The sequence below is a fragment of the Hydractinia symbiolongicarpus genome, chromosome 13 (assembly GCF_029227915.1).
Source record: "Hydractinia symbiolongicarpus strain clone_291-10 chromosome 13, HSymV2.1, whole genome shotgun sequence".
In the NCBI taxonomy this organism is placed as follows: domain Eukaryota; kingdom Metazoa; phylum Cnidaria; class Hydrozoa; order Anthoathecata; family Hydractiniidae; genus Hydractinia; species Hydractinia symbiolongicarpus.
In genome coordinates this window covers 14,666,351-14,810,529 of record NC_079887.1, presented here as the reverse complement: position 1 = coordinate 14,810,529, position 144,179 = coordinate 14,666,351, and the positions used below count along the sequence as shown (strand labels likewise).

At 32.9% G+C, this 144,179-nt stretch overlaps 9 protein-coding genes across 15 annotated transcripts in view; 1 reads left to right on the top strand and 8 right to left on the bottom strand.

Annotated features, from left to right (window-relative positions):
* The window catches only part of LOC130623789 (sin3 histone deacetylase corepressor complex component SDS3-like), a 7,623-nt gene extending 3,605 nt beyond the window's left edge, over positions 1-4,018 (bottom strand). Inside the window, exons 1-2 of the mRNA XM_057439311.1 lie at positions 3,924-4,018; positions 669-935 (exon numbers count right to left, since the gene is read on the bottom strand). Coding sequence (XP_057295294.1) covers positions 669-911 — 243 coding nt within the window. The 5' untranslated portion in view covers positions 912-935; positions 3,924-4,018. The remainder of the gene's footprint in view (positions 1-668; positions 936-3,923) is intronic.
* Positions 4,019-4,417: 399 nt separating this feature from the next.
* LOC130623953 (vacuolar protein sorting-associated protein 29-like) lies at positions 4,418-9,812 on the top strand. The gene is made up of 7 exons (XM_057439504.1): positions 4,418-4,559; positions 7,386-7,460; positions 7,554-7,670; positions 8,269-8,376; positions 9,001-9,051; positions 9,132-9,208; positions 9,284-9,812. Exons 1-7 carry the CDS (start codon positions 4,554-4,556, stop codon positions 9,396-9,398), a joined length of 549 nt encoding a protein of 182 aa, XP_057295487.1. The 5' UTR covers positions 4,418-4,553; the 3' UTR covers positions 9,399-9,812.
* Positions 9,813-24,571: 14,759 nt separating this feature from the next.
* LOC130623875 (guanine nucleotide-binding protein subunit beta-like protein 1) lies at positions 24,572-31,284 on the bottom strand. 2 transcript variants are annotated; one of them, XM_057439411.1, is made up of 11 exons: positions 31,000-31,284; positions 30,746-30,923; positions 28,810-28,939; positions 28,176-28,301; positions 27,758-27,873; positions 27,470-27,513; positions 27,170-27,242; positions 26,481-26,615; positions 26,244-26,329; positions 25,957-26,066; positions 24,572-24,939 (listed from the first exon to the last, which is right to left on the bottom strand). In XM_057439411.1, exons 2-11 carry the CDS (start codon positions 30,903-30,905, stop codon positions 24,789-24,791), a joined length of 1,131 nt encoding a protein of 376 aa, XP_057295394.1. In that variant the 5' UTR covers positions 30,906-30,923; positions 31,000-31,284; the 3' UTR covers positions 24,572-24,788. The 2 variants fall into 2 exon arrangements, with proteins under 2 accessions (XP_057295394.1, XP_057295395.1); XM_057439412.1 differs by having other exon boundaries at positions 30,746-30,917.
* Positions 31,285-31,430: 146 nt separating this feature from the next.
* Positions 31,431-41,588, bottom strand: LOC130623870 (E3 ubiquitin-protein ligase BRE1A-like). Its single transcript, XM_057439404.1, has 19 exons — positions 41,431-41,588; positions 40,371-40,538; positions 39,991-40,054; positions 39,529-39,716; positions 39,385-39,425; positions 37,784-37,964; positions 37,374-37,577; positions 36,992-37,117; positions 36,811-36,903; positions 36,274-36,354; positions 35,933-36,112; positions 35,469-35,546; positions 35,224-35,381; positions 34,808-34,892; positions 34,057-34,239; positions 33,494-33,622; positions 32,742-33,023; positions 32,293-32,463; positions 31,431-31,988 (listed from the first exon to the last, which is right to left on the bottom strand). The coding sequence occupies exons 1-19, from the start codon at positions 41,542-41,544 to the stop codon at positions 31,815-31,817; spliced, it is 2,700 nt and encodes an 899-aa protein (XP_057295387.1). The 5' UTR covers positions 41,545-41,588; the 3' UTR covers positions 31,431-31,814.
* A 5,376-nt stretch (positions 41,589-46,964) lies between these two features.
* Positions 46,965-57,561, bottom strand: LOC130623872 (E3 ubiquitin-protein ligase CHFR-like). Of its 2 annotated transcripts, none has more exons than XM_057439405.1 (18): positions 57,302-57,561; positions 56,961-57,060; positions 56,199-56,244; positions 54,461-54,524; positions 54,044-54,198; positions 53,446-53,577; positions 52,622-52,644; positions 52,465-52,540; positions 52,075-52,153; positions 51,835-51,893; positions 51,448-51,554; positions 51,259-51,341; positions 50,724-50,813; positions 49,898-49,981; positions 48,499-48,569; positions 48,142-48,229; positions 47,829-48,015; positions 46,965-47,240 (listed from the first exon to the last, which is right to left on the bottom strand). In XM_057439405.1, exons 1-18 carry the CDS (start codon positions 57,420-57,422, stop codon positions 47,201-47,203), a joined length of 1,605 nt encoding a protein of 534 aa, XP_057295388.1. In that variant the 5' UTR covers positions 57,423-57,561; the 3' UTR covers positions 46,965-47,200. The 2 variants fall into 2 exon arrangements, with proteins under 2 accessions (XP_057295388.1, XP_057295389.1); XM_057439406.1 differs by having other exon boundaries at positions 51,259-51,311.
* A 584-nt stretch (positions 57,562-58,145) lies between these two features.
* On the bottom strand, positions 58,146-67,732 carry LOC130623874 (aldehyde dehydrogenase, dimeric NADP-preferring-like). Its single transcript, XM_057439410.1, has 12 exons — positions 67,643-67,732; positions 67,379-67,522; positions 67,209-67,266; positions 62,263-62,436; positions 62,076-62,161; positions 61,490-61,653; positions 61,268-61,349; positions 60,857-61,005; positions 60,520-60,717; positions 60,104-60,219; positions 59,101-59,230; positions 58,146-58,926 (listed from the first exon to the last, which is right to left on the bottom strand). Exons 1-12 carry the CDS (start codon positions 67,661-67,663, stop codon positions 58,842-58,844), a joined length of 1,407 nt encoding a protein of 468 aa, XP_057295393.1. The 5' UTR covers positions 67,664-67,732; the 3' UTR covers positions 58,146-58,841.
* A 320-nt stretch (positions 67,733-68,052) lies between these two features.
* LOC130623873 (aldehyde dehydrogenase family 3 member A2-like) lies at positions 68,053-76,253 on the bottom strand. 3 transcript variants are annotated; one of them, XM_057439407.1, is made up of 13 exons: positions 76,154-76,253; positions 74,748-74,891; positions 74,515-74,572; positions 73,057-73,230; positions 72,869-72,954; positions 71,691-71,854; positions 71,518-71,599; positions 71,220-71,368; positions 70,753-70,791; positions 70,017-70,214; positions 69,652-69,767; positions 69,277-69,406; positions 68,053-69,020 (listed from the first exon to the last, which is right to left on the bottom strand). In XM_057439407.1, the coding sequence occupies exons 1-13, from the start codon at positions 76,187-76,189 to the stop codon at positions 68,936-68,938; spliced, it is 1,461 nt and encodes a 486-aa protein (XP_057295390.1). In that variant the 5' UTR covers positions 76,190-76,253; the 3' UTR covers positions 68,053-68,935. The 3 variants fall into 3 exon arrangements, with proteins under 3 accessions (XP_057295390.1, XP_057295391.1, XP_057295392.1); XM_057439408.1 differs by lacking the exon at positions 70,753-70,791; XM_057439409.1 differs by lacking the exons at positions 74,515-74,572; positions 76,154-76,253 and having other exon boundaries at positions 74,748-74,884.
* Positions 76,254-76,526: 273 nt separating this feature from the next.
* Positions 76,527-102,746, bottom strand: LOC130623869 (neurogenic locus Notch protein-like). Of its 3 annotated transcripts, none has more exons than XM_057439401.1 (25): positions 102,667-102,746; positions 97,975-98,054; positions 95,176-95,400; positions 92,277-92,474; positions 91,921-92,160; positions 91,567-91,812; positions 91,188-91,400; positions 88,609-88,677; positions 88,093-88,251; positions 87,525-87,674; positions 86,469-86,693; positions 85,897-86,022; positions 85,511-85,663; positions 85,093-85,389; positions 84,840-85,010; positions 83,950-84,075; positions 83,742-83,864; positions 82,787-82,897; positions 82,468-82,599; positions 81,360-81,485; positions 80,967-81,122; positions 80,117-80,229; positions 79,680-79,738; positions 79,330-79,475; positions 76,527-78,376 (listed from the first exon to the last, which is right to left on the bottom strand). In XM_057439401.1, exons 2-25 carry the CDS (start codon positions 98,030-98,032, stop codon positions 78,180-78,182), a joined length of 3,819 nt encoding a protein of 1,272 aa, XP_057295384.1. In that variant the 5' UTR covers positions 98,033-98,054; positions 102,667-102,746; the 3' UTR covers positions 76,527-78,179. The 3 variants fall into 3 exon arrangements, with proteins under 3 accessions (XP_057295384.1, XP_057295385.1, XP_057295386.1); XM_057439402.1 differs by lacking the exon at positions 102,667-102,746 and adding an exon at positions 102,639-102,661; XM_057439403.1 differs by lacking the exon at positions 102,667-102,746 and adding an exon at positions 99,089-100,370.
* Positions 102,747-124,678: 21,932 nt separating this feature from the next.
* Positions 124,679-129,997, bottom strand: LOC130623109 (adhesion G-protein coupled receptor G6-like). Its single transcript, XM_057438605.1, has 11 exons — positions 129,941-129,997; positions 129,807-129,857; positions 129,316-129,539; positions 128,366-128,685; positions 127,954-128,106; positions 127,661-127,874; positions 126,961-127,220; positions 126,585-126,651; positions 126,051-126,409; positions 125,654-125,798; positions 124,679-124,733 (listed from the first exon to the last, which is right to left on the bottom strand). Exons 1-11 carry the CDS (start codon positions 129,995-129,997, stop codon positions 124,679-124,681), a joined length of 1,905 nt encoding a protein of 634 aa, XP_057294588.1.
* Positions 129,998-144,179: the final 14,182 nt, after the last annotated feature.

Sequence of the window (144,179 nt, the reverse complement as noted above, 5' to 3'; positions counted from 1 at the left end):
GTAGCATGTGATAAAAAATTCCAAAATACAGTATAGTATTTTTAGCTGCTTTTTCCAATCAACTATACAATATCAGGGGTTATTAGAGATTATAGAGGAACTGGGTAGGACAATAAAACCAGAAGCAAAGATGCATTAAAATCAAATAAATTTAACAAAATGCAAAATACACAAAAAAAAGTTGTTAATGGATTTTAACGAACAAACACACCATTCGGAACTATATATGTTTCAAACACAGACATTTCTGTTTGCACTGTTACACCAGGTACACAAATTAAGATTAAAATTATGTATCAAATGGAGGAGTACATGTACATAAAATTTTGCAACATGCAACAAGCCCTTAAAAATTAGAACAAGTATATAAATGTCACTTACCACATTTTTTTCTGTGTTTTTATATACAATAACATTGTAACACTGCATTATAGAATGATACACTTAAGTGCATTACGAAAATAATGTGTTATGACTGCATTATTCATCATTTAAGAATGATTATGAGCATTTACAACATTTATTGTGCAAGAATTTTCTAGTAAAAAATGTGTTGATTTCTTGCAGAATTATTTTCAGGCCAGGCCTAACGTAAACAAATTTTACCACTCAAGAAAGCAATCACAATATGAAAGAAAACACATTAGAGAACATTCTATTAATCCCACCTTTGCATTCTTTTTCTTCTTTATTTTTGAAGCATTTTTAGCATTGTTATCAGCAGTTAATTTCTTCTTTTTAACTTGCCTTTTATTATCATCAGCATCAAGAAACCTCTTCTTATCGGCAAACAATTTTTTGGATTCCAACATTGCCAACTTTGCTTGCGAGGGTCTACGGCCTCTTTTAGATTTATATAGGTCATCACTGGGAGAATCTGCTGGTGATTGTGCACCTAAATCCTTTGTCATGACTGTAGCTATCAAGAAGGGAAGCTATATAAAAGAGAACAACATTGCTTATAAAAAGTTTAGAGGGTAACAAACACAATGCCTACAACTGAGGATTTCAACCTTCATAGGATGAAGTTCGAAGTAGAGTCGTAAATAAACTTTAAAACATGTGGGACAAACAAGTCTAGATTAAAGTCAAACAGCTGCTAGTGTAAACCTGATCGATTAGGAAAATGAAATTAAAAAGGGACAAAATTTTCATTCAGGAAATTAACATAAAATGGAAATTACCGTGAGTGCTTATAACAACTTGTAAAAAAAAAATTATAACAGGATTCAGCTGAACTGACTTTCAAAAAGCATTAAAATAACATAAATTGAGAAATATATTTATCATCTTGAGAATGAGTTTGTTGACAAAATCAATTTCCTGTTTTCTACAAAACGTTTACAATATCAACTGCCTTAACAACTGAACTGTATAATAACTGTATATGCATAATAGTGAACTTTGCATTGCAATTCTATGTTACAACATGTGAATCTGGCTATAGTCCAAAATGGATAATATTTTAAGATAGTAGAATAGAAGCAAGACTACAAGATTATGTTCAAAACATCTGTTTAGAGACAAACAAATTTTCTTCAAAGAAAAATCTTTTTCACAATTAACTATTGAAAATATTTATTGCTTCAAGATGGAGTCGTAGAGTCCTTTCTGAGAATAAATATAAGAATAAATACCTGGTTTCTACACCAATATATTTTATCAAAACATGCAAGAAGAAGCAAACATTAGGTTTTTTTTCGTTTTCTAAGCTAATTGTGTGGCTCAAAATTTCAAGCTGAGGTAAATCTTAATTTCATTTCCATTGTGAATATCTTACTTTAGTGTAGTAATGTTTACACACATGTTAGAAGTTGCTGATAGGCAAAATTTTCTTGACATGAAAGAAAATCACAAAGCACACAATTTACATTTCGTGGTTTATCTTTCTATCTTTTAAGACATGCCAAAAATTATAAGATCCTAACAAAAACAAAAAATCTTTATCCTTTTCAATAATTAGTTCTCACGCATCCTTGCTTTCATGAGTTGTTTACTTCCCGTAGATTAAAAACCCCTTTAATAGAATTCTTCCCGCATCTCACAGTACCCTTGTATCGATTTGGTAATTATTTCCTTAAATATAAATTCTAACATTAATTGATTACTAGCCCAGGTACTTGGCTGTTTGCCCAGTACGACAAAATCCACCCCATGGATCAAAGCACACATAATGTGAATCCCAAGTTTGTTTCCAGTTTTCCTTTAAAGATGTTGTTTTTAAAACAAATCATACTCTATTACTGGAAATGATTTTATCAATTCCTTACTCTCGATACAGTGACAACTTTGTTACGTGCCATATTGTTGACATCTGGCTACTTTTGTGTCAAAGAGCTGGATGCCACTAGTGTAACTATCAATGTGTTAATACTTGATAGTACACATGAACAGTGTGTCTACGGAGTGAGAAACACTGAGGTCAAGTTTAAAACTAAATTCCATGGGAGTTAAGTAAGCTCAACGAAGCAAGATTATAGCTAAAAATATCTGGGGTGGAGGACAGTAACAAAAGATTTAGATTAGACATCTTTGATTTTGATTAGACATCTTTGAAGTGTGCCAAATGGAAACTAGGTCTACTGTATATTTCTTATAACAAATTCGACATTTTCTGCATAAATACCCTTTTTTTATCAAGGTACCAAGATATAAATACCCATATTGGTCTTTTGTACCCAGTGTTTTGTAGTAAACCAATTCAACATTTGTAGGTGGGCGGTTTTCAGGTTTTACGTTTCTTTTGTGGCAATTTGACTTTTAAGGACCGTTTAAAAAAAAATGAAAATCTTCTTATGCTTTCTACTTTTAGTTGCAAATTTAATTTTTAAATTTTTGTTGTTCTTGTCTTAACACCACTTTAGTGGTGCACATGACCAGAAACATGGTTATGAATAACAGATTCTGTTTTATGAAACAGATTCTGTTTCATGTGTTGTATCAGAGTAAATTTTACAAAAACCACATTATGATAATCTATTATTTTTATTATTTCCAGTTTTGTTTATTTTAATGAGCTGGACACATAATAAGCAAAAAAGACAAGTTAGAGGTAACACCTATCCTGAATGAGTAGAGTTTTGCAGTGAAATACACCTTTACGATAATTAGGGAAAACTAACACTCCATCGCAGCTTATTTTGCAATCGGAGGAGGTAAATATCACACTTTTATAAGAGTTATTAAGGAGAAAACACGTTCTTTCATGATAACTTTTCTTGCCACATTTTGTTTTTAATGAATAGTACACATAAGTTGTATCTTATTTACGTTTCCTAAAAATTTGAAAAAAAATGATACAAGAGAGTTAAAAAACTGGAGAAAACACACTTTTGTTTCTAACAAACTATTTTAAAAACATGTTTTTTACCTCCTTTCTTCAGATATTGTAAGACAATGGAGAGCCATAGGAACGCATGTACAATTGAATTATCGTAAAGGTGTATTGATGTTTCTTTTAGTAACTTGAGAGTATGGATTATAGTCTTTAATTGTACACAATAATGCATCAAGATTTTGGATGTATACTGACATATCTTAAATATTGTTATGACCTAGAGTGAAATTCAAAATGAGCTGGGTAGCTATAGTTTTTGTAGCTAGCTATTTTTTTGGGCCCCAAAGCATGTTAAAGTGCCCAAAAATCATTACTCCCTTTTACCTGTTGGCAGGACTCTTCTAACAGGAATAAAAAGTTTTTTTCGCATAACAGCTTTAGCTAGCTAAGCTTACTTACTCAATACACAACTGAGTACAACTTTTTATTTTACTAAGTTTATAGCTAGCTAGCCAGCTAGCTACAGTTATACACATTTTTTAGCTTTAGATTATCAAACGCCCATTTATTCCTAAAGGTCAAAAATTCTGAACAGGATTAGCTATTAAAAGTGATTTAAAATACAGAAATAATACAACAAACAAACCTGCTTAAAATAAAAACGAAAGAGCACCAAACCAAAAACCTCTAAACAAATTTTGAATTATTTGTGTTTTGATGCAAACCACGTGTGGCATTAAAACTCAAAATATAGAAGAATGACTTATAAAAGTGGATTAGGCCTGAACTCTAAGATAACGTTTGAAATAGAATTTTTTAAGTGAACTTGTTAAAAAAAATTTATTTCAAATCTTTAAATATAAAAAGTAAGATTTGGAGAAAAACGAGTGTTAACTTTGTTACACTTAAAATATAGTGACAGTGTAGCTGCCAAGTCGGTAAGCATTTCTTTCTAAACAGTTTTATAATTTTAAGGACTTAAAAAAAAAAGTTAAATTATTAGTTTTTAATTTTCAAAGCTCCTAATTTTAATTCTAATTTATTTTATTTTTTTAAAAAGCCTAAAATTTATTATAAATTTGATATTTTTTTAGATATTAGGTTAGTTAATAACGATTCTAATAGAACAATCATGGGTCCGTTATATTAAGAATAATAAAAACATTGCAGCCATGTTGTGATCATACACAGCACAGCAATCGAAAGTATAGTTAGCTCCTCACAATCAACGTTTGCGCAGGGAAGGGAATATTGCATTGAAAATACAGACTGAGTCATGGTGGTGAGGGTATTATAGGTTTTTTTTATTCTTCTGGCACAATGTTGGTGCACTGCTCGAGATTTTATATTCGCTGATCTGTGTAAATGTTCAGTATGGCACACACACACTGAGAGAGCTAGCTAGCTGGAAACTTGTAACTAACTATATTCTATACATTACAGTTTCCTTTTAAGAACACATATGAACAATAACATACTAAATGTATAAATTATTTCTGTTGATAGATGATGCAGAGATTAGGTGGGTTTAACAAATATAGTCAGGGTAAACACTTAAGTAGGCGACGGTAGTCTAATTAGGGCATACCACCTATTTAAGCGACTCATTGTAGCCTAGTTAGGCGATATGTAACCTAGTTAAGACATTAAAATATTTAATGGCTTTTCACACATTCCTAAGACAAAATCGCAAAAAATCTTTGTTCAGAAGGGATAGTCTATGCGACCATGATTCCAAATTTGTCACTCTTGCCTCGTTATGTTCGCGCAACTAAGAATTATGTTAAAATGAAATATATAACCTAATTAGGTGTAGCCTATTTAGGTGATGTTTTCGTCCGCCATATTTATTTTTTCCCTGCAGCGTGAATGACTGAAATCCATTATTTAAAACAACAAATATGGCCACACGAGGTTTGGGCCTTAAGTTACCAATGCGCGATGCAAATAAGACGATAATTGGTCAAAATTATCTGCAAAGTGGACAGATTTGATTCACATAAAAATTGTAGTGCGAAACGTAATGATTTTGACGTATTTTCAACAGAAAGTTTTCGTTCGCCCAGTTAGACTACGGGTAGCCTAATTAAACTACATCACGTCGCCTAACTAAATGACTCGCCTAATTAGGTCATGCCACCTAATAAGGTGTTTACCCTGACTGAAATATCAATCAGGGAAATCTTTTAAATATGCTGTTACAGTATATAAGGCCATCATAAAAAATATGTTGTGTCCGCGTCCTGAAGGCCCCGCAAAAATAAGTCGGTCTGGCGGTTGGGCGTATTTTCCCTCGGGATTTTCAGTTCGGAGCAAGCAAATTCGTTCCCAGGGCCTAAACAGTATAGCGCCACTTGACATCGTTTGTAGGCCATTTTTGCCGCCCTGTAAACTGTCAGTAGCCACAGGGGTGCCCTAAAGGAATTAATTTTTATGGAAATTAATTTTTGCGAGTTTTTGTCAATTTTGCATAAATTAGTTCTGGCGAAAAAAATTATCTTTTTGATAAATATCTCGCGAAATTTTTTTCCGTTTTTTTTCCAACTTACCGACTCAGGTTTTTATTACCGAAAGTGAGTTGGTCGGAGGACGCGAACACAACATGTTTTTGATGACAGCCTAATTATTATGCCGTCTTTAAATTAAACGTCCAATATATCCAATATATAGCTTAAATAAGCAAATCACAGTGTATAACTATGCTGTTTTATCTTTTAAATGCTAACATACAGCATTTACTTCCTGTTTGTAGATAGATAGATAGATGTGCCATATTTTGCATGGCTAGTCTCACAAATGTCTATTATTTCCAGGAGGGGCCATGGCTTAGATGGAGAGTCCTAGAGTATTTATTGCTCATTTTGAGCTACACAGACCCAATTAGGGCCTACGCTCTACTAGACAGCTCCCTGCAACATCCAACAGCCCACACAGTGTGTCATTTCCCTCACATAACTTTGGTTAACCTTCACTCGCCCATGTTGAATTGCCGTCAAGAGGAATCGAACCCTGGTCTCCCGCACAGAGTACGAAAGCTATAACCACTAATCTATGGCGTCACGCCACGTTGTATCATCTTTTGTCTTTTAGTAGAAAGAGAATTTAACTTTGTTGATAAACAATGTTTATTTACCAAAGGGTTTATAAAATAGCACGCTTTCAGTGAAAGTATAGCTTAATTTGCCTGCAAACTGCCATTTTAGTTGTATACAATCAAAATAAGCAGTTGAAACATTGTTTTAATGTTGTTTCTTGCAGAAACTATTTTAACTTCCTTTAAGCTTTTGTCGAAATTTTAACATGCTGGAACTATTAGTGCTTCTGCCAACTTTAGTCGTAATCCTGTGGCTTTTAACATTTCCGTAGTATAGCTTTTACTTCCTAAGTTCTTTCACCATCATAGTCAGAGTCCTTGATCCCCCATATTTTATCATTGTTGATTCTGTAGTTGAACCATTGATGCAACAACATTGCACCTATGTGAACCTTTGTTAGATATGAGGATTGTTTTCTATTTCAAGCAGATATTTTCCCAAGACAACTTTGAATGCATCTGTAGAGATTTATCATGTTTGTGAGATCTTTTGGCAGACAATTCCAAAATTGTGCAGCAGTCCAGCTGAAACTACTTCTATTCTTGCAAAAGTTTATGCCATGTTTTGTAATTAGCCCCTTATTCAGGAAAAATCAAAGAGGGCATATACTAGTCTTTGACACTTCGTTTTTAGCATTTTCCAGGTTTAGACAATCTTATACCTATGCCTTCTGTGCTCTGGAGAAAATATTTTAAATTTTTTAATAGAATATCAACATATGTACTAGTGATTCAACACCTTAGTTTTTCGCAAAAAGCTGTATTGTGTATGCCCCATGATCTCTTATCTGTTAGTAGACTCAGGCTATATTTTTAAATATCAGGCTATATTTTTAAATATTGCCACCCATGGTGTCATGGGTTTTTGTTGAAGTACAATAAAGTTTAAGTGCATTCTTTCTCTTTTCACAACGTTTGTAAATGTTTGTTGTAGACAACAATATTTAGCTTTTATTAAGTGTTACAGCGTCTAAAGCGTAGTATTGTTTTATTGTAAAAGTTTTTCTTTCTTAGCTGGTGCTTGTCCTTGGTGATTTACACATCCCTGACCGTAAAAGTGGTTTGCCTAATAAATTTAAAAAATTATTGGTAAGAACAGCTACTACTAAGTCAAGCATGTCTGTATTGTGAATAAATCATTGCAAAACACCATGAGTAATTAATTTATATGTTGTTTTACAGGTTCCCGGAAAAATTCAACACATTTTATGTACAGGAAACCTATGTACCAAGGACTCGTATGACTATCTGAAGACACTGGCTAGCGATGTCAATATTGTTCGTGGTGATTTCGATGAGGTATGCAAAGAATATATTAGTAATCTTGTAAGGTATCTTTGTGTATATGTATTGCAATATTTATATCAAAAATTTTATGTGGTAAAAAACTTGTCTTTATACTAGTGTGTTTTCTAAAGATATAATAAATTATATAATGGTAAATTTTAAGTATTTATCTTTATATAATATATTTATTTTACAATAAATTACAAACATTTGCGATGTAAATTTGTGAACTTTCTTCTGGTGGCGAAGAACGCAGTTTTATTTACAACAAGAAGAAAATTGAACTCCAATAGCAAAATCATAAAACGCATCTGCGAAAATGTGAAATGCAATTTTTTTAATACCGGCTAAATTAGTATATACCATAAAGTAAGTTGCAAGCAACTAAACAACACAAAAGACACTGAACAACAAACATGTGTTTGAGCATTTTTAATTTATTTTACAATGCATTACAAATATTTGCGATGTAAAATCTGAGTACAAGTTTTGCAAAATCGCAACAATTGATTCTGCAAAAAATTTCCCAGTTCGTTCTTTTTTTAGTAAAAAAGAGAATATAAGTAAAGAGTTTCAATGTTCTTATTTTGTTCCTATCTTTTCATCACAGAACATCACCTATCCAGAACAGAAAGTAGTAAGTGTAGGTTCGTTTAAAATTGGTTTGTGTCATGGTCACCAGATAGTTCCATGGGGAGATCCAGAATCTTTGGCTATGGTAAGTACTGTTAACGTGTACTTTAATTGAAAAAAAATCGCATGTCTAAAATTTCGAGAAAGCCTTGAATAAACTGATCGAAATTTGTGATGAGATAAATTTTCGCGTGCAGAGTCAAAAAAATATCGAGGCTTTAAACTTTTAAAGAGTCTTCAGTTGTCTAAATTAATGTGGAACGAAACAAAGACAGTCATTTTTCGATTAGCAGAATCTTTGCCATCAATATCAGACACTGCTTACACACTCGTTGTGATTGCGTTATCTTTTTCGTGCTAACAGGTTTTCTTCAGGTAGCTGGCATACATACGACGGCCAAGCTGGGGCCACCATTATAATTGATTTCAAATAATGTCCTCACAACGATTTTAATGATTGCATTTAGTTTAATTAAGTCAGTCGCAAGCATATTTTGTGTTCTTTGACTCAACATTGTCATCTGCTCTGTGAAAACATCTATCCTATATATACTTCCATGAGTTTGAGATTCGCGTACTTACAACGTATGGCGTATTTTTTTATCTTTTCTGGATGCTAGTTTGTCATGTATACCGTTCACTGTTTTCGCAAAATTTGTTCTTGAGAACACTTATTTTTATATTTCTTGCTTTTATATTTCTATTACAGGTGCAACGTCAACTTGGTGTAGACATCTTAATATCAGGACATACACACAGGGTAAGTGTATGGTGTAATGTAACTGTATGTTAGCTGCACAACTTATGTGTATCTTGTTTATCGTACATTTCCCCCCATAGTTCGAGGCATATGAACACGAAGGAAAATTTTACGTCAATCCAGGATCAGCGACCGGAGCTTACAATGCCTTAGATTCGTAAGTGATTATTTTCGTAGTTATGTGATGTAAACTTCGTGGGCGGTTTACATGTCTTTACTTGCTACCTCTTAGTAATGTCGTCCCTTCGTTCGTGTTAATGGATATTCAGTCCGGAACAGTGGTAGCTTACGTGTATCAGTTACATGGAGACGACGTCAAAGTGGATAGGATTGAATACAAGAAATAATTTTATCGTGATATATATTTTTTTTTAAATTTTTATTTGGGGTTGAATTATATTTGCACGAGCACCTCATGAAAATTTACAACGCTGCTCTCTGCTCCAGTTTCTAATATTTTTTTCTTTGCGTGTTGATTCCGCGAACCCCATATATCTTGTTTTAAGAAAATCATTGGATTGATAGAAAGAGAAAAAAATAGCGTCTTTTTTTTGTTTTTTTCTGTTTTGAAAGCAATTGAGGAGTACAGATTAAGCCAACTTGAAAGTTGGAAAGATGTTTTCGAGTTGAACGAAAAAGCAATTGAATTTTTTGTAAAAATATTTGCGGAAATTTAATTACGATTGTCTTTTTTGTATAACTTGAGATTATATTGTAGATTTTTACGTTTTCTATGTATACAAATAAAATGTTCATTCGTATTTACGCGTTTTCTTTTTTTGAAATATGTGCTAAATGGAGTTAAAAAGTAAGGAAAGGAGATACAACAATATTAAATTAATTTAATTTTTTTACGATGCGGTTGAGGCAGTGATAAATGATTCTTTTTTTAAGGTAAGATTTCTTCAGAAAAATCTTTATGAATATGAAGAAGAGTCGAGAAGGTCATCCTCGGTATTTCACTGTAAACTATCATCTTCACACAAATAAACACGGATTGTCAAAGTTCATAAGTTATGAAGGAGATTATTTGGGAACTCTTTCCTTTACCATGCTTTAAGTGAATGGTCTTACTTACTTAATAACGCAATTTTTGAATACTTTATTTAGTCACCAACGAATAGTCTTCTTCTGCAGATGATGGATATATGTTGGATCATTATGTAGGTCTTCCATTGCTTTCAGCAACATAATATTTTTTGTTTTATTGAAGAAGAAAATGATCCTGTCTAAAAGCATATCTAAACATTTCTCATTGAAAGCGTTGTTCAAAATAGTCGGTTTTGGAAAGAGTTGCTTGAGAAGAAAGACTTTAAACTGAAAAATAGAAATAAATAATAAATTCGTTAATTGTAACAAACCACCTGTGAAAGGTATAACTCGAATACTCAAGCATCTCGGTCCTTCGGAAGAATCACTCTCTATAAGTTGATTTCCTTTTCTCGTCAATCTTTTTCAGTAGAATCTAAACTTTTTAACTAAAATTCGAACATTTGAAAGTTTATAAATCTTTAAATTGTTCAATAAAAATTTCTGTTTTTGAAATTTTTATTTATTAAAAGATGTTTCTTTTCTTTCGTGCTTTAGAAATCACACTAATTTTCATATCGACAACAAAAATTAACCAATGAAGTCATTGGTTAATTTTTTTCAGACAGAATCTAAAAGTTTCCAATTTTTTTTAACTTTTCGGATCTTTTGTCGAATCAGATAAATCTGTCAGACAAAATCTGATAATGTAAACGCTGCTTTACAATTACCTTTTAAGATATCAAGACTTTATTCGCGAGATGTACACGTTAAATTGGTTTTATATAAATCTGTATATTTGATTTCAATGTAAAGTAACTTTGATATTATAGCCATATAACATATGATCTAAATTGAATTTCACCAGCATATAACACAAGTGACTTGGAACAAATTCAAGATTGTAAAAAAGTCAAAGAAAAGTAAATTTAATCTGTTCCCGTTAAAAATTTGTTTTAAGTTAAAAAACGACGATTGAGTATGGTAATTTATTTTCGTTGTCTTTTGAGTGTGAAAACGTAAATTATCTTTTTTAGCACTGTAAAGAAACAACTATTTGGCTAGCTTGATTGCAGTGCGGTGGTTAATAAATGCAGCTCATGAGTATTAAAGGTAATGAGCTTGCCAAGCATCTAAATTCCTCGAAAACATTGAATTTTTTTGGGTTGATATCACCTGTCACACAAAATCAAACAGACGCTAGATCAAGTTCATAATTTCTGTATGATCCATACAGTTCGCGTTTTGTACTTAGTGATAGCCTTACTCCGGTTCAAAAATGGAAAACAAATTACAAATGTTGTTGAGCAGCCTACCATTATGGAGAAGTGTGTTTCATATATACTTACAATGTTTTACATACAGTTTTCAACTACTGTGCTTATATTTACAATTATACGAAACCACTGCAGCAACGGTCCTTTTATTTTCTAAAAACAAAAATTGAACCATTCAGTAAAATGCAAAATAATGACAAGTTTACAATGTCGGAAATATGTCAAAGCAATATACAGGATGTGGTAATGACTTATAGTAAAAGCTATCTCGAAAATTCATACTTAAAAGTGCAGGCTATTTTTGAAATAGGCTTCAAAATAGAATCAATATTCTTTCCCAAATCTGTATATGCATCCAACATGAAAACGTTGTTTGAATTCGAAGCAATCTGATTCAATTCATCTGCATCTATCTGATGTCCAATCCCTACAGCTATGATGTTAACTTTCAAATTCTAAAGGAAAGGTATATTTTTGACAACATTTTTGGGTGATAACAATGCTTCGGTGCTAACTCTCTCATGTGAATCTCTTCAACTTCTATCTTTCACTTTTGCACTCCCTTTCTCTAACATTTTCATAGTATTATCATGTACACAATCTTGTAGCTGTCTATTTTGAAATAGTTGGTTAAGTTGGAGAATGCAAATTCATAGATTTGACTGTACATTCTTTAATATCTTAATTGTATACATCTCGAACTTTAGATTCAAACTTAGGCATAAGTTATTATATAACTTCATGCTTTGAGATGCTTGCTTGCTTTCCTTACAAGATGCTTCATTAATTCTTAATTATTTTATACATTTTGGACTATTATTATTATTATTTCGAATATTCAAACATGATATAGCCACTTCAGTGTTGGAAACACTGTTATTAACGAGGGCTCTGTGTTGTGAATATATACATTAGGTATGCATTGGCATTGCCTACACAATTTCCCTCACATTGCATGGGTTGACCCGTACCTGTGGTGAAGACACTTGCTAAATATGCCCGCGCTGTAGACCGAACCACGGACCTTGTGATTGCGAAGCAAACCCCATAACCACAAGGCCACACGCTACACGCTAGCTTACAACATTGGCGTTCATAAAAATATGTATCAAATTCACCTCCTTCAAATATTTTGTAGACTCAGTCATTGGAAGGGAGCCTTCACTGCTTTTCCCATCAGTAACAACTAGAAGTATCTTTGAAACATTTGATCTCAATCCACAGTTCGCGCAGAAAAGTTCTTCTTCTGCAAGCTTCAATGCAAGATCGATTCTGGATCCTCCTACAACCATAAAATATTTCACAGAGAAGTTGACGTTTATTGTTGAACAAGGCGATGAAATTATCGCCTGGAGGCAACAAATTTGTCTAAAAAAAGACTGTGGTCTACGCAGTTTCTCGTAAAATTAAAAATATAAAAGGTCCATGCTTACACAACAATCCTGAAGAAATGTTTATTTCATACTAGAGATTTTCCATTATTTCGATCGCTATTTATATTGTAATGTAAAATAAATCAAAAGCTTTGTAAATATAAGAACAGAATAAAAAAATTATTTCAGGCCAAACAAGCCAAAAATAAATAAATAAATAAATAAGAACAACAACATAAGTTAACTTCTATGCATAGCTCTTCCTGATTGTTGTTCGTAGCACAAAAGTTTTACCGTACTTCCTCATATTTTTGAATTTATTACTTAGTACTAAAACTAGTTTTTTTAGGACATGGGAAGAAGCTATTTTAAAACATACTATCACTCTCACTAAAAAAAAGAAGAACATTTCCACCAACCATACAAATACTGTATCCGTTTCAGTCGTGATTCTAGCCAATCATGTAGCCAATATCGTTCATCTGTTATTTTAAAATCCAATATCGGTTTCCATGCAAAATGAATGACTCCAAAATGTGTACCATCTAAGTCGACATCAAATTGTTTCGAAAAATTGTAAACAAAATGAAGAGTTTTATCCCAGTTGACTCTAGTTACACTTGAAGAGCTATCCAGAATAACACCGATTTCCAATTTTGTTTCGCAAGTTTCTAAAATATGAAAACTTAATATAGTTGAGTTTTTATCATAGCACATCCGTATTTTCATTCTCAACAGATAATGTTTCCCCCCGATCAGACCTCTGATCATAATGGGCGAGTATAATCCGTGTTCATGATAAAAATTCATCTATGTATGCAGACCATCCAGATAAACTATCTGAGTTCATCACTAACATATTGCACCACGTAGTATAGTGGGTTCGTACGGGCTCCCAGTTCTGGGGACCGCGGATCGAATCCCGCTCACTGCAATGTAGTATGTTAGTGATGAACAAAGTAGTTCTTCCTCAATATGAAAACTTAATTCATCAGAAAACATATCTAGCATTATTTAGCAATTTTGATTCAATGCCACTGAAACCTTTGGTAGTTGCTTGAATGGAATGATTAAAAATTAGCTAATGGCATCTCTCTAAAGCAGACACCATCAATGAAAAATTAGAAAGTGAGAAATAACATAACTGTTGAAAGAAGAAGTAGTTAGCCATTTTTCTAACAACCTGAGCAAAATGTCAATTTCTTTAGATTCCAAACTGTACTACCGGACGGAAAGTAACCGAAAAACGTGTAAATGATGGAGGTTATGGTCTTAAAAATCCAGCACAGTACGTATTTGTTGGTGCTGAAAAAGCAGTCAAATGGGCAGAAAAACAAAAAAATAGTATTCGATAATGTAAATAAAAAAGTAAAATGTCTCACATAGAAAAATGTAAATATATCGATGAATATTTTTTGCCGCCACTCTATTTTGATAATGTCTGCTTTTAGTTTATAGTAAGAAATTTTATTTAGGGCAAAAAAAAATGTTTTATAGAGCTGTTCGCTTTAGACGCTGTCCGCTTCAAGCAGTGTCTGCTTTAGACGGTATCTGCTTTAGCGGGATTCCACTGTAGTATGCCACGTACATTTTTAAAAGTTCTGTTTCATATTTATTGATATTTTAGTGATTTTTTCTCAAACTATACAGTTCAAATACTTTACACCAGCTTGCGAAAAAGTTACGCTTTTTTACACCCCACCATTCTCTCGATCTTTTTTCTTTCTTTTTTTGAACCTTGATTGCAATATTTTTAAGTAAATTTCAACAAAAATATGTGACAACAATAGACAAATTTAAACAAAATGTCTGACATAAGTAAAAGTATTTGCTCATAGTTATTTAAAAAGGATTAAAGTTAGTCAATCTGACAAAGTTTTATTGTATTTCTGTTAATAGCACTTGCCTTCCTCCACAGCGTATATGTAATTTGTAACTTCTCCACCTACGCACTCACTTTCGGCACTATTTAGACAGTTTTCGTAATCAACACCAATGCAATTATCTGATGTGCCATATGGTGAAAAATTATCAATCAGACCACTCCAACATTCACCATAAAACTGGAGGCCAAAATATTTGTATCCACGTGCTTTGGAGAGCTCATTACACTCACATGCCAGTCTGAAGTATATTTAATAAATTATCTATATAATAATACGAAGATTGTGTGAAATATATTTTTTACAATTTTCTTTAAAAGCGTCTATAATACATCCCCTATAAAAATGTTCTGTATTTTATCAACGTTTTGTTTAGAATGTAATAAAATAAAGTAATTTCATTAGTTGGGAATTTATTGCATTCTAATTTAAATTTACCGTGACGGGAGCCTTGTTAAAAATTATTGTACGGTAAAGTCACAAGCAATTAACGTTGTTATTGTTGTTGTCTATTTCGTTCAAAAGTGTAACTGATTGTTTGTCTCTTTCAAATGAAATCGACAACAAATCATTCCGTGATAAAATACATACAATAAATTTTATAAGTTTTTGAGTAGACACATCCACGGGATTTCGTTTAGCTAAAATGTTTTTTTCAACCTTTTTAATGAAATTATTCACAAACCTTTTGTGATAAAAAGCAGAATAAATTTAAGTGGATTCTCCACAGGTTGAGACAACGCCAGATTGAAATCGTTAAGTTTTATGTCACTGTTAAGCAGCATCTTTATCCTATATATACTGGACAGTTAGGAAATATAGGATATTGTTATTATTATTGTTAATTTGCCTGGTTGGCCCTTAACAATATACTAATACGCTATATCTGTGTGTTTGTGAGAGTCAATATTGACATGCACCTTAATCTACGTCTCACTTGCTACGCAGCTAAGTAACATTTTTAACATTACGTGATCACGTAAGAAAACGAGACTAACGTCAAAACATTAAGAAAAATATGTTAGTGCATTGCATTGCGCTTAAAGTTTAAGGAAACGGGGTGGTAACGTCAGTTAGTTTCACTGTGGATGCAACTAGGAACATCTTAGAAAAAAATTGAGTTGATCTTCTAAAATTTGACCACTTTATTGAAGTCGGAACCAATGGGTTTATAGCGTGATCAAATAAAATTTAAACCACAATAGCTGTTCAACCGTTTCTCACGAGTACATAATTCTATACATTTTCTTGATCAGACTTTCAAGCTCTTCGCAATAGATGCAACGGATTAGGATGAAATCATAGGGATATAATAAAAGAGATTGTGTCTCTATGATGAAATGTAAGAAACAGGCACTCCGAACTTTTTAGATTTCACTTGTCGATGTTTACAGCGGACGTAGGACTTAAACTCTAGGTTAGTTTGTTAGGTCACAACTCTTGAAACGCGCTAATTTGTTGCTAATACCGGCATGCCCATTTTTACTGAATTTCAAGAATTTCTTGGACCCCAACGTGGATCATTTCGTTGTGCGGGAGCATAAAACGAAGTCCAATTTTTAGATGCTGTTCACCTGGCGACGTGTGTGCAACAGTAGCGAGTTTGTAGTCTGCCAGCTGCAGCGTCTTAATCATGCCTTTGAAAAAATGCCTTTGCCTGCAGGCTATTGCAAGACAATTCACATGGATTACGTGTGCTAAGTGTGATACAAAGCTAATGTGGGTTCTGAAATAGTAAAGAAAAATTAACTAAACTTTTGCAGAAGCTATAAAAACGGCGTATCGCTGCAAGCATTGGACTGACTGATAAATTGTACACTACTTAATTAAATACACAGCTATCCTATTTTTTACAAAATGAAATCACAACCCCCACCCCTCCCACCCCTACACGCACGGTTTATCGTACTATCGTGGTTAATTAAAAAAAACGACTTACGCATGTAATGAGTTGGAATAATCGTGCCAATCTACAAAGTGTCCATCATTACTTGGATTCGTTTCATCACGATGATTTACCAGTTCGAATGGCAGTGTGCGATTGGGTTCAAGTCGATCTTGAAAACATCCAACTTTTGTCCATGTTCGTTTGCAGCTTGTGATAGACTCTCCTTCTATTTTGAATTACGAGGAAAGTGTTACACTTAATAGAGATTTACATATAACAGCAAATGTACAATCAGTAAGAAAAAATGGTTGGCGCATGACGTCAAACTTTAAAGTCCGTTGTATGGCGTGCCCTTGCAGACAATGATATTGTTGAGATATTAAAAAAATTCTTATTAAACACATTTCTTATTGCTTTTTTTAATAATTTTGTGGAAAAGCACGATGCCATCTTTTAAAAACAATACTGTACTGTGAAAATATAATACTTTGTTGTAAACGGTGGATAAAAATAACATACTTTGGGCTCTTAACGTGGCTAGTATAAGCACGTGATATGTCATGCTCGATGTCCCAACCCACAACTGATTTTGTGAATAGCGCGCGAAAGTTATAACAACGACAAAGCGTGGAGAAATGAAATTCATTTTTTAAATCCATTTTGCCAGAAATCACTTCAAAAGTGACGGTACCTAGCTATAGCTAGCTACAATTTTTTGCTAATTGTAGCAATACCTGATATGTTTGTAAGGCAGAACACTTGATTGTATTCTCACAAAAATGCATAAAATCTTACATTTTGATTTTGTGTTTGTTGACAAAAAATTTGCTAAGTCTTTTTATATACTGCATAGTTATGTACTTGAACCTTAATTCTCTGTCATTTAAAAATGATGCCAAATTTGTATTAAAACAGTCCTCCAAATTACGACAGCAAAAATTTTCTGATGATCTTTATCCACTAATGACGACAAAAAACAGACGTAAAGGATAATCTGTCCTTGTATATCTTTTATAGATATCACTACTACTATACAATAAAACAATAATACAATATTTATACAAAACATCGTGGCAGAAGATAAGGCACAACACATGCTTGAAGGTAAAGTACATTTTAAACCTAATTATAAGCCAATTTTTACAAATGTGTTTTCATTCCTCGTTCTTACTTGCATATAGCTGTCTGCAATACTTCTTTACCGCTTTGACGCTACCTAAAAATTCCCATATTTATACTTCCCCATATTTAACGTACATAATAGCTATAGATATGTTGTTCATTGAACATCAGTATAAAACTGTTGAAATCTAATGGCCAACTATAAAAGAGGAAAAGAGAATTGGTCCACTAGCTAGGATTAATTAAAAGAGGCATTATAATCTTCTACAGTCAATACATCACCATACTGGCAAAAATAATGCAAAAGTTGAATTCTCTAGTACGAGAGAACTGTTAAACTAACAGGCTAAAATTCTTTTGAAAATTTTAGGATGTGATTAGATAATTCTAAAGAGATCTTATTGCCCTATAATTCTCTCACTGCACTTTATTAGCACTAACACATATGACTAGCTATGCCTCACTGATGAAGCATTTGTGCACATAGACTGATAGACCTGATCGGCTAGCCGACCAAAGTACCTTTTTCTGTGATAGTATAATTTCAAATATAGCATTTAATTTTTCAAACATTTCCTATTGCCCAAAGTATTTTGTATTGTCGACATAGTATTTTTTTTACCTAGATGCTACTTTCTTCAACTAACAACTAACACAGTATTCTATTTTCGACTTGGAAGGGCGCTATACCGTTGTCATAAGCATTAATTTTAGACGGACACAATTTGAAATTGTCAAAGCTCACTTGTCAATATTTCCAGAGAACTTTGGACTTCTAGAAACTACGTTATTAGATTAAATCTAAATTCTTAAGCTGTGCCTATTGTTATCGAAGTCATCATTACTTTTTTTGTCGATATTTTGGCACTTTGTGGCACCTAATTAGATCACTAGTAGATTATTTCGTTAGTGCAACTATCGCATTCTAAACGCTGTTTAGCATATCCATGGATGTACAGAATTCACAAGTTGGCAACCGCTCGGCTGCGGGGTATTGGCGAGCTGATGGTTTTTGCTAACTTCACAAAATGCGTAAAAAACTGCTGTTGTGTCAAATTGTTTTTGTCGATTGTAGATGAAATTGAGAGCATCGAAGCAGTTTACCAGCTGTTACCAAATAGTGGCAAGGTCATAAAAGTGTAACTCAATTGTTTCCACTTTGCGTTTAATACTTTAAGGGCAGAAATTTTCGCGGGCAAAAATGTTGGCGAGGATAAAAAACTTTCGCCAATTTTCAAAAATCTTAATTTTTGGGCACAAAAACTTTTGCGAATGACAATGAATTTCAATTGGAAAGCCGTTTTTAGAGTTAGAGTTTTAGAGCCATTTTTTTGGGCTGATTATTTTTATCGTTGCGATTCTCTTATTTCCGCCCTCGTCCTCGGAGCCCTCGTTATTTAAGAGTTTTCGGCTTTTAAAACTTGGAAAAACTTTCGCGACTTTTAGAAAAAGTTAATTTTTTGTGAAAATAACTTTCACAAATTTCAGGTTAAATTTCTAATTAAGCAGAAATTTTCGCGAAAAGGGGCTAAAATCGCGAAAATCTTAAAAAATTCTGCCTGCGAAAATTTCTGCCCTTAAAGTATAAGAATCTCAGGAGTAGTTGTATAATTTAACGTAGTCTACTGTGTTTAGACGACTTTCTTTACTCAAGTGAGAGTATTAAATGCACAAGGTACACTGGACAAAAAATCGTAAGCGTAAATAAAAGGGCACCAAAGTTAACCATTCCTTGGAATTATAGACACTTCAGTAAAATTACAACGCTCAATCTTTTACAGGCATTTATTTACATGTTCTGTTTGTTCTTCTGATAAAATATTAAAAAGCATGGAATGCTAGAGTTTAGTTTGACACTTAGACACAAAACTGACCACCGTTTCTCTTGTCAAGCAAAATGTGTTTTGGAATCTAAATACGTTAGATTAGCTATGGACGAGTCGTTGTACCTTGTTCTAACTTTTTAACATATTGAAGTCAGAGATTTCACACAATCTCTTTCTCAAATATATATTGTTTTTGTTTTTTCTATTCTTTTTCAGTAACACAAGACGACATCGGCAGGGCTTTTTTTTACTATCTAAGTAGAGAAACTTATCTAAGTATTAAATAAGGTTCAAGGTTTTACTTGGCATTTGATGGCTTGTAGGGGATTGCCATGATGTTGCAAGTCAACCTTGTACCTATCCAATGTCCTGCGAATTTTTCTATTTAGTTGTTCAAATAGGCTTGTTGTCGCGGTTAAAACCGCCATGTTTTAAAAAGACAGTTGAAAGGAGGTAAGACTGGGTCGTCAAAATGCCGACAAATGGCTGCAATGATGACGGTTGACTGTAAAGCCATCGTCTGTTTGAAAGTCCGTCAGCAATAAACAAATAAAATAGCAAGAATTTTTTTATTTTATAGTAACTTACTTGTACTAAAAGATATCGCTGAAAGCCACAAAAGCAGCAGCACTCCACTCATATTAACCAGCTACCTTAGCAGATAATTACTGGCTAATAATCCTAGTAAGATAACGATAATTATTATATATTTTAATCAATTATTCATCATCTTATGCGGCGAGTTTTTATAAGTACAGAATACTACAAATTTATTGTTGGTTGTAACACCTTTAAAAAAAGTCAACCAATACTTAAATTTGAAAATGAAAAACCAGTTCGACGGAAACTATTGAAGTCACCAGAACTTAGCTTGCCGCCTTTTTCTTTTCTTTAAAAGGGTGATCACATTTTCTCTGGGTTAACTTTCTTCCGCCGGGCATGTGACTATTTTGAACAAAGTTGCGTTTTCGGAAAATATAAAAGTTAACAGAACAATGAAAATATTGTTATTTTCTGATAACAAGATAGTGGCTAGGAAAAAAACAACAAAAATGTTTTCATTTTGTATTGTTTTTTTTAGCTAGTTAACACCAATACTTAAAAAAAAAATGCGTGACGGACGGACAAAAATGTTTCGCTGAATTAACTACGTTATTTGACACTAATTCAACGTTTCCCAATTAAATCTTAGAAATACTGATCCATATCATCATGTATTTTTGGTTCCATTATTTACAAATGGTTCTTCTCCATAAAAAAAAAAAAAAAAAAAAGAGAAAAGGTTAAAAGTTATTTGCAAATAAGTTATGATAAATTATACATATAATACAATTAATAAAATACTATAAAATCCTACACTTAAGATAAGTCAAGACACATGGTAATTGGAACAGAACGCTGAGAAAAGGCTAAAAATAGGGAGACAAAAGAAAATTGGAACGTGGAAAAAGTAGAAGACAAAAGTGCATAAGTTCGCCAATTAAATTGTAGCTTAAATAAATTGAATAAAATAGACATAAGTAGGCACATGTTGCTAAGTAAATTGGGGTAGTAGACACCAGGACGCTAAACCACAAAAGATATATGTAAAATATGATGAAAATTATTCACTTGCTAAAAGTTAATTTGTTGAAATCGATTGAAGAGTTGAAGTACCATTCAACTGATCTCAGCAAGTCGTTAAAGATGAAAATAAAATAGTTATACGTAAGAAAAAGTATCACAATGACAGAAGCCTCGCTAGACCTTTGTCTTTGAAATACTCTTTCGCATCTGTTTTAAACCTGTAAAAATTTTCACAAACTCTTATTTTACGTGGTAGGTCATTATATATGTTAGCTTGTTCAGAAAACGTTTTTGCTTCACCATGTTGTAATGTCATTTCATTACCCAAACGTGGATTAAATGTGTTCATATGTAATGGAAGATAGTCTGGCCATGTATCAGTGTGTAAAGCTTTATGTACCAGTTTAACAGTCGCGAAATCAATGTTTTCTCTAACTGGCAACCACCCAAGATCGATAACGTCTGTTGTTTTCACATATCTTCCAAGAACATAAGATGCTGCTGTGTTCTGCACTCTCTGAAGTCTATTTAATAGGTACTTTGGTAATTGGCCAAATACTACATTACTATAATTAAGTTTGGATAGAATGAGTGTTTCAGCGAGGTTCTTTCTCACATGATACGGAGTAAATCGTTTCCATTGTTTAAGTGCTCGAATTACTGCATAGGAAGATTGTGTAACTTTGGTAATATGATTTTTCCAATTCAGATTTTCGTCAAAATGTATTCCCAGTATTTTTGAGATTGAGTTACGTTCGATTGAGCAACCATTGTGAATAATGTTACAGTCGTTGGTTGTTTCAAGATGATGATAGGAACTCATTTTGTTTGTTGAGAATAACATTTGTTTCGTTTTGCCATCATTAAATAGAAGGTTCTGATTGGTTGACCAACCAGATAAACTATTCAGATCATCCTCAAGTGTTTTTGCACATGTTTTCAAATTTTTCATTTTGCAGTGTATGATAGAGATTTTCTTTTTTAAAGAAGACTACTGCTTTTTGTTTCTCTTGGTCAAAAGATCAATCTTTTTTATTATAGACATATGATAGAGATATCTGTTTTAATAATATCTCTGTATCCATATGGATAGGATGAGATAGATTAGATGGATTTTTGACAACCATTCACGTTTCTTTAAGTTTTTTTTGGAAAAATTTTTATGCGTTACAGTCCACGTCACCAATTTCAAGTCTTAATTTATCTGTGGCGTTAACTATGCTTGTAGTTTACCCTCAGCATGTTTAGGCTATGTCAGGGAGAACTGTGCAGCTAAAATGACGAGTTCGCAGAATTTTAGTGGGCAAAGAAATGTTTTTATATAATGCTTCTATAACATTTATGGAATGGCTTTACCTTGGTCGGCTTGCTTGTATCTGCTTAATCTAGTTGTATTTGGGAAAAATATGGAACGAAGTAGACATTCCACATTCCACAACGCCGATGTTAACGACGCCATCTTTTACATCTTTACGAACAAATATAACAAGTGTTCGAAGTCATTGCGATGAGGGGTTTCTTTTACTTAAAATGTCACTTTACAATAAATGACTAATATAAACCATGACAACATATTTCAAAAATGTTATTTCACTACCTTATTACACGAAAATAAGTAGTCAACTTAATAAAGCGGAATTAATTAAGATACATGAAATTAACACGAATTTGTAAATTTCAGTATTTAAGTGTGTGGTAATTACCGCGAATTTAAAAAAGCAAATATTTAAACAGCATTATATAACGTGAATTTTAAGCCATTAAAAAATTCTTTTTTCAAAATTAGATGAAATGGAAGCAAAGAAAGAAACAACAGAAATTGGATATGCATAGGCAATCATTATTTTTCTGATATAACATATACAGTAAAGGGGTTTAAACTAATTAAATTTTGGTTTCGTTGGCAAGCCTCCTTCAAAGTGTCTGTAACACCAGCTGCCTTGATGATGCTTCTCCCCTTTTCTGATTTAAAATGTTCATAGATCTCCCTCATGACTTTTGCCTGGCGCGGTTTCAACCAGAGGTCAACTTGAATGGTAGTGACATCACGACCAGGGTCGCTTTGGAGAGCTTCCATGAAATGTACAGATGTTTTTTTTAACGGAGGAGAAATCTGTGTAGGTATGAAAATAACATGGCTTTAATAAACGTGAAATTTTCAAATTCGCGTTAATTAGTTGACTAGTTATTTTCGTGTAATAAGTTATATGCTTATTACAAGTTTTTAAAAATACATTATTGTAATTTTGTAAAGTAATGTTTTTGATTCTGTTTTAACCCCCGTCTTATATTTGCTACTTTGCGGAGCGTTCAACAAAGTTCGTATGTAAACAAACAATTTTACCGCGGGAAAATTCTAAATTCGTTCCACGCTCGAATAAACATGATAGAGAAATAAGATGGACTCGAAGAAGTTAAATTTAACGCCTGTTAAAAAGGTAAGAAGTACATTTTTAATGCATAACTCGCGGAAAAATAATGATGCGAAACAACATGTCAAACTTGCAATGTCAAACTTGCAAGTTAAGAACATATACAGTGGAGAGGATATATATGGATAAATATATGGATAATGATTTCGGACAATGAGAACAACTTCAGTGCTTTTCACTAACACAAGCAATGTTATGGTAACTATACTCATTCAAAAACTTTGCAAATAATGCGCAATAAAAAAACTGATCAAGAGAATACGTCAAGTTCAAGGTCATCGTCTGGACGAAGAAAGTTAAAGAATAAGTAAGTTTTTATTTGAAAAAACCAATCGTTCCTTACCTTCAAACTCCAGCTTTATTAAACTGAACTCGGTTAATTGCTGACCATATATATTGTATTTGCCACAGAAAAAAAAGTAACAAAAAATCGATGAATACGAGAGTCTATTAAAAATAATTACAGAAAACGCAGCTGTAACATTACAAGATGCTGCCTTAGAACGAAAAGATAATCCGAAACTGTTAGCCGACATATAAGGTATAAAATGGGATAGGATCGTTGCGATGGAACTCATGTACCATGGATTTTGTTGGAGAGATCTGTAGACGTAAGGTAGTTGATTTATTAACGTACGGGATAGCGTCATAGAAAACGGGGAGATCATTGAACTGAGTGCTGCTTCGGACATACCTTAAAATCAGCGAATCACTTTATTAACAACTAAGAAAATTAGCGCACTAGAAAACATAAAAAATATGCATTTCTGGAGCATAAAATTAACGGAGTTTTCCAAAAAATTACTTTTTCGTTGCATGAAATTAACGCAGTAATGGGGAAGTTTTAGAAAAAAAATCAAGCATTTCTTGTTTAATTTCTGCTATTTTCTCTTTAAATAACAGGATTGAAATCAATCACTTCACCACTCCTGCCTTAATGAACACAACACGGTTTAAATCGCGCAGAGGAGATAATATTAAAGACTCTTGTTTTTCAGAGTTATATCAGAGCTCTATGCAGCTGATTTAACAAATGAAACGTTTTATGTACATCATAGCAATGACGACTCTCTGAGTGGACTCGCATGATGGAAAGAAGAAAATCATATTACGGGAGATTAAAAAAAGTTTTTAATTGAAAAATATATTCTACAAAAATGACTATTTTTTACATTCACTGTTGATCAAGTTTATGTGAGTGGCTTTCGCAACAGCTTTTGTGCTTTGGGAAGTAACATTACATCTTTAATTACTTTACTAGATTCAGACTGTACTAGGTTTTATTATTGGGATCTCTGCCCAATTCAACAAATCTGACGATTTAAAGCGTTGTTAACCGATTTATTTGTACACATCCCACAATGTGATTTTTCCATCCTTGCTTCCAGCAGCTAACAAGCGATTCGCACCAAAGTGCAAACAGTTAACGCTCTCCGAGTGATATTTCAAGATGGCTAACCGTTTTAATTTTTTCCAACCAAATATGCGAATTCTAAGATCAAAATACACAAATATTATAGAAGAAAACATTCGTTTTCACTTTTCAAATAAAACAACAAAAACATATTTTTGCAAATTTGGCGATATTTGACACATCTATCATCGAAAATAGTCAAATCGAGATAACAAACGAGAACATGCCTTGTTTACTCTACTGGCATAATGACCGATTCATCGCTCCTTTCTGGAAACCAAAGTTGCAACCTAATGCATGCTTTTTTATAAGAATACAAAAATTCTCACTAGCATGGTCATTATACTTATTTCTCTATTGGTCTAAAGAACAGACCTATTGCTTTTAACACGAAATCCCAGTCTGATATTTTTATAAAGCACATTTTATAAAGAAACCGTGTAAGCCTTATAGCTGATATCTTTCTACAAGGCATACGTTCCTTAGAAACTGACAAAATGAGGCTCAAACTTACAAAACGAGGCTCAAACTTTCATCACAAAACCTCTATAGCGGTCACCTCTCGATAGCGGACGTCATTTCAAGGTCCTTATTTTGCACTACCCTCAACTGACCTCTGTATAACGGACACGCCCAGCAATGAGTCATACAAAACCATTCTTGTCAGAAGTTAATCTATACTTTACTCCAGACAATGTTTTACATCAATTGTCCCCACTAAGACAGCAAAACCTTTAAGTTTTTCTGCGAAGCCTTTTTTTTGTTTCACTTTTTAGAATCTCAAGGTTCTTTATTCTCCCAAAAACAGGCTCTCACACTTTGGGGCTGATTTAATTGTACCTCAAGACCCGAAAGCAAGTTTTTGAACCATCTAAACCAATTTGGGATAAACCTCTATGTGGTGGACGCCCTTCTATATGGGTCGGTCCTGAGCTAGCCAGGAAGCCTGTCCACTATTGTCAGGAAAAGAGAGAAGTTATCCTGTGTAATTAAGCCTATACATCAGAAATTGTTGATTCGTTAATGTCTGATTATATAATGTCTGCCACAGTGTGAAGCACGAGCTTAAAAACAACAACTACGATATGCATTTACTTTCCATCCCAGCCACCACACGCTACTATACGCCCATCGTTTCTGACGTCACACGAAGAATATCCCGACGTCTTTGTTTCGTCTGTCGCATGTTCTTCAAATTGTACATCCTTTAAAGAGAAAGGGAGAGAAGAAATGCAGTTTCTACGATTACAATTGAGATCTTCGGCACTGCTGTCAAAGCCAATATTTAAACGCGTTTGAGACTAGGATAGAGAAAAAAAAGATAACAAAACAGAACTTTAAAAACAAGATTATCGAAAGAAGAGGTTGAAAATTTCACGTACATTGTTTATTTTGGAAACAACGAGTTTATTATCAGCAGAACCAGTTAAGATTTTCTCTCCAACACAATCCACTGTTAGACACATCACTAAAAAAAAGATAACGCATTTGTCTTGAACCCATCGTTAGGAGCGTTCACTATAAAAAATCGTTATAAAAAACAGTGTACAGGTTCCCTCAGCACAAGCAAAAATTTAAAAAACCCGAAAGGTGTAAAGATTGGTGCTCAAATGCCAAACCTGGGTCAGTGTGTATTCTTTTACCATGGCAACTGGAAGTAAACACATTCCATACGTAGACACTTCCGTCTTCATAACCAGCTACAGCGAACAGAGTGTTTTGTTTGGAACACAACTTAACGTGCATCACCATTCCTAAAGATGGGATTGGTAAGCGGAAGGTTTGTTATTTAGTGAGGAAGAAGAGAAATTGTTAAAACACAAATTAAAAAAGTTGCTAATAAAAAAAGAAAATTAAAAACAAACAATGATGCTTAGTTCTCTCTTTTTTAGTTGCCAAATCCTGCATATTAATGTTTCCTTAACATTGCGTAATTCTACAAGCATAGCAGACTTTTATGACATAAAGAATTCAACATGATTCAACATCGTAAAGAATTCAACATGGCGCAGATGGTGTAGTTGTAGCGCATTCAGTTTGTAATCATAAGGTTTCAAGTTCGAGTCCCCACTCCGGCGCACTTTAAATGCAGTGTTGCAAGCCATTTGGTGCCATCTACTGACCGCTAACCGGTTTGTGTGGCAGGCAAGCAAGTTAGAGCATGGCTATTTTTCTGGCGGTAATGTAACATAGTTCCCATACTTCCTCTGCTACTAACTTACTTACATAATCCTGTATTGGAAAAAAACAACTTTACATTACTTTGGCACAATTATTTTGACATAAACTCTCAGCAAAACTAAACTACCTAAATTTTCTTCTGGCGTCAAAATATAAACGTCTTGATCAGTGCTATCCAAGTTAGCTTTTGTAACCGAAAACTACAAGACGAATAAAATAAATTAAAATTACAGCCAATTAAAGCAAAGACAACGATATATATCTCAAATCTGTAATCCATTACATCTTCACAAAGTGCTTCTACTTGGACTTTATACAAGAGAACCACACAAAGAGAAGATGATAACTTAACCAAAACACAGACGAACAAACAAAAAATGCACACATGAGCAAACAAGTAAACAAGTACACAAAAAACAAAAACAACCTCAGATTGTTCAGATGATGGATATACCATCCAGTAATCATCGCCTAAAACGCAAGATGAGACATATTATCTGTAAACGTCTTTCAATGAGCACTGTTTTAGAAAATGATAATCAATTTTATTGATGTAAACTCGAACTGTTGTACATACACTACAGGAATCGGACCAAGGCAAAAACAGATTTTCTATCAATAGATTTGCTAATGACAATATGAAAATGCTAAACGGATTTCGTTTCTTATCATTAAACAAAAGGTAGCTGGGAAAGATCATAACACAATACGTTACGTTGTTTGAATATGTGAAGGGGACAAAATCCAACATGGTGCACGTTCGTCGATTTTTTCATCACGACTTCATTGTTTGAAACTTGCCAAAAAACGACTTTCCCTTTGCGCTCATGACTGAAAGAAAACGTTAATATTGAAATCCTGTCTTCGGAACAATAAAGAACGTGTATCTCTCATGTTTGAAGTTATATATTTGTTATATCCTTTACATTAAAACCAAAACCCCCGTATTCTGTCTGTATACTAAAGAACGCACAACGATACGTATTCTGTCTCTATACTAAAGGACGCACCCCGCATATGTAGGACGGGTGAACTCGTTTTTTTACGGGTTACTAACTAAGTCAAGTTAAATATTTAACATTTTAGACAGAGCATAGTCGGGGTCTGTAAAACATACGTGTGAACACACATACCTCACAATATAATCAATTTGATTGAGAAGAATCACATCAAGATTCAGGAGGCCACTGTTGACTTGAAATTTGAATTTGACTCGTTTAGTTGTTAAATCCCATACTTGAACCAACCCGTGCTGTGTTCTACAAAAACAAGCGAATGTGACAAGCAGGTACAACAAATATTAGATTATTGCTTTTTTAAGCTAAATTGTGGTGGCGTCATACCATGTAGCAATTTGAAAACCTTTATTTTAGCTTTCATAAAAAAAAATAAAATACACCAAGAGTCAGCAAAAACAACAAAGATAATAACAAAATGACAACAACAACCACACAATAACGACGACAACGACGACGACAACAACAACAATAACGGTAATAACGAAAACCAAAACAACAACGAAAACGACAACGACAACGACCACAACAACGACAACAACAACAACAAAAACAACGATAATAACGACAACCACAACAACAACAACGATCACAACGACAAGAACAGCAACAAAGACGACAACAAAACGACAACAACAACAACCACGACAACGACAACCAACAACAACAACGATAATAGCAAACACAAAAATGATAATAACGACAAAAACAACGACAGCAACGACAATTTTACAAGAGAAATAGAACTCACCCTGAGATCAGTACTTCTTCTTTATTTTCACCAAGACAACAAAATTTCAAAACAGATACACTTTCATGACCAGATCTTATGATAAAAACAGGATCTGGATCTCCACTTTTGATACTTGCTGACATCAGCTATTTTTAAAATATGATTAACAAAAATAATAAGATTTAGTAATAAAAGAACATTATAAAAAAAAACGATTCATAATCCTTGCTTTATATGAAAAATGAGAAAAATAAAACCAAATAATATCAACATAAAAAACAGAGTAATATATAGCTAAAGTGACCATGCTGGCTACATCCTTTTTAAATGATACTGTACGCAACAGTGGAGTGAAGTGGATAGATACAACATTTCCTTGTTTCTTTTGTTCGATTTTAGGTACAAACTCAATTATCTACCCTGTATAGGCGTGTAACATATCAAATCATAGAGACAAACTAACAAAACACAGAAAAGAGAAAGAGAGAGAAGAGAGGATGCAGAGTTTAATGTTTTACTTTCTTTCAAAAACACTTAACCTCTAATAATAATTATATTAATTTTCTTTTACACAAATATAAATATGTTTAGAATATCTACAGAGGATAAATGCACTGAATACTGAATATAAACTCTACAAAAAGAAGATATCTTTCTATTTATAAGCAAAACTTTATAAGCAACACATGGCTCAAATACTTAAAACAACGAAGGCAACTGGTAATCAACAGTCCAGTCCAAAGTCAGCGTATAAAGAAGAAAAAAAAGAAGGAACAAAAAGTTGATTTCGATTGAGGCACTAGCTTAACGCGAAAATTTGGTCTTCTTAAGTGCATAGGCAGCAAGTAAGCAACAGCTGAGCCTGTAGCAGAGAGAAACTAAAAGCAACATCATTGCTTATAACACGTGTGGCCATGACAGATGTTGGAGATTGCAGCGTGTGCATGTCAACCCCTACAACGCATGAAGATGGCACATGTATTAGCCGCTACATATTATACACTGGTCATAACTTTGACTTAAATACAGAAGGTCTGTAAAAGAAAAAAAAAATAGCAAAAAAAATTAGCCATTCACTCAAACCCGTTCAAAGAGCTGGAAGTCTTAATAATCTTGTAACTTAGAACGTAACACCCTGTCGTCGTATTTTTTAACAATTCAACACGCGACGTAGTACACACTAGCCCAACTATGGACCCTGTCGTCGTATTTTTTAACAATTCACCACGCAACGTAGTACACTAGTCCAACTATGAACTCTGCTGCTTCTCCTTCATTCGCAGATACGTTTTACGACTTGATATAGCTTGACCAATCCAAAGCAATTCTAACGACAATTCCTCTTTGAGCTTTTTAAGTTCGCTAACATTTTTTTCATTAGTACTTTTCTCAGAAGTAAACGATGTATCAGAAAGCCAGCTACTAGTTAACAAGTTCATATTGTGCCTGCTGTTCAAGTTACATTCTTTCCCTGGTATCTCGTTATTATCATTCTTCGTCTCTGTATGTGTTAACATGTTATCAATCGGTGAATTCCTCCTAGGTGAAGTGTAGGGGGTGTCCTTTGGCGTGCTAGAGTGCATGTCTTTTACTCCTAAAGTACTGCATTCTACCGTGTGTGGCAATTCAGCTTGCACGTGCATCACAAGGTTACCAGCTTCTTCATTTTGGACACCATCCAGACATAATGACGTTTGACAACTTTTGTCATCAATAGATGTCACGTGTTCATTTGAAGCGCTAGATGACGAGCAATTGACAACACTTGCAGGTTCTGCCACGTTTTGAACACTACTCTGTGAAAAATTACTATTCGTAAAATTATCGTTAAAATCTTGATTCGATATTTTCGTTTGTCTATCCATATTATTTTTAGTAATTTTAACTTCTTCCATGCTTCTGAAAACAGGAGCGCATAAAGTTTTATATGGCCATTCCAAAATGGTATTGTCCATAAACTCAGATTCAATTTCTTTAAAGATAGTAAGATATTCATTTCTCGTTTCTAGCATAACTTTCCGAAGTCTGTAACCTTTCCATGCTGCTTGCAATCGACAACAAGACTCGTGATAGTCGTCTCTGTTTTTCAATTCACATACTTCGCTATTCTGCATTTTAAACTCCAACTAAAACTGTCAAAAAATATAAATTTTATTATCCATCTCAGTTTCTTCAAAAGAATTTTGAGAAAAGCAAACGGGATCACACCTTGGTATTTCTATTTCTCAAGCCATTCTGTTTATTTACTCTCTTTTTTACGACTAAACACAAGAAATCTTAGAAAGAAAACTTGAAAACCTGCTGCAGAACACAAGTTGCAAATGCAAGGGTGCAACAAACTTTAGAAATGAATTCAAAACAAAAACAACAAACAACAACACCAAAAACAACAACAACAAAAACAACAACAACAACAACACCAAAAACAACAACTACAACACCAAAAAAAACCAAACAAAACAAAATCACATAATGATAAAGGCTTCGTTGACTTTTTCCTGCAGATTTTACACGGAGTAACAACGTACATAGAATTTGAGGTGGCAAGTGGACCAACTCTAATATGACCAACAAACAAACAAAAACAAACAATGAAACAAACAATGAAACAAACAAAGAGAAAATCAAGAAAAAAGGACTGCATGTAATTAGTTTATTTATTTCAAAAAATGTATGTACATCTGCTAAAGTTTATAAATTGTGAAAAGTAAAATTTCACACAGAAGAAAAAATGAACAAAAGATAAGCTTGTCCCTTGGAAAAACACTTTTGTAGTCAGACATCTTACAGTACCAATCTTGTTTATACGTCTTTATACAACACCAGTAGCTAATTTTGCAACTGAATAGGTTCATATAGCTAACACGCAATTGTATCAAAATCGTAAAAAACAGAATGAAACCAATATACGGCTCGGTCAGAGGTCTGGTAACTAAATAACTAAACAGCTAAGCCCTCCCCACAGCTACAAACGTTATTCTCGCTTCCATGATTTTATGCTACCAATAAACAGCTGATTCTTCTCACATATACATCTTATGGAAATCGTTGTTACCAAATGTGGCGTTACATTTCGGACATTTTCGCTGTCTTGTGTCGTATCTTGTTTTCAAACATTCGAAACAGAACACGTGGAAACATTTTGTAAGTATCGCATCCTTCGGTCTCGTGTTACAGCAGGGACATGTTAGTTTTCCCTGAACAAGAAGATAACAACGTAGAATTAGAAGCACATGGAAGATACACAAGTTCTATCACCATTATACTATTCTGTTTTGGAAACATAACAATCTTGACTAACATCATTGCTGCTCAGTTACACGAAAAGCATGACAGAAGACGTCCCAGAAGGTAGAAAAAGCACACTAGCTATTAAAAAATATATTTTTGCTATCCATAAAGTTTTCAAGTTTTAACATGTGATACTGATGATCACATCAACAAGTAAAATCCATATTTATTTAAGAGACATTGAAACAACTTCAGCGAACATGTTCATACCTTGTACATCTTCACTTCTTCGACTAGAATCTCATCAGAAGCTCCAAGATATTCCATTCGTTTAGCCTTGTCTAACTTCTTTTTGATACTACTGTTTTCTTCTTGTATTCGGTTGCACTTGAACACCTCTTCTTCCAATCGATTTGTTTTTTCGAGAACAGTTTTTTTCGTCTAAAAAACAAAACGTTTATAGCACATGAAAAAGGATCAGCGCCACCAATTTCCTTGTGGACGACAGCTGCACTGTTTAAAATTTGACAACTCGAAAAAAATATTGTTTACAAACGTCACATTTAACGAAGGTTAGATGGAAACGGGAATAGTATGAAAAGCAGATATGCTGGTTACTAAGTTTTACTAATTAATTTAAGAATTGATGGACGCAACAAGATTTTACCATTGAATTAAAAAGACTTCCACATGATGTAGTTTTCAAGAAAATTTTTTACCTCGTCAAACTGCTTTATTACTGTTTCATTTTTGAACATCATTTCTTGACACTGCTGTCCAAGTTCGACCGCTTTTCGTTTGTGCAAGTCGATAGCTTGCTGACGGAGGGAATTTTCCTTCTCCATATTGTTAACAGCAGTCTGCAAGACTTTCTCGCGCTCTTCAAGTCTTTTCACGACCTCTTCGATGGCTGTATGGCGGGAATTCATTGCATTGCACTTGTCTGTGAGCACTTCTTTTTCTTCTCGCAGCAATTTTTGTATTTGGTTTGACTTGATTCGCTGAAGACAAGGGACTGGCTTATAAATTACATCAAAGTCAGTCAGTAATGCAACAACAGTAAGAAGTTGCTGGAAACAATTATATGGATTCTTAACAAAACATAGAGCAATATTGTGGTACAAAAGTGTGTACTAAAGCAACCATGCAAAACATGCCTTATATGAAATGATCCCCGGAAAATTAAATTTCACGATTTTGGCTCAGATACATTTTTCACAATCATTGTTACTGACCAGTTATTAAACATGATCAATAATCAACAAAAAATGATAGTGTATACGCAAAAAAATGACGAAGCTTGTTTTTTTTTAACGAAGATTATTGGAAATAAAAAGTTGAACATTTTAAAGCAGCGAAAACATATTCCTTCGAGATTCACAAAGTCACAGATGTTTATTGTGGGTGTTAGCAGTAAAACATGTCAATTGTTACAAAGAAAAACAAAAACAGCACACCACTTAAAACCTACCTCTGACATCAATTTCAGATTCGTGTCATCCTTCTCTCTGAGTTGTTGCATGAGTCGAATGTTCTGCTCCTGCATTTCTTCGAATGCTTGACCAGTCAACTCCATCTCACCGAGAAGAGCGTCACCTTCCTACGTAAGACACAACAAAAACATCTCGCATTTCTCATTTAACTTTTTGTCGACCGCTAAGAGTCATACAGTACGTCTAACCGAGTAACTGAGGCATACTGGAAAACTTCTGTACAGGTTGACATTGCAAATATAAAATATCAGTCAGTCTCATTAAAATGTGAATTTCCATTGAGTTTAGCAGGGTACAGGTCTAATCTGAGACCTTGCAAATATTTTTGGCAGTAAGATTACTTTATATTTTCCAACTTAAGAACTAAAATGTGGCTCACAATATCGCTCAAAATGATGCGAAAGTCGTTCCACCTTTCTGAATTAAAATTTTAAATTCGGTAGGATTTCTGTATAATTCGCTTACTTTTCGTCACAAATAACTGGTGTCTTTCATAAGGTTATGAGAACAAAGACAACACAAAAACTTGAGACAAACCTACCTGCTTTGTGTTTGAAATTGTTTTTTGAAGCTCTTCAATCTTCTGTTGTAATTTCTTGCACTGTTTCATATGGTCTTGATCAGCAAATCTTTTACTCTGTTTCACCACATCTTCTGTCACGACGATCAGTTTACCTTTTAATTTTCCAACCTCATCTTTCAACGTTTTTTCATTCTTCAGAAGCTAAAACACACAAGATTATTAGAAATAAAACATATCATATTATCATTATTTTTGCGTATTTTCGCGAATAATGTTGCGGACGCGTTACGCCAGAGAAAACTACATTCACTCCATATTGGGATTGTTATCAATAAGGGTTTTTTCGAGTGGGAATCTTAGTCTATTTAATCCTAATCTCATGCTACATAGAAATAGAAGGATCAATGCACAATTTAATAGTCTCAGGGGATAACACAGCCAGGGATTGAACACTTAAATATATATATTAGAAGCAAATGCTCTATTAAAGGTTAAAACTGACAGAACAAACAAAGAAAATTATTTAGCACAAAACGTTAGCAAATAGAATAGAAATTACATTCAACCAGCATTTAAAGATTTAGTCGGCATTCTACAAATCCGATTGGTGCAAATATAACGTGACACAACTTCTCACTGGGACTCCGCAAAAATATTAAAGCAGACAGGTTGATTTTAAAATAGCATGCAACATCGACAAATTAAACAAAAGTGTTTTTCCACCAATCTTGTACATTGCGCATCCTGATGACAATAAAATTGAGCTTACCTCCACTTTGTCTCTGGTTTCTTTCGACACACCTTTGTACATATCCAACAACAACTTCATTTCTTTCCGCTTCTCGCGAGCATTTCTTAAAAAAAACAAAAAACATGAAAGGCTTTACTTATCACGTTTCATTTTTTGCTGCCAAGAGATTTATACTAATTCAACATGTGGCATGTTTGTACACTATAAAAGTTGTAAAATATTCGTCGACATGTAAGCTGAACATTATGATGGAGCATTTTTTAGTTAAAGTTGAAAATTTATATTTCCAGACATTACTGTCCGTCGTTTAAGCGACACATATAGTTTAAAAGAATCTGTATACAAGAATGATTTAATATACAATAAATATGGTTTTCACAAAATATGTATTGAGTACTGATAAACATAACGGGGTATCCAAAAATAATTCTTACTTTAATTTAGTTCTTAATACTTTAACGTCATCGCTATCTGCACCTTCGTTACTTGATTGGCTAGAGTCTGATCGGGGCGAAGCATTTGGCGCTTCGATTCGATCAATGTAATCTGTGGCATTATCTTCGTCGTCAGCACTTTTGCTTGTCTTCTCTAACTGTGCCAGAGAAAAAATACATGTAGAATTAGGTGACCAACTATAAATTATAGGTAACTACATACTAATAACCAGAAAAAAAAATACCTCAAGCAGTTTCTTTTCAGCATCAGTCAACTTTCTTTTGTACCTTTGAACTTCTCCTTTCAGTTGTTGATTGTGGTTCTACAGTTGAAAAAACAAGACATAACAACAGAAGTGATGACAAAATACAGTTAATGTAAACCTTTTCCTTAAAACTGGTTTTCTTTCAAAAAATCAATAAAACAATATTAATATAACAACATATAAACATATCGAAACTGCAGATAGAATGTGTTATCAATAAATAACCAGTCTGAGGTTCAAGCAACAACCAGAAGACACAGTGGTGAATGTTTGTCAAAAAATAACAGAGAGTTCAAGCTTAAAGTTGGTTTATATCATTAAAAATGCCTGCGAAACAATTAGCATGTAGTGTCAGATAAAAAGATGACCACATTCAACATAACAACTTCTTTTTTTGTCTAAAGATTTAAAAAAAAGTTTAAAAAAATGGACAAGAATCATACCTGTAAGCTATTTATCAAGTGCCTCATTTCTTTCGCCATTGGTCCAATCTGCTCATGCGCTTTCATGTTGTGCTCATACTCAACACGCAGAAGCTCTAATTCTTTTCGAGACTCGGTTAATACTTTTTCAAATTGGCTTACTTCAGCGCGCATGCGCTTCTTCGTTTGTATGTTTTCATTCTAAAAATAAAAGAGAGGTAGAGTTAACAAAAAATATTTCAATTTTAATGTTGACAGACAACATAAGGATGCGATGTCGCTGTGGGTAAATAGCCAGATACACAACACTTAACTTTTGGCAAAGCTAAAAAGTTTCTGATACAACACAAAGTTTACTCTACCTCCATTTGCTCAATCTGCTGCAAATGTTGGTTTCGGTTATTCACAACGATTCTTCGTGCATCTTCACAGTTTTTTCGAATCTGCAATGGAAAAGGTTTTGTTGCAAGCGTATACAAAAACTAAGAGATTAGCAATATAACTATAGAGGTTTGAAGTTGGTTGATCAAGTAATGAAAGTTATTAAAAAAATTGAATGATAAGTTACTTAGAGAAAGAATTGATATAGATAAGATGCAATTTGGTTTTGATTGAATTAACTGGGGCACTTGGAAAGAATAGAGAGGGATAATTGGGTAAGAAAGTGTGGAGACTTGATAGTTCCTGGGGCAAAGCCCAGAGGCAGACCGAGAAAGACTTGGCAGGAGGTTATAAGGACAGACTTGATAAAGAGCAAGCTGAGTTTAGGTCTAACACAGTCTAGATCAGATTGGAAGAGGGTCATTAATATACCCCGTCCAACCCATGCTAGCATGGAAAACGGACGTTAAGCCGAGAATGATGATGATGCTGAATATAAAGGTTATGTTTTAACTTACAACTTGTGCATCATTGTAGAGTAAATTGAATTGTGTCTGCAACATTTTGTATTTGGTCGAATTCACAACTGCTTCATCAGAAATCTCTAATGTCTAAAATTACAGTTTTAACGGTTTCTTTAACATTTTGAATATCAATTGCTTGAGCAGCAAACTAAAAAAGACAATACACTGACTCTACCTGAAGTCTCAACTTTTCATAATCTTCTGACAATTTTGCATAACTCTCTTGCAATTTTTCCAGTTCAATCAAACGATTTTTTGCTAGTTCTTCTTTGTCTTCAATTTCTGCTTTGACTTCCTCTGGCTGTATAAAAGTACGAAAAAATATGACATTCTGTTTCTGTAGAAAAGACTGTTTCCCTAACATTTCTCTTACTTTTTTTAATTTATTTCCAAATCTCTTGATTTTAAGGTTGCCTGTTACCACTGTACAGATGTATAATAAAATATCTGGACAGGAACTTTTTTCCAAAAATAATATATAGAGATTCTAAGGACATTTAATTTCTATTAAAAACAACAAAAATTACACACAAAAAAAGGTTTCACATAACACTTACAGTTGAATCTTTTAATGCAATAGAAGCTGTCACAACACTTGACGATCCTACTTTCGCTTGTTCATGAGTTTCATTTAACTTTTTAATCAGTTTTTCAAATTGCTTTGTTGCACGTTGTAAATCGTATTCCATGTCTTCCTGCTTGGCGTGAAGTTCTGCATTTTCCTTTTGTGATGTTGCTAATTTATCTTTGATTTCTGAGAACTGAAGAAAAATAAAAAATAATGAGTTAATGATCAGTTGAAGAGCTACAAAACGAGCTGTTGATTTAAACTGTTTTTTACACATTGTTTTTCAGACTGTGTGGGGATAGAGAGTAACATCAATGTTAGAGATCTTTTTGTAGCCCCTGTAAAGGGGAAAAATACGTTTGTAATCATGTCAAAAAAGAAATTCTACAAAGGACTAACCTCCGTAGAAACAGCATTGTATTTGTCATGTAGTCCATTTAAACTATCATGCAATCTTTTATTTTCTGCCTTAAGTTCTGAATTTTCGTTACGAATACCCAATTCAATGGAGTGAATTTCAAACTCTCTGTCTTCGCCTTCTGCAAGTTTTTGTGATGCATAATCATCGTTGTCCTCATTACTAAAATATAATATAATAGACAATAAAAATGAAGAGCAACATTTAAAAAAGCTGTCAAGGAGATTCTAGTAAACATCAGTTTAATAATATAATTCATATGCTCTTTAAAAGTCGTCTTTGAATAAGGTCATTTCCAAAAATAAAGGAGGCTTCTGTTAAATTTTTAATTTCTGCTTTTTAAAAAAGCTGGAAGTAACAATTTTTGACTTACCAAACTTTGTTTGGGTTAAAACTTAGGCCATGCCCTTTAGCTTATAGCTAGAGGGTGTGGCTAAGTTGTGAAGGAACTATAAAAATTGATAGATAATGCAAATGACTTTTTTTGCCTTTTTTTATTTACCACATAGCTGGACTAGGATGGGCATTACTTCAGTTTTCTGCAGAAAAAATGCTGTCATTATAGTGAATGATCATTTTTGACTTACTTTTCCGGTTAAATGTGCCAAAATATGACTTACATTGAGTCAAAAAATAGCACCTCTTTCACAATTTTCAAACCAATTCATATATAGGCTATTGAAAATTTTTAGACTAAAATAACCAAGTAAAGTATATTTTATACACATACTTTTTTTCGCCTTGTCACACTATTTTTGAAACAGATCATGGTCATGTTTATATTAACACATAGAATTACATTGGTTATTTTAATTTAATTTATGACATGGTTGTTAACTAATTCCTTTCATCAAACAAGTTTTTATAGGTTTCTTAATTTTGACAAAGAAAATCTCGACTTAACAAACTCACTTTTAACAAACTCCTCAATATCCCCTGATCAAATTTAATCATTGAAGCAGTAAAATAGTGTTGTATTTTGCAATCGAATACTAAACTTCTTCATTTAAAAAAAGACAATTGTAAAGAGAAAACGAATGTGAAAAAAAAAGGTTACCAATGATTTAAAATCTGTTATTAAACGATCAAAGATCAGCATGGCTGAAGATAAAACAAAACAAAACAAAAAAAACAAACAAGTGATTTCACTTAACTCAAAAAGGAAAAATATACGAATTGGGTTTAAATCTACAGAAAGTACTACTAGCTGGCCAAAAATTGGTAACTTCTTTGATAGACTTTGATTATTTAATTTGTACAGTAATGTAGAAAGATATCTTAACAGTGTGTCTTTCTAATCATGCGTGTTGCGATTAATATGCAATATATTTTAGTCTTCATCAGGATGTTGTGATAACTCTATCTTATTCACTCGATAGCATGGATTACTTTATGACAACTATTTCAAATTGACATCATTGTTTTTTTTTGGCATTGTTATTTGATCGTTAAAATATCAAGAATTGTCAAAAATAGTGTAATTTTCTTTTTTGAACTTGGTTTTGAATTCATCGTTATAGTTAACTAAGGTAATTGCCCACTAAAATGAGGACTAAAAATGAGGTACAAAAGAAATACAGACCTTTTGTCTCTTTGTATAGACTCTGTATCATTTTTAACAGCCTAAAAGTTAAACAAGAAATCAAATGAGATATAAAAAAGGGATCTCACTTCCAAACAGAAATTATGTTCTATAAAAAACCAACAGCGTAAGTTGTATTTATACCTTTTTCTTGCGATCTTCAAACATTTTAGTTAAATCTTGACTGCGTATTAACACTTTTTCAAGCACATGCACTAAACGTTTCGTTATCAATCCAGAATGCATGACACGTTTGTGAATCTCTTCTTTCATTCCTTTGGTTGTGCGATTTGAAAGTTTCTCCAAAAATTCAACAGTACTCACACTCATACCTAAAAAGTATGAGCATCACATATTTGTTTATCAAATAGAAAAACATATTGACACTGTAAAAAAGTTTTTGGATTGCTTGAAGAGTTTAACGTCTTCTATTAAGAACCATAACTTAAAGACTGTATGAAAACATCAGAAACACCAATGACTTCTCACTTTTTAATTATGTTGTTAGTAGTCAAGGTCAATTTGAAATAACAAGCTCAAGAGATTTCAAATGACACGTGCAACTTTTTACCAGAATAAACGGGTTACGTATTATAAAGACTTTACCTTGCTGGTCGTCATCATTTATGTTTTCAAATCTTTGTAACAACAGTGTGACATCCTCATCCAACTAAAAAGGTCGACATATATAACATATTATGATTTGACTACTCAGTTTGCACCTACTAGTGTTTACTTCAACATCAATCAGATTTGACACAGTAAAAATAACACTTTGCGGGACATTTTTGCCTGTATAGAATTAATATCAGTGTATTTTAATCTTAAAATATATCTAGCAAATTGGTTACTATATGAAGTTTAGCAGGATTTTTTATATTTTAAATGTGAGAAACAAAATTTAGTGGACAATATAATTTTTCCTTTACATCACAACACACTGTTTTAATAGTTTTATAAAGAATACAAAAAAGTATAGGTATCACCTGATTCCATGCAATATTCATTGCAGAAATGATATTTTGATCGTTTTCACGTAGCCTCTCCAGTTTTGCAAATCGTGCTCTAGATTCTTCTTCCTGTGCATTTTTTTCTTCAAGTCGAGTGTAAAGCTTAGCATTTTGAAATTTCAATACTTTGTTATCCAGCTCTTCCTAGAAGAATAAACAAAAACTAGAACTTGACTTGCCTTTAGAGTAAAAATGATTAGATTGTGAGAAATACGAGAAGTATTGAACAAGTATAATCCCATTGTAATGAATGCATTGTTAAAATCATTTTTTATTAAACTTCACAACTATATATAAAAACTCGGAATTTGTATGCTAAGGCTACCTGTGTTGTTACTGCAAAATGTTGCCTGTTTTGCCAGATTATGCCATTAGGGTTTTTACCTTATAATTTAGGAATTTATTTGGATAGCTGTAAAAAGTACCAGTTCTTCTCAATCTGTAAATTGATAATCCATCATTTCTAAGAGCTTTTTTAAATAGTCATTTACTCTTGTTTAAAGTTGAGACCACAGATACTATCCTTCTAATTTACAATGGTAATTAAAAAGATTAGAGAGATTGACAATCCATTTGCTCTTTTCTATACCCGTTTGTTCGACAGATCCTTTGTCCAGTTTTAAGGCAACACAAGATCAAATGCATTCTTAACTCTAAAGACACCCTAAGAAGTACTTTGTCTAAACCAAAAGACAATATAAACCTGGAAAAACAAAGCAATGTTGTTTATGAAATCCCGTGTAAAGATTGTGATGCAGTGTATATAGGCGAAACAAAAAGAAAGTTTAAGCAATTAGTAGAAGAACATATGCGCACAGTGAGAAACGGAGATGTGAAGAAAAACGAAGTTGCGGACCACAGCTGGAGCAAAAGTCTTCAGTTTAATTGGGATGAGAAGAAAATCATTGACAGAGAATCCAGAACAATGGCCAGGAAGATTAAAGAAACCATCAACAGTGTAGAAGGTAACAAACACATAAACAGCATCTCGTATCAACATCCTGCATTCAAAAATAGAAAACAATAAGTTTCAAACCTCTGTAGAAATAGATCCCAGTTTAACAGGTTCCGATAACATAAAAGATTTTTTACTTGGTGGTTCCGATCGGGATGAGCTTCCAGTTTCTGGAGCGGTACGTTTTGAAGCCATTAGGTATATTTATCTAACACTAAAAAGAAGTAGGAAAGAATTAAACCAATATAACACAGCTCATGAAATCAATTTTACAGTTTTATTCTTCTCCTTGCTTTTATTTAAGGAGAAAACTATTTTCTTTCTTTTTCTTCTTCTTTTTTCTTTTAACCATGACAATACCCCAGATTTTTTTTATTTTCAAATGATGTAGAGAATATATATCAAGACCACACATGGTGAAAATATGGTTTCATTAAGTAACGCATTCTGACGATACCCCAAATGTATCCAGGCCTGATTTCCAGTATAAATGCTCATTTACATTTTAAGCAGTTTAATAATTGATATTCTGGAATATTTTGTAGAAAAAAAGATGAAAATCATGTCTGTTCAGTTTTTGACAAAGAATTCAAATTATGCTCATTTGTATAGAGGCAGTGAATAAACATACAGTAAGCAAAAATAGTAAAACAAAACTCCGCATTAACCATTAATTAGAACTTTTGTGTACCATATTAAACTAGTCCTCGAGATCCTTGGCACCCACAGCTGGAATTTTAAAGTAAATCACAATGATAATGGATGCGGGAAGGCAATGAACCTAGAATAATTTTTGTCGTTCTAGTTCTTCTAACTCTGAATGTCAAAAATTGCAAACCAAAAATTGGGTCAGTCGGGCAACTCTGACACCAACTATCTGTGACCCCCGTCTATAAGCAAAAAATCCTAAGGTAAAGTGTATATCTCTCAAAGGACAAAGAATATATACATTTTAGCATGTTTTTTAGGCTTAGTAGCAAACCGAGAACAGGGTTTAAAGTCCAACTTGTTCCAGCAGATAGATAGTTAGATGCGCATATTTTACATGGATAGCCACACAAATATTGAGGGATATACCCTGTTTATTATTTGAGTATTTTCTTGGCATAGATAGGGAGTTCCTAGATTATTTAAAGCTCATTTTGAGCTATGCAGACCCAATAGATGAATTCCAGTTTGAGGTTCTTTGTTTTACTTTTTAGCACTAAGCTCTTTGGCTCTGGCATTTGCGTGACAGGAAAAACGAGGGTGCCGGAAAGCCGCATACGCCGTAAAAAGTGCGGGTGTTTTCGGACAAGTTCAGCGTTTTGAAAAAAAAGTATTCCCGAAAACCCCTGCATAGGCCCGAAAAACACTCAAAGATTCACCACAAATGATTCAAAAAACTATAAATATTACTTACCTTGCTTACCGACACCCTCTTTGGGAAAAAGGATGCTAGCTAAGGGAGATAACCACTAAGAATGTAAACAACAGAATTTGCGAGTGAATGTTACCATAACCCAGGTTAACCCAAGCCATGTGAGTGAAATTGGTGAGATGGCACACTGTGTGGGCCGTTGGATGTTGCAGAGAGTTGTCTGGTTGAGCACGGTCCCTAATTTGGGTCTGCGTAGCATAAAGATGAGCATAAATACTCTAGAACTCCCCATCTAAGCCATAGCCCCTCCTGGAAATAATAGACAGGGTATATCCTTCTATATTTGTGAGGCTAGCCAGGTAAGATATGCAATCTATCTATCTCTATCTGCAACATATACAACAGCTTGCTTGTGGTAACTCAAAGCTATTCTCGGATCTGGGTTAACATGCTTGAATTTTTCTGATCATTTTCAACAAAAAAAGACCAACATATTTGAATTCAGCACCAAAATTTATGGAAACATGAAAATTTTCAAATTTATACACTAAGTACATCTGTCTCTATTAGCAGCGAAACTTATAATCTTTTATGAAGAAATGACCACACAAATTAACTGCAGTGAAAGATTTTCACTGCAGTTACAATACTGCACTGTAAGGGTATGTATACTTATTTTTTTTTTCTTCAAAATTATTTATTGAATATAAAAGCAAATTAAATTGTCTATAGGATAATATAATTATGAAATTTAAACTTTTTTCAGGTAGTCATAAATCCACATCATTGTTTTTCGCTAAAAGTCTGAAACTCCCCTCCATTTTATTTTTTTCCTGAGTCATATTTATTAATCACTTTAACATTACCATAGCAACAATACTTTGTCACATTATTTCGAAAAAGCGCATCATTTGTTTTTTATTTAAAAATTTGTGAAAAAATGAATTTTTGCTTCATTTTCAGCAGGTATCGATGAGGATGTGTGCAAAGGTTTGTTGAGTTTCTCCATCGTGGAGGGGAGTTTCGGACATTTTAAGTCATGTATACATCGTAAAAAACATCTAAAGAACATCTAAAATTCCTCGTAAAAGAGTTTTTCGCAAGCTGACCTTCACAATAATAGCCTATTTATAGATGTGCAGGTGTTAAGCGAACTACCGACAACTCATCAAATATTTATATTATAGTAGAGAATATCAAACTCCACATATTTTTAAAATTTTTTTTTCTTAAAAAATTATATATATTTATACTGTTCTGCCCAATCTTGGAACGTGCTCCGTTTCAAGACTGGCCAGACCAATCTTCTGACGGTGACAAATGGGTAGCCAGTCTTAAGACTGGACTGCCCAATCTATAGACATACATGTCCAATCTTAGAACAATTGTGGAAAACAAAGAGAGTAGTGACAATTTTAGACTGCACCTCTTAAAAAGAACTTTAAATTGAAACTTTCTTGGCAAATAAAAGTCAAAAAAATGATACCGTTTATATAAATATATGTATAAAAAATTAAAACTATTCAACCATAATGGCTGACTATCGCTAGCTATAGCCGAACTTCTTATTCAAAATGAAATTAACAGTTAACGATTTATCTGATTCTTTTATATATATATAAACCTTTTTTTAAAAAAAATGGTCACTACGAGCTGTATAATGTCAAATGTGCTAGCTATACACATTTTTTTTATAAGCAACTGCATTTTTGGGTTCAGCCTGGGGTTGCTAAGGCATTTTTGCAGATTCAGCCTCAAAGTTGCTTAATGGTTGCTTCATAACCTGGAATCTCATTGAGCAAGTAAAAAAGCAGACACAGGCAATGAGTTTAAAATAGCATCAAATAGGGTATATCAACATTACAACTATTTTTTATTTCACTCAAATAAAAATGTGGGGAAAAAATTCTGATTTAGTAAATATCAAGGACAGAGGAGGGTTATGGTCAGTAAGCGATGATGTTTTTGAAATTTTTTGTACAGATTCTTCTTGTGGAAGACTGATCTAAGTGGTTCCTAAGTGTGTAGTAGAATTCAGCCTAAGTTGCTTACCACTCTGCCAAAACTCAGCCTAGGCAGTTGCTTAATTTTTGACCATATTTCAGCCTCAGTTAAAAAAAATGTGTAGCTAGCTAGCTACGATTTTTACTATGCCAAAAAACTCGCCTGGTCAATTCAACAGTTTTTTTTTTGTTTTTTGTTTACCATATATCCCAAATATGATGTTTTAATGTGCCTGAGAATGGTTGTTGGGTCTTGCAAACAACAGGGCTTGTGTGGGCACATCCCTTCTTTAAAATGTAAAAGGCGTCTAGTCTTAAGATGGGGCTAACATGGTTTCCTGCTTAATCTTGTGACGCCTTGCACAGTCTTAAGACTGGGCATTTTTATGACCAAAGATTGGGCAGAACAATACCATTACAGTATCCTTAAATATTATGGTCAAACTTCTATAAAAATTTGAAAACTTTAAATTAAAATAAATCCTGTTCTAATAATCTTTCGGTTTCCTAAATTTCCTGTTATATAATATTTGCTGATATAAATCCAAATATGTCACTCATTTTCCTCAAAAGTTCCTTGTTTTCTTTTTCTAAAATTGATGATGTTAACTCGGATCCGAGAATGGTAACATTCACTCTCACCTACATTGTAATCGTCGCCAAGGGAAAAGAAGAAAAGAAGTTATTGCATTTGTATTAATCTTTAGCAAATCCTAAGCCTCAACTTTCTAAAAGACTTATTCGTATAAAAAAGTGTAGCTAGCTAACTAACTTGCGGGCAGGTGCATAGCTAACTATATACTTAACTAAGCTTTTTATTCCCTCCTTTGAATCCTCCTAGACTAAAAACAGGTTTAACTGATAGTACAACGACCATAAATAGGGTACAACGATATGAATATTGTCGCTAGAACGAGCTATCAATCGTTATCTTTGGAGGACAAAACAAACACAACACACACAGCACACACGAAACAGAACTGCCGGCTGCCATTTTATCTCGTACAGAGTTGTAGAATTGGGATTGTACCAAGTTCACCATTTCTGCATACACATGCGTAAACAGAAGTGGACCGTATTGGACGTTATTCATTTTCCAATCGTGGAGGATATAACAACCCGAAACTAAGTTTCCAAAAGGTATTTTTGCTAGTTGGCCAAATTCCCGAAATTGTCTCGAAATAATTTTTGTTTAGCATTCTGTGGGGTTTTTCTTCACTTAAAATTTTTGTAAGCAACCTCATTTTGAACTTAGCGAACCCCTACTAGGGACGAGGTTGTAATTTGAGAGGAATTCCATTTTGTAGTTTTAAGTTTCAGTAGCAAAATTTTAAAACTACAGTGGAATCTCTCTATCTCGACTACTCTCTATCTCGAAATTAAAGTCTCTTTGTGGTCCGCCTAAGGTGTATTTTCCTTTCTTTATCTCGAACTTTCTCTATCTCGAACAATTTTTTTGGTCCTTGCGAGTTCGAGATAGAGAGATTCCACTGTAATATTATTCTTTTTTCTTTTCCACCAAAGCAAACGTTCCATAAGTTGGGTAATAACACGTATCATCTTTCAAACCAGAGCTCATTCTTTTCCCGAGAACGAGCGCATTCAAGTTTGTGATCATAACATTCAAGTTTGGGATCACAGGTGCACTTTTAAGGTGATGATGTTGAGCCAGGTCGCTTATAGCCCACTTTCTATTTGGAGAAAAATCGTAATCACAAGAGGGAAGGTAACCCCGAGAATACAATTGGACCAAAAACTAGTTAGTGCAAAAATGTTTAAAATATTTTTGAGAACCCTCAAATCAATGCGCTTTACCTACAATATACCATTATGCGTCTAATGCATGTAAGAAGTGCCAATTGATTTTTTTTTTAATATGAACTGTGCGTTTGTTTGTATAACGAATCAACCTCTTCCCTAGAGTTTTTTACCTAATGTTAAAGCCGCTGGCGCTTTGGGTTGACTCAGCTCGCTTTAATTAACAAAGCACCAAGTCAACTCTCCTGATAAAAACAAACATTCCCTAACATTGATTCTGCTGACCGCCAAATAGCTTGATTGTCAGTCAACCAAATTTAAACAAAACCATATTTAATTTTTAGAGCCAATCGTAAGGATAGAATCTTTGGATGCAGCAGATGTTGTTTCACAACGAAACAAGATATTTCTACAAATACTATAGATGGCGTTTACGTGTCAAATACGCTCGTATTTTCTGTAAAAAATCTAACAATAAGTAAAAAAATCGAAAATTGAAGAGACAATAGATTTTTAATTAAAAAAAAAAATATTTAAAAAAAATATGTACAAAATATTTTTTAAGTTTTTCTTTTTTACATTTCACAAGTTCAGCGTTTTCATCGAAGCTACGCCCACGTGCTTTTTCTATACTTCTGAGCACTCTCCAGTTCATAGTTTATGTACTGCAGAGTTCTAAACTTTACCCGCTTAAATCTTCAACCAGCATTCGATGTGGAGGAGGGTGTAACTACCTGAATCTGGTCTGTTCACATATATGATTGAATCGCCTATAAAAGGAGCATGTTAAATTGGTTGTACTAAATATGTATTTTTAAACATGGTATCCACCCTTAACAATCACCTAATTGGTCCACAATCGTAAAACGAAATATCGTTAAAATATTAAATTCCGACAATTTGAAGTGTTGTAGTATTCCACCAGGTACTAAACACTGATAGAGTCAACGAGGGATCATTTCCTCACGATGTAAACCGGTCCTACATATTTTTTTTTAAGCATGACATTTATAAGCACCCGTAGACTCAAAGTTGGTCACTTTTTAAACATATGCTAAGCATTATGTGAAGCGTAAGAAAATGTTGTGAAGTTTTTATGTTTTTTGTTTCGTGAGCAGTTTTTCTTTTTATTCTTTATGTCTAAATTAACCAGCATGTAGTGAGATTTAAATTGTAATTACTGATGTTCTTCAAAATTCAAATACGCATATTTTGTGCTTGATCACGTGTTTTTCATAAGCGTATTCCAATAAATCTTTTTGCCATTAAGCATAACCTAATCATATTTGAGCCTTAAAAACTACTTTTCATAAGCATCCTTTAAAAAAACACATGTAATCAAATACAAATCAAAACACCTTGCATGATGAGCAGAATGTTGTTGTGTTCGACAATTTCGTCCCCAGTGACAATCTTCTCTACTGGTGACGTCATCTGGTAGCTCAGTTAAAGGGATATCTCTTCTGTACTGATAAGCGAGCTTCCTCAAGTACAACAATCCGCATCGATGACACATCACATCATTCGCCGTAAAACCGTTATTTTCTAAAAAGAAAGATTGAGTAACAGTCGATGGTGGGCATTTACTTAGTTAATATACCAGAGCGTGTTTTCTTAGCTTTGTCAACGAAATAAACATTAAAAAGATAGTCTAGCTCATATATATCCTACCAGCAATTTTGTATAAGCCATCTTGTATTTTTGAAACACATACACTATGCAGGCTGGAGATATTTATACTTTTTTGCGTCAGGTAATTCTAAGGGAAAGAAAATGATGGATAAAGCAATCTATGTTTCTGGTATTTGAAATCCTATCCAGACTAAAAAATATATAGTTAAAATTAGTTTGAAATTAAAAAATAGTTTGTTACCGGTAACAGCTGACTTAGCTAAGCTATTATTGTAAGCAGGAAATTTAAGACCAGTCAGCAATTATAGATTTTTTACTGAAGTTGGAAATTACCTTTATTTCGGAAATTTCAGAGGAAAAAAATAAGAACACAACAACAACAACAAAAAAACTCACCTGCAGTATTTCTGATTCGAATGGATTATTATTAATCAGTCCTGATATGGCTGTATCGTCGAATCTCAAATCTGTATAGAAGTAGGCAGTGTGGTACAAATAGATATACTAAAACACGTAGCGTTCTGAGTAGCACGCTAATACGGAATTATCTGCGCCACAATACAATAAGAAGAACAGCGGCTTGAAAAAACAGGCCTTTGATAGCGAGATTGTGAGGAAATAAATGCAATGATGTAGCTCTAACAAACCCAAATTAGATATTATATTATCAAAATTAGATATTAGAGAAGTTTGAAGAAAATATTGTACTAGCTGCGAGAAAATAGAAATATTTATCCATTTCGCCTAGAATAGCATTTTTTGCGTGCCACAAGATCAACATTTTGATTCTCATTTTCATGATGACTTGTATGTTTACTATACCAAATTTTTAGATCAATTTAAAAGTCAAGATTTTAATGACACCTTCATTTTCAGCACGATTTTTATTCATTACGCCAATTTTTATTGAAAAAAAAGCCTTTTTTTAATTTTGGATCAGTACCTAGGTGACAAAAAACAGAAATCAATCATGCTAAAAAATCTTTATATTTTATTTAGCGTGCTAAATCTAGTGGAAAACAAAGCATTTTTAATTTTTTGGCCTATTTTGACCTAAAACAGTATCAAGGGGACAAATCAACATTTTGACGCAGGCTTTTTTTACCATGCTAATTTCTATCGAAAAGAAAACGACTCCCAGTGAGTGACAATAAAAGAAATTACTGTACCATGACTTCAGAAGGCTATTTTAATAAATCACTCTCCTCCGGGGGTGTATTTAACAATGTAAATAAATAAATCCATGGTATCCAAAACAAAGATTAGGAAAAACAAACATGCAATAGACAGACACTTGGTCAAAAACCCTCTTGAAAGTGCAGAAATATATATTTTGCTGAAGCAAATTAAAACATTTTAGTCAAAACCTGATTTCTTTTGTATCGTTGTAAGTATACACGTTAAAGCATAATTCATAATTCACTTTCATTCTTTTGCCCATCTTTGCCCCTTTTAAACGTTCAAATGATTTCAAAAGACATGAAATCCTTGTCTTGACAAAATAACTTCAAAACCAATATTTATTGTTCATTTTATGACGTGCGGTTTCTAGTTTATTGTACAACATTGTACGAACTTGAAATTAGACATATACACAAAGCGTATTTAATAAAGAAATGTTTGCAAAAGAAAAATAACTACCGCAGTCAATAGGTCAATTAATTCGCTGCCATCATAATCATAATCACTGAACTTAATTTTTTTTTTTAAAAAAGTCACAATGTCACGAAAAAGGCTGGCATGTCCTAAAAATTATTTTTCAGAAAAGTTCTGAGCAGTATAACGACATGTTTACCTTTGAAACGATTCAAACATCCAAGACACCCATCTTTTCGACATCCCCAATAATAATGACAATAAAGTAGATAACATCGTGAACCTGGAAAAAAAGGTGATTAGAGTTCTTTAACTTTTTATCAATTTTTAGATGAAAAAGAGAATTCTTTATTTCAGTAATTTCTTTTGTTATTTTTTTCACGATAGAGGTTAAGGACTTGTGTTACTCACATACACCCTCAAATAATTTATCTTAAAATGTTAAGAACATATTAGTATTAAACAAAAAGACTTATACCAGAAAGTCAAACTTAAAGCTTTTTTCTCCTCACTTTAGTCACTTTAAAAATGGTTTTTCGTTCCAAAATAATTCGGATTTAATCTGATTTTGACGTCACTACAATGTTCGGGTGAAAGCGCTATGCTCGAGGGCATAGCGCTCTTATAACCGCTATGCCCTCGTATGAGTTTCACGCAACTTAATTTCGGACTGAGCATCTAAAACCAACATCGAAACCGGAAATTTTACCGACGTTGTTGTTAGTTACAACCTCAGATTAAGATTAAGTTGTTTTAAAGTGGGACGTAAGTTGAAAGCAGAATAACAATTTGCTGCAAAATCTTTGGTATTTCGAAACTGTCTTACCTAAAAAGATGCTATAAATATGTCAACATATGTTGGATCGCAGAAATAAAACTTGACTGCAGTAATGTTGGCAGCCGCAGCCTGGGCTCAACAATCGTAACTTACATTGGTTATTAGTGTCAAATGTTAGATCGCAGAAATAAAACTTGACTGCAGTAATGTTGGCAGCCGCAGCCTGGGCTCAACAATAGTAACTTACATTGGTTATTAGTATCATCATCAGACCCTGGAAACGATTTTCGACAGCAGGAACACACAAGGTGACTCGCACCAGGCTCGCATGTACGACCTACAAAACATGACAACGTTAATTAATAATACTTAGTACTTAAAGGTAGAACTTCCTTCTTAATATCAAATTGTAAAATCATACTACTTTTTTATACTGATACTTATTGTATTAATTTGGAAAAGATTATTTTAGAAATGATGACATCAGCATTATGTTGGTTTTCGATTAATTGGCAACTAACGAACCGTTAAAGTAATTTTGACATAATTACACTTACATCGCTCTATTAAGTGGTGAAATTTGTATTCCTTGGAAAAACGCTGTTTTTGTTTTTTAGCCCACCATGTGTAAAAGCCATCGTGCAGCTAGGAAGGTAGTAAAACACTGATACGAGAATTTTTTTTTAATCCTTTCTAGTTGGCAAATTCCCCTTTCCCTGGTCAAATAAAAGACTCGGCACATGTAAGCACAAAACCTTTTTTCTATAAAGGATTCTACATACTTGTACTGGGCGCTGTGGTGTTGGAAGCTCCCTGCACTGGACATTCTCTGCATCTAGGCGTATTAATCACATATTGTGGTGACCTATAAGAAAATATTTTTTGGAAATTTATGATAGTGCCTGCAAATACGACAGATCTTCCGTATTTTTTCTGCAAAATATCGACGTTGAAGAATAAAAAATTTACACCTTCTGTCAAAATCATTGTCGGAATCGTCTGAATCGGAATCGTCATCGGAAGATGAAGAGGAAAACAAGACACGGTAAGGAGGAACACGTTTTGGGCGCGTCCCATTCTAAACACAATGGGAAGAAAAAAAAATGCATACCCATGATACCATAACCATATTTATTAGTGATGTCAAAAAATATCTGCTTCGTCCGAAAAATTAGGATTAAAATAATGCTAAGATTTGGACCGTTTCCAGACCAAAATCACAATATGTCGTTTTGACATCTAGCTTTTCGTTCTTCTTCTCTTTTACTTTTTACCTCATTACTTCCTAAAGCTTTTTACACAATCATGCCGAAAGCAATACATGAGTAACACATAACAGAACACACTAATAATCTTACCTCATCATCCTTACATTTCTTATCTAATTCTTCAATTTCTTCTTTTGATCTTCGTTTTTCTGAAGCAAAACATTGTTTTTAGAGCGTTTAATTTTCATAACACAGCATCTGTAATGATGATTTAAATCAAAGAACGACATGTTGGACCACCTAAATTGAACTTATCATTCACGGTTTGCAGTATAGGTTTTAGCAGCAATACAACACAACAACAGCGACAACAACTAAGGTTAACATTACCTGGGTGCATTTCTAAATATGCAAGCGCAAGATTGTTCAACGTATGGTTTCGTCCTACAGACTTGATGTTTTTACGACACTAAAATTATTTAGTGATGAAAATATAGTACGAGACAATGCTACGTTTACACGACGTAGAGATAGACATCGTACAAGACAGGATAAAATTACTGAAAAGTGCAGCTACATGTATTTCTCGACATACTAGATATGTACTTTCATTAGTAAATATGAAAAATGGGAAAAATGCTGAGTTTATGCTTAGATTGACACTCGCTATGAAAAACATACGGATAAGTACTTTTTTTATTTAAAGAAACAAAATGACGTTTACATCATACACTACATGTTGGCAATGAGGCTAAAGCACGGAGACATGTAAAAACTTACCGTGGGACAATTTTGGGATTGATACTTCCAGTCCACGTAACACCCACCGCAAAACGAATGCATGCACGGTTGGCAACTATAAAGAAAAATTAATTGCCACAGATTGCTTACGCGCCTATGAGTTTCAAAAACACATCGGTTCAAAGGACGAACTCACCTCACACATTCGTGATAAATATCCTAAAAATACACGAAAATAAGACATGTGATTGGTGCAATATACTGTAAAACATACCATGTACCATTCATTTTTAAGCCAGGTCTCCTTTTTAGTGCGATTGGTAAACACACAAGACAAATTAGTGTTCGCTCAATCTCCATTTGTTCAAATTTTGACAGGCGATTGAAAAAAGAAGCCAAAACAAACCATGAGTGACTTCAACGATGGATGAACAAATTTCTATTTTCACTCTGTTGTGTGTATGGAAACAAAAAAGAAAAGTAGAAGAAAGGAAAAAATAAAAATAAAAAGGAATGGTGGCATGGAAATATCGCACTTGCTAAATACATAAAAAACATTTGATTTTGATTGGCTTAAAATAACCCATGACGTAATTGTTCGCCGGCGATTGAAAAAGAAAAGATAGAAAATGTTTCTACTTTTTCAGCGACCACGGCGACCAAAGAATATGACGCAATAATGTCATTGCGCATGCTCAGAACTGAGCGCTACAGCTCAGGCGATTAAAAATCGCTAAATGGAGAGCCGGCTTAAGCCTTTTCAGCAACTAGTTAAATACTGATTCATTTTTCATAAAATATCATGTTCTGTATTCGTAATACTTCGACGTAGGAAATCTTCTTTGTAGAAGAGAAAAAATACGCAAAATAAATATTCATTCGTAGTTGATGAACAGAGATTTTGCTAGATTTCATTTTCGCATTTATGTATAATGCAAGCTACTAATTCTGCAACCAACTTCAGTGTCTCCCACCTTCCAATCACATAACTTCGTTTCGGTTTAATTTTAACATAGCTACCTGACATATTGGACATATCAAGTTCTCCTCAAATTTTTTGTCTTTCTTCAACACATCATCATCATCATTATCATCTTTTGGTGTGCAATCACTGTGATGGCGTGAAGATTTGGCAGCAGGTTCTTCAGTCGGCTAAACATGTTAAAAAAGTCTTGTGTGAACAACGTATGAGAAAATACTGTAAGAATTTGGATGTTCAACATGAAACGATTAATTTGCATAACCACAACTTCATTCTACTCTTGAACATCCAAATATGACAGAACATAAATAAAAAAATAAAAAATAGAAAAAAATAGAAAAAAACAAACAAAAAAAAACATAAGAACATTAGAAGCCGTTTATCATATTTCCGTCCATCCTGTATCTTTTCATCAAAATAAATTTCGTAAATTACACTAATGCACGATATGAATACGCATGTATTTGACTAAGTTCTGCTATAACTTTAAAAAGCTTCAAAACTCAGTCTTTTTCTCACGACCATGCTCCAAAGAGATTTAGAACGAATAAAAGGAAGAAGAAAAAATAATACTACACACTTTTATACTTCTTTCATCTGATTAAATACATTCCAATTCCAAAAATAAATTCTTACATTACAAGACGGTGGTCTTTTATGGGACTTTTTTTCCACTTTTTCTTCACTCACATACTCAACATCAATGTCATACTCCAACGTACTATCTGTTGCTTCACCCTCCTCCTTGGTGGCTTCACCAGAGTTGTGCAATTTGTACGTAAATGAAACATCTAAGAAAAAGCGTTAAAAGCACTGATACAAAACTTGAACAACACCCACAGAAATTTTAGACCAGAAAGATCTATAAGAAAACCCGAGACTCTGATTGTGCAGATGTTAAGAAACTCCACTATAACTTATCACAAAATGTAAAATATGAGCAGGAAAGATGTGCTTTTTAAAAAGTGTTCATTAAAAGAATAGAAAAGTAGTCAACTGTATCAAAGCTTCTGAGAAAGTAACCGTGGTCAAACGCACTAAACAGTCACTTACCACTGTCAGGTTCATCTTTTCTATGCACCACGTGTACAATATCTGTAGGGTTTAATTTTGTAATCTAAGAAATAATTGATAGCTATATTTGTGTGATTAACTATATACACTCTTTACGTGAGCGCATTCTATCAAACTTAACACAATCTAAACAACAAATATTTTATAGACCTTTAGTGCGTTGTCCTTTTGGCAAAAAATAAATAAATAAATAAAAAATAAAATATTAACTCTCTAGAGGTACAGTTAACTCTCGATATGTAGAGTTAACTCCCCAGAAGTACAGTTAACTCGCGATAAGAACAGTTAACTCACAAGAAGTACAGTTAACTCTCAGGAGGTACAGTTAACTCTCGAAAAGTACAGTAACTCTCGATATGTACAGTTAACTCTCCAGAAGTACAGTAACTCTCCAGAAGTACAGTTAACTCTCGATATGTACAGTTAACTCTCCAGAAGTACAGTTAACTCTCGATAAGTACAGTTAACTCTCCAGAAGCACAGTTAACTCTCGATAAGTACAGTTAACTCTCCATAACTACAGTTAACTCTCCAAAAATACAGTTACCTCCCCAGAAGTATAATTATCTCACGATAAGTACATTTAACTCTCCAGAAGTACAGTTAACTCTCCAGAAGTACAGTAACTCTCCAGAAGTACAGTTAACTCTCCAGAAGTACAGTTAACTCTCCAGAAGTACAGTTGACTCTCCAGAAGTACAGTTAACTGTCGATAACTACAGTTAATTCTCAATAAGTACAGTCGCTCCTCCACAAGTACAGTCGGCTCTTGACAAGTCAATCCTTCGCAGCACGGATGTGTGGTAAAAAACATTTTAGCTTGCTTTTTTTATCTTCATTCAGAAAACTCAATAACAATCCTTTGTTTAAAATTTCAATTGCCCCCCCCCCCTGACTAACAATTTTGTAGAAGTAACGTGCTGAACATAGAAAGATCTTGCAACAGTCCTAACAATCCCAACGTCTCTATTGTAATTAGGTAAAATACGCGCTAGTGATTTGCTTTCTTTAACATCTTTGTCATCATCACTCTTTTTCCATCTGGAAAATGTTCGAATTTCAGTCATAAGGTTTAAATTCTATTGAAAAAGCTTTGAGAGATATGAAAAAGCTGGAGTTATGATGCAACTGTTTGATACAACGAAGAGAATAGAGTATTCAAGTTTTTGAGTAATATTTTTGTATACCTGGAAACCGCCTTTTAATCGATTTGTGGGAAATACAAATTCATTCGACCTACAATCTTTTTAATACTATGTTTAGACAACACAGCTAGTTTCATAGCTCGCCGACACAATTAATTGCGTAGGTATTTCTATATTATATTCACACATTTTTCAATTGTCAATCTTCAGAGTAAATTTAGGATTTTAGGTTATTTGATAAAGTCTAAATTCTTCTTGTTGCTGATGTCAGCATGGCCATTTTTTACGAACTTTGGGCCTTTATGGGCCCTGACATGTATTATTTCGAGCTAGAGAATGGCTGCAGAACATTGACTGCTTGACACTTTTGTCTATATTTGAAAAATAAGGGAAAAACTGCCTTTGTCTAAATATTTTGTCCTAGTTGGCAGCTATGTCGAATTTTCTGAGTCCTGCATATACACCTTCGGTAAAAGCATCGTGTTTTAAGTAATCACGGTATTTATGCCACTTGATTTTACTAATTCTTTCAAGAAAATAAGGTAAAGAATAATTTACAACTGATATAGTACCTGAGATTTCTTGTACTTTGTCCCATTTATTAACAGACCATTTGAACTAAAAACAAAAAGTTGTGTAAAACGCATATCGCTCATTGATGGTCATGAAATATAAAAAAATAATAAAAGATTAAAAGTTGTCACGTTCTATTACGAGAAATTATTTGACGTAACAAAAAAAACTTCAGATCAGCAATGTCATTATACTAGGCTTTACCAGTCTTCAATTAACGTTTTGAGTTTCTAGGGAAAATCTTAAGGTCTACTTAGAATAATTCAAAAGAAATTCAGGTAAGCAATGGCACAAAAATTTAGAGGGTCGGTAGTAAAAATCAGTGTGGTCATTTTAGTGATACTGCCAGAAAATATAGCGGCAAAGTATTACTAAAATTAAAAGCTTCCAGGTTAATATCAGGTCATTATAATTAAAGCAACGCTTCTATAATACATTTCCATGTTCGATGGATACAAACCTTCCGAAGTTTTGATAAACGTTCGAGAGTATTCGCAGAAACAACAGGAAAAAACTGTGTTCTATTTTCAGGCACTACAGTGAAGAAATTGTGTTCGATTTTCAGAGCTCAATTTTCAGAAGCCACGTGTTTTTATTTTATACTGTGCTATTGTGAAAACGGAACCCGAAAAGTGTGTGACTTACCAAATATTTGCAGTGATTTGTCAAACGCGCCCCAGACTTCTACCAAGACTTAATTTCGTGCTTCTTCTACACGAGAAAACCTAACAAATATTTGGGAACAAAAATATGAAACTCACCTTAGAACTTCTAGTGAGACTTCATTTCGTGCTTCATCTACATGCAAAGTACAATGATGTTTTGATAAATAAACATTGTTTTCAACAGCAATATCACAACCATTGAGCATCCGAGTTAAGAAAAAGTCATTCTTATCATTGAAAAAGAAGAGAAAGTCAGTTTGGGAACATTAATGAAGAAAATTATCACAGCACTGTTTATAACAACAACGATGATAACAACGTAACAAGAACGAAGGCGACGCCAAAAACAACACCGACAACGACCAACACGACAATGATGAGGACAACAGACACAAGAACAACCGTGACACGTTGATGACAACAATAGAAAAAGATACTACTGCCACGCCCAACTGTCACATTAGTTTTGTTTACGTCATAAACGACAGAACACCCATTCTTTTTCACCACAACAGTTATGATGCAATCTTCACTATCACTAGCTAGCTGTGTTGTCATTTTTTTTGTTTCTTCACTGATAGAAAATTTTCAAAATGCAGGAAACATATCATTAATAACACAAGCATCAATAAATTTTCAAATATTACTTACAAAAACAAAAAAACGAAAAATTATGTGGTAAACTAAATTTTGCCTTCCTTGTAGATTTTGCGGAATGAATCTTATTTAACGCTAATTTGAAAAATCGCCTGCATAATCCAATGCATACCTAATAATGTAAACATCGTTTTAATGTAAAATAAAATTAATTTAATGACTTATTGAATTGATGATTAAGGCTTGTGTGCTATTTAACAAAACATCTTGTCTAAATGCACATGCGCTAACAAAATATCTCGTGAGCTTTGTGCACTATAGTGGAAAATGCAATCAAATGGAAACAAGCTTTTAGAAAGAATTAACGAAAAGGTATTTAGAGAATAAGAATATACCTATATCAAAAAAAAAAGAATTACAATAATTACATTAAATTCACATTTTCTTTTTTTTCATTTTGTTTTCTAATACAATTTTTAGTAGTTAATCTTAAGTAATTAGAACAAATTAATAACATTAGGAGCAATTATTTCTGTAACAAAAAAATGCTTTGAAAGCAGATTCGCAAAGTGTCGAAAAGAAAGCAGATTTGCATAAAAATGTTAAAAAGAAAAGAACAAAAATCTTTAGAAGTAGATTTGCATGAGAAGGCAGTTTATATAAACAAAGAAGTAAAGAAACAGTAAAGTTGAAAAGCAATATTGATCAAACCAAATTTCAACATAATATATGCAAGTATAATTCTAAAATATATTTAATATAACAATGCAAAATATGTAAATTTAAGATACTTATATGTATGCTGAGAAACTGATAAACAATATACGAGCAAAGTTAGAATGAGTCGGAAGTGATTTACAAAACACGGAGCAAACTTTCAGCATCTTTTTGAAAGTATACATTATGCTGTTAGAATAAAAGTAATAAAATTAGTCTGTAGTAGTTAGGAATTCGCCCGTCACAACACAGTGGATAAAAATATATCGCATGCGCTATTTTGTGTGTATCACGCCTTCTTTTCTTTTGAACAAACTAGGGGCTATTATTACAGACAAAAAAAAAAGAATTCTTTTAATTGATAGTTTTGTAAATTCAATCCTAATTCTCAGCATTTAAAATAAAAATAATAAAAAAATCCTGACAGATATATACTAATAATATTCAAAATTAATATGCTAGATGTGACCTTCATGTTGCTCAAACGTAAAAATTTTTTTTTGTCAAATTATATTGCCATTGCACAAGAAAAGATGCCATAACGCATTTTTTTCCATAATAGCTATATATATTTAGCTTATTCCAGTATTTATATAAGATTCTACAAAATTATCTAAGATATTCCAAATGCGTGATTATTTCATGTCTTCTACACTTAATAATTTACTTGCTCACTTTCGTTGGGATTAACATCCATTCCAACCATTGTAGCACCTTCCAATTTTCATCATATGGTGGATATCGTAAACTAAACAAAGAGAAAAATTTGAATTCGACGAATTGCAAATTAATCACTGTAGCCTTATACAGAGGAACAAGAAACTGTTTTAGTGATGTTAACACGCGATCATTCAAGAAAAGGCCATTAAAAATTGATTTTTGTAGTTAGCACAGAAAATAATAAAAAAGAAGAACAACTCACGCATTGACACTTTCCATCATTTGATTTTTATAAAGGTATGACTTTTTATGTGAAAAGGTATTGAAACCAAATTTGCCATGATAAGATCCCATACCACTATAGCCTACACCACCAAAGGGAAGACCGGGAACTACAAATAAAACATCACAAGTTAAAAATAGTTACTCGTCGACCAGCGTTCTGAAAGTTAAAAATAAACGTCCTAATTAAGCATTCCACACGGACTGCAGTTTGAACATCCAAAATCTTAAACGACGCTAGTTTTTTAATTTAAGTACTTCCCTATATCCCTATTCAAGGCCTTATGGGGTTATGGTATAGACTGTTCCATAATGTTGGCATTCTGATAAGGACGGCTAGTATATTTTGATGTTACTAACTGACCTACAATCCTGGCCAAAATTGTTGATAAAATTTCCAATGCAACATAAGCTCATAAGATAAACAAAGATGCAAGCCCCCCTCTCCCCCCATTTCAATGTTGAAGCCAATGGCTGGCTGTGGGAGTGGCCAACTGCATTTTTCAAACTGTGACAATGACTTCAACATTGAAATGGGGGGAGAGGGGGACTGGAAACTAGCTACTATTCTATAAGTGTAAATCTCTGCACATGGGACCACAGAAACAAAAATAATGATAATAAAGATAATAAATCCACATGTGTTGGCCTTTTCTCAACCAATTTTGGCCAGGATTGTAGGGTTTGCTGAAATAGAGACTTTGCAGCCTACCAGTTTAAGAGTATTAGCCACACCAAGTAGTTTGACAACTTTAAGAAATGTAAAATTCAATTAATAAACTTCCGGGTTGCACACTTTGAAATTATTTTGGCACATTTTATGAAGAATGAAATCCTGAAAGAATCATTTTCTGTGTTCCAAAAAAACACACGATCACGTGTTTCGTTATCTTTAAACATATGCCAATAACAGACTAAGGCTTTAACGTAGGAAACAATATATCTGCCCTACAAAAAGGTTGTAATGGTCAGTTGATGGGTACCTGCAGCATGCACCAAAGCATCATTGATACAAATGCCACCGGACGATGTCTCATTTGTTAAACGATTAATGGTTTTTTGTATATTTGAAAAAACATACATAGCAAGTGGCTTCTCTCTAAACGAAATAGAAGAAACAAAGGTCTAACAATATGAATAGGGTATACAAGGAGCGAATAAATTTATAAAAATAAAGAAAGGCCTCATCATTGGAATGCAGCGAAATAAGCACTAAGATAAGTGATCAAATCTTGTGTTAATTGTGGAGATGAGAGAAACATAATGGTATAGGCTGTTGTAACCTCAAACCTGTGTTTTGTTGAGCATAATCTCTCTAAACTACATACAGAGTACCAAGAAAAAAATAATGTGAAAAAGATTGTAAAAATGCTACTTTTGAGTTATTTAAAGCTACTACCTTTCATTGATAAAATCAATAGCATCATCAAGAGATTCCATTGGCAGGATTGGTAAAAGTGGTCCAAAAATCTCCTCTTGCATGATCTTATCCTCTGGTGAAACATCTTTTAAAATCGTTGGTGAAATATAGAGATCTTCTTCATCTTTGATGTTACCATAAACGACTTTATCAGAATTGATCAGGTTGCACACTCTCCTAAATTATTGCACAATTTCTCAATGGTTAGAAAATGTGGCAACAACTCAAAAAATATTTCTAGCAAAGGCTTCGCAGCAAAGACCATATAAGAAGTTCCAAGGATAAGAAAAAAACGCGTCTGGAAATAAATACTTACTGAAAATGTCTTTTGTTTATGATTCTACCGTAACTGTCAGATTTTTTCTGGTCTTCACCATAGAATTTGATAATAGCCTTTTTAACGGATTCAATCAGTTGATCTTGACAATCGTCAATACATAAAACGTAATCAACAGACAAGCACGTCTAAAGCAAAAAAGGATGACATTGAAAAAGTAGTAGGTTTTCAAATCCTAAAAACTGCCAAATATCTTTAAATTTACAGAAAACAAAAATAATTGAAAGAACTTCTTTCCTTATCAAAATCACATATTTTTTGAAAATAAATAAAAAAAATACAACAGGTAAGGGAAAAAACCCATCTGGCTTTACCTAATTCAGAGGCCATAACAAATTAGCGACTTAAAATATCTAAACGCTATTTAAAATATAAAGGTAATTACAGCACCTGTCCGGCGTTGCAATATTTCGCCCATACAATCCTTTGACCAATCACATCAAAGTTGGAAGAAGAATCAACAATAGCCGGTCTGAAAACATAAATGCTTGAGTGTAAGCTACACGCTGGTGAATATCAAAGGGCCAATATTTCATTTTACATTATTAATATTCAAATTTAAAAAAAAACCATGTAAATCAGTTCCGTAATCGGATAAATTCTGGTGCTTACGATTTCCCTCCAAGTTCTAATGTGACAGGAGTCAAATACTCAGCAGCAGCCTTCATAATTATTTTAGCAACAAACGTCCCTCCTGTGTAAAATATGTAATCAAATCTTTGACGGAGAATAGCTGTTGTTTCTGGAACTCCACCACTGACTACTGTCATGCAATCCTAAAAATCGATTTAGAAACGTTTACAAGGTATTAACAATGCTTTGACTTCTCTTTCTTCTTAATTGCACTAACTACTGTCATCTGTCATACAGTACTAAAAATCGATTTTAAAGTTAAGGAAGCATATATTACATTGTTAACAAAACTCTCTTGTTTCTACTTAATTTGAGAAACACAAGACAATTGTTTAGATTTCTATATTATAATGTCTGTGAAACAAAGATGGCAGCTCCTAGTAGCAAGGGTTGAATTCTCGTGAATTTGCCTGACTGAATAATTCACATGGATTTTCCAAGGACTTATGACTAGATTTTTAAAAAATAAGCAAGCAAACATTATTGGAATATTTTTTTAAAAACATTAAATAAAAGCACAAACAACAATGACCAAGGTCATTAAAAAAAGACATTAAAATCATACTTTATCCATGTACTTCGGCACAATTTCTGCAATAACTTTAGCTGCATTTTCTGATACTTCAGATGGTTTTATGATGACAGAATTACCTATGATAGATATTTTACTTTAAAAAAAGACATTTTTACCAATAAATAAGTAACTAAACGACTTTTTGAAGGTTTTTATAGCATGCTAACGGAATATTTACCTGCAGCTATGGCGGTTATTGCAGGCTGAAGACCCAGTAAAATAGGATAATTCCACGCTCCGATCACCAAAACTACACCGTAGGGTTCTGATATAATCTCACAAGTGTTCAATTTATTAATAAGATCAGGAGTTACACGCTCTGGTGCCATCCATTTTGACAGATTTTTTAACGCTGTTGAAAAGAATAAGAAAAAATGATATATGAAACATCTTCAATGAAAGCTTAGAATTAATAATTCCCATGAAAAAATGCCTTGGTCATCAACCGAGGTAATGGAGAAAAAGCACAATTTTTGAGAATAAGCAACCAGAAAGTTTTGGAAGGCCTCAATATGCTGACGAAGGTTAAACTTATCTAAGCTAGAGTAACTGAGATATTTCATCACTATTTTAACGATATATTAATCTTCTTATATTAATAAAATACCATGTGTCTGTCTGTAACAGGCAAGGTGGCTGCGTTCATTTTTCTTACAAAAGTAGCCATGGCTCTTAAAAAAAGTATGTATTTCAAGAAATGGTAATTTAGAAGAGCTAAAATAGCCACACTTTAGTTAAAAAAGCAACCGTTGTTAGTATGTTACTATTCTGTTGCAAACCTTGTAAATATGTAATTAGCCACATAGCGAGAGTAGAGTATTTTAGGGCTAGCCACAGGACAAAGGAAAGGGGGGTAGGACTCTGTTATTACCATATATGAATTATTTATTAAGCAAGTCAATACACAAACACTTTTCGCTGAACAGTATTCAAAAGCCTTATTAAGTTCGACCAACATTTTTTATCGTTTGATAATACAATTCATTAGTATAAACTTTGGCTAGAAAAGTACAAATAAAATCATTAGCTTAGCTACATCTAAAAATCTTGATGTATTCTAGCTAGGCGTAGACGTGCACAATTCGTCGCATCTTTGATATGAAACTGCTGAACAAATTACCAACAGGCACCACAGTTATGCTGTTAAGCACGCTGCATTTATTGGGCAAGCTGCCAACAGGCGTATGGAATGCTAAAAAGCAAGCTGTTTCACGTCATACAGAAAATAATGAGCAGGCTGCCAATAGACGTGCTCAAGCAAACTGCACATCAACATATTTTTGTTCGTGCTTGCACCATATAATAATATGGCCTAATGTTTGCTCACTGTTAATTTTATATTTACTATGAAAAAAACATATGACAATTGTTAACCTTTAAAGTTTTAAATATTGCCAAATGAGAAAGTTGCGCTCGATACTCTGTCTCCCCTTACCCTGAGCCATTTTAAGGATACGATTCTTAAAATACATTTTGCCAGAAATATTGAAGTTTATTATAATTATTTTCAATAAACTCGCCAATATTAAAACACACAAAAATGTTTAAAAAAAAATACCTCATGAAAAAAGGCTCAAGCCAAGGCACATTTTTAAACAGACCTCCAATTTTACTTTCTCATTTACAATATTACTTTTAGATTACTCTTCCTAAAGAAACCTACTATAGTCATTTCCAGGTTGTAGATCGTATTACCACAAAAGTTGCTACTGAAGCATTACTGCGGTAAAATATAAATTATTAATTATTAAACATTAAAATCAAAGTTATTCACAAAATGATAATTTACTAAAAACTCTGGGAAAGGAAAGAACAGGTATTTCACACAGACTATTCAAAATTAATGTTGTTATTTCCTGCATTATCGCCCTCATTATTATTTACGTCATTTTTAGAGTATAAGTCAATAAGCCTGTGAAAAAATCCACTTAGGCAGCAAAACAATGGAAAACAATCGTCATTTGCATACTAATGACGTTATGTCGTTAGTAAGGACACTTCGATGTGCAAAAATTGGTGAACTGGCACCTATTGTGACAAGCTTGAAGAACCAATCAAAATAATGCATAGGACCATGTGCTTTCAACAAACGATTAAGGGTATACAGGGGTTTACAAATTTTTCTGACGTCGGCAAAGATCCGCCAAGGTCCAAATGTTTTTTTCGAAACGTGTAGCTATACATGTTGCCTCTACTGTCTAGAGCTTTAATCGTTGACGAAAAAAATGTATAGGATCATGTGCTTCTGACGAACACTTGAAGAGATATTAGTGTGGCATCGTCAACCCGTCTGTTTTAAAACTGATTTGTTGTCCCGGCTTTGCGGAACTTAACCAATTTGGTCCCAGGTAGCCTTCTATCACTTACACAGGAGATGAAGTCAGTTATTTCCACCCAACAATGACCTTAAACTTTAAAGCACAATGCAATGGCTTCACTAATCTTATTTAATGAATTGACGTCAGTGTAAATAGATTGACAGCGTGCCGTAATGTGTAGGCAGTTAACAAATAAGATATACTCTTTATGACTAAGTCAAAGAAAAATGAACACATCACTTCGCCTGTTACAGACAGACACGCACAGTTTACGTATTTTTACAATAGACTAGTTGATAGGTCCACTGGAGCAAATAAACAATGCCACCAATTTAGTATAATGGTCTATATGTAACTATTAAATTATCTTTTCACAGAACATAAAACAGGAAAGTATTTTCGTATCATTTTAAGTTTATGAATAACAAAATTGCATGTTTTTTGTCGTAAGTTATCTGTATTCAATTTTTACTGCCTTTTTTGTCATGATTCATAATTATAAAGTTGGAGTGGATTTAATATTCCTGTTCCGCGTGTGTCTTCGTCTTTCTTAAAGTGGCTGCAATAGTATATCTTCTTTGCTAAGGTGACAGTATGCCTTTAGAGCATGGTTTTATAAATCTCAATTTTTTCAGCGATAGTTAATCAAAGTTTTTTCATTCATACATCACTAAAAAGCATTTTAAATCCCTATCAAATGGTATAAAAATAATTTGAAACTTTTTAACTTGTAAAAAGTACAGGGACATTTTTGAAACACACTCTGCCTCCAAAAAAAGAGACTTCATTTACCAAACTATGTTTCAAACTCTCATTCGATGTTCTTTAAAATCGTAATAGATGTATTTAAAAACAATTTTTTAATTACTTTCCACACAGTCCATGTTTTTGGTTTATTTAACTTTTTCCAAAAAAGCCATTTCTTAAGTGAAACTTTCGTCCTAGATGTAACACCTAGAGAATCGTTGATTTTTCGAAGATAAAAAATCCCCGATATTTTGATACAATAAAGATATATCGTCACCTTAATTTTATGACGTTATGGCACAATATCAAAACGTTAGAATTAAAATAACGTAAAAGTGATTACATTTGGTCCAGTCCCCCCAAACTAGAACAATCTGTCCGTTTCGAAACCGACGGGTTGCTGCCGTCATGAAAAAGTCTGCAAACCCAAATATCTCTTCTACCATAAATTTATTGCTGAAATTCTGTTAAAACAAATTATGTGATAAAATAAAATGATTTAATTAGCTGGTAATTGTATTGTAAATTTACCGCGATATGGGCAAAGTAACTGAGAAATAACATTGTTATTGTTGTTGCCTAATTGTTTAATTTTGTTTTTTTGGCAGTCGTTAATTAACAACAGACAGTTTTTTGATAAAATATAAGGAATTCTTTTAGGTAAATACTTCAGCTGGTTTAAATGACTAGTCTAATATACTAATACGCTAACTGTGCGATAAGTCGGGTTTTTTTACAATTAAAAAGCTCCTACAAGACATCTCGAAAAATTTTGTTCGCATTTTTGATTGGGTGTAAAAAAAAATTTGATAAAATAAACCGATTCGATTTGCTGTGAATTGTATTGCATGCTAATTCCAATTTACAGTGACGAATTCTTGTAACGACATAATTGCTTTGTTATAAATTTTGTTATTGTTGTAATTTATTTTGTTTAAGACGTTTTATTTGCAGCCTTTTCCATAAAATGGACAGCAGACTGCAAAAGCATAATAATTTTTTATTTTTTAAGTGCTTTAACTGACTTAAACAACAGTCTTTCTCATTTATGTTAGGTGTAGTTAGGTAACTACACATTTTGATGTAAAATAAACAGTGTCAATTAACTAGTGATACTTTTGCTCACAATTAATTGTGCAACAAAAGACTGCAGAAATTTTTTTACTGGGTTTCCCTTTTAGTCGGATGGGGTAATAAACGGCCGTGTTTATATCTAAACTGGAGATCAAGTTTTCTTAAAAAGGAGATTATGTCTGAAATGGAGCACCACTGTAAACGCTTTAAACAGATATGTGACACTTTACTAAGAGCACAACCTAGTGTCACCCACAATTATTGTTTAAACTTTTACAATCTATGATTGAATAGATGTGCGCTATAAAAGATACCTGCAGTGCTCCATCAGGGTGTGTGGCACCGTTTCTTGCACCTAAAGCTCAGCATGGCATTCAGTGCTGGGCCAACAAGCTTCGAATAAAACTGATAACAAAACAAGTTACTACCGGATAATGTTTCGTAACTACACGGAAGTTTTCTTTTTGAAATATTAATGTTATAGGAACTTAAGGGTTATTACCAGAAAACAATGAATAATATATTCAAGGCAAATCACTTTGATTTAAAGACTTTTAAACTTGGAAGACACCTTAGCCTTAGAAACAAATCCTAAATTCAAAATAATAAGCTGTTTTCTAAGGAAACGACGTTGTTGTTTACCGTATGTTTTACACGTGATATTACATTAGGAAAGAGAATCTATTTGAGTTCGCCATCGATGAGTAATAGTATGCAACCAATAATCAAGTGTAACTGGTATTTCAGTCGAAAAAAACATGTTATAAAAATTAAGTTATAAGTTTCTTATTTTTTCAACTAAAGAGATATGGACTTACCATACAACAGATACTACCATTGATGGTCATTATAGTGAAATAAAAAAAATGTGAAAAGCATGCATAAATAAAGTTCAATATAGCAAAACAAATTAAAAAGTTACTGTCTTGCAACAGTAGTGAAACCGAGAAAGAATGCACTGTATAAAGGGAAAGTGTTGTCTTACCATCCCCTGTTTCTATTTTCAATTGTAGCACTTCCATAAGTTTAGCTTCCACTTTACACTAAATAAATAAAAACATAATACCTTGCATTGGATGGATGAAGTCAGCAATTGCAAGTCAATCGCTTATCAAAGATATAACCAATAATATAATAATCTTATTTTTCCCATGCCTTATTTAGATCTTTTTTCACAGCTTCATACAGTTTTTCTTCGTTTTCTTCCACCATCAAAAGAAATTGCCTAAGCTGATGTAATCGAGCATCTAAGGATCGGAACTTGCCGGATTTGTAACTAGCTCTTAGTCGGTCAACAATCTAAATATTAGAAGTCCATTAACCATTATTTTCACAAAAGTAGGCTGACCATCTGTGTTAGCATTTTGTTGTTCCAACAGACACAAAACCATTCAATATTTTCAAAATGTTTCCCAATACCTCTTTATATTCACTTTCCATTTTTTTATTATTACAAAACAACTCTACTTGCTTCACTATTTTACACTAAAAGAAAAATCAACACCAGTTTTAACACTATTCATATCAATAAGAAATGAGGTGTACACATCAAAATTTATGTGAACACCATTATCCATTACAAAAAAATTCAACCAATGGAAAAAAGGCTAAGTATAGTTATATATAAGGAAAATTATTTTTTTGGTTACAGTAAAAGGTAGATAAGTAATATGAACAGGGTCAATAAAAATCATTGGAGGAGGAATGTTCCTGCTTTCAACCAAAACAAAATACAACCTCCTAATATTTTAACGTTTTTAAAACATGCTTTGCTTCATGAGTAAATGAAGAACAATACAATTTTTACGCAAGAGACACAAAACAAAATGTAACTGTATATATATATATACTTAACTATATTCTACAAAACAACTCTTTAACAATTGCACTAAAAAACATCCGTTTGTAAAAACATATCTAAATAAATCTAATAAAGTCTAAAAATTTATTTCAAAGAAGATATAAAAACACCAAAAAATAAATTATATGATTTTTTTCTAACAATGTCACTAAGAAATTCTGAAAAAGTCAACGTTTCACAGATAGCAAACGATAACATAAAACAAAAAATGTGTCCATCTTTGTGTCTAGAACAATTGGAAAAAATCCAAAAGTAATCCCTAAAATCAAAAGTAAGACCTGCTCACCTCTAAAATCTTATCATGTATACAGTTTACAAAAATAAATTCAACTATAACAAACGTAATCAAATAAAAAATAAAATTCTTGCAAAACAACTTTTTGTTTTGCATAAAAATATATTTTTTAAATGCATATACTACACAATAATTCAAAAATATAGCATTTACCCATTATAATTAGGAAAAAATGATTGCAACAACAACGTTCAGGAACACTGCATTTCTAAACACTACTTTGCATAATACATCAAACAAAAAACACAGTTTAAGATAAAAGCTTGAACAAACCTTCTGGTTGTCACATTCATACTTAAAAACAAATGTAAAACATCAAATCAGTCTTCACTTTTAATTGACTGCATAAAATACCTCAGTATATTTCTATCCTGTATACATTTAATATTTAACCTTCATCAATTTAGAACATAAAAACTCTTTAACAATTAAGAGCAATAGGAAATCAACCTTTTTCAATACAAATTAAATTTCAAAAAAGAATATTGATTTTAAAAAAAGTCAATAAAAAATAATTCTCAATTGGTCAAAAAATTACCATCATCATTTCAGTACTTTACTTGCTCACTTTCATTGGGATTAACATCCATTCCAACCACTGTAACACCTTCCAATTTTCATCATATGGTGGATATCGCACACTAAACACAAGTATCAATTACATTTGAATCGTGTTGTGCATACAGGGAGCACTGTACATACATTGTGAAGCATAACAGCATGATAGTTGGTGACACATGCTTCCAGTTTAAACTATGTAATTACAATGAGGAAAGAAAATACATCATTGGTAACTGCATGGTGAATGCATGGTAAAGTTAAAAACGGTTTCATCCCTTAAATAACACCAGGAAGCATGGTTGAACAAGAAACATGTTAAAACATGTAATAACTCACGCATTGACACTTTCCATCCTTTGATTTTTACAAAGGTATGACTTTTTATGTGAAAAAGTATCGAAACCAAATTTGCCATGATAAGATCCCATACCACTGTAGCCAACACCACCAAAGGGAAGGCTGGGAACTAAAAAGAAAGCAGTCTTTATGTAAGATGTTTAAAAAAAGAAGAGATGATAATGTTGGTAAATAACCACATGAAAAAAATCCTATCTCTTAAACAAGTTCTTAAAACATAATATTTGTGTTGATATTATGTTATTTTACCATTAAGAGTTAAACTAAACTTGTGATTCTCAATGATTTAGATAAATTGTAAACTTTCTCAAATTTTTGACAAAACCTAACTGAAAATAATCTTTCGCATCTTACCTGCAGCATGCATCATTGCATCATTGATGCACATACCTCCAGATGATGTCTCATTTTTCACACGATTAATGATTTTTTGATCATTGGAAAAAACATATACAGCTAGTGGCTTTTCTCTGAATTAAAAAAAGGGTCAAGCAATGTCCAAAAATATTCATTTATAAAAAGTAATTTTAAAGTAATTTTAAATGTTTACTAGTTTTTAAAAACTTGGTAGTAAATTACGTCAAATAAGGGGAAAAGTTTTCAAAGTTCTATGTAATTGGTTATCCTAGTACTTTTACTTATTTATTTCTTTTAAAGAGGGGGGGGGGGTTAACTTATGTTGGTAGAGTATTTCAAGTTTCTAATTAAACATGTGATACCTTCCATTAACAAAATCAATAGCGTCATCAAGAGATTCCATTGGCAGGATTGGTAAAAGAGGTCCAAAAATCTCCTCTTGCATGATCTTATCCTCTGGTGAAACATCTTTCAAAATCGTTGGTGAAATATAGAGATCTTCTTCATCTTTGATGTTACCATAAACGACTTTATCAAAATCAATCAGATTGCACACTCTCCTAGATCACAACAAAAATAAAGTATGTTAAGCACAACTCATATAAAGATATGAAGAAGCCATAACATTAGACATCACATACTTTAAACTAGCTATGAAATGTTACTATATTAAATTTGTGTACCTTTAGCAAATTGGAATGAATCTGTTATGGATATCCTTATTCTTTTTCAAATTTAAAATTCAAAATAATAGATTTAGATTTCAGTTGTTTACTTCCCATTAATTATTAATGGTGATGGTTTTCTCACAAACCTCAATGTAAAACTAGCGCAAATGAAAAAACTGGAAAGGTTCGCACCATTCAGTGTGAGAACATGATAGAAACATTAATTCTATCTAAAATTGATTACTGTGCTACCATTCAGTGTGAATAAGAACATGATAGAAACATTAATTTTATCTAAAATGGATTACCGTGCTACCATTCAGTGTGAGAAAGAACACAAAATATGTGTGCTGGATACGCACTGAAGTACTATTCCCATCTTTTCTAAAGTGCATCAACTCGGTTGGATTTCCATCAAAGAAATACTTACTTGTACAAAATAAATACTTGTACAAAAGCGACCGCTGTCCTAAATACACAAATGTCAAGTGGAGTGGCAACGTCATCATTTGTTATATTTACGAAGCAATAATAAGTATATGCCAGCTTCTACCACTCAGAGTAAAACATTTACACCGCAAGTCTCTAACACTTCAATGACTTTCCAGTAAATGTGCGCAAGACAGAAATATTATCTATATTAGCGAAAAAAGCAACTACTAATGATTTTTATGTATATGTGTAGGACTAATCTTCTCCCTCTCTCCGTCCGTTTTGCCTAACCCACCTGCATGAGTCTACGACCTTTCTTCTTTTTTTCAACGGTCATTTCCCCTTATGTGGTTGTATTGTATGTGGTATTATTACTATTATATTTATTATATTGTAATGTGAAGTTTTAATGTAAATATTCTGCTAAAAAAAAAAAAGAAAAAAAAAAGAGGTGTTAATGCTTACTCAAAATGTCTTTTGTTAACAATTCGGCCATAACTTTCTGAATTTTTCTGGTCTTCGCCGTAGAATTTGATAACAGCTGTTTTTATGGATTCAATCAGTTGATCTTGACAATCATCAATGCATACAATGTAATCAATGGTCAGACAAGTCTAAAGAAAATAATTTTAAATTCTGATCGACTGTGCTTCTTTTTTTTTTCATTTGGCAATTTAGAGTTTTATCGGATATTTTTCTACTATCTTCTTATTATTAATCACTTGGAGATGCGAATTATTTAAATAGTGCATCCTAAAAATACCTGACCAGCATTACAATATTTCGCCCAAGCAATGCGCTGCCCAATCACCTGAAAATTGCAAGTGGAGTCAACAAAGGCAGGACTAAAAATATAAAGTATAAAACAGTATGTAGGAAAATAAACATAGTTTAAAATGGAGTATAGATGGAGCACAGGACATTATGACTACTTACCACTTCCCTCCAAGTTCTAACGTGACAGGAGTCAAATACTCAGCAGCAGCCTTCATAATTATTTTAGCAACAAACGTCCCTCCTGTGTAAAATATGTAATCAAATCTTTGACGGAGAAGAGCTGTTGTCTCTGGAACTCCACCACTGACTACTGTCATGCAATCCTAAAAATCGATTTTAAAGTCAGAAACATTTACAAGCTATTAACAAGGCTTTGACTTCTCTTTCTTCTTAATTCCACTAACTACTGTCATCTGTCATACAATCCTAAGAAAATTTCTAATATGTAACAATAGGAAATCCAGTAACAATCATGCTAAAATATGAAACAATTTAAGCATAAATCCTTATGTACGAAAAGGTAGGCATGATTTTTTATATCATAATATTTTCTTTATATTAATTTAGTATTACGGAAATAACATTTGGAAAGAATTCAACATTTTTTATAGGTTAGTACAATTTTTTCCAGGAATTATAAGGTGGAGAGGAACCAACCCCTTCTATATTTGATGTCTATTAACAAAATGACTAAAATTTTGGAGCAATTCTAAATATGTTAAACAAAAAGATCAGATTAATTTCTAAATGCAGACTTTTGAATAATTACGTATTTTTACGCCACAAAACAAAAGATTAAAAACGTCAACAACGTTAATCACTCAACTGGTGATTGCAAATGTGCCTAATATTGCTGTGCACGAAGTATTAAGGTTTTTTTTCTTTGGAGAAGAGAAACGTATTAAGAAGATATAATTATTTATATGTATTTCTTAGATATACTCGTCTTCATTCTAAACTAACTGTCATATGCAAAAGTTATTCCATTCTGCAAAGGAACTTAGAATGTAAGCACTACTTCATGAAAAATGAACAGAGAGAAAATGAGTTTTACATTATTACACATAAGTATAAATCCGAATATGTGTTTATAAATGCTCATGTTTTTAATTAACGTTATTAATGTATAGACATTGTTTATGTGTTAATAAACATACTTCAAGGTAAAAAAGCTTTGTTATGATTTTCATGGCATAAAGAAACAAGACAAAAGACCAGTGCATCGCAGCCTAATGTACAAAACCTTTCTTGTTGTTCTCGCTATCTTCAGTAAAACCATAATGAGCAAAATTTCATCTTTGCTTGCCAGTTTTTATATTTGCTGAATAAAAACATACCTTATCCATGTACTTTGGTACGATTTCTTCAATAACACTGGCAGTATTTTCTGATAACTCAGATGGCTTTATAATAACAGAATTACCTGAAACAAAAATTATAATGGGAAAATGTTTTTCACTGATTATGTAACATTCTAACGTGACTGAAAATAACATGAAAAAGTTGGTCACTAAATAAGCTTTACCTGCTGCTATCGCTGCTATTGCGGGCTGAAGAGCAAGTGAAAGAGGATAATTCCATGCTCCGATCACCAAAACTACACCGTACGGCTCTGATATAATCTCGCAAGTGTTCAATTTATTGATCAGATCAGGAGTTACACGCTCTGGTGTCATCCATGTTGACAGATTTTTTATTGCTATGAAAGACATTGCATATAAGTGAGGGGAAAGTATTTTAAAGAAAAAACACATATTTTATTGAACTTAAGTAAAGAAGGTAAAAAATGGCACATCTTCAATTACAAAAAACCCTAAACTAGATCGCATATAGACAAGAGGGAGTAGTATAATATAAACTATTTGTTAGCCCATGGAATTAGCCATTCGCAACAACATCGAGAAAAACATATCGCATTTGTTATTTTTAGTTTGAAGATTTCGTGCATGCTTAACACCGTTACAAACACAGAGAGACGGACAACAGCTATAATTACAGAGACTACTCGGTGGCTCGCAGATAAATCCATTGGATCGTTCGTCCTTCATTTACCGCATTTTGTGTTTATCGCCACTTGCAGTACCATTTTGATGCACAAACAGACAGACAACGGCTATTATTAAAGAGATGTTATTGTATTTTCTGAGTTTAAGAGCTCAATATCCGAAGCTATAAAAATAGTTATTACATGGGTTATTACTCTCGTTAACTGCATCAATGAAAATAAAGTATAATACATCTCTTTACAAAAACTAAGTTGTTTGTGAAACAAAAATATTAATATAATGTGACCATGTTGTTCACAAAAAAAGAAGGGGTTTTAAGTCTGTAATTATTTTACTGGGGGTTTATTTATAGTTTATGCTGCCACGTCAGAAAATTTGGTACACAATTTTAATAGTAGTGGGCAATACCTGAAAATATCGTTTGCAACGAAGTAAATTCTAACTAATCCCGTCGAAAATAGATGCTGCTCTCTTAACCAGGTTACGATAAAAAAAAGTAGTCCTAAGCCCTTTAAAATCCACAACAACCTGTCTCAAAAATCCATGAGAATTTATCCACTGCTACTCGCTGATAAGTTAGATTATAGACAGAAAGTTGGGTATTATAATTTAGATACTTCACAGAGGTTGACAAATCTCTACATAGGCATACATAAAAAATTAATAGGATTTATACTGCAACAAATATTTTAAGTACACCAAAGTACATTGTTTTTTCATTGCGTGAAAATAGTTTTTTACTGCTTTTCTTTCCGTAAAAGAACTGAATGACCATACAATTTTAAATAACTCAGTTTCTTTCCTCATTTGCTATAGTACACAGAGCTTTTTGTTGCCATAATTAGATGTAGAATGAATAAAAATATGTGTACAAATTTGTACACATATTGACAAACAAAATAATTTGTCAACCCCTGCCAAGTAATAAGAAATTACAAAGCATATATAAAAGTAAGATAATAAAATCCAGCCATTACCGTTTCCAAGTTCAACTTTCATCAGTAGAATTTCCAAAAAGTTAGCTTCAACTTTAGGCTAACAAAGAAAATACATTTTCAATTAGGGAAGGGATTTTGTTACTTGTTTGTTTCTTGCTTGGATTAGGCAACATGCATTAGTATGAATACTGCAAACAATACAATCCATTATATTGAAATGAATACAGAGCTAAGATGGTGATTATAACACCATAGACAGTATCTACTCATACCTTATTAATGTCCTTCTTTATAGCAGCAAACAAAGCATCCTCGTTTTCCTCAATCATGCAAAGAAATTGCTTAAGCTGATGTAAGCGAGTATCTAAAGATCTGAACTTGCCAGATTTGTAACTTGCTCTTAATCGATCAACAATCTAAATAATGATGAAATTAAAACCACAAGTTGTAACAGACTAACTTTGTTTTATCACACATAACACAATGTTACTTAAAAACAGATTTTTCTGGGCTTTTTTACCTTGGTATTTTTGTACACCTAAACACTACACACATACACACCGTGTTTTACACCTACACCGTGTATTGTGACAAAAAAGGATTTGGTTAGAGCTACACAATTATAAAATGTCACAGTTATTAAAAGCATTAAGATAAAAGGAGGATCAACTTTAAAATATGACTTTGATGAAGTAAAACTTTACAAGTTTTAAATTGTATAAAAGTTGCAAATTTAGGGTATTAATTTTGTTTACGTTTTGTCTTCAAAGTATCTAAAGTGTTTAACACCATATTATGCTTTTTGGTATTGAATTAATAAGTCTTATATCAAACGTGGTTTCTAATAAAAATATCCAATAAAATATTTCTATAAATAAAAAAGAAACCAAGTCAACAGAGGTAAGGAAATGGTTAAAAAAAAATACCTTAAACTTGCTTACAACAACTGAACTTATGGTTGAATATACTTTTGAATCTTTAATTTTTTTTGCAAGGAAAAACAATAACCTTAGCAAGTCAACAAGACAGTAGAGCAACATTAAAAGCCTATTCGAAGCACACCTCAACAGATGATATATGGTGGCAACATAAATATTCAAAATAAATTCTATCACTTTTTAATTTTTATATAAAATTACAGGACTACTGAACACAATGGAAATGGTCAAAAAGTTAAAAACACAAAGAAAAACTTTTAAAATCAAGACTAAATTTTCTTTTAATTTCTCAGGACTCATGCCCCTAATAAGGGGCTGTAAAGCTCTTACCTCATTTTTTTTTAAATAAATAATTTACATTTTATGAGCATGCATGCAATCACAACATCAAAAATTTATTATCTAAATATAGTTAGTCATGTCAAGTATCCGTCACAACTAGGTCAAAACAAAATTTCATGGCTTCTGTTGTATTGTCTCAATTAAATGCCTATCAACTTTATGCAAGTTTAAATGTAAAAGTCGACACAAAATTGTCCAATCTGTAGTTAGGCATGTGTAACTGTTTTTAGAAATAAAAATACCCAATCTGTATGTTTAAACGATTTGAAATTTCAAATGTTTGAGTGACATTGACTAAAAGGACATTGGTAATTAACACACAATTTCTTTTTTTTTACTGACCCACAGCACTGGCATCTGAAACAAAAAAAATCTTATAAATTTAATTCCATTTGTACCTGTTTATACTCCCCTTCCATCTTCGCCTCTGCCATTATCCTAAAACAACCTTGTTATTTTCCACACTAAAACAAATCAAACGTGATTACAATTATAATAAAGTAAATTTTGTATTCATTCTCACTTCTTATTCCCACTTATACTCACTTCACTAATGGACAATTAATGTTTTGCAAAATTAAACTCCATTTTCATATCAGATGTTAGAACATCAAATATTAAATCTGTAACTACAGGTAACTACTGTTCATTTCAGGTTGGTAAAGCAGTGCAGTCTAAAATAAATGCCTTAGTGGAAGATGTATCACAAACCCATGTAAAATGTTCATTCACAGAACACAAGGGTTGGGTACGTAAATCAATGTGATGCACTTTACAAAAACAATTTATTCTAATGTTGATATGATTCCTTTAAATAAAATTGTCTACTTACAATAGAATAAAAACTATCCATATAAATGCTATGAGGATTTGTTGATGAAATTTTTTCGAAAACTGTTTTAAGCACAAAATTTCTTTCTTTTTTTATCTAATAGGCTTCAAAAATTCAAAATCTTGGGGCATGTCTTTCCCTGTACCCCATATGTTGCTTAGGTGAAGAGAGTCTACCTCTTGTTTTCTAGCACCTCAAGCATGCTACTTGTGGACCTCATAGTGTGCCTCAATATCAGTTGAATAATGAGCAAGTTAGTGTGTATATGCTTCACAGATGCCTCCTTAATAGCGTGAGTTTGACTGGTGTCAATGGAATATTTATAACAAGATACTTTTAATAAAGATTGATATTTTGACTGCCATTTGTGTGTGCAAATTATTGTTTCATTTTTTTTTTTTTGTAATAAAGCAAAAATAGGAGTATGAATTCTGATTCTGATTAAAGAACCAACACTTGGTAAACGCCTTTATCAGTGAAACACACGCCATATTTAATTATTATCGATGTAGAAAATCTGTTGACACATGTGAAACTCAATGTATAAGATCAAACCATTTTGTCAGGGTCGCAAAAACAGGAAAGGGCCAGGAAAATATATGAGAAGAAAAGGAAAATAGTTTTCACTGCTGTGTCAAACGTTTCACAATACTTTCGTCCCTGGGCTTGACTCTATAACATGATTAAGAAATATTGCTGCTGTTAAGAAGGTAAGTAGGGTATCATAAATACATGGAAATCTAATTTTACCATTGAACTATGTAAGATGTATTTCTATTTTGGAAAATAGCTTGAAATTGACAGCATCGATTTCTACGCACACGCTTTTTCTCGAACTAAGTGCATATCAGGTCACGCTTACGTGCCCATGCCTAATTTTTAAAGCCTTACAATAAATAAAATAACTTGGATTCAAGGTGATAAAAGAACGGACATTTTATACAAGAGATCAAGAATGCATATGTGGCAATAAATAAATTAACTGCACCAACAATTCCTCTATTTTTAAAACACAAAACATACTAACAATTATAACGCAGCCCCTCCACTTAAGTATAAATAAATCTCATTAAATAATGAAAAGAATGAACTTTAAAAACCAACAACAAAATTATAAAATTTATATAAAATGAAAAGAAAGAAATTTCCACATAAAACAATAAAAACACATCTGCTTTTCTGACAGAAAAATGATGAAATTGGATTTGACAATACAATGTAACAAATATTTCACTGTTAATTCCAATATTTATATATACATGTTCACTAATGTTTAAATAAAAATAAATTTTGTCATAAAATTAATTCAGTCTTGTTCTAAAAATAGTTTTTTAAAAGTTTTCAGATGAATTCATATAATTTATATATCCTTTATATATCTAAAGGATATATTTTATATATAAATAAAATATATCCTTTAGAATAACGTTAAGAAATCACAGCAAGCTCTAAATTTTTATAAAATAGTTTAAGAAAATTATCACCTTTATGTAAATTAACTTTAAGAAGAATGATGTAAATTTATAGAACTCCAAAGTGAACAAGTAATACATGGTTTTCATCCTAAATAACATCAGTTGAGAATCGCATCATTATGATTTCAACGGTGTCTTCACATGCACAACATCGTCATTCTTTGAAAACATGACATCTGCATGGGCAGTTTTATTTTTTCTTTTCCATATAAACACACCTGCTATTACTGCGATAGCCACTAATACTAACACAACAATTATGATATAAATCACAACTTTTTTCTGCTTTTTTGTCTCCTTCTCAATGACGTCTTCTAAAGAAGGAAAATAAAAAAACAGATCATTGACACTTTCTCTTTTTTTATTTTTATAAAAAAAACAGGCTTGCTTGTACTTTGTACAGCAAGTATGGATTGCAATGCAATGGTATGTTTGGCTTTTTGACTTACACAGAAGATTGTTAATGCTATAAATAATTTTATAAAACCAGTAGTCAGGTCATTGTGCTCCGCTTTAAAATCTAAGTTTTAAAACAGTTACTTTTATTTTAAATTTGCAATTACATATTTGTCGCAAAGCCTCACCATTTTTCAAAAACAAGAGTTTAAAGAATAGAAGACTGAGCCTGATTAAAATAACTTTGTTTTGTTGTTACTATGGTTACAAAATCATTTTCTATGTAACATATAGCAAGTTGATGATTTTAATTTTCTTTTTATCAGAAAATCGTGATAATCACTAGGAAACTGTGCCTGTATAAAGTTGAAATACTCCTGTTATTCTCTTTTGCTTGGTCAATTCTATTTTAAAATTTTATTCTTGCTCAAGGGAACAATGTTATGGCATTTTCAAAACAGAGATCACCTTTTCATTATTTTATATTATGTTTGTTTTCATTTACATATTTATCTTGTAGCATGCCATGTGCTTTTAAATAACTGTCCCATGTAATCTGGTTCCACATTATGTATATCAGAGATTTTATAGATTATACGTATGAGAGATTTAAGAATTTTTTGAATGAATGTATAGACAATTAGTTAAAATATATTAGTTACGAAGATGGTGTATTTAACCTTACGGAAGCATCACTTAACGTCCCTAATGAATTTGCTAATAATGAAAACAAGGGCTAACAATAATAACAAGTTTGATTCTCTATCCTATTGGATACAAATTTTTTTTCGAAAATTACATTTAGTTCAAAAATTCATTAGGCACATTTTGGTTATTTGAAAATTGTCTGACAACAAATTATCAATCTTACCATATTTGATGTAATTTTTATCAACTCGTAATGAACCGAGAAAACCAGTCTTAACCTTGGTCTCCAGTTGCTTTATTATTTCGTCATCACCACCATATATAATAAATTCCAACACCATTCCATCTTTTGTACTTTTGGGTGGAGGGCTAATAAACCAAAAAATATACAATATTAGCGGCAACAAAATACTTACTTGTTAAAACCATGCATCAAAGTGAGCTGAAAAGTTATTTTGAGTGTCTTAAGTAGACATACAAGGTTTCCAGCAAACAATTAATAGCATGAATCAAAATATCATTATCTATATCTTCGTTTTGTACTTAAAATACTTGTATTCTAAAAGAACTTACTACTGTTCTGTTACGACTACAGCTTTAAGTCCATCAAATCTTCCAATGGCAGAAATCAACTAAAAAAACATCAAAGATGTAAATCGAAATGAAGATAATTAATTATAAGATAGATCTCACATAACACTTCACAACATTAAATATAGTACCAACACTGTACTAACTTTAAGAAATAATACAACCATGTTGGTTTGAGAAAATAACCCACTCAATGAAATTGTGACATGGCCTGATGTGGTGTGTGAATATGCATATACCATAATAGATCACAATATATTTAAGGTTTTTTAGAATGTAACTCACACACCTATTTTACAGTAAGCACAATTTCCATTGTACGTCGAGCAAGTTATCAAGGGGTGTGATGTGCCCCACAGTATTACTTTTGCCTATTTTGCCTACGCATGTCTTATTTCACTGTTATTACATAACGATACCTGACTTTCCATATGTTCCTGCAACAGTCCACAACTTGTTACATCAATATTTTTTTGCCAAACTCTTCCCTCTAACAAAATCTTTACTTTTACTCTCCTTAAATTCCTAAAATCTAATCGGAAAACATAGTATAAGTAAGGAGTCATATTTAGCTACTAATACCAAATGTTCTGAAGACATTACCACACCTTCTGCTCCAGAAAGAAGCTGTTTTTCAATTTGACTTTAAAGAAGTAATTAAGTGAAAAATTTGATTTCTATAATCTGGTGATACACAATTTTCTCCTTCTTTTACTTGGCTAGGAAAGCTATCCTGCAGTCGCTTAGCTATAAAAAATACTTTACTAGGGTGTAATCTAGAAATGTAACACAAGGACTGCTAATACTAAAATGGGAACTTCATCAAAGTGGTATTTTAGGTATTATTGAAATTTTCTTCTTTACCAACTTGTATAAAATTGGCTATAATTTCCATTTGTGGTGAATACAATTAGCTTCTCTAATTAATTGGGAAATTTAGGATAAAATTTAATTGGGAAATAGAAATTGACTTAAAATTCCACTGGACCACTTCTTGAAAAAAAGACGTTTTTAGGATTTTTGCAACTATGCCTCGGTTTTGCTGTAATAATTTCCTGTGAAGACATTTTACAATAATTTATTTTTAGTTATTAATCTAGTCACACAACGGGGATTTCTATATAAAAAAATATGAGAAAATTCCCAATAATAATAGTGTGCACATTATGCACTATTATGAACCAATAATCAAATTAAAAGAGCAAACTTTAGACAAACCTTCGATTGCACAACACCTTTTTGTGCTGGTAAAACAAGACTCGCACATACCTTTACAATCTGACCTGTTCACAGTTCTTCTTAATAAAGTTGTAGTTCCATCTGGACATTTTTTACACTCCATATTGATATTTTCTTCACTGGAGTAGTACCCTTGCCAACATGAGCAACATGTTTTTCGGAAAACAAATGAACCTGCTGGACAGTCTATAAGATATTATACAGTGTCAAGAGAAATATATAAACACACTTTAGAATTAGACTTAAAAACAATAAAAATAGTAGCAATGGGTACATACAAAATACTAAAGCCAGTTGAATTTTAAATATCTTTCAGATAGGATAAATCAAATTCTTATTGGAAAGATCTGAGCCAATGATAGACAAAATAATAGTGATTATGCTGCCACAGAAAATTGTATTGTAAAATTAGTATATACATACATTGGAATTGACTACAAGTGTCACCATGGAAACCAGGTTTGCATACACAATCTCGCCCAAGCCTTCCTTGTTTACATTCCTTTGTACCAGTAGAATTACAAGGTTTAATGGTGCAAAACTGTATTGCTAGAACAAGGTAAATAATCAAGATTACCAAAGAAATTTGTAGTTAAAAAATACAGGACTTTTCAGTGCGTTTAGAACTATATCATTCTAATGCTTAATTACATTTGCCTTATCTTCTTTGCCTTTCTTAAAAGAACAGGATTACTTAAGATTTAAAGACAGACTTCAGGAACAATACAAGGACTTTTCCTTAAAGTTTTAAAGAAATCCTATAATTATTAAGCTCTTTCCAGGACCTGCAGTAACCCCGACGATTCAAGCTAATTAAAAACACAACAATTACCCGCCTTATTGTGGCAGTAACCCTTTTTTAGCTGTCCAAATAGCTGAATTATTTACTCAGTGTTTAACTTAAGACTAAAATTACTGAGTCAGCAGAAATTTCTATTTAAAAATGTATCATAAACAAAAAAAAAATTGGCTGCACACCATATCATGGCTGCATGGTTCCCCAAGCATGTCTGAAAATTTTAAAGTAAAACAAAAATGCTATTGAAAGTTAAAGCTTGTGCAGTGTAGCATAATGAAGATCGTCTTAAACTTCTACATAAAGCGTCATCTTCGTTGCTATTAACGTTTCTCTTTAATAATCATTTCTTTCTGTACAATTTTGCAAGCGCGTTGAATTAAACTATATTCTGCAGGATAATTAATTATTCATGGTTTTATTTTAAAGTGGAATTGTTGAGGTTGAATATTTTTAGCGAAAGATAGTAGTATTTTAGCCATAAAATCGTGACAATTGTGTTATAACAGAAGAAAAAAGCTTTCGTAAATAATAATGTAAAAAAAAATTCCGATTTTTAAAAGGATTACGGCCACTTTAAAATACCACACGTTACCAGAACATTAATTTTTATGTATTTTCTTATAATTATAATGATACAAACAAGATGACAAATTTGCACATTTTTTCTTAAATCAATAAACCAAACCTTAAATACCCAAGCGAAGCAAGCATGACGATAGCAAACATTCTTACCACGATCACATGCCTTTCCTTCGTAGCCAACATTGCAGTCACATGTGTAATTGTTTATCCCAACATTCTCTGGGTTATCATCACAGTGTCCATGTATGCACAATGTTTTATTATCACATGGACGGGGTAAAGCTGCAAAATAACGCAATAACTGCGTTTAGGGATAAACATTCGGTACGAAGAACAGAGAATAATTGCGTTTAGGGATAAACAATATAAAATAATTTTACAGAAAAAGGAAGAGATTATGTAACAACCTAGGAACACTCTCAAGTAATTTATGTTTTACCTTTACATAGGGGTAGACTAATAAACTCACTTGTGTGACATGTCTTGCCAGTAGTGTACGGTGGACACGAACAGCTAAAATCTTGACCTACTTTTGTGCAATTGGCTCTCCGGCATGGGTTATCATCACACTTATGGTAATCTAAAACAAAAAAGTGAAAACAGTATGAGTACGTATGTTACATACTATTTTGTGTGATAAAGCATTAAACCATCTTAAAGAATTATTTGTTGTCTTACTATACACATGTTTAGTAAGAAGCAATAGAATCTGACTTAAGGCTGGTTTCTTATTGTTTGTGTCTTTTTCTGCCTGATCTATTCTTATTTTTGTTCTTAATAATAAGAAAACAACTTCAGAATTTAGTCTTATTTTGTTCTTATTTATAAATTTTCCCATAATCTCAATTTTAATTTCAATAAATAGGTGTTTATGTTGCTGCAGGTCTACTATCATATAATTCAAAAACAATTGAGCCAAGGAAATGTAATGACCATTTTTGGTAAAATTTAGGCTCAGTTGTTTGTAGTTGTGAAAACAATAAATTGAGCAAGAAGAGATGTTCTTATTTTGTTCTTATTTCTAGCAAAATTATAAGGCTTGTGTTCTTATAAAATTGTTATTATAAGAAGAGCAATTAAAAAAATAAAAATTTTTTGAAACCACTTCGAAACAAAAAGTGGTATCTTATTATTCTTGTTAAAAGTTTTGTGAGAAGTGAAGATTACGTTTTGTGAATGTAATTTTTTTAAAGAGTGAATAGATGACACCAAATCTAAAAATAACATAATTTTTGTACAAATTTTAATCGATACTATACAATGATAATAAAGGCAAATTCTTGACAAGAAAAATGCTTGACAAAGATCATTTAGGAAAACTATATACTTTTATGAATCTACAAAAATTATGCTTTTAAAACTGCATTTATTTTTTTAAAAACAAATTGCTGAAAATACATTCAAGTATATCCACATTCGCTTACCTTTCTCACAATTCTCCCCCACAAAACCTGGCTCACACTGGCAAGCATAACTCTGTTCCTTATTGAACAAGGGGTGGCATGTTGCATTATTTTGACATGGTAAGGTTGAACATGGACCAGATACTAAAATGCAACCAAAAAACATGTACTGCAGCTTTGTAAAATTGAAAAAAAATAGTTCCCAATAACTTTTAACATCAAGACCCACCTGTTTCACAGCGTGCACCTGTAAAATATTTCGGACATATACATGCTGCTCTGTTTTCTATTGATTGACATTTTCCGGGAAAAACACATGGATCGTTTGTCATACAATAATCCCTAGGGTTCTTTTCTAAAGGTAAAATTAAATTGGAGAATACAACACAAAAGTCTTTTCTGCATTTAGATTTTAATCTTCCATTACAATGCAATCAATGAAGCAGACTAATGCTGCTTGCATAGTAATAAACTGCAGGCATATACTAATGAGATACAAGTATAAGTGTTTTTACAAGTATTAATTGATAAGAGCAGAGATGGTGTAGATGCAGAGATGGTGTAGTGGTAGTGGATTTTGCTTGTAATTATAATTATTAGTTATAAGGTTTCAGGTTCGAACTTTAAACGTAGTGTTGTCAGCCCATTTGGTTCAATCTACTGACCCCTAACTGGCTTGTGTGGCAGGCAAGCAAGTTAGGGCAATGCTAAATGTATCTCTGGCAGTAATGTAACATATAGTTATAGTCACAGAGGAGAAAAAGGCAGCCATTAGGATGGAATTTCCAAGTATACTTTTTAAATAACTTTTATATTTTTTAATTTGAGTGGTGTTTAATTTCAAAACTATTCTTTTTTATCTGGACTATTTACTAATGTAGATGATAATTTTGAATTCTGCTCGTGTAAAAACACTATAGGCAAATATAAATGTCATTCCTAATGTGAACTTAGTTCAGCTTAAACAATAAACAGTTTCAAAGAATTAGCTTTTATCTAAAAACAAATGGTTTGAAAAACACATAATTATGTGTTTTATTAAAGGTAAAAAAGTGGATTTAATCAAAGCTTTAAAGTACGAACTTCACAACAATTTATACATAACAAACAGTAACTTACTAGTGCAGTCTGAAGAACGAACACTTCCAATTTGCTTAGTGGTCATATCCACACTGCAGTTCATACATGATGATACTGTAAAGCTGCTTGCATATTTGTATGTACCGATCGGGCATGGTTTACACATGCTGCTTTTTACATCATAATATTCACCTTCATAATGACAAATAGCTGAAATAAACCAAGTCAAATGTAAGCAAATAAGATACCACAAATGTAGCTTCATAAGATCAAAACAAACTTTTAGACTTACTGATACAGTCGTTACTTGATTTTGAACCAACAAACAAAGTTGTTCCGTTGACACAGTATCTACAATGACTTTGTGAGTGTACATTTAATGGTTGATATTGACCAACAGGACACTGTGTACATTTGGTACCATTTAAGTATTCACCATAAGAACAAGCTTGTTTACAAGACAATGCCTGAGATCTTTCTGTAGCTGTACCACTTTTGCAAGGAAAGCATTGCCCATCCTTGCCAAAGAAATTCATGGGACATGGTTCACAGTTCATTTTTACACTTTTAAAACCAGGAGGACACATAGCTACAAAAAGAAAACAGTTGCTCTCACAAAAGAATCCACTTTTAAAGAAACAACTATTTTTTGTAGAATTATTTAAAAAGTTAATTTGTTCATATAAAAAAAATATGATAAATTCACTAACCAACACAAAAAGACTGCCCAGGAATGTATGTGGTATGATTTACAGGACATTTGTTGCACTCTATTGCACCATATTTATCTTGAAAGGTGTGTTCCGGGCAATCCTCGCAAGTGTTAGTCGACAAATTAAAATATTGACCTGGTTCACACGAAGCTAGTGAGAGATGACATAAAATCAACTATCCATCTTATTCAAAGCACTTAGAAATCAGGTAGCTAATTAAGACTTAATTGTGTCAAGTATCACAAGAAACTGAAAAACAGTTGTTATATTTATTAACATACTTTTAAATACAGTGCAAATTTTAAACAAATAAAAAGCATAAATTAATCGCATACACCTAATATTGGCATGTATAGATAATGAGAACTGTGCAGCTTGCATACCTACACCATATGACAATTCGAGATCGGCTTTCGACACATCAGTATAAACATACTGCAAATAGGTTTGTCTCCACTCACGAACTTTTATTGAATACACCTTGTCAAGCATGTTGCCACATAGTTTACCTATAAAAGTAAATTAGTAATTATTTTGTTTCAAATACTGATTCTCATAGAACTAAGGTTCTCAGCGAAATTTATTGCTTTTGGAACTTGCAAAAGTTTACTCTAGCGAAATATTTTACATTCCTTTATTTGCAAAAGTTCCCATTGTCTTCGAACAACACTAATTGAACACTAAACATTCTTTCTATGTAAACCATATCAAGCATTATAAAAGTGTTTTTTTGGTTTTATTTTTATTTTTTTCGGTTTTATGTGATTTTATTGGCAAACAAAAAATATTACAGATTTATAGTATACATTATCTTTTCTCACTATGAAAGCCTGGGAATGATCCTTATATTTCTGTATTCCCACCTTTCGTTATTGATCATTATTCAGTTAAATGGAGAAATTCTTGGGATAGACACTCAACACAGGATGTTTTATAGCAGTGGATACATACTTACCAGTTAGTTTTGTTATAAATCCTTCAAAGTCTCCTTTAAACTGCACATAATTATTTTCACAATCAGTTTCTTTTGATAAATATTTTGATTTGATTTTGACAGCGTAGCGTTGTTTCAGTTGATTAGAAGGTAATCCTGACTGGTTAAACTTTAAGTAATAACTTGTAGAAGATGTTTTAACAGTTTTCACATGTATACCTGAAGAGTCCAACATCTTACCCCACACTGGAAAAAAGAACAGATGTTAGAAGGAATCATAATAATTTGTGCTAATAGATATACAATATTTTCGTTGTTATGGTTGATTATGGATTATGTGTAAGTTACGCTACAGCAAATTTCTAAGTTACAAAAGAATGATTTTCTAGGAACAAAATCATTATTTGGTTAAATGAGTAATACAAACATACAATTAAATTCAATAAAAAATTTTTAGACCAGCAATTGTGTGATTGTGTTTGTACAATTAACAAAAATAGTTCTTGTAATAACAAATTAACTCTCAATTAACCCTCAAGCATGTATATCTCAATTTAGTTTTTCAGTTATTACTTGTACATTTTAACACTAATTGTAGCTAACGTCATCTGATTACTTGTATTAATGTATTGTTTTTTTTTTCCACATCAATCCAAAATTAGGGGGAAAGGGAGGGGGGATTATTTACACGTTAATGTTTAGATATCTTTTAATTATCTTTTAAATTTTACCCTAATAATTAAACCATTTTTTTTGGATATTTTCAAACTGAAGGCAGACAAAGCACAAGATCTCTTATTAATGTCTTTTTAAATACGTCAGAAAAAAAAATGAAATTAATACACAATTTCCAATTCTTATGCATATGCTGCTCTACCAAAATTTTATCCCTTTATCACTAAATTTGTGCATTCTTGTTTTTATTTTAACATGCTTAAAACAAAGTGTAAATTTAAAACAGCTTTCAGAGAGGTCAAACCTTGATTAACTATACCCAAAGTAATATGTATCATAATCGTCCATTAGTTGCAATTGTAAAAAAGTGTGAACAAGGTCTAAAATAAAAAAAAAACGTACCACAATCCTTACTACTTGATGCTTTTTCAACCAGAGTTATCATGTCTGATGGACAAGCAGAGCAATTAGTAGCACCAATGCTCGCAAAAAAATTTGTAGGACACAATTTGCAACCCATACTTGTATAAACAAATCCAGGATCACAATGAGCTAAAAAGAATATAGGAAAAGAGTATATAAGTGTATATTTATTTTAAAGTCGATTAAACAGTGCCAAGAGCAGTATGTATGGGTATTGCTTTAAAAGAAGGAATGAATGAATGAATGATGAATGAATGAATGAATGAATATACAAATGAATAAATATAAATAAATGAATAAATATAAATAAATGAATGAATATATAAATAAATGAATGAGCAATTTAAAGAATATACATAAAAAATTGTGCCTTCTTTGGCTTTAAATGATTGAGTTAGAATACTTGGCAACATTACAATTTTAAGTTTCTTGTTACATGATTGTATAACAACAGAGCTAGGATCAATGCCAATTACATTGTGGTTACATATTTATGTCCTATAAGATAAATAAGTTGTGTGTTTCTCTTTTTCATCTCAGACTTTACCTTGGCATCTGCGAGGAGCATCTCCGATAGCCCATGAAGCACCAGGGCATGGAACACAGAAGCTACTACCATGTTGAAATGTTGTTGTATTATCAGGACAAAGCTCACAAATAAAACCAAGATTACTGTTGACATATCTAAATCCTCGTGGACATGGAGCTACAGAGTAAGGCAATTAAATGTTATAACAGTTAAAAACTTGCATGAATAAATTTTTTTTTTCAGATAATTTGAGGGATATTTAAAATGATTTTACCTAAGAGTTGTTTTAGTCTACAAGAGATCCAGTTGGATAAGCATATTTTTTATATTAATCAACTCACCTCCACAATATCTATACATTGATAAGTTTTGAATGTATTTCACTTAACAAGTCTAAAATTGCTTAGGACAAAATATATCAAGATTTAACATCATTTTTCAACCCGGCATCTCTCGAAGTCGAAACATTTCAACTTAGAAGTTTTTTTCACATCACTTCGGATTCTGATTTCATTATTCTCTATCAGCACTTACCACATTCGTTCTGACTATTGGAATCAACACTACCATTTGGGCAATTTACGCCAGTCTTTTTTTGAATTTCTATAAAAAAAAATAAATGCTGGATAAGTAATTTCTGAAATATTAATTAAGGGTTTATTTCCTTTTTTAGTTTCCAGCATAGTTTCCAGCTAAAATTTAATTTGTAAGTTGTCATTTAAACTAGATTTAACTAATTAACTCAGTATAGCCTTTAGTAAGTGCCTCCTTGAAATTAAAATTAAAATAAAGATATCTATCCCTTTCCACTGATTTTACTTATCAAATTTGATATGAGCCACATGCAACAACAGGCAACAATTTAAAGATATACAAAGAAACAAAACTCACATTGGTTAAGCAGAGCTCAAAACCGCAAAATAAATATTAAAGACTTTTGTGTTGCTAAAAACTAATAATAGGCTCGAGCTATAAAAGAGGTCTAATAGAAAGTTTTAAGTTGTCTCGTCAGTTTCAAACTTATAACACTATCTATTTTTGAAAAGGCTACACGGTGATGCTGCTATTAATGCATGGCTTACTACTTAACCTTTTGAGTGCCATGGACATATAAATACATCAACAACATGTATTTTCAGCAGTCAGGTAGTGAACAGTCATGGGCATATATATACGTCAAAAAAGGTTTAAAGGGCAGTCAAAGATTTTTGATGCAAGCAGCCATGAACGTATATATATACATCGAAAGACTACACCCTCGACAGCCACGGACTATATAGGTCTAGAAGAAATGTTTGTCTTTGTGTTTGGCGGTTCAAACAAATTGTTTTTTTGTCGCTCAGCCAAAAACATATGAATATTTCAAGGTTGTCAAACATGCGTTAGAAATCCATAAAGTTGATGTCAAATTTATTTTTAAATTGAAACCTTAAAATCAATATGTGCAAGAAGAAGTTTAGAAGTTTTATGTTTGTTTATAAAAATTCTAAATTTGAAGAATCCAACTCGGAAACGGAGTCAAATATTCCAGAAGAAAAAAATACACACCAGAAAACAATAATGATAATACTCCTGCAGAAGAAGAACAGCAACCATCTGTTGAAGGGTTTAAAATCACTAGGCATGGTTTCAGAATTAGACAAGAGTAGCAGTTCAGGCATTGAAAGAGTATAGGAACTAGAAAATAGGAGGAAAGTATGCAGTCCATCATCCCGACATTCCCGATGGTACTAGTAATATTGATAGTGAATATTGATGGTAAATATTGATTTACCCGAAAATGCCACCACAATTAACTTTTTAGATCTTTTCTTGGATGCTAAATGTTTTGACTTGTTGACTACTCAAACAAACATATATAGAGAGCTACGTGGATGCCACCAAGGTATTCCCGAGCAAGGACATGGAAATTATAACAAATGCTGCAATGAAAGAGTTTATCACCTTAAATCTGCTTACTGCGATTGTGAGAAAGTCAGAAATTGGTCAATATTGGAGTAATGTTCCTCTACAGTAGTTGCCAATTTTTAATGAAGTATTGTCAAGAAATCGATTTTAAATCATTCTCATATTTCTTCACTCTGCTGATAATACAAATTAAGATGCAAATGGTGCCAATCAAGACTTTCTCTTTATGGTTCAGTGAGTTGTTTAGCCACAAGGTTCAAATCTCTTTACATGCCAGAAAAAATGTTCTTATTAATGAGGAACTTTTATTTTGGAAAGGACGGACATGTTTTAAACAATACATTCCTAATAAATGCTCCAGACGTGGCATTAAAATGTTTGGCTTGTGCCAAACAAACAAATTTATTTATTAGGGCTGGCAAAAGCATGTTCAACGTTTCATAGGTTGAAGAGATTCTACAATTTCAAAGTTTAGAAGAAGAAAAGATCTTGTTGAATGATGTCAAACAAATTCTAACGTTATGGATAGACCTTTACATGGAAAAATGTGAGGTAAAACATGCTTGAGGTGACACCCTCCTCTGCCCAATTATTATGATATATTTTTCCTCGTGGTTTGGAAAGAAATATTCTAATTAAAATGTAATATGGTGAAACAATCCTAAAATAGTCTATAACATTATTAAAATGCATGTAAAAAAACGAGATAGAATACGCTTGTCGTAACACCCTCGTCCCTTAAGATTAATAAGCTTTTCCTTTTTGTTAAAAAAAATTTGCTAAATAAAATGTAATGCAGAGTGATTATCCCTAAAATTTTAGTTCATGGCATGTAAAACAACCAATATTACCAATACCATCAGCATTGGTAATAGTCTTGTATCGTAATACCTATACAATACAATGGTTGCTAAGGTGAAAAGCGCCATTTGAGCAAGGTTATAATATTTAAAGTAAATATATGTCCATGGCATTTGGCATCAAATTACTTTGGCCAGGTGAAAAAAATTTGACTCTAAGGTCAGCAGTACTCTACATTCCAAAGATTCATTTGGTCCCAAAATTCAAATTTCAAAGAAAGAGTGCCTTTTTATGTTATGTTCAATTGTATTTGAAAAAATAAAAAATTAGCCACTAATTTAGCATTCATTCAACACTTACAATATCACTACATCATTTGAGGAAGAAATTAAAAAAAAACTTACTATAACAATCTGGAAAAGGTGGCAGAAAACGACTTGATGGTTCACATTTTTTATAATTTGCAGAGACCTGAAAATATTTCTGAAATGGGTATGTCACTGAGATATCTGTGTATGATCTGTAGGCTTGACTTTTACAGCTTGTCGTGTATCCAATAGATGGGTATCGTGTGATATTCACATTCCATGAAGGATATTTTTCAACACATTCTTTTTCTAAAAATATATAACACATTCTTTTAAATATATCTAACAAGCTTAATAAATAAAATAAAACAAAATAATAAATAAAACACATAAACGTTTAAATAAACAAATGGCTTTCTTCTTCTTAGTTTTAACTTTAATCTCTGACACAAGTATAACTTTATACAGAACTTACCATGAACTGTATATGTTACTTTGCACGAAGCACGATTTCCATGACTATCAACTGCTGTATATGACAATTTGTACACACCAGCTTTAAAATTAACTGTTGAGGGATAGACAGATTCAAATTTTGAAGTAACATTTCCTTCGTTATCAACAAATGTATAGTTGCCTTGTGGAATATTAACACTGATTTGACCAAAAATCACCCTTTCTTGTTCCTCCACACATTCAATTGGTCTTGGCTTTTCTTTATCTGAATTAAAAAATCACTAAACGTACAGCTTCGAACACAATAAAATAACACTATTAACAATAGAAGCTTTTGAACAACAATTTCAGATGAAGCAATTTTATTTTTTACCTTGAACTGATAACAATACATTGCAAGAATATTCTTTCTGGCTACCAGTAGCTTTATAATTAATAATGTGATCACCAGTTGATAATTTTGACACATTTGTTACATGTAGTTGTGATGGATTCAGGTTTTTTAGGATTGGCAATGGAAGGAATTTTCCAGCATCAACATCAGGCTGATGTGGATCTGTTGATATGGTCAGTGATGACACTGGACATGTTATTGAGGTTGGGTCTGGTGTAGCTATAATTACAGATATTAATATACGGAAATATATAAATGCAAATTAAATATTTATTTTGACTCTAACGAGAGCAGGTTTCAACGTCAGATATAACTGCATATTTTAATAGAGTTACCTCGGCAATAAGCTCCACCTTCCGTCCAGGTTCCATTTTCTTGGCATCTCAATATTGATGGGCCAATTAACCTATCTTTAGTGCACTGTCCGGGCAAAAGTTCACAGACCATTCCAATATTGACAGAATTTGAGTTACAAGAAACACCCTTTCCTGTTTCAAACAACAACTCGCTTTGAATTTTCGGGCATACAGTAGCTAAAAATTATTTTAAATAAATTGCACATATTAGTTACAAAACAAGACTCCTGCATCAAAGAGCCAATTGAGCTTGCTTTAACTATAACCTGATCGTAAAAGTAGATTTTTCCAGTTGACCTTATGAATCTCTTTTTATTAGAAAAATTGCAGTCTAAATTTAATGTCAATCCTTGTGTAAATACGTGACGGTTTGGGCGGTAACAAACTATAATATGGGTAATATTTATGGCATTGATATCACCCATAAGTTACCAATAAATGTATTGACAATTGTATTTTTAGTAGTATCGATACCCTTTTTATATTTACTGATATTCCCAATACATTTTCATCTGCATTAGCAATACATTATTACTGATGCCAATTCATCATCCTGATCATCATCATCATTCTCGGCTTACCGTCCGTTTTCCATGCTAGCATGGGTTGGATGGGGTATATTAATGACCCTCTTCCAATCTGATCTAGACTGTGTTAGATCTAAACTCAACTTCCTGTGTATCAAGTATGTCCTTATAACCTCCTGCCAAGTCTTTCTCGGTCTGCCTCTGGGCTTTGCCCCTGGAACTATCAAGTCTCTACGCTTTCTTACCCGATTATCCCCCTCCATTCTTTCCAAGTGCCCCAGCCAATTCAATCTTCTTATCTGGATAACATCTTTAATTCTTTGGATACTTCGCCTGCTTCTTAGCTCATCTGAACTCTTTCTGTCTCCCAGACTGGCGTTACACATCCACCTAACCATTCTCATATTGTTCCTTTCTAAACGGTCAAGATCTTCCTGCTTCACTGCCCATGTCTCACTACCGTACAACATAACACTTCTTACACAGGCCTCATACAACCTACCTTTTACCTCAATTGACAGGACTCTGCTAGTCAACAAAGAAAGTAACTCTCTGAACTTTTTCCAAGCAGAACCTATCCTACAAGTAACACTTCTTCCAACACCCCCTTCACTGCCCAACATATCACCTAAGTAACAGAACTTCTCAACAACATTGTTGTACATCATTAAAGCTGGAAATACTTCATTCTCTATAATCTCACCTTTGCAACGCTTGCATACAAACTGAATGTCAGCTCTTAACCTTCCACTAATACTACTGCACTTCTTCTGTACCCAGTGCTTGCAAGTCTGACAAAAAATTGAGTTACTACCAACCCCTTTTCTGCAAACTCCACAAGGCCACTTTCCAACTACAAGGTCACACTTGGCTGTAATGCTACTAATCATGACTTTAGACTTTGCTGTGTTTACCTTTAGCCCTTTCTCTTCTGGTCCTTTCTTCCACTTCTTAAACTTTTCAACTAATTCTTCCATCAACTTTGCTATGAGAACCAAATCATCTGCATACAATAACTCCCATGGACAACCTGTTTTGAACTCCATCGACAGCGCTTCTAAGACTAGAATAAACAACAAAGGACTATGTACAGAACCCTGATGTACAACAACATTTACATTAAATTCATCACTAAGTGAATCGTTAATCCTGATACGACTTCTAGCATTGCTGTACATAGACTGTACCATCGTAACTAGCCACTCATCCACACCTAATTTTCTCATAGCCCACCAAATAACTTTACGTGGCACTCTATCAATAGCGTTCTCTAAATCTACATTATTATAAACACAAAATACAAAATTTGTACTCCTGAAAAAGGGGAAAATAAGAAATTCGTATTTCCAGAAATGCAAAATTAAAAATACTTTTTTCTTGCATAGGGAAACTATGCACAAATGGTCCATAATATAATGAAATTACACGTAAAAAAACTACAAAATTTTTTATTATAACACCCTTATCCCTTACATTTAATAAGCTTTCTTCTTGTTAATAAAAATAGCTAAGTAAAATGAAACTATTTCTACTTCTATTGTATTATTACCAACTAGTCGATAAATCCAGTGGAGTAATCCACTTAGGCAGAAGGACAATGGAAAAACAGGTTGTTTTAGTTTTTTTGCTGACGTCAGCAGTGCAAATACAAAATAAATATATTTTTTTAGAAATTTGTATACCTGTTGCCTTCATCGTATAGATCTTGAAATGCTGATCAAGAAAATATATATGATCATGTATCTTTGACAAACGGTTGCAGAGATATCAAGGTTTAAAGGTTTTTTGATGACGTCATCAAACCGTCCATTCTGAAACGGATTCGGGGACCAAGGTTTGAAAAACTTACCCAAATTGGTCCCAGGTTGTCCCTAGTTACCCACGCGGTAAAAAAACATTGACGTCACCACCTCGTTTCCAAGTTATTTTGCCTCAAAGTTTTAAGTGCATTGTAATGGCTTCACTAATCTTAATTAACTTTCCTTTGACGTCAATACTATTTCATGGGTAAAGTTTGGTAAATTACAGAACAATTTTATAGGCGATGTTTTATAGAATTTGTTAAAGAAAATTTTGAAGAATGTAATCCACTTTGCAAAAGTGACAGACAGACACACGGAACTGGCGTATTATTATATAGATACTGCTGATAAAATAATTACTGATATGACAGGTTATTACTGTTTTCTTCCAAAATCATCACATATTTCTTATTTCCAATTACGGTTGTTATTTTCCCTTAAAGTTTCAAAGCAAACCAAACGCTTTTGCCTATCAATAGACTAACATATACGACACAGCGCTAAAAATAGAGAGACTTTTGTAAAACATTGGGGTAGTGCCACACTTACAGCTGATGCATTTACTCATAACTTTTGAGCTCCAGTATGCAGAATGCTTTGTTTCAATACAATCCATAAACATAGATGCATTTTGTGTAAATGTAAATCCATCTTTACATACTAAGTAACATCTAGCACGTCTCGGCTGCACGTGTGTTGAACAGTTTGCTGGATACCATTCTGCATTTCTATCATCAGCGAATTTAGTCGTTTGAACAGCACATGTGTATCGGGCTAAAATAAAATTATTTAGGTATATAAACTTCTCATTGATAATAGACACCAACCAAAAAAGTTTATAGCTATATTCAATATCTTAAATTATTTAACAGTAGCTCTTTTGACTTCCACAAGAAACAAGAAAACATCTGCAGGTTGAAATTTATGAAAGTAAACACATTTTGGGTAGGAAAACACAATAGCTATTTAGTAAAAAAAAATCTAAAAATAAACCATGATTTCTTTTGATAAGTTTTAAAAAAATATGTTCCAATATTTCAACACAAAGAAGTGAATGTTAATGTGAATGTAGAAATTTAAATCAAGACAAACAAGAAAACCGTTTTTGGCAATGAAACCGTATAACAGTCGACTTATGCTTGTACACTAAAACCATAACAAAGCTATGTCAATTTTTCAATAATAATATTACAATTAGAGATTTTTAAAAAGGGTTTTAAGGCATGAATATTTTAAATTTCTTTAAAGGAAATTATACAAAACTTTTAAACAACTGCTATCCATAAACATTTTAACTTGTTGGTGAAATAGTGCTGCAGCCAGGAAATCCAATGTTACCCTTTGCATATTGAATTAGGATTAATTTCCTTGTAAATTGGCTAATTTGGGACAACGATTACCTTTTTTTGACAGTACATCAATTTTAAAAAAGATACCTGTTCAAAAAACATTAACAGTAATTCTTATGATTAAAATAAGTCATAAAATATGTGCCACATTTTGTGAACACACTTTACCATTTCCTAATGTGCCAAACAATAATGTCATGAATTATTGTTATAGCCTGTCATGATTTTTTTAAAGGCACCCTTAAAAGAAAATTTCAGATACATTGGGTTTTCAAACAGCGGACAGTTAACTTTACGCAATTCAGCATGAAAAAGGTTAAATCCTCTTATAGATAAGTTTTTTTAAAAAGACTTTCTTTTTAGACGGTACATTTGCCATCATCACAATTGTGCGTTAACTTTAGCACTCCTTAAAATTCTATATCTATATTATAATACCCGTATACGTTTGTCTGTCAGTTACGCAAAATGGTAGCTTAGCTGCGCAAGTAGCGAGACGCACGCGATGCGGTATAAAAAGAACGGGCCAACCCATGGCTTTTACACGGGCTAACGACTAGTTGTATATAATTGTTATAATGTACATAATCATTACTAACTAATTAATTATGATTCTGTTTTTATTATTCAAATATGTATAAAAAGCTTCAGAAGTGATTTTACTTTGGTGGAGGTTGGAGCAAGATTCTTGAAGAAAATATCTGCAAGAAAAAAGAATTGTGAAATCAAACTTAAAATCAAACCAACAATGTGTCTTGAATGCCTTAAGGACTAATGGATGACTATATTAAAAATTATTTTAGGATATGTTCATAAAAAATAATGTACAATAAGAAATGTATAACATTATATATATAAGCTACGATAAACATGAACTTAGTTTAAATAAAAATTGCCACATTGTCTCTCCTAGTCAATTTCTGCCTAAGTTAGCAGAAATTTTAGTGATAAATGCCATTTCCAACTATAGTTTTAAAACATGTTTTTATAGTTTTTAACTGCGATTGTATTTTGACTTTTACTTTCATTACATATTGCACCATGCACAGGAAGCTAAAAATCCGAAATCTTCCAGCCAGAAAGGGCTTTTTATCATTATTGAAAACTATTCTGAAATTAGCACTTTTAGTTTTTTGTTGTGTTACTGTGATAAAACCTTTAAAAGCCCTTAATTTGTAGACCCGAGAATATTTAAACAATAAAATTTTCAGATGGTATTTTTTAGATGTTAATTTCCGTAAAATTTAAAACAACAATTTGAAAAGGAAAGGATATAATATTACTTATCGTTTCTGGTCACAATTCAGAATTCTTAAGGCCAGAATAGACAGAACAATTTTGTAGATCATTTTTCAAAAAATATTATTTGTCGGAATATTGTTAAAAAAAAACACGTAAAAATTTTACGTCAATAATTATTCAATTCTTAAATTAATTTAATATTTTTGTATACATACACAATACAATATAAAGAATAATCTAAATTTAATTTATATAATATCACGCATGATCGACAACAAAGAAGAAACAATTTGTGCTCCTTAATTGTTCCGTCTATTCAGGCTTTTAAACAATTTCTGAATCAATAATAATTTTTGTTTTAAGTGAAATTTTCATAGAGTGTTATGCCTTCTTTCTGAACTGTTTAACTTTAATTTAACTTTTTTTATTTTAGGTTGTTTAATTACATTATTGGCATGAATAGAATTAAAAGAACTGACGCTCCCCTTATTGAGAATTGTATCTAAAAGTTCTATTCTATTCCAAGAAAATTTTCCACAGAGGGAAAATGTAAAATTTGTATTTATAAAGATTAAAAACATTTAGCTCTAATGAAAAGAGAAAGTAAAAGCAAAATTGGTAACAAAAAGCCAATATAAAATTGGAGTTTTTGTAGAAGAGTCGTTTTTTATTCTTCGCAATTTCTCAGTGTGATGTGAGTTTTGCAAGGATGATCACACAAAGAAACTTTATCAACTATTATACAAAAACAACATACCTGTAACAAATTTTAAGATTACAAAAAAAAGGGTGATGGTAGATAACTTTACAATCATTACTGTTGTTCACTTGATTAATCTAAATGAAAATATCTTAGGTCATAATCATTAAAAAAAATCTATCTTTTATTCTATGGGCACATACAACAGATATTAAACTATAAAATAAAAAATAATGTTTGTTTAGAGTGTTGTATCATTTAAACTTAAAAATGCCATTTAAAAACGTTGCTGGGAAGGTTTAAAAATCTTGTTTCTATTTTTTTTTATTTGCGCAACACACAATTTAAAATTGACAAATTTGGTTTCACAAGTTTTAAAACTACTTTCAAAATACCTGAATGATTCCTTTTACTTTTAATATTTTTCTGTTTTTAATTTTTTCCTTGTACAGGGAGCATGAGGAGCAAATAATAGCAATTAAAGTATTTCCTGGTATTACTCTGGAAAAATAAAGAAAATGTATATTTTGGCATTATTATTTTTGATACATAACTGTTCTTGTACAATTAATTCAGGTGGCTTGCACATAGCAAAAAAAGATTTAGCAGCATTTAAGGCAAGAACGACTTGTCAGAAGCCAATGTTATGTAAAAATCATTTTGTATTGTGATGTGCACCATGTAAATAACGTAAACATTCATTTTTAAGTAAAAAAAATATTTAGATGATAATGATTCGACACGACAAGAGAAAGTTTGTACATCATCGAAACGGGTCGTAGATAGAGACAGTGGTACAAATTCAATAAACTTCATTTTAATAGACAAGCAGATTTACTTTGTAAACCCAACTTTTTAACTAGGCAATTTACAAGGGCCTTAGAAAATTTTGTTAAGCTAAGTTACATCGGTTACCCAGAATATCTAGCTTTTTTTTCACAGTTAATTACCTAGCTTGGACTCGCGCTAAAAGCTTAGAAAATGAAGTTTAGCTATTTAGATTTATTCAAGTATATTTTATTGTGCATTATTTTAGTTACTTTTTAGTCTCTTCGTTGTATATTATAACCAATAAAGCAATAGTAAAGAGCATTTATTTTAACTTAATAACCAAGCATAGTAAGTAATGGCGTCAGATTTCAAGCCCTGACGTACACTGTCATAAAACTACCTTGCAGCTTCATTTAAACCATAGAGACAGTGATTTAATTTCCAGGCAAAACCATCAGCAGTATCTGCTTCTGTTGGTGGCTTCACATAGACTGTTCTGGCTAATTTCTTCCCCTGCAAAATGCTGATTTTATGTCAGTGGCCTGCATCTTCCATTTCTTCATATTAGTTACAACAAAGAATATTCGAAAACCACTTTTGCTAACAGTTGGAGAGTCTGTTGGTGCTGAACAATTCTCTTCATACCCTTTTGCAACTAGTCGAGCTCGCACTGCATCACCTTTCATCAAATGAAACCCATGTTGTTGATATCCTCTCCTGGTTTTTGTTTGGCACTTCTTCGTATGTTTTAAAAGATTTGAGTTTAAGCAATTCTTCTTGCTTTGCCGCAATACAATCAGCACTGCTGTGATGTTCTTTTGGTATCAAAACTATGTTGATGCGTTCAAGTGCCATTGTTTTGACACTATCATTCTGTGCAGAATTAGGAAGATCATCCTTCTGTGTAGAATCAATGTAAAAATCCCATTGAAAACCTTTCAAATTGATGCTGAAGTTCCTGTATTAACATCTTTGACATTGAACCAATCTTTGCACGACAAGCACTCTCACTTTTGAGACAATACTATCTCCAACGTTTTGTATAGTCAGGACATCGTTAATGTCAAATGTTGGCACGACATCCACAGATTAAGGGCGCCGTAGATTAGTGGTTATAGCACTCGTACTCTGTGCGGGAGACCGGGGTTCGATTCCTCTTGACGGCGATTCAACATGGGCGAGTGAATGTTACCATAGCCCCGGGTTAACCCAAGCCATGTGAGGGAAATTGGGAAGATGGCACACTGTGTGGGCCGTTGGATGTTGCCGGGAGTTGTCTAGTAGAGCGCGGGCCCTAATTGGTTCTGCGTCGGTCAAAATGAGCATTAAATACTCTAGGACTCTCCATCTAAGCCATGGCCCCTTCTGGAAATAATAGACAGGGTATATCCCTCGATATTTGTGAGGCTAGCCATGTAAAATATGCACATCTATCTATCTATCTATCTATCTATCTATCTATCTATCTATCTATCTCTCAGTATGTTCCTGTGGCAATGTATTGCCGATTTCTTTTGAGAACGCATGCCTGGTATTGACAGCTTTTCCCTTAGGATGAACAAATTCATCACCTCGACTTGTTATTTAGCTTTGTAATTGCAAAAATATAAATAGATTAGAATTAAATTTAACACAGAAGAAAAAATTATCTCTGGAATTGTGTTTTGGAGAGAATAATGGTGAAAATCTTCTTAAAAACTTTTTTGCTTGATATTATTTTTTTGTTTTCGTAAAAATTAGAACAACATTAGGTTGGATTTGTCTAAACAAGAAAGAAGTTTACAACGACAAAACTATTTCTGATTTAAAAAAAACAACAAAAAAATAATTATTTATATTCAATGGCGTTATTCTATCATGACATTAATTAAGTGATTATTATAATGTTTTAAGATGTATCATGACTGTCAGGATGTGGATCGCGGAAATCACGACCACACAATGGATAGCAACTTTCACAATGCTAAAATATTTTACATCGCGACAGCACGATACGCGGTCCACAATGTTAGGTGTCCTGATTCCAGTACTGTATGAACTCAACTTTATCCTTATCAAGTCTTATTATTATCTCCTTCTAAGTCTTTCTAAGTCAACTTCCAGGCTTTGCCACAGGAACCATCAACTTTCTACACATTCTTACCCAATTGTACTTCTCCATTCTTTTCAAAATATTAAAATTTATTTATATATATTCATATATATAACTTTAACTAATGAAACAACAATACCAGACCCATGGACTTATTGGTTGGTCAAACAATGTCAAACTGTTGACATATCTTGGGTGCACATCGACCATGTTTCCAAGTAGTACGCAACTCAGAACAGCAAATATGATGAACACATACATAAATTCCCTGAGCGTCAGGTACCTTTCCAAGACTACAAGACTTGTATCAACTCATTACGCCTAAGCGGCTGACGAAGGAGGCCCAGTATACTCACTAATTAAATTAGAAGCTACTTGCAGACTTGTTGTTTCTACCTCTGGACTAAAACCCTGACATAACATGATCCGAAAGACATGCCGGGGAAACCTTGAAGCAGAAGCAATTTGTCTAGCTGTGTTGTGCTGCCCACTCCAATAACATCTTTCATGCAGAGGTCTTTAGTTACATTGAAGACGTCTATAATATTTCAGGGATCCTCAATTGCACCACTGTGATAAATGTTAATTTATATATGCTTTGTATATTTAGTGTATATAATAGATAGTGGGCCTGGTCCCCTTGGTCCCCTGATTAGCAGTGGTTAATCACCATGATGGTGGAGATCAAGCTTCTGGAGTATAAGAGAAAAATTATGAGCATTATCGTGTAGAGCTAGAAGCTTGGTGTGAAATTACAGACTTTGTGAAGTCGAAACAAGGTATTGCAATTGCCTTGTTGTTACCTAAAGATAGTGATCAGGGTATTTGAGAGAAAGTTTTTGATGAACTAAGTATAGATGACTTAAAGACGGACACTGGTCTGGATACATTTTTAGCGTTTCTTGATACAAAGCTTAAAAAGGACGATTTAGCAGATATGTGGGATAAGTTTGATGATTTTGAAGAATATTGGCATGAACAAGGACAATCAATAGCAGTCTACACTCTGAATTGTTTGAAACATAAGATGAAATTGCCTTCAGAAATATTAGCTTTAGATGAAATAACAAGTCGAGGTGAAAACAAAATGACCAAGCGGTCTTTTGTTCAATAATGGTGGTGACTGTTAATGTAATTATTGTTATTGGGAGATTAAGTTTGGACATATATAAAAATATTTTGGGCTTAATCATTTTCTTTACAACCCTATGTTTTTGCATTGCGTTTCATGAGCTTAAAATAATGTGGTATAGCTAAGTTATATGTAAAAACTACTCTTGAATGACCTTAAGAATATGAAACCACATCATAGACCTTAATCAAGTTTGTTTTTTTTTCATAACTTTTGTGTTCACTATGGTAGATTAGCATGTCTGTCAACTGGCCCAAAAAGCCTTAAGTATAAGGGCAAGCTTGGGCAAATTTTTAATACAATTTGTACTTTCCAAATGAAAAACAGTGCTTTCAATTTTGTTGTCTTGGCCACAAAAATAAAAGACAGGGTATATCCCTTGATATTTGTTAGGCTAGCCATGTAAAATATGCACATCTATCTATCTAAGGACAGAAGAGAGGAGGTAGTCAAGAAGTATCCATCAACCATCATACCAATAAACGACAAAAGTTATTAGTTGACTTCACTTTAACTAAAACATTAGGTGGGCGTTTTTAATTAAAAATGATTTAAAGGTTAGAGAGTGTGAACACTGGGAAAAGGATAGGTAAGCTAGCTTGCTTGCTTGCTTGCTACTAGCTAAGTATTATATAGTTCGCTAGCTAAACGATAATCACCAATACTGTTAGACTACAAAATTTAAATTCAAAACATCGGAACATATTTACTTTTAGCTTACTTTACCTTGTGATTCATAGCTAAAACAACTTACCTCGTAACTTTTTTGTAGCTGTGTTTATTTCTGTTTCATTTTCTCATGTGAGTTGCAGCCATGAGAAAAATAAGGACCCGGGATCCCGGGACCCTTAGTGAAGACACATAGTACACACATTTTTTCAATGAAAGTATTTCGAAAAAATGGTAAATACAGTTATTAAAACATAGGAAAGGAACAGATTTTAGCAGGGACGACGTTCCACGACGAGGCAAAGCAAAAAAACCAAAGAACCTACTACGACACCGAGAACATACAAAACAAATACAACAGAGTCATGTGCAGATAAAGTTCATCGCGACAAAGAAGCCACTGCTGGGGTGCGGACCTCTTCCAGACTGGCTACGGAAGAAGAGGTCTATCTACAGTTTTAACAAGGGGGAGATAAAAGGATTAACATCTTGTGTTTGGAGATGTCTTGCCGTACACTACTATGGAAATAGAAATCAGCGCGAAAAGCATGGTACAGAGGATCTTTTGGACGCTAGACGGACACTGTTTTTAAGATCTGACAAAAAAGCTGAAGTGCGATGCATGTGGCCAGCTCTTTATTCCAGCATACCATCTAACGCGGCACAAGAAGTACGAGTGCAGCGGCCACAAGACGACGCAATGGATCGAGTACATGCTAATGGAAACAGTAAGACACATACATTACCCACTCCGCGGGAATGGTGGAGAGCGTGTCATACGGAAAGGAAAAAAGGAACTCAAAGTAGAAGGGTATGAGCCTATCACGAAGACCGTGTACGAGTACCATGGTTGCAAATGGCATGGGTGCCACTCTCAGCAAGAAGAGAACACGTACCTTTATGAGAAGACTGAGAAGAAGTTGAAAGCTATGCGAAAGATAGGATATAACCATGTCACTTTGTAGGAACGTGATGATCCACCCAAGTTGAAGCAGTATTTTGAGAAAGAGTTTACGGCATGCCCTACTACATCGTCTTTGACTTTGAGGCTTTTCTGAGCCCAATGAATCAACAGACTTCACGTATGTATCGGAGCATGTAACAGTAAGTGTTGGGATTCACGATGCTTTAAATTGGTTACTTAATGTTCCTAGCGCACAAAAATCCCAAGGTTTTAGTTGAAGGCTTTGTAGAGAAATTGGATAAGAGACAGGCCCTAATTTTAAAGAAATAGAGAAAATTTCCCCAAGACCTCAAAACTTCGATATGCTCCCATTCAAAACTGGGGTCGCCAGTGCGATGTCAACATGGTTAAGTGACTAAATCGACCAAATTGATTTTCGATCAAAAAATGATTAGTGAAGGAGGACAGCGACTATATGCTCTGACAACATTACAATTTAAGTTCTTTGTAATCACCCTCGTTCTAGAGATGAGTTACGACAGATAGTGAAAGTCACTAGAGTGTAAGCTCATGTTCCAATACCAGTGGTTGTCAAGCTACGACAAGCTAACTCACGTCGGACTTGTTGCACACGAACAATTCTATAGCAGGCTAAGCGCTAAAAATACCCTATTCCTGAATAGTTCGAAAGCTTCTGTGCAGAGTTATACGAGCGTGGCTGTGTCACTGGTTTAGGCAGTACAGCATGGTGGACGTAGAGTCGTTTATCAAAGTGGTCGACAAGACAAGGATTCAGTATTGTGAGGATGATATAGACATCCTGAAAGGCGCCTTGAGTATACCAGGGGTGTTGATGCGGTGTGTGTTGCACAAGAGTCTATGGCTTAACCCAAAGGTAGTGCTCTACGCACCAGGAAAACCCTGTAAATACTAGTGTAAGGATTCTTGCTTCAACAAGACGTGTAAGGATTGTAGAAAGGAGCAAAAGCCTGCTCGTTATGCACGAAGAAAGAAGCCTACCAGGTACTGAAAACGGGGATGGTTCGCAATCCTGCAATTCTGTTCTGTAAACACCACGAGTATGATGTCACAGGGATTATATATAAGAACCCTGCCTTATGCAAAACAGTCTTGGGTTTAAACGCCAACATGCTGTACCCCAGCACCATAGTGCATGACTCTGCATGTGGTAAGGAGAAGCTGATCAAGATCTCTACACCATTAGCAAGCGATAGCCTCGAGATACTAAAGCAAGGTGTACAAGACGGAAGGCTGTTTGGCTTTGCGCAAGTAAACATCGAAGTACCTCCGAAGATGCATAAACGAGATACCCGGCGCTCAAATCCCTGAGTATAAGCATGAGTACCTGGAAGCGAAAGAGCAAAAGCGTGTTCTTGGTACCTGTAAGCTCTTTGGATTGATGAAACTACATAAATGGTACCTGGATCATGGGTGGACAGTGACAGCCTTTCGCCAGTACATAAAGCACCAGCGCGGTAAAACGTTTGCCTGGTTTCCTAAGGAGATTGCTCACGTTCGAAGACAGGCAGTTGCAGACCCTGACAAGCGGATAACTGGAGATACAGCAAAGATAAACGAAAATTTTTTCTAGGGTAAGATGATGGAGGATTTGGCAAGACATGTCACTACGACCTTACTCGCGACAAAAAGAAGGTAGATCAAGCCATGCGATTTCCACTTCTTCAAGACCTCGAGGAGATAGGCGATGCTTATGAGATTCGAGAGGGTAAATACAAGGTGAATACTAATCCAGCTTACCAGTGTGGAATGGCAGTGTACCAGCTCGTGAAGCTACACATGCTTAGTACGTAGGTCGGAGAGATTTCGAGTATACGCATACATGAATGCGGATTTTCCGTATTTTGCAATTTCTGGGGAAGAGCTTTGAGATGTAGTATGTCCCGAAGAGTATAACAAAGATGTGAAAAAACTGGAATTTATAGGGTCTTAAATGATTGCACTGGCAGCCAAGTGCTTCTTCGTAGAATGAAAAGATAGCACAAAGTTCTCGTACAAAAGTATGTCGAAAAGACAGAATTCTATGCCTTGGGACTGATACATATACGTGTTAAAAGGGAACCTAGACAAAAATACAGGCTTCCGAGTACATGACCCAAGAATGATCACGAACAATCCAAGTTGGGGCTATCAACGTTTTGCTACAAACGCCTAGTTCTCCATGTCGGCGTCCACACAGTTCCCTTTAGGACTGGAAATGTATTGATATTTAGAATACTTGTAGAGTAATAAAAACTTGACGTTTATCACATAACAAATAGTGAATTTTTTAAATAAAAATTTGCATAACGACAACACAGTAGATTCAAAAGTTAAATCATCTTTGTGAGTGTTGAATTATTTATAATTAAGTATGTTTACACATGCGCAAAACAGATGGCCAAATTAAAAAAGAATGGAATATCTTTCTCTGCATTATGACAGCCACGGTCAATACACACTAAATAATTTAAGAAGAAAAGTTACAGATCAAAATAGCAAAAATGTTGAATAGCATGTAATGAACATAGTCGTTAGCCCGTAGAAAAATTCACGGGTTCACTCGTTCTTTTTATACCGCATTGCGTGCGTCTCGCTACTTGCGCAGCTAAGCTACCATTTTGCATTACAGACAGACGTATACAGGTATTATAATATAGATGTTTTTATTGTTTTATACCACTGAACATTTCATACTAAAATTAACATTACTTTCATACTACTGAAAAGATAAGAAAGTGAAGATTCGTAATTAAAGATGAATTAAAGACGTTCGATTTGTAGTTGGATGTTTCCGTTCGGTATATTTATAGATTGGCATCATCTCACCATAACCAATTTCGTCGTTCGGAACGGTAGTATGTTGCAGAGAAAGAAAAAAATTGGTTGTTGATCATGACGGATAATTCTAAAGTCCAAAAAGTTTAAACGAAGGTTATAAATGCTGTTAATACTATATTACGTAAAATATTTTTGGTTATCTTGAGACAGAGATCTTATTATGTTGACTTGTAAATACATCAAAAACCAACTTATTTCCATCCAATACAGCTGCGAGAGTTCTGTAAAAATGTTTGTAAGATACATGGATACTTGGTTGAGATATAAAATCATTTATTTGTTATTATAGTAGTTATCTTAGTGGAGTTAAGGATTTAGAAATCTATGTAATTTTTTTTCTCTTGCTTTAAATTTAATTTGTGGCTGCCACAAAATAATATTTTGTTCGCCTCTCCTTTAACATATTTATACTGAGGTTTATTTTTATATTTTTGTTATAACATTAATTTTTTTACTGCTTCAGCTCACAGCAGCCACACCACCACAACAACAATGCATCTATACATTTGACACAAAAAAGTCCCTTTTTGTCACATAAATACGTAAAAATTCTCAAATAAATGTAGGAGTTACAATACAAAAATTACAATTGCGCAGTTCGTTTCTTTGGATGAGAAATCATGTGTCTTTTCCTCAGTATATTCCTCTTAATTTCACTAATACTGTTGCCCTTGCATAGCTCCATCCAACAATACAACGTCAATTGGTCATAAATTCCATAAAATACGAAGATGTACAATCCTTGAAAGCTGCACAGAATGCAAAATATATATTTGAATACCATGATGTTATTGTTTATAACAAAAAGTCCAAACACCCAACTCAATCCAAACAGTACTGACAAGATGAAAACTATTCGAATTCGTTTTTTGATTTTCATAGCTTTGTTACCCACCTTCTTCGAGCTTTTGTTCAATGTTATTATAATGACTAGAAGTGTAACGATATTGATAAGCATGATAATGGAGACAGGTATGAGTACAGTGTAGTAGAACGCAAAACCATTAATCACACATCTAAAAATTAAAATCAGATTGTTTGATTCGTAAATAGAGTCCCGTTATCTAAATTTTATAGCTTACTAAGCAAGGTAGGAACAATAAAATTATATGGTACCAAGCAGGGTAGGAATATTAGAATGTCTATACTACATAGGCATTGGTTTAGAACTGTTTCTCCCGAAGGTTTAACGTTTAAAGTTATGGAACAAAAACATGATAGGATAGGAACAAAGTTTTCTCCCGAACGTTGTAAACCACATCATTACACTACGTTGATTTGTTACTAAATTAGTAATATACCTTCCATTTTTGCCGTAGTGTGGAAACCAAACGCCAACTCCAATACCCGTAAATATAATTGGTGTACCTAAGTGAGAAGAATAACTATAACATGACAATTAGTAGACTTGCATAGAAAAAAGGTTAATTTAGTGAAAGTACAAATGTAAGTTTGAATAAATTCATTGTATTTAAATCTCGAAAGCAGGATTATAAATAAAATCAAACTTTACGTCTTTTTAAATATTTTGACTTTTGTTCAAGTCATCATCAGAATGTTTTACTAATACAATAATAACCGATTACCCCGGGCAGTACCGCAAAATATCGCCGAGGTCTAAGTGCCCACCGAGCTTGCGAGGTCAATACAATGACTGAGGGCGATACTATTTAGTCAACTAGCCATGTTGAAGAAGCATCCAGACGGAATGTTGCTGAATCTGGTTATTTTAACTGTTAAACTTTACATTGTTTTATTTCTATCCTATAAAAATGTTTTCATCGATAAATGTATTGTAGGAGTTAGATATATAATCATTTCCAATCCTTCTTAAATACTTTGCTTGTCGTGCTTGTTTACATTTAAGCTACCATTTTTCTTGTCAACGGGCAATACCGCAAAATGTCGGCCCGTTGTCAAGAGCGCTAAGCCAACCAGAATGCGTAAAAACCCGTATTGCCCGCTTGAAAAATCCCAACGGTTAACAATTTACAATAAACAAGCCATTAGTACATGGTTTAAAGCGTGACTTTTTTATTTATAATCCTGTTTAATACACAATAAATTATTGGCAACAAAAAAAGTTGGCAAAAAAGTCGACAAAAAAGGTCAGCCAAAATCAAATTCGGCAAAATGTAGTCAATTTGACATACTTTAGCTACTACTACAGCATGTAATTCTTTTTTTGCGCCTAATTTTCAGATAGGAAATGAACAAAAAAGTTTGAATCTTCAATATTAGGCACATTGTCCAAATAGCCATAAAGATATTGGCAAAATTGTTGGTTGGCAAACAATATTATTCACTTAGCAACCAATTAGGTTGGTCACCTTTTGCCGACTTTTTGTTACCGATAAGGTAACTCACCCCAACCGCATATAAGCGCTTTCGTGGTGAAAAATTGAAAAGTCTTTTTTCCAGGAAACACCAGAATATTTGCAGAGTGGAAAGCTTCAATTCCACACCATGTAAACACAGAAAGAAAAGAATATTGCGTGAGAATTGCCATAATTTTACAAGCAGTTCTGGATTTCATCTCCATACCAACCAAGAAAATGACATTCATGAGAATTAGTGCAACACATAGATTGATTAGAATTTTCTTGGGTAGAGATTCTCGCATTACTCTATGAAGAAAATGCATTATACTGTATCAGTTAGTATGCTTTTTATTAAGGAAATTAAAAGTTTTCTAACTCATAGATAATTTGGGTACAATTTTTTTTAAAATCCAAGAAAGTACAGGAATGTTATTGCAGTAATATAATGCAAACACGAAAGTTTTTCAGACAACGATTACAATCTAACAAGTTATTCAAAATAAAAAAATGACTGATTTACGGAAAAAGTCTTTGCCAAACCAACTTTCCAACTGTATCCCTCACTAACAATAATGTTTCAAACAGGGAAATTGAAAAAGGAAGATGGCACTGCGACTAACAACCTCACATGATGTATGTGAATGATAAAATTATCTTGGAAAAGGTTTATAGACATATGTACTTGAAAAGCAAATTGTGAACAAGTAAATAAATAACGTACGGAAATAAAATATGTGACAAGAGCACTATAAATGAACCAACTGTCGACACAGATAAACCAACAATAGTTAGTAAGGACAATATTTTTTCATTAAAAGCATCTGCAGGTTTACTGTTGAATAACACAGCAAAGTTTGTTAGATGATTGCAATGACAGATTGCTAGTTTTTGGATTCTGTCCAAAGAATGTAAGTAACAGCCGTCCGTTGACCATTCTAAAAGTAGAAGATATTTGATATAGGAACAGAAAAAGGTATAGGAAATCTTTTAATAGATGCGCCATACGTGAAGGAAATAAAGAAATAGCCTCATCGAAATTTAAGGCTGCAACATAAATTATTAATTTTTTTGAAGCTGACGGATTTAATGACAAAATGGGTGTAATGTGACAAAACTATCAAGAAGAGTATGAAATATCTTAGATAATTATTATATGCTGAGTTTTTTGTACTGTACATTCAAAGTTGACCGCCACATTACCTTCTTTTTCGAACATTCCGAAAAATACGCGAGCCATACAACAATGTACAAGGAATTATAGACACTGACAACAATGTACAAGGAATTATAGAAACTGCATAGTATATAACATGGCGAAGTTGCTACATTTTATTGGCATCTTCCAAGAACAGAAGAAATCTCTTTGAGTATTCAGATATTTATTCGAACGTTCGTCCGCAGTGTCCGCAGTGAATATTGACAAGCGAACATTGACAAGTGAACATCATTGATAAGTAAACATTGACAAGCAAACCTTGACAAGCAAACCTTGACAAATTTGGGGTGCCCCTCTTTTAGATAAAAAAAATTCTCAATTGTTTGTTTCTTAAGTGCCCATAAACATTTAAAATAATCTAAGGTGCTGTTTTGTCCTTAGTATTTATTTAATGACCAACGCATCTAGCTCAAATTTTCATGCTAGTCCCTTACATAATGTTGCTTACCTCTCTCTCTTGCCTTCCAATAAGTGCAAATACTTTCATAATTAAACGGAAGAGTTTCACCAGTAAAATTAAATTTGATTACAACTGGACTTAATAAATCTTTTATGGTGTGTCCGCGGATCTCAGCTGATATGATACTTTTTATTGAGTTCTCTAAAAAACAAATGGTAACCACACACTAGAATTGACTACATCTGAACAAAAATTGCAGCTTTTGCAGCAGAATAATAATTTTAAAAACACTAGTATCTGAAATTGTGGTAGATAACAAGAAAATCTTAACTTACGCCATTTATTCTTTCGCTTGACAAATAATTTGTCAGTAGAATAAACTGCAGCAACAATAACTATGTCTACCATCTTTGACCTAGACATATTTATAGCTTCAAATGGAATACTTATAAATTGCTTGAAACTGCTATTAACAAATTTTTCTTGGTCATTTCCATCGAGTGTTATTGCATTATTTTGAAATGAGAGAAACGTAAATCCATTTTGTAATTTGCTTGTGACTTTAACACCAATTAAACCAAAGTTCTTTCTTTCTGACACAAACGGTTGATGTGAAGAGTATTTTACGCTGATATGTTTAAGAAGTTCAGGAATTCTAAAAGAAGAAACATACAAATATCAGGCTATTTCCTTTGTATTTCATTTTAATTTCAGTAAAATTGGATTTATAAAGAGAGGTGGTTTTCATAAAGAGGAACACCGTTCAAAGTCATATGCATATAATTCAAAAATTACATTGACGGTTTCAAACTGTTTTCCTATTTTTTAAAAAATATATGAAACTCTGTAACGCTTTTTCAGATGAAAAGTAAGCCTTTGGACACATATAAGCTCAGTACTTTAATCTTGTTGTGTGTGCATTGGAGTTCTTCTCAAATAAAACAAGCAAAAAACGTATCAATTAGTTACCTTGTTATCTTGTCTATGACAGATAGCACATCTCTGTCCTGATCTAAAACATTATCAACTGTATCTAAAACATCTTCCACAACTGAACTCACATTTATGAACGGTTTCAAATTCTCTAAACATGCCACCGCAAGTGCTACTTCATATGAATTTAGCAAAACATTCGATGTTACGTTTCTTAGTCGTTTCGCTACGTCGTGTGCATTGTTTAGAATCACTGGAGTCTACATGAGAACAACACAAGAATTATAATGAAGTGAGGTGTCTGTCAAAAATATGGCGACTATACCTTATTTAGACACTGAAAGTTAGGACAAAGAGTTGCCACACAGATGATAGGAAAATTGAAATGTAGAAGGTTCAATCAAGGAGGTTGGTTTAAAGGACATTTACTGAACAGTTTGAAAATTGCTTTTAAATGGTTGTGTTGGAAACAAACGAATCAGATTTCAATGTATCACTTGAACTTGAAATTTTGTAGCAAAGTAGAAAAAAAAAATCATTTTAAATAATCACTTAGCGATGTTATATTTTTTAGTCGTTTCGCTACATTGCGTGCATTTGTTAAAACCACTCTATGAGAACAATATGGGTTTAAGTAACACAAAATACAATCAGCTCCTCGTAACTTAAACACCAAGTAAACACCAAGTAAGTTAAACAAATGCTGTCTTGTACTGTTTCATTTGCTCTCTTGAATTTTTCCCAGTAATTTCTAATAAAGCCTACTTGTTAACTGGAATATCACATGTTTTCAATAAATTCAATTTAACACGATGTCCAATTTTACTGGAGCTTTTCTGCACTTGAGCATCGCACAAGGTGAAACAACAAGCGCTTTTCTTTGTTTAGTTGAAAATGATAAAATTTTGTGATATGGGTGCTTCGATGTTAATTGTCCGTTCTCATATATAATCTTTTGGATTTCTTTAAAATAAATTTGACGCCTCTCCAATTTTTAGAAATTGATTAAATGTTGTTAAATGACATTTTTAACTGCATCTTTAAGAAAAGTGAGGGAAGTGGACCTTTATTTTTCTGAAACAATTATGCTTGTCCTAGGCTATTGAGGACGAAATGAAAAAAACCGATAAAAAATCTCTAAAAAATGATGTTATTAACAATTTAGTTACAGGGAATTTTTTCGGAACATGTTTATATCATAACATGAATATTGAATAAAAAATGTAATAAACTTTTTTGCAAAACAATAAGAATTTTAAAGATTTGCAGAAAGAAACTTTCGAAAAGCATATAAGGACATTACGTGCCACAGATATTATGGAAAGCAGCTAAACTTAAAAGGTTTCTTTAGTGTAGTAAATGATGCTTTTCAAACCATAAGAAGATTATTAAATTTCTAACCAGGGAGGTCATTGTTCTTATTTCTCTATTGTTTTAAACAACCGACCTATTGTTTTTAACTTGAAATCCCAACCTGATGTTCTTATAAATAATGTTTTTAAAATGCGTTTCATGATAGAGTGTAGCATGGTAATGGCAAGACAAATTCATGCACTCAACAATCTTTCACGCGAGCATCGAGACGAAGTTCTTACATATGCTTAAAAAATAAAAAAACGTACCAAATATATTTCTACCAAAATATTCGTAGTGTTTTGTGATGTTGGCGACGGGGGTGTCTAAAAAAAATATCGGCAATTTTATAACAAAACAGAAGATGATAAAAAGTGGAAATTTATCTACAAATATTATTACCGAATACGTCCTGGTAAGACTCCTTGAGCTTGATATAGCTGACGATTCCACCTTTATTACACTGTCCTTTTAAACAAAAACAATGTGTGAACGTTTATGCAATGAGGAAACTGATTCAATTAAAAAATTGACAGCACTAAAACTTCTTTAAACCGTGGATGTTTAGTCTATGAAACCTTAAAAAGTTAAACCTCTTACTTTACTGGATATTGTATGAGATAATGTGCTCAAACTTGCTGTTGGCGTGATAACCTATTCCGAAATAAAATAGTAAATGTAAAACTTTTTAATACTTGTTGATCCTTTACCTTAATATATTGTCGGATTTTATGACGCGTGGCGACGATTTTTTTTAGAGAGAGTTCAAAATAGAGTTAATTTTTATTAAAACAATAAAGAGATGTGTCATACAGAATGAGGACGTTGTCATTGTAGAGTTTTTACTCTACAGGGTGAAAACAAAAGTTTAAAAGAATCATCTACACGGTAATGATGAATATGAAGTAATTAGCGAAGCTATATAAGACTCACTGTTTTGAAACTTGAAGGCAATATTCTGTTTTCCTCCTAAACATATCAAGTACGTCTAAGACACCGAGCAAAATATTTGCTGGTTTGTCCTGCCAAATTGATAAAAATAAATATGGTATTTAATGGACTAATACACAATTTTTATACGCCGTGGTCATTTTTTTGTATTGTTTAACAGCTGCTGTTATCCCTCATCTTTCGAAGAGAAGAACAAGGAATACACCACACACAAAACTTGAATTAGGAACAACAATTTTAACCTTCCTGTGATTGCAGTAGATTTGAACTTGATCCCTAATAGTATCTGAGAATGTAGCATATAAGTGTGTTAAAATGAAAGCTTAACCAGTTTCACTATCATTCATTACCTTGTTGTCAGCCAATACACAAGCATATTCATCTACATCAGACCAGAAAGGATAATCATTCCTAGTCAAGCCTGCTTTACAAGTTCTCGACACATTGCCTTCTGTACCATTACAAGGCAATGTAACAGTCATATTTGTAATGACAACTGGAAATTCCACATCGTATCCATTCAAGTTTATTCTCCCTTTCTTGCAAGTGTCTAGAGAAAGTGATAAATAAAATTAAAGTTAGCTATAACATGACTGTGAATTGGTTGAAAGAAGAACAGGCATTTTACAATTTAGTTTTGTAAAGAAGCTAACTGGATTTGTGTACCAAGGGCAATGTACAAAATGCTTTTAAGTCCAGACCCTACCTTTTGTTTGGATATCTATTTTCGAGAAAGTCATATCGCTTGTTAGCGGTACATATTGCTGGAAAAGACTACACAATTTTTTGACGACCTGTGTAGATGATAAGCCAGTTAAGAATGAGCTGTTTTTCAACACACCAATCGTTGTAAGAACTTCCAACCAACCGGAGTGATTGCTAGGGATATAAAACATATTTTGACTTAACCTTGGCAATACAGAAAACAAATAACGCAGTTAATTAAAAAATGATAACACAAAATTCTCTTTTACTCCATCCTAATAAAGTTTGAAAGTTTCACAACTATCAGTTGTGGTGGATATGCCGAATATATTTCACGCAACACGTAGCTATTCAGTTTTTGAGTGCATAACGAAACTGACCAACTAATTAACTAATTAACTGAGAAGCTAGCAAGCTCATATTTGACACACTTACCTGAACGATGCCACATTGAAATTTAGGTCGGATGAAGGAATGATATAAAGGATTTCAAAAATTATCTAAATGAAATGATTAAATAAATAGTAGATTTTTAAAGTTGGAGTAGCATGCAGCGATCAGCTATGTTTCTTTTGCAAAGAAAAAGAGAAGAATATTTTGCCGGTAACAAAACAGAACGAAAATGATGCAGGTTATGGTAAACAATATCTTACAGCAACGATTTTCTTTAAGTTTATTGTTGTATGTATGTATGTTGTAGATGCGTTGATATACTTAGCTTTCACGGGGAGGAATTTGTGTAAATACCATATGTATTGATATATTAAACTTTTACGAAGAGGAATTTTTGGTAAAATGCCATTAAATAGAAAGCAAAGGGTAAGATTCTTGGTTAAATTTGTGACCAACTAGCACATGAAAAATTGTTTTATCTTTAGGAGGAAAAATGTTATCTACCACGTTTGTAACATCTTCTTTTGTCCGGTTATATGAAGCAGAATCTCTGTCTAAATACGCCATGTCAAATTGCAAATTCTTCATTGTGAACGTTACTCGTGCTGTTGTTACTTCTAAAATGAATTCGTTAGTTTGTTAGATTTACCACCATCAAGGTATTATAAATTTTAATTTATCTATAATATAGGCAACTAGTGTATTCTATGGTTGCTACATATATAGACATAGATTTCCAAGACATATATTTTTCAGTCAGCACAAGTCTGGAAATGTTAAACGCTATGTTTGCTGCCAAACCACTTAGGTTAGTTTCATCTGGCGTTAATTTGCGCTAATTGAAGTTAATTTTCTAATCCCTAATTGTAATACCGATGACTAATTAGTGCACCCGTTTTAACTCCGATTAGTGCGTCGGCAAAATATCAATTTTTTTGACATTTTACGCGAATTAGCGCGAACACATACAAAAATCGAGCATATTATGTGTGCAAAACCCATCTCTACAAACATTTTTTTACAACAGGAGACAGTCTACTCTCGATAAGTGGAACCTCCACGGGGTTGATAGAATGGTTCCACTTATCGGATGTTCCACCTATCCGAATTGCTCGATAGTGGAACCTCTATGAAACGGAAAAAAAGTTCCACTTAACAAACTTCTTTTTCATCTGAAATCCTAGGAGATTTCTATTAAGTATTATTACTTGATAGAAATCGAATGTTCGCATTCGAAAAACGAATTTTTTGATTCAAATGATTCGAACGTATTGTAAATAATTTTTCTTTTGGAAAATCTGAATAAAATAAGAGAGGTTTGTTAATGCAAATCCGAGGGACCAGGGAAATTGGTTCCACTAAACGAAAGTTCCACTTATCCGGAGTTCCACTTATCGAGAGCAGACTGTATTTAAGTGATTATACATCAATTCTTCTAGAAGATGATTAACTTCTCTATATTGCTCTTGTTTTACAAGAAATACACGGTCCTATAATATTTTTTTTACTTTTCCTTCTCCTTTTAATTCGCCTCATCATCAACAAAATGAATAAAATCAACGGTAATTTTATTTGTAATGGAGACGTACTCGCGCTAAATACTCAATATTATTAACTCTGAGGTCAGAAATTAGCGCGGAAAAATTAATGCAATTTAACGCCAGATTGAAACCAAGTCTATTGTACAGTAGAGTTTAGTTAGGTATTTGTTAAGTATTTGTTAAGCATTTGGAAATACCTTGAAGGAATTTGATGTAAACAGGTTCGGCCGTAAGAAATTTGAAACTGATGCTTGAATTTATCCTGCACGTGTATTCTCCCTCATCAATGTAAGACAAACTGTCAATAATGTATTCTACACCCGTTGCATTAATCTTTTTCAAATTATGATACCATTCTATTTTATCAAAGTTTAAGATGGCACCAGTACACGCCAACGCCAAAGAATCGCCAATGTTTAAAGAAATCAAATCTATTGTCTTTGTTGTAATTTTAGGGCGAAGTAACGCTAAAAAAATTGTATTAAATGCATAAGTGAAGAAGAAGAAGAAGAAGAAGAAGAAGAAGAAGAAGAAGAAGAAGAAGAAGAAGAAGAAGAAGAAGAAGAAGAAGAAGAAGAAGAAGAAGAAGAAGAAGAAGAAGAAGAAGAAGAAGAAGAAGAAGAAGAAGAAGAAAAAAAAAAAAATCCACTTACTATCACACGTCTTCATTGTTAATTCAACTTCAAAAGGATCCTTGACACATAACAAATTTTGTTGAGATACAGCTCCAACAAAATGCGTCGTCCAAACATTATAACGATTGTGTATAGCGGAATCATTGCAGTATGATTTCAAATTTATATAGTAAACTCTTAAATAATTTGTAATCGATGCAAAGCTGTTGTTAATTTGCTTTAAACTGATAGACAAAAGCTTTTGACTTGCCTTCATCTCCGTAAATAGGAGAACATTAGCACCATTCACATAATGAACTTCGCGATACAAAACTTCCAATTTGTTTTGGATGCTGATTAAATATTGACCAAACAGACTTGTTTGAATTCTCAAAAAGAGAATTTTCAAAGGAACATCAAGATCTGTATCCAACAGAGAAAGGGTTATGTTGTCTGTAAACTTCCCTTCCATAACTCTGGAAACCTTTAACATGTCTCTAACGATGATTTGGTTGTAATATTGTGTTTGTGCTTGGCAGTTATTTAGTATCAATATCACATGTCTTACACGTTTTGCTATTTTTTCACCACTTGTTGAAACTCCAATAGCGCTGTAAATTATGACTATTCTCTCCTTTGTTCTGTCATCAGGTGTAAAATAATTGGTTCGCATCAAATTCCATGTACCGTTATCCAAACAAAAGTATCCAAAAGGTCCAAACGTTTTGTTTTTATGTACACAGTACATAGCATCAGTTACATTTGAAAAATATTTCTGGATTACTTGCCCACTACTGTTCTCAAAACTAAAAAAACTCACATGGAAGGAACTCAGTGTTTGAAAATTGTAAGCAAATTCGTTTCTCATGTAATCGGGATATGATCTCTGCATAACAGATTGTTCTTGAAAATCTGGATACAAAATTGTTTCAAGGGAATAATGATCCAACATATATGTAAACGGTCGCCCTATACGAGAATTTGGCATTTAATATTTCTAAACAAACAATAATGAACTTAGTGGCATACTCTGTCATGTATATCAGTGCACCGTTTATTAAAGCCAAAACATTGGTCAACACTTAATAAATCTTTAATTTCTGAATATTTAACCAAAAAACTAAAAGATATCTGAAGGTTTTTGTTATTTCTAAGATTGAAAAATATATTTCCTGCGGCGCATTTTGCCCCTCCATACGTGTATATTTAGTCTAATGCTAAACTTCATGACATTTTTACAAAAAGTTCTGTGTTTAACTCAGCCTGTCAATGTTAGTTAAATGTTCGTTATGCAATGTAAGCCTCATGTGTCTTAAAATTGATTTTTCTATGAAAAAGAACGTGTATTTTATATCTGTATTGCATGATGAAACACACAAACATCAGGTTTTGTTCCTTGCGTTAATTATGTATGTGTTAACGAAGAGGTAGATAAATGTGCGTATTTTACATGGCTAACCTCACAAATATCGAGGGATATACACTGTCTAATATTTCCAGGAGGGGCCATTGGCTTAGATAGGGAATCCTAGAGTATTTAATGACTCAATTAGGGTCGGCGCTCTACTAGACAACTCCGTGCAACATACAACGGCTCAGACAGTTTGCCATCTCCATAATTGTCCTCGCATATCTTGGATTTACTCGGCGCGTTGGTAGCGTTTACTCGCCTAAATTGAATCGTCGGAAAGGGATGTCAAATCCTGGTACAAAGTGGGAGAGTTATAACCACTAAGCTACGGCACAACAAGGAATGTGTAGCTGCAACATAATAAAAGTAACTTACGTTCTTGCGATAAGCAACCATACATCATGCCACCAAAAAGTAAAGTGCACATAATTAGATGCATGTTATATGTTATTCTACAAAAAAATTGGATATACAACCTTTCTTTGACACAGGAATTTCAATAAAATAATATATTTTAAACTTTAGATTCTCATCAACCTAAAAAACAGTGGCAATATAAATCTGTGTTCTCTAAACTTTTTTTCAACCTCCACGTTGTTGGTTTCCCACCGCAAACATAGCATAAAAATTATAACAAAAAAATCGAGGTTATATTTGAACGTTGTAATACTCAAGTTGAATTTGAATTATTTATGTTCGTGATGCAAAAAAAGTATATCGCAGCTGACTTTTTTACAGATTTTAACACCTTCGTACTGAATGTGAAAAACCTTTCCAACAACAACAAAAAGAAATATTAGAAAGTATAAGGTATAAAATTATTTTTTGTATGCGTAACGGTATGTCAGTAACATGCAAAGCTAACACTGATAAACCTTTTAAAGATCAAAATGGAGACATTTTGAACATATGCACAATATTGAAATATCTTAGTTCAAAGTTGATGCTAAATAACCCGGCAAAAAACTTGGTATACGCAATTCAAAATAGAAAAAGCGTCATTGCGATCTAATACTTTTCACATCTTCCTTTACTTCCAGTGTATTGTATTCATAAGAATAAATCTAATGAAATGCTCACATAACTGCATAAATCGATCACTCTGTAGTGTCATTTTGGAAATGTAACCCAAGAAAATATATATACTTTATAACAAACATAGTTAGTCAATTAATCGTTAAAATCTACTATTTATTAGCAAACCTTTTTGTCTGGGGAATTTAAAATAATTTTAGCGACAAAAAAACATCCCCTCTTTATTAAAAATAAATCTTTTATTGTATAAATTACTTAAAAAATTGTCCTTCATTAAATTAGAATTAAAAATAAATGCTGAAATAAAAAATTCTGAGAAAAGATGCAATTTATTTTACATACATTCACCACACTAATAGTTGAAATAATTTTTTTTACTGACAAGTTTAAAACATACTCTTCGCCCTTCTCTTCAGGAAAAAGACCACTTCAAATATTCTATCCATTTGAAGACATTCTTTTAGCATTTCAAGGCCAATTGCATATAAACTTGTTATGTAAAACCCCAAAAAACTCAAAAAAGCTAACTAGCTATTTAATTATACTTGAGAATTCAATATTGCCTAAATAAATGAAAAAGAAAAAAAATGAATTAAAATTTCGACTGCTCGTAAGATCCAAATATTAGCGGCTTGAATTTATGCGTTGCTTTTTTCAGATTTTTTGTTGCCAGGCGTTTACAAAGCTTACTTGAGAAATTTTACACTTACAGAATAAAACCAGGAGTGTTAATATTCTAGCAAGGCGTTGCTTTGGTTACTTTGAAAATCTACATAATTAGCAATCTAGAATTTAAGCGTAGGTTATCATTTTTTTCCTTCCGAACAGGCTAATAATTAACAATTTAATATTCTACCTCAGAAAAAGTAACTATGCTATGCGGTCTTTGGCATATATAGGTAGGATATGGTTATACTGAAAAATAATAGAGGAAAAAAACACATGAAACACCTAAAAGGATTTCTGGTACTCTTCGTTTCAAACACTTCTACAAAAACATCTAAACACCCTCAGCATATTTCCGTATTGATTTAGTGATTGTGCAGGATAAACAGATGCCGGAATCAGCTTTAAAAACCGTTCTTGACGGATCAATGGTTATTTAACGACAGGTTTATAGTGTTTTTGTGTACTTGTCCTTTAACTATACATAAGCAATTCAGTAGTTGTCCCTGACATACCTGACTTTCGCTGAGACTATAAATGCCACCAACTTGATGGGTCTTCTAAAAAAACCAACACACTCGTTCCTGTTGATTTAAACGCTTTGATTTTAGCGTTTGTGGTGGCCAGTCTAGTATCAATGTCAACCCTTGTACATTCTCGGTTTTTATGTTTTGTTATAATATTTTCACAAAACCAAGTGGTGTAAAGAAATAAGGTTTACAAAGTTTTGGCTAATTTACGGCAAAGGTGCTTACATGTTTTACCGCTGGTTTTGGTTTGTTAGCATTGTGATTTAGTCTGTTTGAAAACAATAGATAGGGAAGTTTTCGGCGAATAATCTACATATCTCCATAATGTTTTCGAAGTTTCTGAACTGTGCGCAAGTTATCAAGGTATTATACTTATGACCATATATTTTTGACAAATTTGGTTTCATAATATAAGCTTTTGCAACTTTCCATTTTTTTAATGATTCCCACAACAGTAGTATCATCAGTCTGTTATTGTTTTGTTTCGAAGTTTTTCATTAAATTCTCTTATTGCCAAAAGATTTGCTAGCTTCTCTCTAGCATTTATTTGATAGTCAGTTTCAATTACAGACAAAGAGCAAGTATCTATATTAAATTACCCGTATGCATCTGTCTGTCTGTCACGCAAAATGGTACCGAAAGTAGCAAGACGCACGCAATGCGGTATAAAAAAAAGCAGGCGAATCTATATATATTGCACATGAAATTGGTGGGAAATGGATCAATTCTTTTTAAGATGTATACTTTGTAGCCATCATCTCAGCTTCAATACACTTCTTTTTGAAATTGTCTTTTTTGCTTTAAAGTTTCCAAAGTTCTCCTTCAATATTCGAATTTTTCCATTTTCTAAAGTTTTATATTGTAAAGAGCTGTACTTTGATGAATGGTAATGTAGATATAATATGTCCAATGACTTTTCGCAAAATAACGAAAAGTTGGTTCCTGCAATTTTAGCAATGTATTTAAGTGCAAAAAGCCGTTTGTCCGTTAGTTCTACGGTCATAATTACAGAATCTACATCAAATTTAAGCCTTTTTAAATTAAAGTAATTGTGACACTAAAATAAATAGAGGACTAGGTCTGGCCTAGTTGCATGACAGAATAATAATAAATAAATATGATGGCATTTAAAAATATAGCTTTGAAGGTAAAATATATGAAACAATAAAAATTTATATGTATATATATAATTAAAAGTAAAAAAAAGAAATTTAAAAATTATTTAAACCCCAGAAGAATCCACTTAAATTTAGTGTGGTTTCCATCACAAAAAGGTTTGTTGATAATTTCATTAGGAGGCTGAAAAAACTTTTAAACGGAATCCCGTGGAGATATCAAATCAAATAGGATTTAAAACTTATAGTATGTTTCTTATCACAAAATGATATGTTGTCAATTTCATTTAAAAGACACAAAGAATCACTTAAAACTCACTGAAATCACTTTTTTTTATCATAGTATTTGTTCTAGCCAATTAAAGTCGTAAACAAAACGTTTATAAAATACAGAACATTTTTATAGGGGATGTATTATAGGCACTTTTGAAAAACAGACAGACCCACTTTTCGTATTATTCTATAGAAAATCAAGTAAAAAGAAAATTTTTCTTGACATTATAGGTATTATATTGGAAAGAATAGGCGTTGATATTGTTACTATGCAATGCAAAACTTGATTTGAATTCAGGGTACCTGACAATCACTTTTAGTTCGTTAGGCATTGCATTTCATTTATTTTGTCACAGTTTTACCACGAGATATTTCAAAGTGATGTTTGCGTAGTGATGTTTCACGTGGTATTCTTTTACATGAAATCTTTAGCGAACGCTTTCATCAATGTTATTGTTAAGATACGGTTCATCAAGCACAATAAGCGACGTTTGTAAACATATGAAATGAAGTGCTATCGAGGTGACCGAAGACAATTACCATTTAGCAGAGTATTTGCCAAGCTATAGATAACACAAGAAGCCTGAGCATTTGCTTCATCAGGTTTTCTAGCAGTTTTGGAGAGCAATTGCCTCAAAAGAAATGTGATTAGTGGCAGACGGTATTACTGCTTTGCAATAGAAACCTAAAAGTGTTGCTCTGTCTAAAGATCACATCCGCTTTAACTGTACAACTTTACAGCCAAAGTTGCCTCTTACTACTGTCGATTACCACACCCAACACTCAATTACTTAATTTGCAATTGTGGGTTCTCCATATTGAATTCTCGTAAGCTTCTTTTTAATAGTACCAGTATTTTAGATTCTTTTGGGTGGATTACCATTCCATTTGGCTTGCCCCAACTATTTATATTATTTGACAGTAGTTGTATGTTTCTCATTGGGATTGCAGTCGGTTTTGTGAATTTTCTGGGACGCGGTACAAATCAATCTGGAAAAAATATACTTTTATAATCTTTTATCAAATTAAAATTTTAGAAACCGCTACTACTCTGTAGTAGCGGTTTCTAAAATTTCTAGCGGTTTCTAGGTACGCTTAATAAGTACAGTGGAATCCCTACCTCGAATTCGCAAGGCACCAAACAATTTGTTCGAGATAGAGAAAGTTCGAGATAAAGAAAGGAAAATACCTTAGGCATTAGTTCGAGATAGACAGTTGTCGAGATAGAGAGATTCCACTGTATCTTTTAGATCAGCAAAGGTCACGAAAGCCCTTTTGGACATGCTGTTTTCAAAACACAGTATTCATAAAACGAAAACAACTTCTGGTCAAATGAAATAATAAACAGGCTGCAGTCTTATTTATCATGCCAATTAAAAATCTATATCTCAATTAATGGAACAAGATTAAATATCTTGGTTTCACAAAAAGGATCTATTTGAGTTTGCATTGAAAATACTTTAAATTCATGGCATAAGTATTAAGAAATTAGCTTTTTGTGTTTAGAGGGAAGATTGAACAGGCTGGAAAATCATAGAACCCCTCCTGTTTAGTCACTGAGCAGCATGCAACCTAATAATTTGCGTATTTTGTTCAAACTGGTAGCCGAATTGACATTCTGTGACGAGAATGCCCGAAATAGGGATGCCAAGGAGATGTACGATCAAAGAATCCTTGTTTTTTTCACAGGTGAAAGCTAGTTTTAAAAACATTGCTCTGTGCGTTTATCCAGCATACTGCTCCACACCCTATAAGGCGCCTTTAAGGCCATGCCTTTTTAAAAAAATAACATTTATTTAACTTTAGTTTAGAACGATACAGCCTGTCGTTTACCTTGACTATTTTTAAAAAAATTGAGCAACTTGTTTCATTGTAATGTGGTGTTGCAAAATAAAAAGCAAGCAAAATAACTCATTCCAAACTTTTTTTCGAGTGGAGGCATTTCTTAATCTGAGATATACAATATAATTTAGTGGAAAGTAGATACTAACCTAGCAAAGTTTTTAACCATAGTTTGACTTGTTTTGCCTATAGCCTAGATTGCCTGTCCATTTTCAGATTTGTATACACACACGCATTTCCTACGCGTAAGTATAAAAAGTCATTTTGACGTACACATTAAAAGTTGTGTATACCAGTAGCCAAAACTTTTTATCCTTTTGCTGTGTTGCTAACACGATAAATTATGATGTAAAGTTTTCAGAAAATGCTAAATAAAATGTTTTTAACTGGTTATCAAAAAGGTCTTCACTTTTATTAACTGCAGTAAAGTACAGATTTTGTGGCAGTTTGTTATTACTAGCTAGCTTCAGGTTGGAAAAGATAAGACAAGGAAGTAAGAAAAATGGCTAGCATAAAATGCACCTATACAAACTGAATAAAACACTTTGGAGAATACAATAGCTAGCTATTGTGTATGTGTCTCTGCCTATGTACCGACATTCACTACGTTAGCTGGCCTTCTATACGTCAGTTATAGCCAAAATAATAAAATAGGTTTTACGATTAGTTTTAAGATTTACATGGCTAAAAAATGTGATGGTATATTAATTAGCATATACAAGTGTAGACAAAATGGCCAAGAAAAGATCTTTTCCAAACTTGATTTTTCCACTGTTTAAAAATGGCGGATTGACTTTCAATTTTACTAATCGGATATCTTCAATTAAATTCAAGAGGATCAGGTTTTTGTGGGAGTTTTCAACCGCAAAAAGAAGGTATTTGTTCCACAACTAAATAAATTTAGTTTCTAGTGCAGCTAAAAAATAAAAACGATTTTTAAGGCAGATTTTGTTTTTTTCACTAAATCATTCTTAAGGGGAAATATAAAACTCGCACGTTGGTACGATTGATTTAGATGAAAAGATCTACTATTTACTACTCGAAATCTACTAAAATTTTTAAGTGATCAAAAGTGTCGAACCAATGAAAACTAAGGAAATACATAAACATATGAAATTACTCTTTTCTTGTTTAAAAAATTATTTATTAATTTAAAATGCTTAAGCATTTCGGATAAACCAGTGTTTTCTGTCTCTTAAACAGGAACAACGATTGATGGTGATAATATAAGCGCGGTAAGCGTGGCAGGACTGGGGACCAAGCGAATAATCACACTGAAGAAAACACAGTGCAATGTACAAGAAATTTCAGTAAAAATTTTTTACATTTATATACAACTGGTTAAAAAGAAACAATTTAAAATACAAAAAAAATAGATATATTAATATTTTTTTCAAAGGGATTGTTAGGAAATATATGTCACTGCGGCTTCTACGCATTCTAGTGTAATCTGGTGCATTCATTATTATTTCCTATACAAATTTGTGTGAGGGAAATCCCTCAGGTCTTTTGCAGGCTCATACTCTTTTTGTGGCTCCTCGTGCTCATTTCTTCTTGTTTGGACGTTTCACTTCACGTTTTTTATTTTAAACAAGTTGATCATGGCAAACTTTGTACCAAAAGTTTCTCACCGTCTGAACAATCGACCTTCAATCTTGGTGAAAATAATATTGAGACAAGTCAGTTAATTTCGAATACCGTCAACCTCGTTTCGAGGGCATTTTGCCTTGTTGATAAAGTTGATAGCTCGGTAATAACGGCTCAGAGGCCACAGGAACCTGGGGACGAGGCTGGAATGCAGTCGCTACAAGTAATTGCATAGATTATTTGCACTTCAAATTCACGCTTTTTGAACTTGCCAAAGTTCACTTTTTCATTTCAAAGTGGTCTTAAGGAACTTCAGTTATTTGGTTAGATCCAAAGTCTTGAAATGTGATAATTGATCATTTTCCACGAATTTTAGGTAGACCGCGACGTTGATTAATTTTTAAAAGTCTGTACGTATCTTACGATTTGTAAAAGTAACCTTTGAAGTCTTTGCTAAGTTTACAAAAGGATCGAGGAGGAAAAATTAATCTCATACCAGTCTGCAAAAACCCAAATTTCTCCATGTTAGCTGTATAAATAGCACGGAATAACAAATATCTTATACAGTCTGTGTGAATCTCAAGCAGTTATAATTAGTCTTATCTCTAAACACTTGAATAATGCAATAAGAAACATATATAAAATCTTTCTGATTGTGTTAAAAAACGATGTGGTTCTATATGTCGGTTTTTAAAATCTTGTATATACAAAAGAAGATAAAAAATTTATTGGTCCACGATTAAAAACTACAATTGTGCATTTCTCTTCTGAGTGCAAGGAATCCTATGTTTTTTCCTGATCATATTTCTCTTAATTTCACCTATACTGTTGCCTTTAAGCAGCTCCATCCAACAATACAACGTCAACGTATCATAAAGTCCATAGAATATAAATATATACAATCCTTGAAAGCTGCACAGAATGCAAAATATATATTTGAATACCATCATACCATTATTTATAACAAAAATTCCAAACACCCAAGTCAATCCAAACAACACCGACAATGCAACGACTATTCGAATTCTTTTTTTAATTTTCATAGCTTTGTTACCCACCTTCTTCGAGCTTTTGTTCAATGATAGTATAATGATTAGAAGAGTAACGATATTGATAAGCATGATAATGGAGACAGGTATGAGTACAGTGTAGTAGAACGCAAAACCATTAATCACACATCTAAAAATTAAAGTAGCTAATGTTTTAAAATCTAAAGGGATAGATTAATGACTGAGTTTTGAGTTTGCAGTTATGGAAACCTACAGAGGAAAATTGAACCTCAGTATTGACAGTATATTTTTTTATTATTTTTTACTTATTCTGGCAACAGTAGAATTTGATCTAAGCTTAATACCTTTTGTCCTCTCCATATCGTGAAGACCAAACACTTACACCAACTGTTGTGAACAAAAATGGTATACCTAAATGTAGTATAAATAAAGTTATTTGCACAATTGTATTCTAATATCCACTGTATCCATATTTGTGAATCATACAAGCATCACTATATGTTAAATTCATTTAACCAAAGCTAGTTAACTGTAGTCAGACGCTCGGCAAATCATTTTAACTTTACTATTTACGCAACGTTAAGAAATTTGTTTGTCGTTGCCTATTTTAAATACACGTGGGAAACACTTAATATAAATATTGTATACTGCCATGATGATCTAAATAGTTAAGGAGATATTTTGCTATTGTATACATGGAAGTAATCAACACTAACTTACCCCAACCACATATAAGCGCTTTCGTAATGACATATTGGAAACCCTTTTTCTCTGGAAATACAAGAATTTTAGCAGAGTGAAAAGCTTCAATTCCACACCATGTGAATACGGAAAGGAAAAAATATTGCGTGAGAATTGCCACAGTTTTACAAGCAATGATAGATTTCAACTCCATTCCAACCAAGAAAATGACATTCATGAGAATTAGTGCAACACATAGATTGATTAGAATTTTCTTGGGTATAGTTTCTCGCAATACTCTATAAAGAAAAGAGTTGTTTATTGAAATTAATTGATGGCATTACGTTGGGTGGGATGATTCTGATTATAATGAAGTTTTTTGTAGACAAAAGATTTTGTCAGTCAGTTATGGGTACTGTGATACTATCAATTTCGCACGGTTATGATTGCATACATTGTCTGTTTTAACACGACGCTTAAATTTTGCACACCCACACACGTTTCTACTTGCAGACTGTGATCACAACCTTAGAAAACTATAAAGCAACACGTACAGTTGAAGCACTGCATTGTTCAAAAACAGGGATTTTGTACACGTGGTGTATTAAAAATCTTGCAAAGTTAACAAATCCTTCACAATTAAAAATTATCTAGAAGCGAATAATATTAACAAAAAAAGAACATAAAACGTTCTGTATGTGCACCAAAAAATGTAAAAGTTAACTGATAAATAACGTACGGAAATAAAATATGTGACAAGAGCACTATAAACGAACCGCCTGTTGACACAGATAAACCAACAATAGTTAGTAAGGACAATATTCTTTCATTAAAAGCATCTGCAGGCTTACTGTTGAATAACACAGCAAAGTTTGTTAGATGATTGCAATGACAGATTGCTAGTTTTTGGATTCTGTCCCAAGAATGTAAGTAACAACCGTCCGTTGACCATTCTATAAAATAATAAAATACGTAAAGCAATTAAAACTGAAAATGTCTCATATTTGCAATTAGAAATTATTTAGCACTTACCACTCTCCCTGATGTCCCAAAAAGCACAAATACTTTCATAACTTAACGGAAGAATTTCACCAGTAAAATTAAATTTGATTACAACTGGACTTAGTAAATCTTTTATGGTGTGTCCGCGGATTTCAGCCGATATGATACTTTTTATTGAGTTCTCTAAAAATGTGTATCCATAATCACAAGGGGCATGTGATTTCAAAACAATTCAGAATCCTGAAGAAACAACCAGTAAAAAACATTTTGGAAATAAATACACCAATTGCATTATGTATATACTAGTCGGGAGTTCGTCCTATATTTACCGCATTTTGTGTGTCTCACTACTGCGGTTACCATATCACGTGTCAGACAGACAGAGTATATGGGTATTATAATAGAGATTACAGCTGCGAATGAATAAGTGTACCTTACTTACGCGTTCCATTTTTTCGCTTGACAAATAACTTGTCGGTGGAATAAACAGCACCAATGATAACTGTGTCCACCATGTTTGAGTTAGACGTATTAATTGCTTCAAATGGAATACTTATAAATTGTGTGAAACTGCTGTTAACACTTTTTTCATCGCTAGCTTTGACAATTTTTATTGAGTTGTATTGAAATGAGAAAAATTGATATCCACTATTGAAGTTATTTCTGACCTTAGTGCCAATTAATCCATAGTTTCGTTTTTGTGCAGTGAATGGTGTGAACGAAGAATGTTGTGCACTGATGTGTTCAAGTAATGTTGAAATTCTAATGGAAAATAGTATATAGATAACTCTCTGTGATTTGGATCTTATGGGGAAAGATTGAATTCAATTTAAAGAGAGATTCAAACGTTTTGGTCAAACTGCGAAATAGAAACGAAGAAGCAAAGAATCCTCAATTTACATTACCAGAGGTCATCCAAGGGTTAAGCGAGCCTTGCTATATTTTGCCTTCTGAGCCTCCTGAGCAGTTCTATACCTTATAACGACAGTACTTGTTACGAGCACTTTGATTGAACAGACCAATTTATCAAGTCATTTAAAATTTGATGGGGATAGAATAATCAGTTTAAGCGATTCGTCACATAAATACATAATTATAACAGTTCTCTAATTGACAAGAAGCAAATAGGAAAAAAAGGCTACTTAAGGAAATTTTACGATGACTAAATTTTATGGAGTTTTCTTTGAGTTAGAGATATATGAATTGGGGAGAGTCAACTGTATTATCATTTCGTGGCGCAGAAATAACAAGAATATAATGTGCTCGTAATTTGGACAACTCGTGGTGTTTTTATGTTTTTGCAAACAAACTTTTATTTTTTTATAAAAGTAAATGAAAGAGTAAGAGCTTCGCCAGGAAATATCGCAGTTGCTAAAAATAACAAAGCTTTACCTTGTTATCTGTTTTACTGCTGATAACACATTTTTGTCCTGGTCTAAAACATTATCAACTGTATCTAAAACATCTTCCACAACTGAACTCACATTTGTGAACGGTTTTATATTTTCTAAGGTTGCCACCGCAAATGCTACTTCATATGAATTTAGCAAAACATTCGATGTTACGTTTCTTAGTCGTTTCGCTACGTCGTGGGCATTTTTTAAAACCACTGGAGTCTAAATGAGAACAACGCAAGAATTATAATGGAGTGCTTGTCAAATGCATGGTGACAACAGCTATTTCAGACACTAAATGTTGGGAAGGAAAGTTGCCACACGGATGGTAGGAAAATTGAAATTTAGATAATTCAATCAGGGAAGTTTTTTCTTGGTTCAATAGAAATTTCATGAACAGTTTGAACATTGGGTTCTAATGGTTGAGTTGGAAATGAACCAGCACTATAGAAAAAAATATCCTCTGAAATAATTACTGAAAAAAAATACCAAATTTATTTCTTCTAATGTTCTCGTGATGTTTTGTCCATATGGATGTGTCTATAAATAAATTGAGAGCTACTTTTAACAAAAAACGATTATCGATAGAACAAATGTCTGTAAATTTATTTTAATCTTCTTACCGTGTGGGAAACACTGCCTCCTGCCAAAGTAGATATTGCTGACGATTGTACATTCATCCCGACGGCCTTTGGAGAAATATGCACATAAAAGCTCGATGAAAGAATGTAAACATGTTTTCAATAAAAGAAAGTGGATCGTAAAAAAGGTGATAGCAAAACAACAAATAACTTTAAAGGTTGTAACTGGTTCTGCAATTTTTTATGAAAAATGTTACGAGAACTAAGTTCTTGGTTATTCTTTTCTTCCAAAAGATTAATGTGAAACATTAGTATAAAAAAATTCAATAAATTACTGTTGGCGTTTCCTTGAAAAGCTTTGCTGTTGAAATCACTTATAATTAAGGAAGAAAAAAAATTTCGTTTCTTGATGTATATTTCACTTCAGCAATAGCTGACAGTACGTTATGATAAAACAATCTATTTCTTTCAAAGCCTCACTGTTGACAGGGTTGGAGAGAGACTCAGATCCAAAACAGGTAACTATGAAAAAAATAGATAGAAATCATTGATGCAGATATAAATGCTGTGCTTTTGAACAAAAGATTATTCCTAGTGTTTTGTTTATGTGTTGATGTTTTTAAAGTGGGCTGGTGCTTTTAACAAGAAAAGCTGATTGATAGAAAAATGATTGTAATTTTACTTACCGAATGGGAAACTCTGACTCCTGCTAAGGTGGATATTGATGACGGTTGTACATTCATTCCAATAGCCTTTGGAGAATTATGTTTGATGTACATAAATGATTAAATAGTGGTTTGTAAAAGAGGTGATAGCAAAAAGGCAAGCTCGACGTTTATTCTCATGAAACGTCAAGAAGTTTAAGAAATCTTACTTTGCTTGATACTGTGTGTTGTAGCATGGTCAAACTCGATGCTGATGTGTAAGCCTATTAAGAATTTAAATAGTACAACATGTTTGGTGAAGTACAAAAAGAAACAATTAAATGGAAAGAGAATAAGCAGTTTTGAACATTGAAAATATCAAGGTTGTAACTGTGTATGAAAATCTTTATGAAAAAAGTTACGACAACTAAGCTCCTGGTTATTATTTTCTTCCTAAAGAACAATGTCAAACATAAGTATAAAAATAATTTGATAAATTACGATTGGCGTTCCATTGACAAGCCTTGCTGTTGGTATTACCTATAATTAAGCAGAGAAAAAATTTCTCTACTCGATGTACATTTCTCTTCAACAATAGCTGACTGTATCCTGTGGTAAAATAATCTATTTCTTTTAAATACTTACTGTTGACATGGCTGGAGAGGGACTCGGATTCAACACAGGCAACTATGAAAGAAATAGATAGAAATCATTGATGCAAATATAAATGCTATGCATATACACAGAAAGGCATTCACAGTGTTTTGTTTAGGTGTAGATGTTTTTAAAATGCGCGGGTACTTTTAACAAGAAAAACTGATTGTTAGACAAATGCTTATAATCTTCTTACCAAATAAGAAACTCTGACTCCTGCTAAAGTGGATATTGATGAAGGTTGTACATTTATTCCGACAGCCTTTGGAGAAAAATGTTTTATGCACATAAAAGTTCGGTAAAAGAATGTAAACACGTTTTCAATAAAAGAAAGTAGATTGTAAAAAAGGTGACAGCAAAAACGATAAATAATTGAATGAAATAAGGATAACTAGTTTTAAACATTGGAAATATTACGGTTGCAACTATGTCTTCAAATCCTTATGAAAAACGTTACGACAGTTAAGCTCCTGGTTATTGTTTTTTTCCAAACGTTCAATGTCAAACATAAGTATAAAAAAAATTCAATAAATTCCTGTTGGCGTTTCCTTGACAAGCTTTGACGTTGTAATTACCTATAATTAGGGCAGAGAATTTTTCTGATTTGATGTATTTTTTACATCAAAAATAGCTGACAGAATGTTGTGATAAAACATTATATTTCTTTTAAGGCCTTACTGTTGACAAGGCTGGAGAGAGACTCGGATCCAACACCGGTAACTATGAAAGAAATAGATAGAAATTATTGATGCAAATATAAATGCTACGCTTATGCACAAAAGATTTTCCTAGTGTTTTGTTTATGTGTAGATGTTTTTAAAGTGCGCTTTTGCTTTTAACAAGAAAAGCTGATTGATAGGCAAATGATTATAATTTTACTTACGGAATAAGAAACTCTGACTCCTGCTAAAGTGGATATTGATGACGATTGTACATTCATTCCGACAGCCTTTGAAGAAATATGTTTTATGTACATAAAGGTTCGGTGAAAGAAGGTAAACATGTATTCAATAAAAGAAAGTGGTTTGTAAAAGAGGTATTAGCAAAAAGCAAGCTCGACGTTTATTCTCATGAAACGTCAAGAAGTTTAAGAAATCTTACTTTGCTTGATACTGTATGTTGTAGTATGGTCAAACTCGATGCTGGTGTAACCTATTAAAAATTTAAATAATGCAATATATTTCGTAAAGTATAAAAAAAAATAATTGAAAAGAAAATAATTAGCTTTAAAAACATTATTAAAAAACGTCAAGGTCGTAAATGTTTTTTGCAAATTGACGACCCTGATGTTTCTTTAAAATGTGTTAATTACTGGTTATTTTTTTACTACAAAGATCGTTCCTTGAACATATACTTACCGTCGACATTGATCGAGCAGGCTTTTTAGATCTAATCACCTACATTTAAAGCAGAGAAAATCGTTTTTTGATACATTAGTTTACACTTAGTTGCGCAAATGGTTTTAAAAACTTTACCATCGAGGATGTTGAAGGCTGAATCGAGGCCAACACAGATGACTATGGGGGAATATATAGGAATAATTCATGAAAATAATAACTTTTTGTGTTATTCAGACTTCTTAAACACCTTAACTTTATCTGACTAGCCTACACTTGACACATGATTTAATAAATCACCTTGCTGTTGTTCTTGATGCACACATCTTGATCAACTTTAGACCAAAACGGTAAACTATCAGGTGTAACACCAGGCTTGCATATTCTTGAGACATACATATTTGTGTTTCCGCAGCGAACCGTGTGATTTTGTCCCACCACACCAACAGGCCATGTCAGGGTGAAGCCATTAATGACGTTTTTGGTAACGTTGCATAACTCTGTACACAAAGATTTTATTCAAAATTCTCAATTGTGCCGAGACAAGAGAAAGTATATAAGATATTGTATTTCTAATACCGAAAAGGTTGAAGAAGTCTTTTTATGATGTATGAGACAGTTACAATGTTACAATGTTACAGGGCATAGTTTTACAATTATAAAATTGTGGGAGATTTTAGGAGATTTGGTGTAAAATTTAGGAAAAATTACTATAAACCACATAAAAATACATATTATAGGCGATTTTGGCAAAATTTAAAGCCTGATGTTAATTAAAGTGTTCACGGACACAGCTCCCGCCGTTTGAGCGCAGCGGCCAAGACGCACTATTTCTATTTACAAATCTGCCTAGCGTTCATCATGAGAATATGATTGATATCTTAGACGACTTCTGTGCTTACACGACTAGGAACCTCTTCGCAGGACTCTTGTTGATAGCAGTACCAATAGGAACTGAAAGAGACTATCCTGAGTAACCAATTTAATATTAATCGTTTTTTATAACACCGACATAACAAGGAATTTAAAAAAAATGCCCAAATAAAAAAAAACTTTCGTTTTAATAATATGTTTGTAATATCCTGCCCGAAGAATTATCTTAATGAATACTAGTCGTGAAGAATTCCTCGAAAATTTACCCGTCGCCATATAATTATAATTGAGACAAAATTATGTTTTACATTCAACTTAAAAAAACTTTTTTTACGTCTACTGGTAACGGTTGAAAAGAAAGAATGAAAGGGTTTTCACATAACAGTAAATCAACTTTATGTTTGCCCATAAACATCCAATGCGTTTTATATGGGAAAGCTACGAAAAAAAGAAATAATAAATATAGCTAACCATTCTGTTTGATGACAAACGCTCTTGCATTATGCCATTGCCATATAGACCGATGTTTTGTAGCACATGTGTAGTCTCCTGTTTCGTTGTACGACTTCTTAGTATCGATTTCCACTTCATTCCGAAAGAAAATCACATCACTGCTGTTGTATAACCCGCTATCACACGATAGCAGCAAATTATGGCCAAGTCTGATGGCATTAACTCCAACTGGTGTTACATTAATCACTGAAAAAAAGGATGTGACAGGACGAAATGGTAATCGCGTTAATGACTAAACTATAATTAATGCCATTACAGACTTGTTTTCTGAACAGCAAGAGAAAAGCACTTACTGTTGCAAGACTTCATAGTTGGAATCATGTAATAGGGATCACCAATACACTTTGTATTGCTTTGTACAACTGTGCGTGCCAGTGTTTGCCACACGTTATACGCATTCCACACGAGCGAAGATTTACAAAAATCATTCAGGTTGAGGTAACAAAGGCTCGTGGGTTCTAATAAATGTACATCTGGTTGCAGGACACTCGCTATTGTTAAATAAACCACGGTAGAATTTATTATAATTGAATGATTCAGGATCAATTGCTCGTTAACTAAATTGGCAGTGAAATTGTCCAAAATATTAAATTGGGTATCCTGAATTTGTATACGATATTTTTCAAAACCAGATTTTCGTAGTTGAAGTTTTACAAGTCGCACTGGTATTCCAGCATTTACGTTAGATATTACAAATTTCAAAGCATTATTTGATACTGTAGAGTTGACAATTTTGAAGCTACTTCTTAATTCTCCCAGAACAAAGTCATTGTATTGATATTCCTGAGCCAAACAACTATTCTGTATGATAATTCTATTTTCGAAACGTTTGCTAAACGGCACACCATTATTTGATATACCAATAACGAACATTTTATAAGTAATTCTCTCCTCTGTGGTTACAGACGGTTTATAATTTCTTGTGGTGTAGATTTCCCAAGTTTTGTTGTCGTAACAAAAGTATCCAAACGGTCCTGTTGGCGTTTCCTTATTTTGACAAAAGCCAAACAGCGTTGATGAGTTATTTTGTATTACTTCTGTATAATTTTCCTTTTTATATGAAATCTGTAAAACAATCATTGTAGAGATTTCCACATAATCTCGGTAAAGGGAATTCATAATATATTCTCTATATGATGCCGAGAACGATCGGTTGATTTCTAAACTTGGTGGAATGATGATTTGGATGTATTTTTGGCTTGGGTAAGAAGAGACTAATGGAGATCCTGTAATAGTAAAAATAATCTCTTAGTACTTACCTTCACTAGCATACAACTGAATACAAGTTTTTTAAAACAAACAAACAAATCAGTTTCAACACGGATTTCCTTTCCCGTTTTATGCTAGTGTTTACTTTATTTCTGAAAATTTCATAGTGGTAAACATAATATAACCACATTTAATATATGTCAAAAAGATTGTAAATTTCCTTTTTTAATCTAAATTTTTAAATTATATAAAAACACACTTTCTGTTGTATTTTTATTTTCTCTCACACATAAATGCATGTGCAGAGCACATTAAAAAAACAAACTTACTTCCTTGTGACTTGCATGTGGTTGTAAAGAAACAAAATAATATGAAAAATGCAATGCGTTGTTGTGACATCTCAATCAGTTTAATTGGCGCTCTAAATACAAATGGTCATAGTATGTTCCATCATGGGAAATAAGTAACAAGTGATGTTTTTTATGCAGTATTATTTTGTGTTTAAGCATCAAGTAGGCTTCAAACCTTTATGAAGGAGTAATTGCTTCTCCCTTTCTGTGTTTTTTGTGATATACTTTGGCATGTTCGGTTTGTCCTTGTTTATTGTGTGCTACGTTTTCTTGTGATTTTGTCCCCTGGGTGTAGCGTATTTGTCGAGTTTCTCGTCGTGTGTATGGGACAAGTGAAATGCTCCTCACACACTACTACTAAGTTGAACGGCTATATGCCCAGAAACACATTCTTTACTTACCGGGTGAGCTATCCTTTTGTTGATCTCGAGGTATTCAATCCTGTTTTTAAATCCTGAGATTGTTGAAGAATTTGCAGCTCTAAAAAAATACATAGTTTAAGAGACCAGTACAAATGTAAGTTCCCGTATTTCACTTTATTCGAATTTAAAGTTATAGGAAATAGTCAAAGCAACTCTAATCGAAAGAAGTTTTATTCGATCTGGAAACTAGATGGCAGATTTTGTAATGGGATACCTTCTGCAAAAGCGTATAACTTGAGTAAATTTCTTAAATCAACTCTAAATGTCTAGAGCTATAACGAGAAATCTCTTAAGAATCGATACTATAATAAAACACGTGTGATTCCGCATGTATAAACGTTAAAACACGCTCAATAAAAAAATTGGAATGCAGCTTCGAATAATAATAGAGGGCCAAAGCGGAAAAAAAAGGATGTGTGTGTTCGCTTACATTTAAAATTAAGTGAACCGTTCCACAACGTTGGCTCGTTCATCCAATCAAAATGATGTTAATGATTTTGAGTTATAGTTTATCACTTATTTCTTTTTCGCAATTATAAAAGCGAAACTTTTCAATAACTCATCGATTTTTAGGGATAATAAATGACCTTTATCGTGTTTGACGTTGTTTTTTTAAAAAAATTTGGAACATTTTTTAGAATTTCAAAAGAAAATAATAACACATATCGCTTGCGCAAACTTATTTGTAGGCGGAAAAGACATTGAAAGTAAAGGCTGTTTTCCACTTCAAGAAAATTTACGGAACTGAAAGAAACAGAAAAGCTTCTGAGCATGCGTACTTAAAATGTTTACATCACGTAAACGGACAATTTTCTTGTCCGTTCCGTTCCGAGCAAAGTAAAATCGAGTTCAACTTTTTGTTTGCGCTGTGTACGGAAACGACAAGTAAATTTTTTTTCGTGAATTTATTCCGTGATAATTGCGCAAAGTTTGTTTACATTCTGTAATGAAATGTGCGCAATATTTTGAAGTGAAAATTACTTGCAGAATATTTTCTTATAGTGGAAAAAAGCCTTAACAGCCTACTCATTTTAGCCGGTAAAGAAAGTGTCTATCCGAATTGCAAAGTGGACGGTTAGATTATTTAAAAATGATACAAATTGTGGTAATTAAAGGAAAGAAGTGTAAGATATTGCGTGAAAGAAAATGCAAGTAAAAAAAGTTCGGACAAAAATCTGCTGTCCGAAATTTTGTCCGAAACTCCAAAATGGCCTCAATTAAAAAACTACATGATAAAAATTCAAAAATAGTTTTTTTTATATGAACAGTTTTAATTATCCCTATCGCCATCGTGAATGCCAAAATGGTTTTCATCGTCAGGATCAGCATTTTGTCTTTTCCCTATTCGGCAATCTCCACTTCATATGGTATGTTCGATGAGGATACGTTTAAGTATTTGTAAAGTGACAAGAAAACAAACGACATGTATAAGATGACAGCATCGTGCAGACGAAGAAACACAAACTAAATGTCGAGCGAAAAGGCGCTCGCTTCAGTTTAAGTCGAAGAGCAAATTAATTTTCTAGTCGAAGATTTGGTTAAAAAAGACACGCTGGTAATTTTAAAAAACATGAGAAGGTGACAACAATCATTACTACATATCTAAAGTATTACTTATAATAACTAATTACACACCAAATTAGTGTGCACCATACAGCAAGTTGAATTCTTGTTTAATTTATCAGCCGCTAAAGAGATTAGTTCACTTACCAATTTGAAGTCTGTTCTATATCAAGCGAAGTTTATTTAGTAATGCCATAAATTTTGCTGAAGACACAGGTAAAGCACCTAACAAGAATGTTATTACCGTTGTTAAATTATACAAGGGGTCTCAAAGTTCAGACCTAATGGTTCCTGAGAGGGAATGGGCCGCTAATTTTATCTCAATAAGAGGACGACTTTTCCATTTGTTCCATAATTTCTCCTTGTGTAGGTATATTTATATATTAAGCATCATCTGGAAGGTAACCAGTTACTGGAGTAAGTTTCAGTTATCTTTTAACTAGTCATATATACGAAGCCATGGCTGCAGCAATTTTTTAGTTAAAGGCTTAGAGTCATGGGCGAGATTTGTAAAGAAGGCCTCGAGTACGGTAACATTTGCTTGCACTATTGAGGCTGTGAAAGGATGTTCTTGGTTTCCATTTTGGCTACGTAAACGCTTTGTTTACATGAACGTAGGAAGCAAAAGAAGATGTAGTCTTAGATTGTGTTTTTATCAGTAAATTTCAGACAAAGATCTTGAAATTTTTTAAGAACATTGACTAAACCAATTATTATTTCTATGTACATAGGGGATAAACTCAACGATTTTTCTCCCTACCACACAAAAAATGGAGTAATTTTTTACTAGTGTAAATCATTAAGACAGAAACAAGATTTATCGCATCATCAACACACACATTAACTTTTTCAACCTCTGTTACGGTCTCGTTTGAGGAAGTATTTATTTCCATCCGGTTTACCGCTATTCACAAATTGCTAACTAAACTAACAGGTTATATTATCTGTCTGTTTTCTCACGTCTTTCATTTTGTTTTCTTTCACCAGGTAACATCAATTTTGCTTGCAATATAGATCCCAGAGAGGCGAATAAAAAACAAACAGGACTTCGAAGCGAATAAAAATGAATTAAAGAAAACAAACGAATGAAAGAGAAAAAACAGGGCTTTGTGTAATTTTTTCTAATAATTTTTTTGAGTTTGTTCACATACTTTTTATTTCAGTTATAATTATTTACTTAAAATAAATTATTCACTCTCTAATTGACCGGTAATCCATTGTGATTCAATAAATAATCATGATCTATCGGGTAACATCTTGATTTTGCATCACAATTTGAAGAAACAGCTTGCAGAATATTTAAATACAAATGCACAATACCAGCACAGTTATAATTTCATAGCAAGGAATAAGTTGGCTACAGCAGAAATTCACTGAACTTTGTTGGGACATCTGCGCAAAATGGGCAAAGTTGTGTGAGTGTTTCATAAAAAAACAGGAAATGAGTTAAACATTCCTTTAATTGTTTTGTATTAAAAAGAAAAATTATTCCTAGGTCGACGATGTCAACAAAAACAGAAACATGGACTTCCTGGGGATTTATTAATGGATAGTAATAAGTCATGTTTATTGTCCTATAAAAAACAGACCACTTAATTAAGTCTTAGATATGCACATCCTATGGCAAGGAGACCAAAGAATACCGTCCTTAATACCTTCCCCTATCAAGACTCATAAACTTAGTAGGATCAACATAATACAGGTTTCTCTTCAAGCCCTGCAAAAGAAAGAATAAAATTTGAATTGATGTCATCACAGAGTGTTATTTTATACGCTTTTTCTGGATTTATATTTTTAATCTACAGCAGCTTTGATAAATTACACAAGGAAAGGGAATAATGCGAAATCAACCTGTGTTCGCACACTTTTTCCGCATTTTTTACACCACAAGATAATATCTACTGGTAGTTATTATTTCTCATTTTTAGTTCCGCAATTTTGATAGAATTAATCCGGTTCATCATTTATTATTCCATATTCTATAGAATTTTCTAGGTCCTATCCCAAACTTTAATTCCGTAATCATTTTTCCGCAAACAATTTTTTCCCTTTAGGAAGTTCGACGCATAGAGTGGGTTTTTTAGCACGTGCCATAATCTATGGTACGTGCTGAACCATGGTTTAGCACCTTTAGATTGCCAGAAAGCGCATTGAAATCCAAGAGAATTGTTTTTTAATCACGTTTTTTAATTTCTTATAGCAAAATTATTACAGTATGCTAAATAAAAAACGTCTAAATTTCTTTCGGGGATTCTCCTTCCTCTCTGTATTATTTCTTATGTATATGTTGCAAATGGAAATCACATCCCAATAATTTGTATTTATAACTCTCTTTATTGTTTTTATGTAGCTAATAAATAAACAACAAATTCTCTGTGGAATTAAAAAGAGAAAATGGTGTAAATCTAAGTGATACCATTTCTATTTATTTTTTACTATATTTTTTGCAGATATTCATTTTTTCGGTTTTAATGAAATATCCGTGAAATTATTTTTTAAGATACCATTCACAAAAAACAAAACAAAAAAACACAAAATCAATAACGGCATAACTCTTGAAATATTTCCCTTTCTTTAAGCTTTTTTGGTACAAGTCGGATAAATGTTTGAACTTACTTCAAAGGCATATTTTGTTGTTTATGATTTATTGTGTACTTAACTTTTAAGTTAGAAAAACAGTGAAAACAATATGGCGGAGCATAAGAAAACTGTGTCACCTGCAAATCTGAAGATAAATAGAACGTCTCCTTATCAAGTGAAAAATGATCAGAGGAAAAGGATAAACCTTGTAACAGAATTATGAGAATTATCCTAAGTCAACATTTTATTACTGATCACCGCCAGTACATCCATCAACAAAATGAGTTGATACATTTTTTCATCCAACCTGATCTGTAATCTTTTAGCCTTGCCAAACTATTTGGTATTTGTTAATTTAGGTTCAAGGGTTAATTATGTTATTTTAGGCAGTAGGAAACATGAAAGGTGGTACACAGGTGTCAACACCAAAACAAATTTATATAGCCTGCTACATTTGACTTTGTTAATAATAAACCGTCCGTTTCTAATGAAGAAAAACAAGATGTTGAACCTGCAAGAAAACAAAGAGATTCTATTATGAGACAACATTGGACAAGTTCGTTGTTGGCAGAAAGATCGTGGTCGAGGAGGAGGTTGTGGTCGTGAATGTTGAAGAGGACGTGATATTCAAATTGATGAAACTTGCAGTAAGCAAAATGATGATTATTATTCCTATCATTAATCAATGTTTTTTGTCATGTCATCATTTAATACTGGATGGGTGACCTGAAGTTAAAAGCTACGTAGAGTGAGTGGTTAGTGCAAGTAAGCCATGCCAAACAACCCAGTGAAGAGCTTGGTACAGGTTCATTTTAAGTTGCACATTTGTTAAATTTTTGAATAGAAACACAAACTATCGTAACCCCGTCCTAGACATTTTCATTTTTTGTTGCGGAGTAAGTTCTCATCAGAATTGAGGCGTACCTTGGGTTTTAACAAAGATACAAAGAAGAAAATATACATAGCCTTTTCCTTACTTTGGCTGAAATAAAAGCACAGCCTATTGTTGTCTAATCATATAAAAAATCAACCAGCACCTTGTAATTTTGCAGAATATTATAGCAAAAAACCATGTTGCAAATCCCTGTGTGGGGAGTACCTACAGAAGTGCCTTCTCTGATTTAGATCCATTAAAAACACAGCTATACTCCATGTAACTGAAACAATTACATTATTACACGAAGATAACGAAGCAAGTAATTAACAGGCCCGTAATTAATGCGATCAAAAATTAACGCGAATTGGAAATTCGAAATTGGAAAGTGGTGTAATCAACGCGAATCAACGAATTTTAAATTTTCAGAAGGTAATTAATTAACGCGAATTATAAAAAAGGTTGTAGACATGTTTTTACAGGTTCAAACTGACAGGATGAGACAGAAATAATGTCACCACACGTATTTTGTCTTTTTGCGTAAAATGCTAAAAAAAAATTACTGAAAAGGGTTACTTTTGATAGTGTTTTTATTGTTTTTACGGGCAGTTGTCAAGTTTTCTGTGGTACCTGCTGCTTTCCATCCCGCTTGGTTATCTACTTTCTTGTTTGAGATTGAAAGTGCTTAAAAATTCCAACATAGTTATTGATCAAAATTATATATCCTCGAGTTATTTTGTAGACGTTTTACAAATTATTTTTAAGAATTAAGGTTAACGGGGGATTTTTAGAGCTAAGTATTAAATAAATGAAAGGGTTTTAATTAACGTGAGTTTTCAAAATACGTGTCATTTACGTGTAAAAGGTACCGGATAATTTTCCACCTACCCAATGGTAGGTAATAAATGACACAAAATGGTAGCGGCGGCTTCTTTGATCTTGGTAAGTCCTGGAGAAACCGGGGTTTGAAATATTTAATTTTGTCATATGATTTTGGGCTACAAACGAAGATTTTGAAGGAGCATAGCTAATTCCAACTTTTCTGGCATTCTAGCTAATTAGCCTAATTTATTGCTAAGTTGTTATTCCGTTAGCTAGGTATAAAAGCTTCTTATCCTAGCCAAAATTATTTATTTTTATGTTTGGGTTTGTGGCTATCAAGCTAGCTGTTTTTTATATCTTGCTTAAAAGTAGAAGTAGCCAAATACAGTTTAGCTACACTGAAATTCTTAATCAATAATTCGTATGCTAAATGTAGTAACGTAGCTATGCCTTTTACTACTGTTACGAAAACTTATTCTACAAATGAAATTGGTGTAACAGCAGGCTATTTTTTGTGTTTTTATGTAAACCGAAGTTGCAATAAATTTTTTTTGGAAAAGGGTATTACGACTTCACGCATGTGTGACACGGTATACCTGTGTGTACAAGTGCTCAGCTCGGTGTCACCTAACCATGTCGCACGGTATACGGTTCTTATTAACCACTCTTCAGGGTGTTTAAGGACAGGTCGTTACTTGTCGCTTAACCGGGCATTTCGATGCCGGGTCTCCCCGCGATTTTATTATGCTGAACAAGTTTTTGTGAAATCGAGAATGTTCTCTCATTGAATTAGCCAATTTTAGACTTTTTCCAAGGTGTAGCTACCAAACTCTATTTAACATAAGAAAAATTTGAATATTTTGATGCAGTTATCGTCTGTTGCCATGAGCTTTTCATGCGATTTTAAGCAATTTTAGACATCTTCAAGTAAGACATTTTTTATTTCAATAGTTTTACTTTCACTGTTTTAACCTTTTTAGGCTCGGAAATGTATAAGAACGTCTTTTATTATTGAATGACATCATCTCAATTTTCTTTATCCAATTGTTCTCCACTGTGTTGGCAAACATTTGTGTCAAGTTTCATGACAATTCCAATGTCTCAGTGGTGAAGCCCCAAAATTCCACGTTTTTTCAGACCGCAAAAAACTTTTCTTTAAAAAAAGAATGTGGGAGATAATTTGGGAAAGCGATGAAAATAGCTGATACTTGAGAGACAACGCGCCACACGTTAATCTCAAACAGACCGAAACCATATATCAGTTTCACAATTTCTGGCAAAAATGCAGTTTTTGGAAAAAATCATGAGCTCGTCGGCCATACATATCAAATTTTTGGTTGTCTTGCATATCTCAGGAATCAATATTCTGTTCATCCTTAGCAAAGAGGAGCAATTCGATTACTGCATGATATAAAACGTAGAGTTTTCCGAATCTTTAAACTTCCAAAAACAACCCAGTTTTTGTTAATAATCATATGTGCCAATATAAATATGCATAGCCATTTTTCAAGCAGTACCTAACCACGTAGAAATTTCAGAAAGATATTGAGTTCAAAAATGTTTAAGTAGCTAGATGATGCTTCAATTATTTCGGCCCCACGATATGCCTTGAAAAATTTATGAGACCTACTTTGCGAAAAAAAATGCTGGTCAAAAGGATAATGCGAACGAGCTGTGTGTTAAATTTCGTTGTAGTATTGAATGTTTGAAAGTGTGTTTCTATAGAACATCTCATTGGATTCCTTTGAGTGAATCTCAAGTTATACAAATGCGTAGTGAAGACGAAATTTGCTTCAAGAGCTGCCAAAACACGAAATATTTACCTAATGAGAAGTAAAAAAAGTGTGTTTTCTGTATTTTGCAACCTTTTACCGGATACTCATATTGGTGTTTTGGGCGGAAATTTACGTTAAACTAGAAGTTTTATGCATTACGAGGTTCGTAACAGGTGATAACACAAGGAGAGTGAAGGCAGGTCTTACCTAATAATAAAAAAAAAATTTAACAGAGACAAAAATTTTGACTGTTAGCTTTTTAAAGTGTCAAGAATCATTCGTTTTTCCACTATAACTATAAAAGGTACTCAATTCGTAAAAATTAATTCCCCTGAAATTTATTTGTTAGTGAAAATTTGCGAAAATTTTATGGATTCAGCGTTTGATGCTTGTCAAACGCGTGCAAAAATTTATACTGAAAAAGCCATTTTTTTATCAGCGATCGCAAAAATTACTTTTTTTATATATCAAGAACCGTGAAAGAAATTCCCGCGAAATATCAAAATCTAGTCTTTTATTATAAGGAACAACATTAAAAAAAAGTACAATAAGAACACATCGTCAGAAAAAATAGCTGGGTGAACTGGAGTTGAACGCAAGGTTGAACGCTTAAGTACATGTAAACCGTATTTATAATAATTTACCATAAATGTTCAAAAATTAAT

What these genes read in the sequence shown, in the direction of transcription:
- LOC130623873 (XM_057439407.1), bottom strand. Translation starts at nt 76,189, where the DNA reads ATGGCAGAGGCGAAGATGGAAGGGGAGTATAAACAG. An exon ending in TGGAAGGGGAGTATAAACAG is followed by an intron (nt 74,892 to 76,153) that starts GTACAAATGGAA and finishes ATCATTATTTAG; the next exon opens with ATTGTTGATCGATTAAGAGC. An exon ending in TGCAATGATGCATGCTGCAG is followed by an intron (nt 69,407 to 69,651) that starts GTAAGATGCGAA and finishes CTTTCTTTTTAG; the next exon opens with TTCCCAGCCTTCCCTTTGGT.
- LOC130623953 (XM_057439504.1), top strand. An exon ending in TTCGTGGTGATTTCGATGAG is followed by an intron (nt 7,671 to 8,268) that starts GTATGCAAAGAA and finishes TTTTCATCACAG; the next exon opens with AACATCACCTATCCAGAACA. An exon ending in GCTTACAATGCCTTAGATTC is followed by an intron (nt 9,209 to 9,283) that starts GTAAGTGATTAT and finishes GCTACCTCTTAG; the next exon opens with TAATGTCGTCCCTTCGTTCG.
- LOC130623875 (XM_057439411.1), bottom strand. Translation starts at nt 30,905, where the DNA reads ATGCAGAATAGCGAAGTATGTGAATTGAAAAACAGAGACGACTATCAC. An exon ending in TTGTTTCCAAAATAAACAAT is followed by an intron (nt 26,067 to 26,243) that starts GTACGTGAAATT and finishes TTCTCTTTAAAG; the next exon opens with GATGTACAATTTGAAGAACA. An exon ending in TGTGGTGGCTGGGATGGAAA is followed by an intron (nt 24,940 to 25,956) that starts GTAAATGCATAT and finishes TTTTGATCTTAG; the next exon opens with AATTCGCATATTTGGTTGGA.
- LOC130623874 (XM_057439410.1), bottom strand. Translation starts at nt 67,663, where the DNA reads ATGGAAAGTGAATATAAAGAG. An exon ending in GAAAATAGAAACAGGGGATG is followed by an intron (nt 62,437 to 67,208) that starts GTAAGACAACAC and finishes TCTTTTCAACAG; the next exon opens with CGTTAAAAAATCTGTCAAAA. An exon ending in AATATTGCAACGCCGGACAG is followed by an intron (nt 61,006 to 61,267) that starts GTGCTGTAATTA and finishes TTTTTGCTTTAG; the next exon opens with ACGTGCTTGTCTGTTGATTA.
- LOC130623869 (XM_057439401.1), bottom strand. Translation starts at nt 98,032, where the DNA reads ATGATTGTAAAGTTATCTACCATCACCCTTTTTTTTGTAATCTTAAAA. An exon ending in ATTTATAACAAAACTAACTG is followed by an intron (nt 86,023 to 86,468) that starts GTAAGTATGTAT and finishes TTACTTTTATAG; the next exon opens with GTAAACTATGTGGCAACATG. An exon ending in AGGAAAGGCATGTGATCGTG is followed by an intron (nt 81,486 to 82,467) that starts GTAAGAATGTTT and finishes ACCTTGTTCTAG; the next exon opens with CAATACAGTTTTGCACCATT.
- LOC130623109 (XM_057438605.1), bottom strand. Translation starts at nt 129,997, where the DNA reads ATGAATGTACAATCGTCAGCAATATCTACTTTGGCAGGAGGCAGTGTT. An exon ending in CAAGCGAAAAAATGGAACGC is followed by an intron (nt 128,107 to 128,365) that starts GTAAGTAAGGTA and finishes ACACATTTTTAG; the next exon opens with AGAACTCAATAAAAAGTATC. An exon ending in TTGTCACATATTTTATTTCC is followed by an intron (nt 127,221 to 127,660) that starts GTACGTTATTTA and finishes TTTTCTTTATAG; the next exon opens with AGTATTGCGAGAAACTATAC.
- LOC130623872 (XM_057439405.1), bottom strand. Translation starts at nt 57,422, where the DNA reads ATGACAACACAGCTAGCTAGTGATAGTGAAGATTGCATCATAACTGTT. An exon ending in GTCTCACTAGAAGTTCTAAG is followed by an intron (nt 56,245 to 56,960) that starts GTGAGTTTCATA and finishes TTTTGTTTTTAG; the next exon opens with TTCAAATGGTCTGTTAATAA. An exon ending in ATTTATCACGAATGTGTGAG is followed by an intron (nt 52,541 to 52,621) that starts GTGAGTTCGTCC and finishes TTTTCTTTATAG; the next exon opens with TTGCCAACCGTGCATGCATT.
- LOC130623870 (XM_057439404.1), bottom strand. Translation starts at nt 41,544, where the DNA reads ATGGCTTCAAAACGTACCGCTCCAGAAACTGGAAGCTCATCCCGATCG. An exon ending in CTGAAAAGAAACTGCTTGAG is followed by an intron (nt 35,382 to 35,468) that starts GTATTTTTTTTT and finishes TCTCTGGCACAG; the next exon opens with TTAGAGAAGACAAGCAAAAG. An exon ending in GTATTAAGAACTAAATTAAA is followed by an intron (nt 34,893 to 35,223) that starts GTAAGAATTATT and finishes GTTTTTTTTAAG; the next exon opens with AAATGCTCGCGAGAAGCGGA.